This window comes from Tenrec ecaudatus, chromosome 1 (genome assembly GCF_050624435.1).
Source record: "Tenrec ecaudatus isolate mTenEca1 chromosome 1, mTenEca1.hap1, whole genome shotgun sequence".
Lineage (NCBI taxonomy): Eukaryota > Metazoa > Chordata > Mammalia > Afrosoricida > Tenrecidae > Tenrec > Tenrec ecaudatus.
In genome coordinates, this window is record NC_134530.1 from 149,996,241 (window position 1) to 150,140,419 (window position 144,179).

Here is a 144,179-nt window from a genome sequence, read left to right on the forward strand (position 1 = left end):
GATCCCATGCAGCCTACAGCCACGCTCTTGTCCCTTCAGACTTTGTTTTGTTCCCCAAACGCAAAGAACATTTAAAAGGAACACGGTTGGAGTTCCTCCTTTGTGCCGAACCTGCCATCTGGGCATTTGTGAACACTGAAGATTGCAAAGTTCTTTGGAGAAGGATGGATTACTGAAGATGGACACACCACCTACAGAGGTGCGTAGAGATTCAAGACGGAAGATATGTCAAGAAACAAGTTTGTTTATTCAATAAAGTCTCTATTATAGCAATACTTTTTTATTAACTCTGGAATATTTAGACTATCAAATAACATGCAACTGTATTGGATTTTAATGTCTGTGATAGGTAGAGGTAGGTTGTGTGCCAACCTGGCCAATAAACACATGTGGGATTAATGAGGTTGCAGTTTAATTGAAGGGCAAAGAGATAAATGGCTTGTGAGCACCCTTGTCTCTTGCTCTTTGATGATAGGGACCAGTGTGCAGCTGCCTTAGCTCTCTGCCTCAACCTGTGAGTTACACTACCTGTGGGACACCCAATCCGTGGACCGTACTGCTATAGTTTGAGGTTCCTTCAAGACTTGCTTCACCACACAGCTAGTGTATACATCACTTGAGCTGGAGATTGTCAGACCATCATCTGGCTGTTGGTGACCCGCCCTGTTTGCTGCCTGTGGTCGGACGGCCTGTATTGTTCTACATTATACTCCGCTATCTGCTCCCTTGACTTGCACCCAGCAGCCCCCGTGAGTTGAACTGAGCCCTCTGTACTGCTCTGTGGACTAATTAGCTGTTTCTCCGTGTTGTATTTATCTATATAAAATCATGTGTGTCCTGGTTTTGTTTCTCTAGATAACCTTGCCTAACATAATGTCCTTTAATATTGCTTATTATGAGGCACCAATTCTTAAAAGCAGAGATGGATAAGGTGTCCCAACCTCAAGTCTAAGCAAGCTTCTGTAGTTACTTTTCATCCTTTGTTTTTCTGCAACTATTTGGTCAAACAAAACAGCAGCTACCACCAAAAGCAAGAAAGTCATGTGCTATGGATTGAATGATATACCCCCAGCATATGTGCTTAAAGCCTAACTTCTATACCTGTACTTAGTTACCCACATCTCACTTACTGACAGATTCTAAAGAGCATGATCATTGAGTGAGGATTAGTCTTATGTGAAAATAACTTATGTCCACATCAGATCACAAAATGGAGGATAACCACATCATTACATAGCCAAACCGCTGACAATTATGGCCTAGCCACGTTGACACATACCTTCACCATCATGACTCTTCCCTTGCACCATGGCATATGCTACTGTGGACATATATCATTAATGTGTGAGACAGATTTTTTTACTGTTATCAGACATGCAAAATGTTAAAATTAAATGATGAGTAGGCATAACCCTCTTTGGAAATGGGTTGTCTTGTTCTATTAAGCAGGGAGATTAGCCTAGGGTGTGTCTGGTGATAGAAAAAAGATTAAACAAGCAAGCAGAGAAAGATGGAGTAAGAGAGATGCCAAGACAGATCTGCAATGAGCAGGGAAGGAGCTGAACAACGGACAAGGAAGGAAGACCTTCCTCCAGGGCCAACAGAGAAAGACAGACTTTCCCCGAGTCAGTGCTTTGAGCTCGGACTTGTAGCTCTCTACACTGTGAAAAATAAATGGTTAGGGGGGGGGGGGAAGATATAAACTCCCAGGTTTACTGGTCTGCTGGAGACTGGTGGAACTGCCAAGACCACAACCCTCAGCTATCTTTGTGTCTGAAAACGGAGTTTAAACCCATGGCTCAGCTTTCAGTCCAACAGTGGCTTGCCTATAAGGTGTAAAGAAATGTCAGCAGGGAGGCACACACTCCTCAGAACGGTCACGCAGTGGAGTTCACAAAGGCAGCATTTGCCAAGATAAAACTCAGGTCTTAGGAAAGGATAGAAGGACAGATGGAAATAGTAAATTCAGGCAAAATATGAGGCTACACCGTGGGATTGCAATCAATGTCACAAGATACGTATGAATTGTTATAGAAAACTCATTTTTCTTTGTAAACTTGCACCCAAATCACAACCAAAAGTTAAAAGTAGGATATACTATATATTAAGATAAATATGGAACTTCTCTAATCCTGTGCACATATCATCTTTAGAAGATGGAAATAATTGTCAATAAAGGTACTTCATTTGAGAAAAAAATATGATTAAACAAAGAACTTCCAGTTTTTATTTTTTTAAAGTTATTTAACATGAAAAACATTTAACCAAATTGAAAAAAAATTAGATGACTTAATTTACAATAGAAGTTGAAATATCAGTCCTTTTATTTAGGGACAATGATGCCATGTTTCCAATTCAACAGCAGACTTGCACAATTGTTATTTTTATTAATACATGGAGGCACATTAATATGCCAGACAACCTCCATCAAGACTCCCTTTCCCTCTGGAAGAGCTCAACATTGTTTCATAAGTCAGTACTCAGGCGTTTATATTTTGAACTTGTAACTACTCTGATAAAGAGAACACTTTAAAACAATTCTCAGAGAGTAGATACCTTAAAATAATGTTGTGGCATGTGAGACTGCTAAGAGAGAGAAAGGATGAAAATTAATGTATAACAATTATATTCTCATATTTATAGAAACCACCCAAATAAAATATTTCTCCTAATTATCCTTGCTTCTTATAATGTTAGCAGAGATGAAGAAACAGAATGCACCTTTTTTGGGGGGGTGGGGCCTGTGGCTGGTAAGGAGTGGGTAGGTCTAAGAAATAGCTGCCAGCTTAAGAATTTATAACAGTAAACATAAAGCAAAATATGATTATACTCACACATTATAAAACAGGGGAAAATTTCCTCTAAAGTGTTTCTGTCCTTGTTTTCAAGCCCAAACAAAGGAATTCACCGCACACTTTAAAAGGTGCCCATTAAAATAAAACTGTGACTAATCTTACTATTACACTCATACAGTATGTATATTAAGTATCTTTCATAGGAACATTCTACAGTAAGCTGTTTTGAGCCCTAAACAGATTTCATTGACAGATTATGCATGGTAGCCTTTAGACACGACATCTTACTTTTACTCTTGAACTTGCAACATTAAAAAAATGCAAACATCAAAGAATATAAAAAGTATGCCAGCTGGCCAGGCACTTAATCTGAGGAACAGTAATTTCAGATTTTGAGGTAAATTAGATTTCCAGCACTCACAAATTCCAAAACAAAACCCCCCCAAACTCACCACCGCTGAGTCAATTCCAACTCATAGTGAATCTACAGGGCAGGACAGAACTGCCATGTGAGTTTGCAGGACTTTAACCGTTTATGGAACTAGAAAGCCTCATCCTTCTCCTGTGGAGGAGCCGGTGGTTTTGAACTACCGACCATGTGGCCAATAGCTAAATGCATACCCACTCCGCCACCAGAAATCCTTGTACTCACAAACATCCTAAAAAATACTATGTCACCCTAACGGGAGTCATCCAGTTGTTCTTTTAAAAATCTGTTTTGTAAGTTTGCAACTGCATTGTACAAAAACTCATACCTAAGTTGAACTTCTTAGGAAGTGAGGGACATTTTCAGGACCCAGTTTTGGGCCCATCTAAATACTTCTGTACTTAGAATGTACTCAAGAAAACTGTAGGTACATAGCCTGAGATGAATAACTCTTTTTCCTCCCCCACTCCCTCCTCATTAACATGAAAGTGAATAGAAGTTGTAGGGCAAGGGTCATGCTGTCAGTCACACCGACACCCACGATGATTCCAGGTCGAGGCGCTTAGCTCAGAGAAGGGACAGAGCAGTGTTGCACAAGGACAGCCAGGCAGCAGCAGAGAACGCTTTCCAGGTCGTGACTACTGTGAAAGCTCCTGGCTTGGCAGTGAGCAAGCACAGCCTCCAGGTTTCCCGGGCATGGCATATGGCTCTCCCCTTGCGGTGAGTGCTGCTCAGGGAAAATGCACACTAGCAGAGGGTGATCGTCAGTAAGCATTTAGGTATTAAAGAGCTGAGACTCACCATTCTATGATGATTCTTTTATCAGTCTACTTTTCATTAGAATTACCAGAGTACTATCTGCAAAGAGTAAAGCCTAGCTTCCAAACCCTTGTCATGAATGATGAATTCTATTTTCTATTCTTTTCAATTTCCATTCAAACACTACTTTTGAACACACCAGTTCTGGCTGTCTGGTACACAGAGACTAACAAAAGTCCTCTTTTAAATCCTTCAAGACATTATGTTTAAAGGAAAAACAAGTCCCCCCACAAAAAAATTTTTTTTTTACTTTGGGTTCAAGGCACCCTCCTTAAAAAAATAAAGTTTAACGAGAAAACAATGGTTTAATTTTTGTTACGACTAGCTAAAAAAAAAAAAAAGTCAATACTTTCCCCAAGATCTCTTCAAACTGATCCTCCTTAGGATGGAACCAAGCGTCTCCAGTCAGGGTGAAAAAAGCTCCGCTGATTGACCTTGTTTCCCTTGCAGGGTCACCAGCAGCAGGCAACTGGCAAAACTAGCTGGAGTTACACAGTCAATGCAAAAGCACTCCCCTGTGTGATGTTAACTGGCTCGTTCAAGTTTTGAAACTGTGACCTTGGTCTACTAGCACCATGTCTGCCCAACGGAAACAAGTCATCGCACCTCCCACCTCCTCACTGCTGCGGCACTAGGGACAAAAGGCGGGGTGAGAAGGCTCGAGGGCAATCATTACTTACATGACTAAAACACCAGAACATACAATGGAGATGTAGTCTAGTCTATTAGCACACTGCATTTGAGGATGGGAAATCATCAATGACAGCTATTAAACACAGACTGCTACACTACTCTCTGACATGATCCACTTTTGAATAGGAATGGAAGGACACTGGGTATTGGGTTATTGGTAAACTCCAAGAAACAAATCCCATCCCCAAAGTGTGGAGATTAGGTAAGAAAAATCAGTGAAACTACTAATTATTTCCAGTTTCATCTTTCTACTTGGGACAACCCAAAAATATAGCTCTGGAAAACCAAGTTCATGTATGTATGTAAGAAATGGCATGCACTATTAAGACAGGTAAAGCTTCTCCTCAAGGTCAGAATCTCTCTGACAATCCATTTTCAGACACAATGGTTTTTTCAGACATCGGATGTCTACACACTTCTGAGAAAAAGGCACCTCATTGTCAGTTTGAGTTAATTATGTCCAGTTAAGCAGACTAGGATAGACTCCAAGGTCAGCATTCATATTTGTGTTTATGAATACAGAGCAGATACCAGGAATAGAATATAGCCAATGGCATTACAAACTCAACTGCAACATTAACTATATTCTCTGCAAATAGTAATTTATGACATTTCTCCAAAAACCAACATAGTTCCAAGTTCAACAGTAAAAGACAAGAAAAAAAACACCCCACCAGCAGCTGCTTACTGTAGCGCTTGAGACAACAGCTTTCAACAGAACTGCATGTCTACTCTACAGTTGGGTTCTGTTTCAGAGCAGGAATGGCTTCTCAGATGAAAAACGTGGGGTGGCCGAGGTGTATGTGTGCGGGGGGTGGGGGTGGCGGGGGGAGCCCAGGGAGGGGGCAATACTGGGCATTTCTCTGGTCAGACAGCCACGTGAGGAGGTAGTGATTCTGAGAACTTCTCCAACAGAGAACATTTCACTGAGACACTGAGAGGTGGGAAACACAGGAGCTTCTTGGCGAGAACAAGGACAGCAATAGGGACCCTCCTCCAAGGAAGTCAGGACCAGGTGTCAGTGCAGCTGAAATCAAGACAAAACGCACATGAGCGCCTGCAGAGTTGACAGGAGCAAGTTTTAAAAATCCAACCAGAACCAAATTTGTCCTACCTTGAGAGTGGCTCTTTTCTGATACAGCTTACTGCGTATCTGTAAGAAAAGAAGACACACCGTGGCATTATCATCTTAGTTATGAAGCAGCGGCCCTTCAAACTTTTGGCCAATGCCCGGAATATAGGATACATACACTTCCCAACGAACGCCTTCTAACTTCTCATATTTGGACAGAGGTATAAAAATGTTTGTAGAGTAATGGTGTTTAAAAAATAACTCAGATCTTCTTCTCAGAGTGACCAGATTGTCAGTTAAATAGCAATGGAAAGAAAACAATATTAGTAAACCTCTCCAAACTGCCTGATGTTCAATGTTAAGATTTATGATGATGTTAGATCGTAAGATTTATAATGTTAGACACCGTAGTTCTCCTCACCTTGTTACATCACCACACATGGCAACCCCATACAACCTTGAGTCCCATCATCACTGCTATTGAGTTTTTTCATTCGGTACTGACGAATTTCTCTTACCAGTGTGTAAAAGGCATCTTCAACCCCCTAACAAAAGATGAAAAAAAATAAAATAACATAGCTTAACTGACATAATTCAGGTTACAAATCTTCCTTTATGTTCCATGTAGATTTCAAATTCCTGTTACTAAGTTAATAAGAATCTCATATTAGTAAATGAATACTCCTAAGAACTCTACTAAAGCCTCTAAATAACTTTAGCTGCTAAAATGGGGTAACTGAGGAAGAGGGCACTAAATTTAGCATCCTGCTAAATCACATAAACAGAATGATATTAAAATGACATTCTGCCAAAAGATTTTTAAAAAGTTAACGTGGGACACAGAAAATGATGAAATCTAAAGAGTTCACTCAGGCAGGTTTACGCCCTAAATCGCGAGTTAAGGTGCTCAGAGATGATGGCTAAAGGACTGATGTTTTTAATCAAGTACACTCACTGGTGAAATTTTTGCAAATAATGAAAACCAAAAACTCTACACCAGAATAGTAAGTTCATTTTGAGATTAAAATGAATAGAACACTATCAGAAATTCGTGAGAGCGTGTGGGTTTTATTTCTAGCAGTGTCAATCAGACAAATTTTCCTCCCTTCCACCCTTTCCCAGATGCTCAAAAATACCTGCCGGGTCTTGGCTGAGGTTTCAATGAACGGAATCCCATAGCTTTTGGCCAGTTCATGCGCTTGTTTTGTGTCAACTGTCCTTGTCGGTAAATCACACTTGTTTCCTACCAGCACCATAGGTACATCATCTGAGTCTTTTACTCGTTTAATCTGCTCCCTAAAAAAGGAATGTTAATCAGCCTTCAGGAGGGAGACTAGTTTAGGCAAAAGAGCAACTGGCAAATTTCATCTAACTTCATGAGCGTCATTCTGGGATTGAGCTCCAATATGAAAGCAGGTCCAGCAAGTGCGCTAAGGAGCTTGTTGAAGCCGGAGGCCACAGCCATTAGAAAGCAAACCACCAGTTCCCCACCTAGTGGAAGTGAGTGGTATTCTACCCAAGTCAGTGCTCGCTCTAGAGTCAAGCCGGGAAGTAAAAAAACCTCTAAAGTTCACTGTCTCCAAAGAACTCTGAGGTTCCTTTCATAATAAGGGATAGTATTTAACAGAGAACAGTCTCTCCAATTCTCTAAAAGAGTGGTAACCACCATTTTCTTCAAATGAAATTATAGTTGGAAGCACAAGATATAAACTAGAAAACACTAGAATGGCCATAATGAAAAGGGAACTGAAGCATCTGGCATTCCCCACTGATCAGTGTTCTCTTACAGCGGGGAACTCCAACATGGTCACGCAAGACAGACATGTTAAGACATACCCCAGAGTGTATCTGGATTCTCTAGAAAAAAACTGTCCAACAGAATTTTCTAAGGAAAGAAATAGTCTAAATCTGTATAGTCCAATACAGCAGCCTCTAGCCACTGCAGCGCTCAAGCTATTTTTATTGCTATTTAACATTTTTATTTCAATAGCTCCATATGGTGGTTTGCAGTACTGTACTGCACAGCACGGCTCTTGGATTCCATACAATCATGTACCTAAGCTGCATTACACTGGCCACGTGCAGGACTGTTCTTTGGTGCGATGACCGCAAGCTATGTGAAGAGATGCTCCTAATAAACTTTGACCACATTGCTGGTAGGCTACTAGTATTCTTTAAACAACCTTCTTTGGAGAATCCATCAGAAAATTTTCTTCTGGCCTTAGTATAATCCTACTTCTGAGCAACTAATCTACTTTCTGCAGACACAGATCTCATAAACGCTGCTGAATTTGTAGCCTAACAGCTGTAAAACCAACAGAGCTTCACGGGGCACAATAAACTCTGAATAATTAAAGAATAAGCTCATTCCTGGTCCCATTAAAAAAAAATCTCACTTCTAAATTTCAAATAATTTAAACAGTTTCATTGGCATATAATCCATTTGTCATACAATCCAATAGTTCAACTATATCAAGAAGAGTTGTACAATCATCACTAATCAATTTTGGAAAATTTCCTTCTTATACTCCTTGTTATTTAGCTCATTTTCCAAGCTCCACTGCCATATATCCCCAAAAATCCATTAGTCCAGTTACTGTCTCTACATATTTACCTAACCTGTTATTTTTTTAAATTGTTTTATTAGGGGCTCATACAACTCTTACCACAATCCACACATACATCAATTGTGGAAAGCACATTTGTACATTCATTGCCCTCATCATTCTCAAAACATTTGCTCTCCACCTAAGCCCCTGGCATTAGGTCCTCATTTTTCCCTCCCTCCCTGCTCCCCATTCCCTCATGAGCCCTTGGTAATTTATAAATTATTATCTTGTCATACCTTGCCCTATCCGATGTCTCCCCTCACCCACATATAATAAAAAAGCAAACAAACAAAAATCCAACAATAACAAAGTAAAATAGAAAAAAAAATCTCAACCAAGAATAAAAATCTTTTAAAAAATTTCTTAAATCCATCTTCCGTCCGTTGTATTTTTTTATACAATGCATTAAATCAAGACTTTTAAAGAAGAAGAAAAATGACCTTTAGGAATTAAACAAATATTTTACTGTTACTACCAAGTGTTGGGTATTTTATAAAGTACAGGTATATTTCCAGAAAGTAGAGCAGGCTTAGGAGAAAAGAATGCTGAATTCCGTTTGGGGCCAATCTGTGTCCAGGAGCAGACATCTTCCCAGGGAGGGAGCATTTACTATCTTATGGGCACTGTTTGGAGTGATTTAGATCACGAGGACATATTTGCATGTGCAAATCACACACTTAATCTCCACAAATTTGATGAAGTAGGTACTACTATCATCTCTATGACAAATAAGGATACAAATAAACACAGATTTCACAGTTTGCCCAAAAGTCACATAGCTAATGAACAAATTTTAACCCTGGGAAAAGTCATGTGCTGAATGGTTTGCGCTAAGAAACAGCGGCCCCTGGCTCTGTTACTAAGAACAATTACAACCTGGAAAACCTAATAAAGCACTTTTGGAATTCTAGTTTCTACTGTGTAGAATTAGAATGTGCACAAGTTTTGGGGCCCAAGCTAGATTTGACGCATGATGGCTCCATGTCAAACTACCCAGATTCCGCTCCATTGTCTTCTTTTCATTGATATCCACTCTCCTTTGGCTTATTATCTTTTCTATTACTTACAGAACACCTTTCTCAGAGATAAAAATTCCTTCACGAACTCTCCTAATTCTGACTTCTTCCCACTAGGAACTTCCACTTATACATTACTGCATCATATGCTAGCAGTAGCCTATCACACAAAATAAATTCTAGAACGAACTTTCAATAGTAACCTCATTCTGAAGGTTAAGCAACCTAGCAAATCTTCAACTTTCCCAATATGGCGCTCATTCCCACAAAAGCTTCCAAACACACTTAAAGATCATTATTACAGGAAAAAAGCAAAACAGTCTTCCTGGTACCTGTAGAGGTTAATGTCTGCAAATGATTTGCTGTTATTGATGGCAAACACACAGAGAAACCCCTCGCCTGTCCTCATGTACTGGTCTCTCATGGCACTGTATTCCTCTTGTCCCGCGGTGTCTAGTATGTCCAACAGACAGGTCTCACCATCGATAACCACCTGCTTTCGGTATGAATCCTAGGGTTGTGAAGGAGATGGGGAGAGAGGGACATTCCATTTTCATTTAAAAACCTCAGGGAAAGCAATGCCACTGACCAGGTTAAATTAACTGATACGCAAGTTCACTAGCTTTGCCCCTCAAGCCGCTATTAATCACAAAAATAAACACTTAATGTCACTCCAGGGGAAAGGCTCCAAATCCCGTGTGTCTGCAAAAAGGGAAATAGTCATTCTGTGGCTGGGAAAGATGAATAAAAACCAGGCTCATTCAAAAGAGGGATCACTGCTCTCAGGATACTAGCGATTAGATTCATTTCATGAAATTATAATCCGGATTGTTATTATTCAAACTACTTATTCTTCTTTACAAATCCTAAGGAGACTTTCAGTGATAACCTGGTACTGGTCATAGTGCCATTTATGCTTAAGACTAAATACACAAATACTCTTTGTTTCCAGTTTCAATACCAGTTTCCCCCTCATCACACCAGATTATATCTGGGGAAAATATTTCATAATAAAAAAATTTCCAGAAGGTTCCAAACAAAGGTTAATTCTTTTAAAGAGACATGCAAAATCAAATCCCATTCCAATGAACTTTGACTACCTATATTTTGGTAATCTGGCACAAAGAAAACAATACCGCAGGTGGGGCAAGGTCTGGACCCCAAACCAGACTGTGACCTAGTTTCTTGACCCATTGATCATTGCTCTGTAACATACTTCGTGATGTGACTGGAATATTGGTATTATTCTTTCCAATCAACACAATTCACTTTATCAAAACTTTACTGATTAAATGTTGAGAAAATAAGAAAAATAAAAATAAGAAAAAGTGTAATTTAAAAGGTTGAGTCTAGGAAAAAACAAAGCAAGCAAGTAGTTATTTCCTAGGAGAAGTTACTACCTGGAAAAGGGCATGGGAGAACTCTGGGATAATGGAAATATTCTATATTTTGATCGGGGTGTTGTTACTGAGCAGTAGACATAGATATATTTTACTGTATGTAACTTAAAGTGTGTAATAAAATCAAAGGTTCTAACTCTACTACAGCTGTTAAACCTGAAATAAAGATTAGATGAAGACTTTCAACTAATTTTTAATAGCGGCTAGGCGAGACTTACCTACCCTGGTAGCACAGTGGTTTAAGTGCTCAGTGGCTAACTGAAGGGCAGGTGGTTTGACCCCCACCAGTCACTGCACAAGAGACCATTGCGGCAGTCTGCTTCTGTAAAAATTCACACCCTTGGAAACCCAATAAAACAATTTTACCGGTCTCAAGAGGCTGCTAGGATTAAGAATTGACTCAATGGCCAAAGGTTGTGTTTTGTTTGTTTCTTGTTAGAGTTACTTTGCACTAATTAAATTTTGAGGAGCCAAGCTATTAATAACGCACTAAATAGATAAGTATGCAAAAAAAAACAACAAAGCAACATCTAGAACTAGCCCTTTTAAAATGAAATAAAATATTTTGTTTAAAGGATTTAGAAGTCACTTTCTATAGGATGAACTCCAGAGACAACAATGGAATCCTTAAAATAAATACTTAAGTCTGAATTGATTTGATGGCAAGTGTTACCGTTCATATATAATTTAAGCATGTTAATTACCTTATTTGATTTTCCACAACATCCCTGTGTAGTAGGCTGGATAAATGTACAATAACTGAATAGGTAAGTAAAATGAGGCTCAGAAGGGTTAAGTGATGGGCTAATCCACCCAAGCGGCAAACAAGGACCTGAGGCCGACATAGTGACTCAAAATCTCATGCGCTTTCTACTCTCAGCTCACAATCTCAGCTGCTTGAACCAGTCGGATCACTGAATCCTCCCTCTCCAGCACTACAATCAGAAAGACCACTCCTACCTAGGTCTGTGTTTCTGTAACCACTGTCATACATGAAAAATGGACTGTATTCAACACTGCATTTGCAACACTTTTACGGCGTTGTTAAAAATTGTAAGCATTTGAGAAAAATTTCAGCAGGCAACAAAAATAAACTGTCCACATGGAAAGCTTTTCCTATTGTAATGCAGAACGAGTACACAGAATAGCTTTGTTTCTCGCCTGTTATGAAGCTGAAAACGACGGAGGGGCAGCAGATCACCAGGGTACCTCACCTCTATCGTGGGGTCATACTCGTCTACAAAGTGGTTCTGGATGAGCTGGATTGTCAGAGCACTTTTCCCGACACCACCTGCTCCAACCACCACCAGTTTGTACTCAGTCATTTCACACCAGCAAAGACCTGTGGAAAAGCAGCAATTAGGGTTAACTGGCGAGCTCCACCTACCGTGCTTCAAAGCTCTTTATAATCAATAGCTACTGAAAGCAGAGCTCAACACGTATCCGGTTCCACGCACGCGACCCTCCTCGGGGCTCTTCGCGATTCCGGGGAGCAGAACACTTGCAGGTTGACCTGGGCCTCATAAATTTGGCTTCTAGTCCTCTCGCTAACCCCCTCCCGTTTATTTTTCAACAATCCTGGGGCCCCGCCCTCAGTTTAAGGTAAGGGGAACCCCTCCCTTCCCCCCCCCCCCCCAGCAACTCTTCCTAACTCTCGGGGCGGCTTTCTCCAACGACCCACCCGGCCCGCCCGTCTCCCCAGAGGACTCCGCTCGGCCCCCGCGCCTTTGTCCCCGCGCCCGCCTCCGCCGGGTCGCCGGCCGCCCCCGCGCCCGCGAGCTGGCGCTGCGCGTGCCCGACGCTCACCGCAAGCCCTGCCGCCTCCGCGCCGGACGGTTTCGGTATCGCAAGCGGGAAAACTGCGGGAGACCCCGGAACCGCCATGAACAGCCCCCACTAGGGAGCGGCACTTCCGGCCCCGCCCGCTACGCAATCAGTCGGCGCCGCGGGCGCGAGGCCCCGCCCCGGCCACGTGGGCCGCAGCGCCGCCGGTCGGTCACGCGGCCGGCCCCACCCAGCCGCCCTCCCGCGGGACGCCCGAGAAGGAAAGCGCCGGGTGCTAGTCGTCTCAAAAATCAGTAAAACTTTATTCGCTTCCATTCTTTTGCCATTAACAGTAAACTGGAGAAAGCAAAATGGTTTGTGTTTACAAAGATAAACGGCCTCTTTACCCAGAATCAGAACCTCAAACGTTTGACAACGGGGAAGGTAAAGCGCCCCCCGACACCCCCTGAGCGGACCCTTGTCACCGTAGACAAAGTTTTGCGAGCTCGCGCCCTGGCCAGGGACCCTGTGTGGTGAGGGCCAGGACACCAGACCCACTCCTTCCCGTGATGGCCGAGCAGATTTTACAGGACACGGAAACCAGACCAGGTGGCTACTGGTTAATAAAAAAAACAGGATTCATTTCAGGCACAACTTTTTTTATTTTTTTGTTTTGTTTTCAAATCAATAAAAGAAATTGGGTCCTAGAAGCTGCAGTGGTCTAAGCAGCAGCAAATTTGTGCATTCATCCTTTGTTGTTTTTGTTTAAATACGTTTAAATTATCACACTGCTGGCACACCTCATTTGCTTGAAATTCTGCACCATACATACTAATTGTAAAGTTACCCCACCCCCACCCCCATCCTAGGGGAAAAAAAACTACTCTGGAAGATAATTTCACAGATATCTAACCAAACTTCGTTAAGTGGACTGTGACAAGATTATAAATGATATGAAAAATAACATCTTAACATTTGGCCATCAACGTAAGAAAATGGTTTGTCTATTATAAATTTTTGTAATTTTTAAAAGGTAATATAGTCTACCCTCATCTGGTCCTCAGAATTAAAGCATAATGAACAGGAAAGAAAAAAAGAATTGCAACTGAGTGCTAAGGCAGAACATCTTGCCAGAAGTATGAAGGCAGAGTAGACACGAAATATCAAGTGCAGAATTTCATAGGGCCAACAAGGTAACAGTCTATAGTTATCACTTAGAACACAGGCGAAGTGGATTTTGCAATTACCAGTTGCGTAAAATGCACCAAATAAAGCTCCTAAAATTGATACTATAAGGCGCCACCTTAGGTTTTCCAGGCTGCAACTGTGCATAATTTTAAAATGGTTTTCTTAAATTTATTTATTTTTTAAACATAACACGAGGAAGGTGTTAAAACTGGTGTAATAGCTCATTAGAATAAGTATTCCAGATTTTGGGAGGGATGAAGAGGGAGATATTCAGAACCCTTCACCAAAATCCCCCCAACTTGATCATAGTAGATTAATGATGTGCTTTGTGGATGTGATTAGTCAATGACACCAGCTTGACGGATCTTTCTTTCGGCACCAAATCCCTGTGAAGAAATAAAATTGTAGTTAATGACTTGGTGGTAACTGGGCAAGCTCAGTAACGTCACAATTCTAAAAGTAAGCACAAAAGCAGACCCCTGGTGGTGCAGTTGCTTTTCATTGTAACTACCTGGTGAGCATTCTGAAGCCACTTTTCAGGAGAAAGACAGAGCTTTTTGCTTCCCTAGAGTTGGTCTTGGAAACTCACGGGGGAAATTTGACCTCTTCCTCTAGGGTCTCTGTGCGTCAGAACTGCCTCGATGACAGTGGGCTTGGTAGCGACTACTACATTTTTCTTAGATGAGAAGGCGTAGTAATCACAAGGTTAACAGTTTGAATCCGTTGGTCGCTCTTCAAAAGACAACAATGCTTTCTACTCCCATAAAGAGTTATCAGTCTCAGAAACTCACAGGGGCAATTCTATCATCTTTAGGGTCTTAAGGAGTCAGCAGACTTGAAAACTGTGAGCTCATTACCTACACCATGTTCAAAGTATCCAGAACAGCTAGAAACATGAGCAGCCATTATGTACCGAAGCACTACTGAAATGATTGGCTCCATTTTCTCAGAGCTCTACTGAAACAAGACCTCAGCAATCTGCTGGTCTGTCAGCTGGCCTCCCCAAGGCTGGTATGGTCACATACCATTGAGTTATCTGGTCCCCTTGGCTGACGAAGAACCATGAGGCGAGGAGCACTAGCATCATCCAGGGTGATGCTCTTCAAACGATTGACCAACCGGTCAGGTCTTGGAGCGGCAACAGCTTTGGGGCCTTCACTGCAAGACAATGAAGAGGTCAGCAGCAGCAACACTTGGGAAGAAATCAGCTACCGCCTAAGTGGTTTCTACCTAACTATTCAAATGAGTCACTTTTAATGAGAGGACTCTTGCCACCTCAATCTAGGCAGCTAGCAAGACAGGACAGACTAGTTTACCCCCCCTCCCCCTTCTCGCTCAACTCAAAATTTATTACTGCATAGGAGCTGTAAGAATCCCTTGGGCAAGGGTCAGCTCTATACTAGTTAAGAGCCCAGGAGTCAAGTTGCACAGATTAAAAACAAGGCAATGGATGGGAAAATCCTTTAAAATGTTCCTACTTCCAAGGACTCCCATCTCTTGTAATAGTAGCAATTTTAGAGATTTTTTTTAAAAAGTATGAGTAAGGACTGTTAAACTGTAAAATTCAAATTTTAAGAATAAGAACATGAAACTATAATACTGTTTTTAAAAGAATCTCACATATAAGCAAAATAATGCTTCACGGGGACAAATTTCTAATATTGAGGTTGGATAAATAAGTCAACTTTGGGGGGGGTTTGGAAAAAAGGGAGCTGGTATCAAGGAGTTCAAGAAAATGTTTTGAACTGTGGTAGCAATTGTAAAGTACTGCCTGGTCTGACTGAACTATGGAAGGGTATGATAGCTGTAAGAGCTCCAACTTTTTTAAAAAAAGGCTACTAATAAGAAAAACCTTGGAAGTATCAAGGGGAAACAGCAGCAAGCAAAAAAAAACCCCAACAAGGCCCTTTAAGAAATGTGATAAAGCAGAGAACACCCACTCCAGAAGTGAAAGGAGCCAGTCCAACAAAATAAAACTTACCAGACACGCCAAACATTACAGGCACTGCATTTGCCAGTGCGCTGATTAAGAATCACCGAGAACTCCACTTCATCTCCTGCCTGTAGCTCAATGCCATCCTGAACTTCCTTCACGTGGAAAAAGAGCTTCTTGCTGTCCCCTACTTCATAGTTAATGAAGCCAAACTGGAAAGAAAAACAAAGTAGCTAAGAAAGGACATCGAGCAGAGGGTTTAGAAGACACTTCACTCTGAACCAAGCACAACGCTTGCCTGACTGTGGGATTCCTGCTGCTGCACAGCCCGGCTGTGGCAACACTCCCCCGTACCGGCAGTTTATGGGCCGCAAAACTTCCCAGCAAAGACACTTCCTTAACAGGTCATTATTTTGGCCCCAACGAGAATTATTAAACTGGGTTTTGATATTATAAGCAATAGCTATACAAAATGCTTTATTCACTGTATTGGGGCTGGAAAAGGTCCTGAGCGCTTCAAGAGAAATTCCCTGTATGTCACAGGACCAGGGAGTTTTGCAAGCCCTAAGCTTATTTTTTGAGCACTTCTAAATGTGGTTCCTCTGTGTCATGTGCAAAGGAATTCTGAGCTAAAGCACTACATATCTTGTAGTGTCATTATTATTTTGGAGGGGAGATGTCGAGGATTTCATTTTGTTTAGATGCACAATCAACTCATAGAAGCAGCAGTCAGGAAGTCAGATGTCATTAATTAATTGGGCAAATCTGCAGCACAATACCTCTTTGAAATTTTAATTTTCACTTTGACAGCTTTATTGTGAGATCGTACTCAATGTCATAGAATGCCACCAATCTTTATTTTGTCTTTGTCAACATTGTCATCCCCCCATCCCCTGCTAAAAAGTAAAATCCAAATGCATGTTGGTAGTTCTCTCTTGAGGGAAAAAATTCATATGTTGTGATTACTTGGAAAATTATTAAGTGTCAATCTGTTAACTCGTGAAATGATCAAGTTTTGATCCAAAGATCCTACCACTTACCTGATCTTTCACACACTCCACGGTGGCCCTCCGCAGGGGTGTGATGTTATAGGCCATAGTCTGTGCATTCTGGCCCAGGACACACAACTGGAACTTGACACTCTCCCCTTTCTGCAGGCAGTCCCCTTTGTTGGCCATCCCAACTATGCCAAATGGATACACCTCACCTTTCATGTCCCCTGTAAGGAGAAACAGGAAAGCGCTCTACCACAGCCCTGAGTACGCTCATAATGAATATAGTTGCTAAAAACAAATCGGATTCTTTGAAACAATTCATGAACACTACCACCCTGAAACCAGTAACTTCATCAGAACCTGTCTAGTTAACAGCTTTCAACTTTTTAAAGTTTATGAATGTAAAAAATAACGTTAACAATCCCATGACCAATCAAATAATCCCATGACTCTGTATTGAGCATTTTAACCATTGTGAGTTATGGAGTCCCCCTTCCTCCAGTGCAAGGGGTCAAGTAAACATTTTCTTCCAGGACCAGAAAATAAACATTTTAGCTCTGTCATACCACCCAACTATGCAGCTGTTGGAAGAAAACAGCCTTAACCCTGGCCTACATGTAAGAATTGTGTGGACGTTAGTGCAGGCTACATAACACCTGGGTCAAAAAGGCCAAATCATTTAAATCCACAGAATAAAAGAAAGGGAGAAAAGAGAAAAATGTCGGGCTGAGGCCAGAGGCTGCCCAACTGAAAATACCGTCACCATCTTCTGAAGGCAGTAAAATCCTCTCTCCCCCACCCAACAAAGGAACCAGAACTTATAAGGACAACCTCTCCGCAGACAAGTCATCCTGCAGAGTGTTAGTTCAAAGCACTCTGCACTCTTGAATCAACAGCTGTGCGTAGGCACCATGATTTTAATAGAAATAACATGCAAGCCATATGATGTTTTCCTTCTGAGGAGTGAATGACACACATGCCCTCTATTGTATGCAAAAACATGTTATTTCTAAGGACGACAAATATAAAAACTAACTATGGCTTAAAAAAATTTGTGGCTTATACAGCAAATGTGAACTAACCCGATATGGGCACTCTTACCTTCTTCAACAATCTCAATCATTCCTTGGTACTCAGTCTGTGTTGGATCAACACTCCTTAGGGGACGAATGACTTTCCCAGAGTAGATCGTGGGATCAGCTTCTTCAGAAATACCATTCACTATAAAAGGAAAGCAAGTACATCACTTTTTCAGAAGCTTTAACTTTACCCATCCCCGTAGGAGAAAAGTGAGGGAACAGGGGGAGTGGGGACAGTATAAACCTATGATTCTTAGTTGGTTGGTTACTTGCTATTCTTAAAATGGGGCAGGGGGCATAAAGTCAAATTTTGGATATTTCACAAACAACCATGTAATTGTCTCCTTTCACGAAATGAGGGGACTTCCACAAATTCACGGTAAGACGCCAATACATTTGCACTCCATTTGTCTACCATCCTTTTGAAGTGTGTTTAAGGAATTGGCAAGTATTCATATTGAAAATATGTTCTATTCTTTTCCACGTGAAAAATAATTCTAGAGAGGCCTTCTTGGATCTCTACAATGGCAAATGTAGCATTCATTCTCTCTTCCCCGATTGGTTTTAATCATAATAGCATGTTTCCTTTCTAAACATGTTATCTAGTTTACTTGCTTGCTCACACTTGCCACCGAAGAAAAGCTCAAGGAAAGCGGGTTCACGGCTGCCCCTCTAGAATGAATTTAGCTGTCGATTAACGTTAAACTCACACTCGCTACTATCATTCCCTCCTTGAGATTATCAGAGAAAAGTGTTACTCGGGGAGTTAGCATTTTGTTAAAGAATATTCGGGTGGTCCAAGAATGTGCATTTGTAACAGCCAGCAGGTAATGTCGACGGAACCAGTGGGTCTTCAATCTGTCCATCATAGCATAGACTGAATCAACAGCAGCCACAATTCATTACCTGAGTGTGTTTTATTCACTTTCTCTGCACTGACTTTGTTGCCTTTGCCTTTGGACAAGCTATACTCGACTGTGTCTCCCAATTCCAGGCTATCGACATCACCAGAGAACTCACTGGGGAGGGGAGAAAAAAGATTGCCTAAGTTACTATCCACAAATGTCAACAATAGCAAGCAGACTTTATTGTTCAACACGTTTCAAAGTGCTCGTTCATACTACAAAGTTTTATGCACGTTTTATTTGACTCGATAAGAATTATCATTATCAACTTCAAGACATTAGTAGACATCACAAACAACTCCCTAGTGCCATGACATGAACACATAGAACAAAACCCTCTGACTGAAGCAGAAAGGCTCCTAATTCAGTATTCAAAACAGACACGGGCCTTTGTTTTCTCTTTAAAGATCCAAGATTAACTTCAGTTTATACCTTGCCAAAATTTTATCAATGTAAAATATGAAGTTCCAAAAAATATCACCAATGAACCCTAAGTAGCTTGAAGCTGTAAGTGCCTAAAACATATTCCTCACCTGTAATGGAAAAAGATTTCCTTATCATGATTGGCTGTTTCAATAAATCCAAAATTATCCTTCAGCGTTGCCACGTAACCCAACAGCCTCTTGGAGTTGGAATTACGACCTAAGAGTCGCACACAGATTGCAATCTGCTGACCAGGCCTCTGTTTGTCACTAACACTAAATTCAACCTGCGAAAAGTAAGAATCCTCATGAGTGCCATGGCATTTGATGCCAAGGTCCTTAACCCCGAAAATGAGACATACAACTTTCCACATCAAAAATACCATCCTTATAAAAGGAATATAGTGTCACCCAAACTAACAATCATATTTTTCTTACTGCTTTTCACTAAGGATGTTTTGTGCTGACCTTTAGGCTGTGCCCTTGTATATATATTGTGAGTTCTTCCATAGGGACACTTGTCAGGAAAACAGTAATATCAAGTTAACAGACAGAAAAGTGGTACTATGCAACTTTGGTGTGACTTAACTCTGACAGTGCTTTAGTAATGGCTTTAACTTGACACATCATACCAACTTTATCTAATCTAATGAGGTAATATAAATCTTTCCTAAAACTTAAATAGTGACTCCTTTAAAAGCTGTAAATATTTACTGAGCCTTCATTTCATTGAAATGAGCTGATTTTAAATAAAAAGATTTTCAAGCATTCAACTTTAAAAGTATGAAAATCATCTCAGCAAAACATGATCAAATTTAAGGACTTATGATGAAGATAATCTCTTGCCCCACCATCCACCTCCCTCCATATAAGCAGAGCTATCTTGCCTTATCTCCTATTTGAGGAGAAGTAGATCCTTCCACATCCTTGGCTTGAAAAGCAATACTCAGTTTCACTCCACAATCATCATAGGCAATAATGCCATCCTCAGGCTCCTAAACAGAGAAGGAATAAAATGGAGTGTGCGCGTGTGGGGGTGTGGGGGATAAAGAACAAAGCAGTATGAATTATTCATTTTTAAAAAATCCTTTAGGCCAAAGAACTGGCCGAGCCACCTGAGTTTACAAGCAATAAAAGTTTTTCCACATGAATAAAAAGTTCTAACACAGTATTGACACAATCTGCTTCAGTAAGTCTTTTTAGGCTAATTTTCATTGTGGAAGACAGGGAAAAAAAGTATCGAAAAGTGTTAAATATCAAAATCTTACATTCCTCATTGTGTGCTGTCAATGCCTAATGGTTTCTGACTGCCTCACAGGGTTTCCAAGACTGCAATCTTCACAAAACCAGAAGCCTGACATTCCTCTTCAGGTCGGCAGGGTTCAAACTGCCAGCCTTTCAGTTAGTACTCAGAAATCAAACCGAGTACTTTTGAGTATTCCCAATAGGGAATGCTGTGGGCAAACATATTTTTGCTTTTCTCTTGAATCTCCCATGGTACTTAAACACATTTTGTAAATACTGTCAACCACTTACCAGTGCATGAAAACTTAATTTGGCATAGCAACATTGTTTTAACCACATAATGTGATTACACAGGTAATTATATCTACGATGTTCCACAGTAAGATTTAAATCACTGACTTACATAAAAAGATTAGCTTCTTAAAATTCTCAAAAAGTTTGGTAATGACACTGTACAGCATCTACGACGTAACTGTACTGATTTTGTGTCGTGAAACTTTTCTATGGGTTTAATACTCAAAGCTCAAATCTAGTTCTGACTTCTGGAACGCCACATTTCCTTTATCAATTATTACGATACAAAATCAACTCATTTCTATCATCCATACACGTTATTATATATCTTCACATATATAATCCCGTGACAGGAATTGTTGTTTTCAGCCGCCATCCTCTCCTTCCCAAATCACACCATCACCACAAACAAGAGTCGGTCTTCACTTTGCCCTGTCCCAGACACCCCTTATCCTCACCAAGACTTCCCCCTACATACCTACTCTAGACATTGCATGTAAGTGAGAGTCACAGAGTATTTGTCTTGTTACTCAGCATCACGTCTGCAAGGTCCATCCTTGCTGTAGCATGCATCAAGATAAACGTTTCTCTTTATAATGGAAAAATATTCCATTGTATGAATGTACCATTAATCTCCAGGTGGAAACTTAGGCTATTTTCAACTTTTGGTTACTGTTACCAGTACTGCACTGAGCATGGGTACACAACTCTTTTGTATACCTAGTAGACTAAAACTAAATGGGCCGGCATTCATAGTGAACCTATCATGCAGTTTTACTTTTTCTCCATCCTCACCAACACCTGTTTTCTGCTTTTCCAAATTACAGCCTCCTAGTGGGTATCAAAGTTTTTAAAAACATTTTATAGTTGTGAATCAGGTGAAAGTTTACTGAGCAGATCACTTTCTCATTCAGGCATTCATACACATTTTGTTTCAACTTACTCACTGCAACCCCATTATGTACTATCACTTGACCCACCTACTTCCTTCCCATTTTTTGTTGCCATTCCTACTACTTTGCTAACCCTCTGAGCTTTGGTCATTCGGTGAATATGGTCCTTTTGATCTTAAGTTGATTTATTCTACTACAGGGCAGAGTCTTTGGGGACCTCATCTTGGACTTCATTCACACCACTGAATTGAGGTCTTAACACAATGGCATCAACTCTTATGCAAATAAACCAAACTCAAAAATCTCAGCAATTATGGTCGCCCTTAGCCCTCTTCTCCCCTATTCCTCAACACCCAGACAGCATCTGAAAATATACTACCCACCAAATATAGATTTTTAAAATGCCATAGTCAAAGCAGCCCAGACTGCCAGGGGAGGCAAATCCATAAACATGTTCAGTACAAGCACAGAGAAAAGTACAAGGACAGGGAGATATGAGTACAAAGTGTTGGACCATGAAAATGGCAAACAATAAAGGGCAAGGCCAGTCCCAGGGCCAATTTTGCCAGAAACATCTGCGAAGCAGGGCATCCCAGAAGCTAAAATTCAGTAAGTCCTATTGACTTCTCTTACTGCCGTCGGTTGAGTATGTATCACTGCCGTTTGTTAAATTCCTAGTAGAGACAGAATGCTTAAACACAATTATACACAACTAAGCAAAATGGGGACAATCCTTTTTAAAGTTTTACGTGGATTTTTTGAAACCTCTGAATACTTTTTTAACATCAATTTTTCTGATATACCTTTTCTAATCTACATTAGGTTTAAGTACTAGTGCATTAATTTCCTTTCTAGCCTCTTCAACTTTCCCCCCTTCTCCACCTTCACTAAGCTTATACTGTTACCTTACCCAAACATATACCTGATGTCACCTAACAGAATTTTTTTTTCTCCTTACAGTAAAGGCTAAAATTCTTAACAGTGCAATCAACAATGTGTCAACCTAATTGATTTTAGATCTCAATTTCTTCTCCCTTCTGCCACCAAACCCAGAAATTCCATATAATGAAATGCCATATTCCTATCAAACTATTTACTACTTTCTAATTAATTTTCCCTCACTTACATCACAAATAACATTCTTTATTCCATTATATTACATGCCAATGCTTTAGATAAATCATTTCACACGCTGCCACGAGCCTTCATTTTTGCCAGTGCACCTTCAATGACCCTCTATTCCAACATTCTGTACTTTGTATGCATTAGTTATTTCTACACAACTCTCACTCGGTGGACTTAAGAAACGATTGTAGACAAATTTTTGTATTGCCTACCTATGAGAAATTTCAGTAAAAAGAACCAAGGTTACTTAATTTTGAACATTTTTAACTGCTGGAAGACAAACATTACCTTAAATCAGTGGTTCTCAACCTTCCTAATGCTGCGACCCTTTAATATAGTTCGTGTTGTGGTGACCACCAACCATAAAATTATTTTTGTTGCTACTTCCTGTCATTTTGCTACTGTTATGAACTGGGTGACCCCTGTAAAGGGTTGTTTGACCCCCAAAAGGGTCACAACCCACAGGTTGAGAGCCGCTGCCTTAAAAGAATGCTTCTCAACTGGGACAATTCTGTTCCTCAAAAAACATTTTGCAACATGCGGAGATATTTTTGTTGTTAGAACGGGGAGTCAAAGGAGATGGTACCGAGCAGAATCGAGGGATGCTGCTCACCATCCTACAGTGCATATGACAATGCGCCATAACGAGGAAATAGACAGCACTATATGCTAATCATCCTGTGGTCAAGACACTGTGCTTTAGAGTCAATTCACCATTAAAATAACAGGGCATTCTGGAAGAGACAATACAACATTAATACACGACAGCAGTTGTTGAGCAGAGTAAGACAGTAACGTTGATGGTGCGAACCTACCTTCTCTTTGCCTTTATTTGGGCTAGTGGTTTTGGGATTGGGAAAAGTGGCTTCTTTTTCTACAGTGCCCAGAAAACGATGATCAGAATGGGAATGGAACGAAACCGTGCCCTTGGGAAGTTTTTTAATCCTAATAGCATGATTTCTTTGGGCAGAGAGCATATCCTGCGAATGATAAACATAGTTACCTTAAAGTGAAATTGAAAAAGGAAGCATGCAGAAAGGACCTCTACTTTTCTCAAATACTACTCACAGGAACTACAGTAAACTCGACTTCATCGGCAATATGGAGCTGGTTCCCATCCAAAATTTCACTGAAGTGGAAGAACATACGAGCATCACGATCCACACACTTGATGAAACCAAAACCATCTCTCATGGCAGCAATCACACCCTGAAACCCAAACAACATTTTCAATGAGTATAAAGCTTGTCAAGTAAAGCAACAAGGCTGATTACATTGTCCAAGTTACCATATACAGTTGAGGATAAGGCGACTTGAATATCAGCCGAGGCACCTAATTTTACCACAAAGACTGCATTAAAAATGTGCTGAAAGACTCGGCTTATCCACGAGTATAGACGGTAAGTCCACCAGGAAATACTCTATTAAACACAGGAACCACATTCTTCCCCCCTCCCTTCCTTTAATATGAACATATTGCTTTTAATGAAAGTAATTTTACCACTTAACAACTCCCAGATGCTAACTTTTGGCATAGATGATGACCCATTTGAATGTAAACACAAGCAAACAATGTAGTGTTAACCTACAAAAGTGAGCCTGTAGGGACCTTCAAGAGTGCCGTTGTGAAAAACATCAGGGATGAGCGCAAGCAGCAGGATGGCGAGGGCAAGCAGCAGCAGCTGGAGAAGTGTGGCCGCTCATCCGCGCCATCGCCCACAGCCAGATGCGCCTGCTCCCCCTGCGCCAGGAGAAGGCGCACCTGATGGAGACCCAGGTGATAGGGGGCTCCATGACTGAGAAGCTGGAGCAGCAGGTACCAGGGAACCGGGTGTTCGGACAGGACGAGATGATCGACGTCACTGGGGTGACCAAGGACAAAGGCTACAAAGGGGTCACCAGCTTCTGGCACACCAACAAGCTGCCCCAATAGACCCACCGAGGGCTCTGCAAAGTGGCTTGTATCGGGGCCTGGCGTTCCGCCCATGCAGCCTTCTCAGTGGCCTGCACTGGGCAGAAGGTCTACAAGATCAGTCAGGGCTACCTCATCAAGGATGGAAAACTTATCAAGAACAATACCTCCACTAACTATGATCTTTCTAACAAGAGCATCAACCCCTGGGCGGCTTTGTCTACTACAGTGAAGTGACCAATGACTTTGTCATGCTGAAGGGCTATGAGGTGGGGACCAACTCGCAAGTCCCTGCTGGTGCAGACCAAGCGCTACACCCTGGAGAAGATTGACCTCAAGTTCATCGACACCACCTCCAAGTTTGGCCACGGCCGCTTCCACACCGTGGAAGAGCAGCTTTCATGGGACCACTCAAGACAGACCGAATTGCCGAGGAAAAAGACACATAACAGATGGTGTAGCTGGTGGCACCCACACAAAGACTTTTCTCCCCAGGCCAAAAAAAGTGAGCCCGTGAGGTGGGTACATTTCAGAAAAGGAAAACTCAAAACTTTCCCACAGCAGAAAGTAGAAAAATGGGAAGATCCCACAGCATACCCTTACCCTATGAGTAGTGAAAAACGTTCAAGAGTAAAAAAAGCAGTCCCCTCAGTTTCTGGTACAAGTTTTCACTGTGTTTCAGTTAATTTTCATTTGTAAACGCTTGGTAGTATTTAACCATTGTACAAGATGAGGACATTGAGACCAAGAGAGCTTAGTACTTACTACAGTCATTTCTTAGCTTTTTGGCTAAGACCAAAGTGTAAAGCACCCACCACACATAAGATTCCAAGTGGAAGCTTTATGACTGTAACTTCGAGAAAATGTCAAGTATCTACAAATGAACTTTACAGAAGCCTAAAGTTTAGTGTCTACTTCAAAGAACTTAAGTAATAAGTAAATGCATTTAGGTATGAAGAATATATGGAAAAGTCTTTGCCCACTCAACCCCTGCCCCCCACTAAATAATTCGCTCTGACACTGCAGAGTTCTCAGCACAGAGAACACACAAATGCTTAATGAGGCAGTGAACATATTATCAACCCACCGATGACTCACATGAGTACATGTTTAGCAGACTGTAGAGGTGGCTGTTTCATGTCCAGTTCTGAACATGGCCCAAGCACTGTTCGGGCAAGCACTGCGATGCCCTAATGGTAGCTAGCCACTCAAAACGGCCTTTCATACTGCGAAATAAAACCCTGCCTGAGAAATGGCATGTTTACCTTTAAAGTGAAAATCCTACCTCCAACTTAAAGCTGAAAATACACTGTAACTTTCAAATAATGTTATTCTTTCACTGTATCTAGTATATATCGAAAGGTGGGTAGGGAAGAGGTGAGGAGAAAGAGCTTCAGAAACCCTATAGGAAAACACCATTATATTTTCATTTCATTTTCCCATCAACTTTCTGAAGGCCCCCGAAATAAGAAGCAATGGTGGCACTGTTGGGTAAGTGTGGGCTGCTAACAACAAGGTTGGGAGTTCTAAACCACTGGACCCGAGGGAGAAAGCCTCAGGATTCCTATATAGCACCGTGCTGAGCTGCAATTGACTTGACGGTGCTGGGGTTGTTGTTTCATTACACACACGAGATAAACAGAATCGAGTGTAAACTACAGCGTGTTTAAATTCAGTTCATAAAAATGGAATTTCAGTAAATATTTGGGTAGCACTTACATAGAAAGATAACTAGCAGAGATAGGAATCAAACCCAGGTGTACTTGAAAATTTGTGTTCTTAACCACCAATATATACATAGCTTAAAGAATTTTCACTTTAATATATATTCAATACCATGTAACACTTACCATTTCTCTGGCTTCATTAGTGAATTGAAATGTATTTGATAGAACTTCTATATTAGTTGCTCGTTCTAATTTGTCACGTCGGTCTGTTGAAATATTAAACCTAACATGGTCACCTTCCAGCAGGGTCACCTTGGATTTCGTATCTTTGTCTCCAAAGGGAAGCTCTTTAGGAATAACAAAATCAACTTTGATGCGTCCCGGCAATGGGTCATTCTGAGGAAAAGGACAAACAATTAGTTCTAGGGATTTTTCAACTTTCCTAGCTCTACATCAAAGAACCACACTCAGTGATCCTATTAGACATCCACTTTAAACTGTGCATCCTGTGGCCACGTAATGGAGCCATTGCCATTACAAGTCTGTACTCCACTGTTAACCAGAAGTCCTATTTAAACAAAATAATTCCAGTCTTGTTTCACATTTCCTCAGAAAGACACTACTGTCTCTTTATCTCCCACCCAGAAACAAATGGGCATGGATACACAAACTCAACCCAAAGTACAGGGCAATCCAATTAAGCTTTCCCAGAATTTAATCAACGTTTTTTTCCCTTCTGTCGTCTCTATTATCCAGTTAAAACAAACAAATCATGGTCAAGGATATTAATCAGTGGTCTCTCATTTCTTTTAATTACACTTACAAATATTTATCTCTTCTGTTACCACAAAAATGCACAAATCAAATGGAGTTAGTATCTCTACAGCACATTATACCATTCTTTTACTGGTAATCGAAGGGAGAACTCTAACGATTTACCTGGTTTTTACTGGGTACTTTTGGGATAACTTTGGTTACAGTGCCTTCAAAATGTTCAATGCTGATATCTTCGAAGATAACTGTCCCTTGTGGCAAAAGTCTGACATCTGTTGCAACTTCTTTACCCTAAACCAGAAGGGGTAAAGTCACATAATTTTAAGCTGTTCCTAAAAATACAATTCCCTGCCGCTTAAAAGACCAAAGATCAAATTAGTCGACTATCTTACATTTCTGTCTTTGATTGTGAACTCCACGTCATCTCCAGGCTGTAAGGCTTCCAGGTCACCCTTAAATTCACTGTAGTGAAAGAATATCTCTTTTACAACATCACCTCTTTCAATAAAGCCAAACGCCTCCTAAAGCCAAAAAAAAGAGAGATGGTACACATGTAAGCATTTATGATTACAGTTTACAAGTCTTTTCAAGATCCTGTAAACTTGCATGACAATGAATACTAGACCTCACCAAATTATCAATAAAACTGTCCATTATGACAGTTAAGAGTTTGCAGCGAAGAAATTTTAAGATTACCTGGGTGTGAACCATAAGACCTTATGCCAAAGAGTAAACAAGTGTCTCAGATGTGATGACATTTACCTTCATGGCACACACTACTCCTTGACAGCGAGCTTGCTTCTTTTTCAAGAGCATGATATTGCGAGCACTTACAGCACCAGTACTAGAAAGGAAGAAAGGTATTGGTGGGGGTGGTGGTGAAAAAAAAGCATTAGCTCGGTTACACAGAGATACGAGTCTAGAAAAAGCAAAAATTAATTTTCTGGGGCTTTAAGAATCTTAGGTGTAATGTCAGGTTTATGGCACCAGATCCTTTTCATAACTTAAACCCTGGAATCTTCTAAATCGGGTACACATATACAGATCAAGTTCACTCAGCCACCTTCTGTTCTGCGTGTCAGCCCAACAAAAGACTCGAAGTAAATTCACAAATAGAATGTAACTAAAGGAGAGGAACATTCAAATCTTAAGAGGCCGTTCATTAAACATTTGAGTAGGTCTTACGTGCCAACAATTTAAGGTACTAGGAATACAAAGATGCATAAAAGACAAGCCATTTTTAATGACTTTAGCAGCTATCCAACCAATTATTTCTGGCTCAAAAGTCACCAAGGACAGTTGAGTGAATACTGTGACTAATCAATCAGAGACACATGTGCTACTGTGGTCATCTTTGCACTTCAGCCACAGAAACGCAATTGCAGGAGAGCATGGTAGTGGCTGTTTAAAACACCAGGAAAAAGTCTATACGCACTATTTTTTTCAGTTCTTCATGGAAAGATGGTTATAAACTGATAAAAGAGTGCTTTACCAAAGTTTAGTACACTTATCAAACACACTGAAAAAAAAAACACCCCTATTCACCTTTGCAACTTAAACTTAGTACAGTAAAAAAAGCTTTAAGAGCAAAACTGGACTTTAAAAGATCTACTATTTAAAGGTTGTATGAATTTAAGCAAGCTAGTCTAAGTAACTACTATTCTTAAAATGTGCAACCACATATACCAGGGGTCCTCAAACTACAGCCCACGGGCCACAAGTGGTCCGCTGAGGATATTTATCCAGGCTGCCAGGAGTTTTTGCCCGTTTTGTTTTTTACTTCAAAATAAGATACAGTGTGTATATGAATTTGTTCATAGTTTTTTTAAAAAACTATAGTCCAGCCCTCCACCGGGTCTGAGGGACAGTGAACTGGCCCCCTGTTTAAAAACTTTGAGGACCCCTGACATATACAGTACTAACCACATAGAAACTTAATAAAGATTAAATCACGGCCCTTCATAGTGGCTTTCCCCTTAAACTCAAGCCCCATCCCCTAATTTCCTACTGTAGATTAAACCAAGGCCGCCAGAAGGAAACTATTAACAAATAGCCTACACATTAGCTATTGCTGATTCTTTTCTCAAAGATAATCCTAAAACACTTCTGATTCCTTGTAGTCGTGAGGCCAAGTTCAAAGTTAAATCAACCTGCATGAACCTCTTCTACTTTTCCTATGCTGTTGACCCCTAGAACTCATGTGCAATTTATTTTTAAATCCTCTACAGTAGCATCTCTCCATCTCTTCTAACCCTAAGGCAAGTCTCCCTTGTTTTTCCTATCTACATGTCCCTTGATTACTCAGGCTTCTTAAGTCTCAGATCTATATGTAACTACTTCCATAGTTAAAATGTACTCACATTTACCTATAATCATATATACCTCATATATACTTATAACATGTACTCATATATACCTATAATCACCTCAAACTCAAAATATCAAATTAAGGTTATAGTTCTTCCACCTAATACTCTTTCCCACATCTCTTTAGTAGAACCAATGAAAACATCATCCACCCAGTGGTCTAAGCCAGAAAAAAACCTTTTTCTTAATTCTAGTATACAACTCTACCCCATCAGTTTTTAAACTTGATTTTATCTTCTCAATGAAATTTGACTTCTCCACACCACCACTCCTGGCCAGTCTGTAAGAGGCCTTCTTCATCTCTCATATGAACACTCATCTCTCACTTTCTAGTTAAGGTCATCCTGATCCTCCATTATGATGGTGGAGAGCAAAAGTTTTATGAGAATGATGAGGGCATGAATGTACAAATGTGCTTTACACACTGATGGATGTATGGATTGTTGTAAGAGTTGTATGAACCCCAATAAAATGGTTTAAAAAACTATAAATGCAAAAAATAAAGCACCACTACTTTTTAAATGTTCCAAAAATTTCTTGGAGGCTCCCCCATAGCATCTCTCCCATATCCTGAAGGTTTAAATTAAGCAGTACTCCCCGTTTCAAACCCTTCAAAACTTTCTAAGACTATAGGAGCCAACTCAAACCTCATGTGTCTGAGATCTATCAAGTCAATGTCCACAAACCTCAGGACAAGCCCCTCTGACAGGGCATGGTACTTTCTCTACCCAGGATGCTTTTTTCTCACCTCCCTTGTGATATCATACTCATCCCATACAGCTAACGTTAAGCATTGCTACTTTTGCAAACCGCCACTGATCTCTAAAACAGATCCTTAAAAGTTGTGACCCTACATTATTGTCCTGTTTCTGCAAGCCTGCATAGTGCCCGTCACAGAACAGATTCTCAAATACACTAAATTAATGTATACAACGTCAGCATTATAGCTAGAGCCAAAAGTTCAATGTCTAATTTGCTTCAAATGTCTTAGCACAAAAAAGGCCAAAACAAACAGAATTAGTCATAAAAGCATTAGAGAACTTACTGTTTATTGTTGTCAATTACAAAGTTTATTTTATCTCCGGTTTCTAACTGAACATTGCCTTCAACATCTTCAGGGGTGTATGTCAGATAAAACACTTCCTGTGAATTTACAATAAGTTATTACTATATTGTCAGGATACATATTTTCACTGAGATTCACTTACTTAAATAGCAAAGCCAAATTTCTTAAAAGTACAGTTTATAGCAAATGGTTGTTTTATTCATATAAACCCACACTTCCCCTCCATGGTGCTGATGACTTCTGCAAGCCCACAGCTGAGCAGCAGTCCAACTTCAAAAGCTTACACGCGTGGAAGCATTTGCCCAGAGACTGTAGTTACATTTCAAAACAACATGTTCATATAAGACATTCCAAACCAAAAAGCTGGAGTTAGTGCTTAAAGGAACAAGGAAAAAAAGAGAAAGAAAAGGAAAATAAACCCACACCACCAGCCTCCCGATAAGTGTTCAAAAGGATCATTTTACCTTAATAGTCTAACTAAGGTCATACTTGGGTAAGCTAAGACACTTGGAAGTCCTAAGAAATTTTTTTTTCTTTAAAATGTTTATTAAGCTGCACTTGAAGAATTTTAGAAACCAACTTTAAGACTGATGTTACCAAGTGCAGCTTATATTTCTATTCTGAATTTTCAAGTACGCTTATAGATCACATGGTGGATCAGGCAAAGGTTTAAGAAAAATACACAAGTTTACCCCATTACGTTCGTAGCATACACTCCCTGTTGGACTCTGACCCGGGGCAGCTGGAGATTTACTCTCTAAGGTGTGAGGAACAGCGCACACAACCTACCAGTCAAAAAAAAAAAAATTTCCATTGCTAATCATTTCAGGAGCAGCACTGTGCAATATAAACTGAATTTTAATATCCTCTATATACTATATACAGGGATGCATTTTAATATGATCCACAAGAGGATGTCATGCTGCCAAGTTTCAAACTTACAGTACATACACTGACTGTAAGCATAAATTCAGGGTTATATTTAAAAACCCAAATTGAATCTTGACCCTATTTATCAGGTCAAGAAATGCCAGTGCTTCTGATATCACTTCAGAATAGTGGTGGTAGAATCTTTATATACTACAGCTCACTCGCGTGCAAACTGAACGATGGGGAGTCTTCCTCTTCTAATGTGAAAAATATGCAAATGGATGGGCCCTAAGAAAATACAAAGCATTAAAGTCACTAACTTGTCCATTCATTCGTTCTTCAGGGAGGATTTCTGGTTTTATCTTCACCAGTTTAACAGCAATGGGTTTCCCAGTCCGCCGGTCAGATGATACTTCAAATTCAACATCATCTAAAATAAAAAGCATGTATATTTTGGGGGCTAATCTATTTTGGCCAAATGTTACCTAGCTTCCAAGCTACACTTACAATAACATTTACCTGACCAAGACCACTGCTCTCCAAAGTGTGGTCCCTGGGCCACCTCAATCAGTATCACCTAGGCACTTAGGAAAAATGCAAACTCTGGGCATTGGGTATAGCCATTTCAATCTTACCAGGCCTACCAGGTAATTCTGATACACACTGATGTCTGTTTTATATAGCCTATCTTTATCTTAGTCCTGGGGCATCTTACAGAAACTACAAATGAGGCAATATAAAAATGACCATTGGCAAGCTTTTTTTTAACCTCTCTGTACCTCAGTTTCCTCATCTATACAATGTTAACATTTCCTAACAAGGCTGCTATGAGGATTAAACAAAATAATTTACCTATCACTCTTACGAGTCTTTGGTAAATGAGAAGCATTCACAGTAGCCCTTAGTGATTCTTTTCTCAAAGATCATTTAAAAACACGCATGGGTACTTGTAACTTCAGCCCTTTAATAAGCCAACGTTTTCATTTGTGAAAATGCTTCATGGTGTCAGCCAAAATGAACTTTACATAGTCTAAGGAATGACCATCTAAATTATGTTTTTCAGGCACTAAAAATAGAATCTGATAAAGTAATCATAGCTAACATGTTGCAAGTTTATTGCCTTGAATAACTTAACAGTTAATAGTCATCATTAGAGGAAAATGACGCTTAAATCTCCAAAGTATGTGTTTTAAAAATTGTCACAGATAACTTTCATTCTATTAGCCTTTCATCTCCCAAACAAGACATCACTACAGTAAACTAGGATTCTGCTAGTTTAAGCAGGTACACTCCAGTAACCAGCAGAAAGAACTGACAGGCCAAAACACTGAAACACTAACACTTTTCATCAACAAGTTGATACAAGAGCACTGTGACTGTTTTTAAAGGGAGAACTGACAGATTACCTCCTACTTTTAAGTCCTGCAGGTTGCCATTATACTGTGAACAGTGGAAGAATAGTCTAGCTTGACGTTCTGAACACTGAATAAATCCATAAGAGGTTAGCAGTTTTTCAATAACCCCAGTTTCACGCAATGCTGCTGAAGTACCATTGGGGTACCCATTGTGTCCATTGTTGTGGAGAAGGTTTGGATCAAAGCTCATCTGTTTCAAAGAGAAAAAGAACTCAATATATACATACCTGCACATTATCCCCACAGCACACTGTCTGATTAGCCAACCATTAGACCATTAGTAGAAAAAGGAAAACCAAATATAGACAAATGAAGGACTATGGGCTTTTAATACTAAAATGTTAATTTAGCTAGTGAAACATCACAGAGGAAATGATTTAATGTCTTTAGAGGCACCTGCCACTATTTTGAACTTACCAGGTAAAATAGGACTTCTGGAATTAATATTAAAGGTAAATCAACTACCTAAGTAAACACTGTCTTTATTTAAAATGACCAATCCTTCAATTGTGGAGCAAAGGTTACCAATATTCAAAAAGAGGCAAGCCAAACTACAGTTTCCTCTATAAGACATTTGTTGACAGGTACTTTGAAACTGAAATAAAATGTTAATCCCATTTGGGAAGCCATGCATCTTGAACATGAATACTTAAATTAGTAAAGATTGACACAGGAAACTCTATGAAGATTTGATCGAAACTAGAAATTTCACAGTGATGCATGTTTTATAATGGAAAAGAATTCAAACAAATAATTAGAAAACAGTTTTCTACAACAAAATTCCATGACCAGTGTTCTTCCAAAACTTTCAGTAATTTCACAGGTACATTAAAAAAACCTCCAAGTCTTAGACGGATGAAATATCTAAATATTCTTGCTTCGATGATCAGATATTGTACACACAAAAACCAATTCTTACAATGCAATGGAATAAATTTAGGTCTTCAAATAATGTGTACCACACACACTGGATAATGCTGAGCAAAAGCCAAGTTTTAAATGAAGCAAGAAATAGGGCAAAATCCCTAAAGACTAAGTCATTACAATAATTTTAGGTCTTTACATTGAAAATTTGACTTAAAGTGAGATGCTAATGTTAATAAAAACAGTTCACTTGGTAAAATGACTAAATTTTAGAAAAATAAATGCAAGTATGAGTAGTTAGTAATACGTGGAATAGCCAACTTATCAAAATTAAAGACATTCCACTGGCCCGTGGTTGAGTTCTAGGTAGTTCAAGCTTGACACTCATCTGTGTTTGACAGAATTATTCATTTAATTTTCACAGAACCAATAAGGAAGTAATATCTCCATTTTACTATTGAGGAAACAGAGAGGTTAAATGACTTGCCAAAGTCTAATGGTAAAGTCAGTATTCAAACCAAAGTTTGCCTCTACAGTCTGGGCTCTCTCAACCAGGACTCTTCAAATCCTGAAGATCTGGTTAAAATTACATAAAATGTTTGAAGCGAGGCAATCGGAGATTCTCCACTCACAACACGTCCAATCATGATACTAATACTTCTAATTCTCACTGTTATCTCATAAAATTCAAGGGGAAATGTTCTGCAGGGGGGAGTTAGAAAGTGAGTTTGCAGGGCATTTCAACCAACCAAATGACCCTTGTTAACCATGCTTGTAACACACAGAAAATTGAAGTTGGGAGGACTGCTTCCCTGACTTACAGATCTCTGATACGCAGGGGTCCTCTTTTGTTTTTTAGTTCCAGATGAGGTAGAAGATGAAGATAAAGGTAAAGAAAGTGAAGGAGGGGCTGCAGGAGGGGGATGAGGATCTGATGACACAGTAAAAATGTTCTCCATCTCAAACAGCTGCGATAATATAGCATAATGTTTAGAAATATGATCAATGATTTAGCACAAACTTAGAAAGTCAGCCTGTGAATCTTTTCAGATGAACTGTTAAATTTAGTAAATAATAGTTCATTTAACCAGACTTCCATTGTAAAAAATAAAATTATAGCATTAACACCAAAAGGTCATCCCAGTGCTTATTTAAAGCTTTTAAATAATTTCCAATTCATAGTATTTGTAATTTAAAAAGGAAGTAGTAGTTGCTGGAGTAAGACAGCTCAGTGCAATTTTCTCTCAATGCGTCCAAAGCAAACACGAAAGTCATGCAATCAAGCCTGATGCCAAGTCCTAAGCTGGAGGGCAGAGCAGATACAGTACTCCTTGGAGTCTGGGACTGTCCGTCTTTACATCAGCAGGCGGCCTCATCTTTCTCTCCTAGAATGGTTGGTGGTTTAAGCCTACCCCAGTTAGCAAACCCAATGCCTAACCCCCAGTGCTGCAAGGGCTCCAATATCAATGGGCAGCATTGAATAAGTAAAACAGCACTGAATAAATAAAATCTATTCTCAATCATTGGTTTCCTTGGAGTACACATAAAATAAGCCAGTGATGTCCTGAAATTCAGTGGTGAGGGCTGCACAACTCTTAGGATGACTCAGCGACTGTATTGTATAATATGTGAACTACATGCCAATAAAACTATTTTATGAAAACGCCACTGGGGTATGAAAACACTGGATTTTTCTTTAATCCAGATTTAAAAATTAATTTTTATATTTTGTACAAGCAAGACCTCCCTTAATCTTAATGTCATATATTCATGTGACACATGTTATTCTAAGTTCGTGAAGCAAAGAATAGACAACTCCACAAGAGGTTCAGATTTCATGGCTCACTCATTCATTTGCTTCCGCGTATTAATGTTACTGTGTATTTTTAAAGTGTTTATTTGCACTGTTGCATTTGCATTGAAACATATATTAACAGGATATGCTAAAGCTTTTTACACAACACATAGGACAGAAAGGTGACACCAGCAGTTCTCAACCTGTGGGTCACAACGCCCCCACCTTATGGGCCGAATGACCATTTCTCAGGGGTCGCCCAATTCAGAACAGTAGCAAAATTACAGTGATTAAATAGCAACAAAAATAATTTTATGGTTGGGGGTCAGCACAACATGAGGAACTGTAATAAAGAGTCACGCATTAGGAAGGTTGAGAACCACTGCTCTAGTCTTTAGTGGTACCACACAGCCCTGCAAGTAGAAAATAAGTATTCTATTTTTTTCAGTCTAAGGGGAAAAAATAATCAGAAAGAATTACAAGCATTTCCTTTAAAAACTCTTACCGCATTCCATTCCCTGATAGAGGTGCTAGAATACAGGCTGTATTGCTGCTCACATCTCACCTGTATGTCAAAAGCCTTAAAAGGTGTTAACTATTGGTCTTATCGAAAAAAGACCAAAATCCTCACAATGGATCAATAGGTAACATGATGAAAAATGGAGGAAAAAATTGAAGTTGTCAAGGGATTTGTCTTGCTCAGATCCACTACTGCTCATAGAAGCAGTAGTAAGGAGATCAAACACATTGCATTAGGTAAACTGTTGCACAAGACATCTTTACTGAAAAGCAAGGATGTTACTTTGAAGATCTGGTGCACCGATCCAAGCCATCTTCCATTGCCTCATATGGATATAAAAGTTGGACACTGAATATGAAGACCCAAAAAGAACTGGAGCACTTGAAATGTGCTGCTGGAGGATGCTGCAAGTATCACAGACTGTGGAAAGGCAGCCCTATCTGTCTCGGAAGAAGCACAGTCAGAGTGCTATGTAGAAGCAAGATGGCCAGACTGTCTTACATACTTTGGACATGCCAGGAGAGACTATTGCCCCTAGCAGGGCATCATGACTGGTAAAGTGGAAGGGCAGCAAAAAAGAGGAAGTCCCTCAATGAGACGGATTGACAGAAGGACGGCATCAATGGGGTCAGGCATAGAAACCATTGTGAGGACGGCGCAGGGCTGTGCAGTATTTCATTTTGTTGTGTGTAGGGTCACGTAAGTCAGAACCAATTCCATGGCACCTAACAACATTGGCCTCTCCTATACCAAGCAAAGAGTGAAAAAAAAAATCAAAGATGCTTACAAACAATTAGTCAAAAGGACTAATAAATCACACAAACCTCATGCACAATCCTGTGGCTTGTTAAAATCAGTCACTGCTAACAACTCAGAAAGGGACCCCAAAAGCGTTGGACAAATGTAAAAGTCGTAACAACGACCATGCTTCCTGGTCTGCTTGAGACTGGTGAACCTTCATGAAGTTAGGCTCTAAGCCTGGAAGTGAGCATACCCAGTTAAGGCTCAACTTTCAAGCAAGAATTAGATGGGGCTATAGAGGAACAAGAATACCAGGGAGTAATTCAAAACTTAGAACCAACTGAGAGCCATCAAAATAATACCCCGCTTCCTCAACAGTACAAAACCCTCCAAGCACCACCAGAAAAACAGACGTTAAAATAGATGAGCTTCTCTAAGAAAAAAATGGTCTCTCACTTCACCAAAATCTAAACTCATTACCATTAAATTGACAGAATATTAAATGTTATCACCCAGAGGGAGTAAGTTAACTTTTAAATATTAGAAAACAGATTATAAATTTTCCTGAAGGGGCCTTTCTAGATTTGAATCCAACTGAAAACAATGCAAAAAAAAAAAAAATAGGACCAAGATTTGCTTACATAAAAGGCACAAACTTTTCTACTTACACCAATGGGAAAAAGTGTCAACAGACATACATTAGAAGACTTTAAGCAAATCAGTAAGAATTAAATCACCAGAATATAAGCCTCTTAAGGACAGGGGCTTTTTGTTCCGAGCCAAATCCCTAGTCTGGACAGTAATACCTGAGTAGGCAACTGTTAAATCGCTAAAGACACGAAGACAAACAGAGCAGAGTTACACTAGCTCTTTAAAATCATTCATTAGAAAATATCTGAAAAACTTTGATTTGGGAAATAATTTAAAAATGCAGAAATAAAATCCATCTGGTCTATATCAGGCTAGTTAAGACAAAAAGACAAACTATTCACGTGGTCCAAGAACAGCATGCCCATTAACTTTCAGGACAGGAAATTGGTGTAACCTTTCTGCACAATGCAGTTTAGCACCATGCACCAGAACTTGATGTCTCCAACTCTCCACACCCCTCCTCAAAAAAACATGAATTCCACTTCTGAAAACCAATGCTAGGGCAATCTGAAATTTCCCTACCAAAGGAAAAAGGTTTCATGTACAGTATGCTCATTGTGACATTTCAAGAACTTTCTGGAGAAATTTAAAATTTTAATACTGTTTCAAGAATTTACAATTCAAAATGCTTATGCTGAAATAGGGAGTCAAAATATTCATGGAAATCTCTCATCTTTTAACTCCATTATCCACAAACTTTTTGCAGCCCCTTCATGTAAAAATTTCATGTAGTATGATTTTAACTCTATTTTTAAAGACAGATAAAAGAAAAGCAGGCTTATCTAATGCTCATAAATGTAAAGCCAAGCTCAGAAGGCATGAGTAAGGAAGAGTTCTAACTAACTCTAGGCTCACACTGTTATCCATTTCCTTATTCAATAAACCAGTACTTGCTAGCAACCATGCATTAGCATCAAGGATCTACTAAAATAAGAAACAAATGGAACTTAGTAGACTTCTCTATCACTGATGATATTAATCCCCTTAAATAGAAGCTGAACGAGAAATAATTCCAGGTCCTGATTAAACCCTTCTACAACCAAAAAAACAGAGCAAAAGAAATATCAAAAACCCACAAAATTCCTTGAAGTCAAAAGCCTGGCTTTTAATACTGTTTCTTTCATTAAAATTGACCTTACACAAGTTACTTTACTTTCACGAAAACTATTCCTTCAAACGCAAAGTAAGGGACCACTATGTGGTTTCCAAATCTTCTGGGGTCAAGGGGAAGATTAATTCTGATTTGCATCCTCTTCTTACAACTGTTAAATTTGTTTGCTTTCACTTTGAATTCAGGCTTTGCTTAATTTCTTCTAACAAACAAATGTCTTTATAAAGAGAGCCTATTTAAATGTATGAGATATTTTCTGAAAAATTACTCTTCTACAATGTGAAGGAATCAATTGTCTAATTTAGAAGAATTAGCTGCCTAAAATGTTATGCACAGTATCAACACACTGTAAGACTAAAGGCCTAGGAATAGAAGCAACACCACCAGAACCAGTGCCAGAAGGAAACCAACCCACTAGGTCAGAAAGCACTCAAAATGTAACTGAGAAAGAGCTGTCCTGTCAGAGTAGACCATCATAATGACATGGATGAAATAAACCCTGCAGGAGTAAAGCCTTTAAGACCCTCATCTGCTAATGAGGCAGGACCCTCAAATGAGAAGAAATAGCCGCAACAATCCACTAATAATTGGAATTTTGAATGTACCAAATACAAATCTAGAAAAATCCCTAGTTATAAAAAAATGAGATAGAACGCATGACACTTGACATCGTACGTGTTGGTGAGCTGAAACAGACTGTTATTGGTCACATTCTGAATCAGAAAACCATATGGTTTACTGTGCTGGGATGAGCAACTCAGAGTAATGGCACTGCATTAGTTGACAAAGAGGGACATTTCAAGATTGAAGTATAATGCTGTTTGTAAAAGAATTATTTCGATCTGCATTGAAGGAAATCCAATCAGTACAACAATTACTCAAAAGAATGTTTGGAAACGGACTGGTAGCAATTGTACATTCTACTTGACACTATTGAAAATCCTAATTAATAAATAAAAACAGAAAGAAAAAATGGGTGGACAGAGACATTTCAGGATTTCAGTTACCTTCTTAATGTGATGATAGAGTATTCAACTTTCTATCATATATTTCAAATAAAGTGATTGACCCTTTTTTGGTATTTCATCAATAAATTTGCTACTCTCAATATAAGATTCAAATTTGAAAACACACACGAAAAAAATGCACCAACCAAGCAGCCATCTAGCTCAGAAGCAACAAAGCCCACATTGGAGAAGCACACCAGCCTGAATAATTACAAGGTGCTGAAAGGATCAGTTATCAGGCATCAAAGAACAAAAACTATCATTGTGTGCTCACCTCCCTAATACAATCACTGAAGACAAATGGGTGCATAAGCAAATGTGGACCCGGCTATCAAAAGCTATAGTGTCTGGAGTCTTAAAAGGCTTGAAGGTAAACCAAGCGGCCATCTAGCTCAGAAGCAGCAAAGCCCACATGGAAGAAGCACACCAGCCGGCAATCACGAGGTGTTGAAGAGCTCAGGTTATGAGGCATCATCAGAACAAAAAATCTTATCATTGTGAATGAGGGGGAGAGTGCGGAGTGGAGACCTAAAGCCCATTTGTAGGCCACTGGACATCCCCTTACAGAAGGGTCTCAGGGAGGAGATGAGCCAGTCAGGGTTCGATGTAGCAACGATGAATAATACAACTTTCCTCTAGTTCCTAAATGCTTCCTCCCCATCCCTCCACTATCATGATCCCAAGTCTACCTCACAAATCTGGCTAGACCATAGGATGTACACTGGTACAGATAGGAACTGGAAACACAGGGAATCCAGAGTGGATGATCCCTTCAGGACCAGTGGTGATATCGGGAGGGTGGAGGGTGAGTGAGGAAGGGCGAACGGATTACAAGGATCTACATATAACCTCCTCCCCGGGGGACGTACAACAGAAAAGTGGGTGAACGGAGACATAGGACAGTGTAAGGCATGACAAAATAATAATTTGTAAATTATCAAGGATTCTTGAGGGGGAGAGCAGGGATGGAGGGGGAAAAATAAGGAGCTGATGCCAGGGGCTTAAGTGGAGAGCGGATGTTTTGAGAATGATGAGGACAATGAATGTACAAATGTGCTTTACACAATTAATGTATGGATTGTGATAAGTTGTATAAGCCCCTAATAAAACGACTAAAGAAATGAACCAACCACTAAAACTAGTGATGCGGAAATTGAAGAATCAAACATGAAATCAAGATGCATTGATAATTATTGGCAATTATTGGTAATGCCTAAGTTGTAAAGAGAAAGTCTCAAGAAGCGATTTGACACATAGAACGCTAATGAGACAAAACTTGATGAACTGTGGGAAGGCATTAAGAACATTATTCAAAGGAAAAAGGAGGACCAAGGGGCTGAAGTAGAAAATGTTTTGGAAATGATGATGGCAACACATGTATAAATATACTTGATACAATTGAAATAGTACTCAATAAAACAATTTTTTTTTTTACAAAATACCATTCAAGAAACAAAGGTCAAGATAGGCAGGATTAACAATCTTAAGCGGTTCCAGGGAGAGGGGGTGGGGAGCCAACAAATTTAGGGATAAGAGAACAAGAGCTCTAAAACTGATGGCAAGGAGGGCGTATAGTGTATAATGCCTGGTGGAATTTAAACAAGTGCAATGTATCTGACAGGAATTACTGAGAGCCAAAAAAGAGGAGGCGAAGGCTATTTACAGAGGTATAGCTATAGGTATATATATATGTAAATATATACCGTATATACTTGTGTATAAGGTGAGTTTTTTAGCACAAAAAATGTGCTGGAAAACTGGGGTTCGACTTAATACACGGGTCAGTGGTACCCCAGCGAGGTTTATCAACTCGCTGTCCCCCCCACCCCCCAAAGGGACGAGCGCCCGTTATCTCGCGGGTGATTGCCATTTCTCCATTGTTTATTCAAAGGTCCGCTGACCCTGCAGGGCTTTGAATGGTTACTCACATCTAACCAATCAGAGCCGTCCTATGATGTGTATCTAAGAATATGCCTTTTAAAGACCGTGTGCGAAGGAAGTGATCTTGTCATGCCCAACTAACAAAGGAGGAAATCTCATGAAGCCTGACATAGAGTTAATAGCAAAGTGGGTTTGAGATGCATGGGAAGACATTCCAGAAGACATGGTGTGACGTGCCTTCCAGAAATGTAGTATTAGTAATGCTATGGATGGCAGTGAAGACTGCGCTTTGTATGAAAATGACAGCAGTGATGGTGATGACGGCGACCTCAGTGAGGATGGCGTCTGTGATGACCTCACACCAGCTGAAGCTGTGCATTGGGATACGGATGATGATGAGGAATCCAGTTTTGAAGAATTTTAACTCTTTACATTTTAGCTTGGTTGCTGATTGAGCTCAGGGAATCGTACTCTTAAGGTATCATTGACACCTTATTGCTTTTGTTGAACCTATTTTCCACTTACTGTGCTGGTTTACTAATGTTAAATAACTTGTCCTCTTATTTAAAATAAATATTTAAATACATTACCCGACTGATGTCTCAATTTTTAGTAATTTTATTTTCATTTGTTTTGATTATTGAAACTCACCAATAGCTTCTGCATTTCCCACCCTAGGCTTATACTCGAGTCAGTCAGTTTTTCTGGTTTCCCAGGTAATAATTAGGTACCTCGGCTTATACTCGGGTCGGCTTATATTTGAGTATATACGGTAATTTATAACGTAAGGGATGGAGGCAATGTACTTATATGTTAAGTATTAAGATAGCAGAGGGACTATGGGTCTCTACTCAAGACCTCGCTTAACACAGAGCCCTTTGTTCTAATAACCTGGCACACTCTGATATTCACCTTCTGGACACGAGATTGCTGAAGACCAAATGGGAGCAATAAGCAAATGTGAGCATGCAGATGGGGCCCAGCTATCAAATGATATAGCATGTGCGGTGTTAAAGGCTTGAAGCTACACAAGCAGTCATCTATCAGGGAAACAAGCAAGCCCACATGGAAGAAGCACACCAGCCTGTGTAATCAGGCAGTGTCACAGGAACAGGTATCAAGTATCAAAAGATCCAAAATAAACAATTATATTGATGCAAATGAAGGTGGTTGGAGTGGAAGCCCAAAGTCCATCTGTAGACAATTGGTATCCCCCCACAGGAAAACAAGGATGGGACGAGTCAACCAGGGTGCAGTATAGCACCGACAAAACACACATCATACAAAATTTAAAAACCCACATCATTCCTCTAGTTCAGGGGTCCTCAAACTACCACCTGAGGGCCACATGCAGCCCACCAAGGATATTTATCCGGCCCACCAGGTGTTTCCCACCCCCCTTTGTTTTTTTACTTCAAAATAAGATATGTGCAGTGTGCATAAGAATTTGTCCATAGTTTTTTTAAAACTATAGTCCAGCTCTCCAACGAGTCTGAGGGACAGTGAACTGGCCCCATTTAACAGTGGTACAGAGAGCGCTCTTGAAACGGAATTCAGGAGAAACCCCTCAGGAACAGTAGTGGGAGGAGCGCTATCATGAGGGTAGGGATGGTCAGAAAGGAGGAAGGGAGAACACATCACAAGGTTGGAAATATAACCCCCTCCCCCTCCAAGGGGGCAAACAACAGAAATGTGGGTGAAGGGAGACAGTGTAAGACACCAAATAACAATAATATATGATTGACAAAGGATGCACGAGGGTAGGGAAGGGAGGGAAAAAGAGGAGCATATACCAAAGGCTCAAGTAGAAAGAGTTTTGGAAATCACGATGGCAACATACGTACAAATACGATGGATACAACTGATGTATGGAATGTTTTAAAAGCTGTAAGAGCCCCAATAAATTTTTTTTAAAAAAAGGTCATTAAAGACAAGAAAAGATCAAAGTATTTGTCAGAAGAGACTCTGAAACTTGTTCTTAATCTTAAGAGTAGCTAAGGCACATGGAAGAAATCAAAGAGCTGAGTAGAAAACTTCAAAGGGCAGCTCAAGAAGACAAAGTCAAATATAATGAGAAGCGCAAAGATTTAATGTTAGAAAGCCAAAAGGGACAAGCATACTCACAATATCTGAATCTGAAACAACTCCAGAAGAAAACTCAAGCCTCGTGTTGCAACTTTAAAGACTATGAGCAAATAGGGAGTGAAGCAAGAAGCATCAAAAGAAGGTCAGAACACCCAGGAAGGCACCGCCCCAAAAAGAACCACTCAGCATGCCGTCACTCAGAAGGGGGCACATGGCAAACCCAACAGTACTGAAGGAATGAGCCCAGTCTGCACTGAAGACACTACTGGAAAACAGAGTTCCAAGAATGATGGAACACCAACTGAAAGACTTAAAAGCTGATGAAGCTTGGCAACCACACTTCCATCTATGTCAGGAAATTTGGAAGACAGCTACTTGGCCTATCTGTAAGAGAACCCTATTTGTGCCCATTTCAAAGAAAGGTGACTAAACAATCCTCTAATTATAAAGCAAAATCACTAATACCACAGGAAAGTAAAATTTTGCTGACGATCATCCAATAATGGCAGTAGTACACTGACAGCGAGATGCCAGAGGTTTAGGTCAGATTCAGAAAAGGATGTGGAACAAGGGATATCATTGCTGATGTCAGATGGATTTTGCCTCAAAGCAGAGAATACAAGAAAGGTGTTTTATTGACTATGCAAAGGCACAAGACTGTGGATCACAATAAACGATGGATAGCCTTAAGAATGGGAATTCCAGGACACTTGACTGTGCTCACGTGGAACTTGCATATGGAGCAAGGTGCAGTTAGGTGGACAGGACAAGGATTTAAAATCAGGGAAGGTGTGTGTCAGGGTTGTATTCTCTCACTTTATTCAATCTGTATGCTGAGCCAGTTGTGGGAGAAACTAGATTATATGAAGCGCATGACAGCAAGATTAAAGGCTTACTGGGAAACGAAGTGCCCCCGGGATACCAAAAATAGACTTTGGGGCCAGAGCGGGAACACTCCATCAGACTCTACTGGAAAAGACTGCTAAAGGTCAACAAAAAGACCTTGAACTATTTTCAGGCTTTTATTTTTCTGTCACTGGTTTTTATTGTTTCTTTTGCTACTTTTTTGGTGCCTATTATTATCTCTTCAGGCCTATCTAGATAAGATAGGAGGGATAAACAATCTGGAGGAGAAAACAATGGGACCAACAGTTCCAAGGGGACATTGGAGAGGGGGAGGCAGGGGGAAGGGAGTAGGTGTTAACAACCCCAGGGACAAGGGAACAACAAGTGATCTAAAATCTATGGCAGGGAGGGTGTAAGAGGCCTGGTAGGGCTTAATCAAGGGCAATCTAACCAAGAGGCATTACTGAAACCCAAATGAAGACTGAACATGATAGTGGAACAGGAGGAAAGTAAAATAGAGGAAAGAACTAGGAGGCAAAGGTCATTTATAGAGGCCTAAATAAAGGCATATAAATTTATTTATATATGAGGATAGGGAAATAGATCTATGTGCATATATTTATTGGTTTAATATTAAGGTAGCAGAAGGACATTGGGCCTCACTCAAGTACTCCCTCAATGCAAGAACAATTTGTATATTAAACTGGCTTTCTATGACGCTCACCTTCCCAACACAATCACTGAAGACAAAGCAGGTGCATAAGCAAATGTGAAGAAAGCTGATGGTGTCTGGCTATCAAAAGATACAGCATCTGGGGTCTTAAAGGCTTGAAAGTAAACACGTGGCTACCTAGGTCAGAAGCAATGAAGCCCACATGACGCACACCAGCCTGTGTGATCACGAGGTGTTAATAGGATCAGGTATGAGGCATCAAAGAACAAAAAAGCGTATCATTATGAATGAAGGGAAGTGCAGAGTGGAGACCCAAAGTCCATCTGTGGGCAACTGGATACCCCCTTACAGAAGGCTCGTGGGGAGGAGGAACCAGTCAGGGTGCAGCGTAACACCAGAGAAACATAAAACTTTCCTTTAGTTCTTTAATGCTTCCTCCCCTCCCTACTTTCATGATACCAATTCTACCTTATAAACCCAGCTAGACCAGAGGATGTACACCGGTAGATAGGAACTGGGAAACCAGGACAGATGAACCCCTCAGAACCAGGGATAAGAGTGGAGATAGCAGGAGGGTGGAGGGAAGGCAGGGCAGAAAGGAGGAAGCGATTACAAGGATCTACATATAAGCCCTCCCTGGGGGTCGGCCAACAGAAAAGTGGGTGAAGGGAGACGTCGGACAGTGTAAGACATGACAAAATAATTTATACATTTTCAAGGGTGTGGAGGGGAAAACTGAGTTGATACCAAGGCTCAAGTAGAAAGCAAATGTTTTGAGGATGATGGCAACAAATGTACAAATGTGCTTGACACATGGATAGATGGATTGTGTTGAGTTGTACAAGCCCCCAATAAAATGATTTTTTAAAAAGCCCTCAGGACCAATAATGAGAGTAGCAATACCAGGAGGGTCGGGGAGGTGGGAGAAAATGAAGGGGAAGAGATCACAATGATCTATATATAACTCCATCCCCTAGAGGGCAGACCACAGAAAAGTGGGTGAAGGGAGACATACGACAGTGTTTAAGACATTGAAAAATAATAATTTATAAATTATCGAGGACTCGTGAAGGAGGGTGGGTGGAGGAGGGAGTAGAAAAAATGAGGAGCTGATACCAAGGGTTAAAGTAAAATATTTTGAGAATGAGGGCAACAAATGTGTAAATGTGCTCGACACAATGGATGAATGTATGGATTGTGATAAGAGCGGTATGAGCCCCAATTAAAATTATTAACACCCCGTCCCCCCCAGTGGTTCTCAACCTTCCTAATGCTGTGAACCTTTAACCTTCCTGGCGGTAATCCTGAGTGTGGCTCAGGGTAAATGTTAACTGTATTAATGTTTATCATACCTGGAATATCTATTAGAGAGATTAAAATGAGCAATTTCTTAAGAATTACAGGTCTATAAAACAAATTTTATGTAAAACAATGTACCGCTTTGGGTACAAAATTACTGACATAATCAGACCACCAGGGAGGTTAATAAAGTTCCTCATGTTGTGATGACCCCAATCATAAAATTATTTTTGTTGCTACTTCAAACTGTAATTTTGCTACTGCTATGAATTGTAATGTAAATATGTGATATCCAGGATATATTTTTGTTACAATTTGAACATAATTAAAGCATAGTGATCAATCACAAAAACATTGTGTAATTATGTATTATGAAATGTTTATTTCTAATCACAAATAAATGAAATTTTTATTTTGAAACATGGTATATCATGGGTAACGTATCTGGATGTGGGCAGACCCCTATGTGTTTTCCAATGGTATTAGGCGACCCCCGTGAAAGGGTCATTCAACACCCCCTCCCCCAAGGGGGCCGCGACCCACAGGTTAAGAACTGCTGCAATACAGGTTAAAAGTGTTGAAATTTTTTTTGGATATCTACTCTACATCCATGAAGTTACCAGTGGAAAGTGACTCCATGGCAACCAGTAACAAAACCATTACTCAAAGTGTATGTCACCTGTGGTAGTGACAGAATTTCACATCAACTTGAGGATATAAAAGTGTAGGGATGGAGTCTAGCCTGTCAATCAGGTGCATCCTTGTGGGCACAACCTTATCATAGGGAGGAGCTTGGGAACCCCCACCCTGCCGCCACCTTCCTGTTGATGAGCCACGCTGAGACCTGCAATACTTTTACCACCACTGGATCCACAAGAGTTTTTGCCCACTGACCTGTGATCTCCCTGCATTCTGCATGACTGCATGTGGTTGCGTGAGTCTGAAGAAGGACTTCTGGACTAGTGTCAGACTTATGGACTTGAGCTGGGCTGGTTTTCCTGATAGACAATCACTGCTTGATAGGTAATTTTTTTTCACACGAGTGTCACTGTATTTGTTTCTCTAGTCAAACTGGCCTAACATATCACTGTTATTATACCCTGAATCAATGACTCAAATCTGCATACCTTCAATTAGCCACATTGTTTAAAAGGCTTTCTCCTTTCAGTAGTTCCATAACTGGGATGTTGCTCCAAACAATAATTGAATTAAATAATTGAATGCTTCTAAACTTCATTCTGTTGTTCCAATTTACAAGAATATTAAAAATTTATTAGGTTTCATAGTTTATCTTAAGTCTTCTGGTTATGACCTAACTTAAGGCCTGTTTCAGAGTTGTTAGAATGATTAAAAGAGTAGTCTTATGAAAAATACCTATTGAAAAAAAAAGAAACTAAACTCACTGCCATCAAGTCCATTCGGACTCACAGTGACCTTCAGGGCAGGTTAGAACTGCCCACACGGTTGCCTAGGCTTTTAACCCTTTATTTGGAAGCAGAAACCCTCAGCTTTTTCCTTCGGAGCAGCTGGTCGCTTCCAACAGCTAACACTGTGATGAACAGCCAAAGGTTATCACTGTACTACCAGAGCTCCATCATGTAGCCATTACCCACTGTGGTGAAGGGCCATCAACAACCCTATACACAGATTGAGTCACTACCAAGACCTGTGCCATCTTCAGAATCTTTTGTTTGAATTCAATTTCAGTATTAGATATTAGAAAAGGCACGGCAGCACAATCTGACAGGAAACACATAAGCAACCTCTCTAAAATATCAGTGTTAGTTTTTAAATTATGTAACCAGATTAAGTTACTCCATTAATATAGGTCCCTGATTGGCACACATGATTTGATTACAACCAAGAAAAATAAATTCCGTACTTTCACTTTAGAAAATCTAGAAACTAAAAAGGAGCAATGCCTGTGATAACCCTACCTCCCAAAGATGACACTGTTTAAATCTTCTTCAATTTTCTAGCACTATTTAATAAACAAAATATATTTTATTTTTTAATTAAGAAAAATAAAAACATTAATCTTAGATAATTCCAAATTTTCCTAGCCCTATGAGCGGTTTCTTCAGACAACTAAAACACACACACACACACACACACCTCACTGCCACTGAATCAAATCTGAATCCTATCAACTCTACAAGAGTACAACTAGCCCATTGCATTCCCAAGATTGCCAAATTTTTAAAGCTAACAGAAAGCCTAATCTGGTGGTTTGAACTGACCTTGTGGTTAGCAGCCCAGCAAATAAACCCACTCTCCTCCAGCCTCATCCTGAATCCAGTTAAAAAACCTATCATATTTTATCACTGGCATAGTCATCTCTTCTATCTTCATCCCCACTTCCTCCCTCCCTATCCATTACCTCCCAACAGGCCCCATTCTCAGCCTATCCTTCATAAACAGCACCAATTAACCTTTAAAGATGTACTTCTGAATATGCCCTTATTTGAAATCACCATGTATAGTTACCTCATTTTAAAAAACTGAACATTAAGCCCTGAATTATAAGCATCTATCCATTTTCCTACAAAATTCACCCAAATAAATATACTAGCCATTCAGAATCTGACTCCAGAAAGGGCCTTATCCAGCTATTCTGTTCATTTCACAGAACTGTGTATCTTTTACTCGGTTCATACCGGGTCTCTCAATATAGATATCATGTATTTTCAGACCCCCCCTCCCCTTTTTTTTTGGGGGGGGGGGGAGAAGGTGGCTCATCTCTTCCAAAAGGGCATGCAAGAGAATTAAGTGCTCTTTCAGCTATATATTCTTAGCAATTTCTGCACTCTATTTAGACTAAACTGTGCAGTTTTTAACAAATACTCTAAATCATAAACCCTTTAAGTTTATTCATTACCTCTCCACACTAACGATGCACAATGCCAAACAACACAGAAAGATGACATTCACTCATTCATTCAAATGCACTGACCATCCATGGCAGGAGCACTGGCACTGGATGCAAAGCAAGATCTCTCAAGAAGCCAACGTTTGGAAGGAACGAAAAAAAGAAATGGGGACCAGTGGGCAGAAAAAGACATGTATGAGGACTAAAGATGCCTCCAGGTTAAAGAAAACACCAGTAGACAGACTGGAAAGGGCATTACTTACTACACGAGACCCTAACTCCCAAGGTTCTCTTCTCTAAAAGACTAATACATCCTAAGAGATCAGCATATATTAAATATAATCTTGTGTAGAAATCCCAGGATGGGCCATATTGCTCTACTGAGATATCCTGTTTTCGTACTACCTTTAGAAGAGGTTAATATTTTATATTTGACCAATTAGGAAATTCAGAATTCTAGAACCAAGTATTCACCAAGAGGAAGCTATAAACCTACCTCGCAGCGATTATCAAATATTGCACTTTCAGTAGTATTTGCTGATTCTTCTTTTTCAGCACACGTTTCAAAGGATGAAAGTTGCTAGTATTAAAAAAAGAGCGAGAGAAAAATGATCTATCAAGCTAATAAAGAATACGACTGCTGCTGCACCGGGCAACCTCACAGCACAGCACTGAAGAAAACAAAGACTACTAGCAGCGTTGGGAAGTGCTCTTTCGAAGCTGTTGAGTAGGCACCAACTTCTTGTTTCAGATCAAGTGTTGTGTCTTCAACTTAAGTGTACTCTTCTTTGGTCTTGTTGGTTGTTACGAGGTTTGTTCCTTGCCTGATCTGAACTTGAAGCAGCAGTTTCAGGTGGTAAAGTCTGTTCTGTTACACTTCATACTAGAAACCAAAAAACAAAGACATTAAGTATGGTTTATATATACAAAAAGAATCATGACCAATTGGAAGGAGCTGCGAGCTCATTTCACTAACTTAGAACCATTGTCAAGCAAGTCCGGTAGGAAACTTGGAAAGCACATTCATTTAATGTCATTTGCCCAATCTCTCAAAGGTAATGAAATGAATCCCTCGTCTTCTGAATCACACAGGCCAAGGCCTGAAATTCTTTCAGTCCCTATTGTCTCTCTCACCAAAATAAGCTGTTACACTGGTGCTTTAAAGCATGATCTAAGCACCCAGCATTGTTAGGTAGTTAAAAAACTCCTGCCATCACAACACTCCTGCTCTTGTGGGGCAGTTGTACTTGAAGAAAGTAACAGAGCACAGGATGAAATGCTAAGAAATAACTTGCTCTACTGTTATCTGGATACCTACTGTGCCACATACCAAACAACACACACTTATTGTTTACACAACACTGTATATGCATGGAAGCAACGCAGTTGAGATAGCTTTTAGGAAAGGCTGGAAATTGAGCTATTGCTTTAAAAAAAGGTGTAATTTGAAGTGAAAGAAAAAATTTGTATAATTTAGGTATGGAATATAAACCAAGTCAGAGTATGCCACACAAGTTAAATGAGACAGGGACTATGTATTGCGTGATTTTCTATCCAGGCATCAGAAGGTTGTTTGCTGAACACACGGCCATGGCAACAAGCAGGAAATTCACAATTAGTCTAGCTAGAACAAAGGGTTAAAGCGATGTGGGATTATGTGGCAACATGGGTATGATTATGAGCTTGATTTAACAGGTAATGAGGAATCAGTTTCTGATGGGCTGTTTATAATCACTGAAATCTTGTTAGGATTGAGGGAAGCAATCCCAAATTCACTGCCATCAAGTCAATTCTGACTCACAGCTACCCTGTGGGGGCAGAACCACCTCATCGGACTCTGGGGCGGTAAACTTCTCCAGAGGCAGACCGACACATCTTTCTCGGGTGGGTCTGAACCACTGCCGCTAACCCTTTGGGCTAGCCACTGTGCGAGCAGGGCTCCTTCAGGGAAGGAGAAATATTATTTAAACTATTACAGCAAATAGAAATGCTTATGGGAGATAAACAAAGGCAACATGCAGAGACATAGGAAGATAATTCACAAAACTGCTTTATATTGGCTACAAAACAATGACTGTGCTGAGGCCTCAAGGGTTCTTTTAACTAAAATGATTTATGTGTGAAGAAAAAAATGGATTGGGTGTTAGACATGCTAGGATAAAAACTTGGGTAATACCTACCAAAAAAAAAAAGTCAGAGGACCTGAGTAAGGCAAAAACCAGAAGAAAAACCTCAGATATTTCCCTCTAAACTAAGTGATAGTGAAGAGTCTAAGACTGCACCATCAAAAGGACTCTTGCTTCTAACACCTGGAAAAACAAGGTAGTCCCATGGTAGCTTGTCAGGAGTCAAGTTCCAGCCCCTCTAGGTTTTACTGTGCACTAATGTGAGAAAGACCAGGCTGGGAAGTGCCTTGCTCCACCACCCTACCCCACCCTCCACAAAAAGCACACGCGCGCACACACGCACACATAATGGGTGAACTGACAACAATATGTAAAAAGTTCTTCTACAAAGACCATGCACACAGTGTACTTGTGACATTTCCAAAAGTGCCTTTTCTTTTCAGCCCATTCAATGGTTAAAAAAAGTTACTTGTGATCTTATCTATTTGAACATACAAGTCACTGTCAAGAAGTCAGAGATAAAGTTTGGTAGTACCTCCATAGTCTGAATTAACTGAAGCTGCATTTGCTCTGGGGCAGTTTGCCTGCAGGGCTGGCAGCTCCTAGGCCAATCTGCACCCAGGTTGTCACACAGGAGATGGGCAGAGTTGGGTGGAGGCTGCCACAAGCAGAACTAGGACAGGTCCCCCAGGTGAGGTTTTCCACAAACGTGTCCCAGTCTTACCCAATGAAGGCAAAGGGGGGGAGGGGGCATGCAGTGCTGTGCAGGTGCACACAGGAACAAGTCAAATGACTGGAGTTTCAGCCAGACCAAGCCCAGTGGGTGGTAAGCTGTACGGCAAGGAGCAAAATGCAAGGCTGTTAGTGGCCTCTCCGGCCGCGCACCCGCTCTTGGGCTGGGGGGATAAACACACTGCTAAGAATTGTTTCTAGGTGCTTACTTGAGCAGCACAAATACTGAAACTGGGGGGAAAAAAAGAATTGTCTCTAGGGTGGAAAAGTGCTTGGTGCTGGAGAACAGACTATACCACAGACAGCTAAAAGGGCAAATCCACCTCTCTTGGAAGAAGTACTGCCAGAGTGCTCCTCAGAGGCAAGGATGGCAAGATTTTGTCTTCTATATTTTGGACATACGGTCAGGAGAAACCAGTTCCTGGAGAAGGACATCAACCAAGTGGAAAGGCAGCAAAAAAGAGGCAGGCCCACAACGAGGTAGACTGACCCAGTGCGTGCAATGATGGGTTCAGAATAGGAACAACTGGGTGGATGGCACAGGGCTGACTGGGCACTGTTTCAGTGTTATGCATGGGGTTGGTATGGGTCAGAGGTGACTTAATGGCATCTAACAATAACCACCTGCACTGGAAAAGGCTGTTTGGAGAATAGGGAAGAAATACTGCTTGTATGACAGCATTAAGAACTTGAACATAGAAAACGAAAAAAAAAGGGAAAAAAATAATTTGAACATAGCTAGTTAGGCTCTGCTACTGGGAACCAAACTTCCATGTCAACAGACACCAAGATGAAGATTTAACATTAAATCCATGAGGAGGAGAAATTGTAAAAATATATATTATTATTATAGTTTGCCTATGAAAATAACTGGAGAGTTTAGCTAAAAAATTGCACAATGTGTGCTCTCTCTGTATAAAATATGGGAGTTAAAACTACAAGAGCTCAATTCTAATCACTGGTAAACTGCCATGAACAAGTTTTTTAACCTTCAGCTTCCACATATACAAAATGAAAACTAAATTCCTAGTAGGTTTATGGCCACTTTTTATACTTAACACCCCATGATTAGATAATTACCATAAAAGCCAGGTACCCGGCATTCTGTGATGCTCACCTTCCTGACAATTGCTGAAGACAAAATGGGCACATAAGCAAATGTGTCCGGTGGTGCCTGGCTATTACAAAATAAACAATTGGTCATCTAGCAGGGAAATAACAAAGCCCACTAGCCTGTGTGATCACGAGGTGTGGATGGGATCAGGCAGAAGACTCAAAACAATCAATCATATTGATGCAAACAAGGGGGACAGACTGAAGACCCAAAAGCCCATCTGTAGACAATCTGACATCCCTTCTCAGAAGGGTCACAAGGAAGAGTCAGTCAGGGTGCAGTGTAGCACCCACAAAATAAACATTCCTCTAGTTCAGAAGGGTCAAACTGGCGGCCCCTGGACCACATGCAGCCCCCAAGGTCATTTTTTTATGGCCGGCAATCCTCTGAAATAAAATGGAAATAGAAAAAATTGTTATGTAGAAAATAGTGAACCCTTTAACTACTGAAGATGAGTATGCACGTGGCCCACTGACTTTCCTAGGGGCCTACGGCGTGCATAAACGTGCTACTCAGTTCTGGCGATGTTTGGAAGCCAGATGTCTGCCACTCTCCGTGTCACACCATGGACACAGATCCCCATAGAGAAAAGGCTACAGAGAGCACTCTGGGTTGTGCTGTCATGAATCACACCTAGCGGCAGCGCTAGTTAACAGTTTTAGAGGGAAGCCATTACAACTGTGCATCATGTTTGTCAGCTGTCCAACATTTTGTGATTTTTTATTACTTTGTTATATTTTCTAGTCACAACATAAGAGTAAGTGAAAACTAGTAGGAGGAAAGCGCTGGCAAGTTTTGGGTAAAAATGATTAACTCTAGTTTTACAACTACATTAAATGTTTACATAAAAGCAATTATAGTGTTTTAATTATCCTATCCACATTCCTGAATCCTCACTTCAAAATATAAACTTAACAAAGTTTGTAAATGGGATGTGGCCCGCGTGAATCTTGCCTGTTGCACCAAATAGCCCACATTTTGAGTCTGACACCCCTGCTCTCATTCTTTAATGCAACACCCACCCCACCACTATCATGACCCCAGTTCTACTCTTAAAAACCCGGCTAGACCACAGCGTGCACACTGGTATTGGGTGGGAGCTCTCAATACATGGAATCCAGGACAGATAACCCCCTCAGGAAAACAATGGTAGTAGTGATACCATGAGGATAGGGATAAAGTGGGAGCAGAAAGGGGGAACAGACCACCCCCCAGTAACGGTGACAAACAGAAACATGGGTGAAGGGAGACAGCAGATGGTATAAGATATGAAAATAATTTATAAATTATCAAGAGTTAATTAAGAGTGGGAAGGTGGGGGAGGGAGAACTCATACTAAGGGCCAAAATAGAAAAAAATGTTTTGAAAATGATGGCAATAAATGTACAAAAGTGCTTGATACATTGGATGTATGGATTGTGTGCGCTGTAAGAGGCTCTAATAAAACGATTTTTTAAAAAAAGCCAGATACCATAGTAATCTTCCAACTTCATTTAAATAATTTTTCTATTGTCCAGAAATCTCTCAGGATTCTGAAACCATTACAATCACTTGGGAAATTTAAAAGGCACATTTTAATCCAAGCATCTAAATTCAGGTATTATCTAATACATCTGTGAACGTTCAGTGTCAAATCTTTCCAATTCTGTTACATTAACACCGTCAGACCAAATTTTCTCAAATTCCAATTTTATCTCACTTCCCCTACCCAATCATCTTCAGTGATTTTTTTCCCAGCACTCTAAATCAAAGGTTTCATTATCCTAGCAGCATATCCAATTACCTGGGGATCAACACCCGGATCACACCCTCAGAGATTCAAATTCAAGTCTAACCACAGTCCATGAAGTCCCAGGAGTTTGTGGGTAGCAGAACGGGTTAAGCACTCAACTAAGGTTGGTGTTTCCAGTCCACCCATAGGCTTGGTGATCTCTTTCTGAGAGATCATACATAATAAGCACTATGGAGCAAAGGTTCAACTCGGAAGCAAATGGGCTGGGGCACTGAGTTGGAACCAACTGGTTTCTGTTAGTTTAGGTCCCAGGCATAGATTTGCTTTTTGTTTCTAAAGCCAAATCCTAGGTGTTTCTGATATGCAATCAATGTTAAACCAGGCACTGTTCTAAAGTCATTGGCTGTGATCTTTCACAAACAGATCGCCAGGCCTTTCTTTTGCACCCTTACCTTTTATTACCTTTCAGTTCTCCCAAATAGGCAATTCCTTCCACTAATCCTTGAACAAAACTCCTAGGAGATTCTTAAAATTGTCCCACAAAAAAAGTCTTGCCGGTGTCCGGCTATCAAAAGATATAGCATCTGGAGTCTTAAAGGCTTCAAGGTAAACAAGCGGCCATCTAGCTCAGAAGCAACAAAGCCCTCATGGAAGCACACCAGCCTGTGTGATCACAAGGTGTCGAAGGGATCAGGTATCAGGCATCATCAGAACAAAAAATCATAATCATTGCGAATGAGGGGGAGTGCAGATTGGGGACCCAAGACATATCTGTGGGCAACTGGGCATCCCCTTATAGAGGGGTCGCAGAGAGGTGATCTCTGTGAAAGGGTCTCTTCAACCCACAAGGGGGTTGAGAACTGCTGCCATACAGGGTTTCTCTGACTGGAAATCTTTCGCTGACAGTGTCTTTCTCCCAAGGAACAGCTGGCAGATCTGAGCTGTCAACTTGGCAGTTTGCAATTCACAGTTCTACCAGAGCTTTTTAAAATGACAGCAAACTTCAATTCAGACGAGTCAAATTTCAAGTGCTTGATAGTCACAGGTGAGAAGTAGGTACAATACAGGATAATGCTGGTCTAGACCAAAGAAACAAGTGATTCGAATGATTGGTCAAATTTGGAACCTAGGTTCCAGTTGATTTCATAGGGGTACTATAGGACAGAATACAGCTGCCCATAGGCAATCTTCACAGAAGCATATTACCACATACCAGCCAGCTACCTCACTGTCTTGCCCCACCCCCTCCCCAGCTTCTTGAGAAAGGGAACCAGACCCTAACCATTTGGGCACTTGGCTCTCTCTTCTGGACCAAAGGGGCCGACAACTCTGTGGAGTTCCCCTCCATAGGTTAGCAGCCTAGCGGCTTACTACCTCCTGTGTTACCAAGGTTCCTTGGAGTGGCCAAACAATAATTGGTTTAAGACTGACCCCTGAACAAATATTTTTCCCCTTTCAAATCATTTTTGGGGGCTCGTACAACTCTTTAACACAATCCATACATATATACACTGTGCCAAGCACATTTGTTGCCATCATCATTCTCCAAACATTTGCTTTCTACTTAAGCCCTTGGTATCAGCTCATTTCCCCCCTTCCCCTTCAACCCTTCCTCATGAACCCTTGATAATTTATAAATTATTATTATTTTGTCATATCTTATACTGTCCGATGTGTCCCTTCACCCACTTTTCTGTTGTCTGTCCCCCAGGGAGGTTATATATAGATCCTTGTAATCTGTTCCTCTGGACAAATATTTTTACTGATAAAAGGAGGCATTATCTAACACATTAACCATAGAGAAGTTTACAGCTCCTAAAGCAGAAAAGAAGTGCAAATATCCAACTCCCGGACTCATGCCAGAAACAGATGCATACCAATAGATGGTCTACCATGTGCAATGTGAAGAAGCTGCTACTCAGTTAATTTTCAATCACACACTAACTAATGATTTACCTCAGCATAAAAGGACATACTAAATTTGGAAATGCTCCAAAATAAAATTACTATTTAATAATTCTGAACCATGTACAATATACACATTCTAGCTTAAATTTGTTAATGAAACATGTAACACACTGGAAACTTCTAATTCTTCAATCTCGACAATAAGAAGTGAAAATGTTTTACATTATTTTTCTACCTAGGTATTTACACATCCAAATGGAAAACACCACACACTGTTAAGACAAAGGAATTGAATTTTACTCTCTTTGGGCAGAAGTGATTTAAAAGCAAGAAGCACTTGGATTCAAACAATATAAGTGTAGACCGAAGAAAAATAAAAATGATTTGAATAGCCAAATTTGGGAACTAGGTTCCAGTTGATTTCATAGGGGGATTATAGGGCACCTCTCCAGCTGTTTTGCCTATTCTGTCATTTTCTATTTATTATGGAAAATACTTGAAGTTTTAGCAGTTCTCACAATAAGTTTGAATCAAAGATCTCTAAAGTGGAGACATCCCTCCTTTGTTTTCTAAAGACAAATTTCAGAAGGAATATACATTCTTTGCATGTAGTCCTAAAATCCAATTCCTAAAATCCTGTCCAAACAGCATTCCCATGTTTAGCCTGTCAAAAGTACAACCCCAGCATGATCTACGTATTTCTAGTCCACAGGAGGTGTGTGCAGGGTGGGCTAAAGTAGGTAGAAAAAATTGCATGCTAGCTTTCACACTCTCAATTTAATTTGAGGCCTTTACTAGCATTTTCATTCACATGCATTAAAGTTCCCACTTGCTAAGACTTGCTAACTTATTTACAAAAAAAGGAAGACCTATCATCTGTGCCTCAAATACTTTACTTTTCAACTCAGCTGCTATAAATACTCATCAACAGTAAACATCCAGAGCAGCTGCAAAAAACACTCCTCCTTCAGCCTAGCCTTTATGTCAGGCCCAGGGCTTAAAAGAAACAAAGGTTTTAGGACTGAGGTATATATACTTATTCCAGCATAAAAACCCTCTACACACACCAAACCAAGGATACTGGCTACGACCTATAAAGAACACTTTTCAATGCAGTATTGAGATTTCTAGAAACTAAAAATGAAAATCAGTCAGGATTTCAGTATCAAGTAGCTTGAACAGGCTATACGTTGGAACCTACGTTTTAAAAAGGTAGCAGCTCTCACTGGCAGCTGCCAGTTCATACCAGCCTGATAAAAAGCTAAGTCTCCCAAAGGAGCTTTGGCCTCCCTCGCCACCCTATTTAAAGAGCATACATTCTTTGCTCATTCCATGTACAGAACAAGGAGATCACCTTGCTCAACAACGTTCAGATTTGTGTGTGAGCAGACCCTAGGCCTGTTCAGACCTGCGCCTCATTTGTTAGCCAACCAAGAAAGGAGGTGGAGTGTTTTCTAAAAGGAAAACCTTGTGGCTCTTACGAACCGTGGCACTAAGATTTCCTACTGATGGTGAAAACCTCAGAGCAGGTCTCGGACCAAAGCTCTGAAAAACTAACTCCACGGAGGATGACGAAGCCAGGCTGTCCGTTGCACAATGTGGGCCCAGAGCTTGCACCACATAAGGGCAGATGAGACAGTAAGGAGGGACTCCAGAGATCTCAGTATTGGCCCTTTCCCAGAAGAGTCAGCCATGTGCCTCATGAGTAAGGGCTGGTGCCCGATCGCAGCAAGCCGAAGAGCGGATAGACAGACGGGTGTGGAAACCGAAGAGAGCAGAGCAGAGGCTGAGTGCAATAAAAATGCCGACTCTGATGCGCTACCGTGTCTAAAGGTGGCAGGGGGAAGGAGGGGTCTCCAGATAGTTTCTCTACAGGGAACGGAGACGGTCCCCACACAAAGGAGGCGCCACTGCCGCACTGCGCTCTGGTACTCGTAGTCATACTCGCCGCCGCCCCCGCCCCCGCCGGTGACGGCCGAGAAACGAGAGCCCAGAGACAGAGCAGACCCCATTCCCCTATCTGGGGCGCTTCCAGCTTCACACAAAGGATCGCGCCACCACCCCAGCCCCGCCCGCCGGGACTTGTAGTTCCCGTTTCCCCGCCAAGCCGCAGAGGGGAAGCCGCCAGACTACAGCTCCCAGCAGCCTCTGCGCCCGAGCCCCGCACCCTCTGCCTCCATCTTGGCTGCGGTCGGAGCCTCCATTTTCGCTCCCTCCCCCCACTTTAGTCACCACCACCACCACTGTCACCTTTCCCACCACGCGCACCCAACTCGCCCCGACTTCTCCCTTCAGCTCAGCTATCTGACATGAGGTCCAGACAGCAGAACAGAGGACGTGCGGGGGAGCCCGGGGCAGGGACCCCGGGTGTGAGCTTCTCCCCGGGCCTCTAGAAATCCCCATTCCGACTCGAAAGTCTCTCACGCTACTCCTCGTCTTTTCATCTCTTCTAAGCTTGGCTTTCTGCTACGCTCAACTGGACGCCGAGGTCGTACTCACCCCAACAGCTCAGCGCCCCCTCTCCAGCGCCGCCATAAGCAGCACGGCCCGGTACGTAGGAATAAATCTCGCCTCTCTCGCGAGAGTTGCGGGCTCCGAGCGCGTGCACGAAAGGGAGGGTGGCGGTGTCCTCCTTTTACGCTTGCGCACAAGGACTGAGTGACGCCTGCCGTGCGCGGAGCCTCACCACGACCAAGATGGCGGCGAAGTTCCCCTGGTTTCCCTCCCCCACAAGTCCTGCGGACCCAGGGCGGTGTTTGCAGACTCCACTGGGACGCAGGGGGCGGGGTTGAGAATGACTCCCGGCGAACGACCGTCTGTCTGTCTGACTATTCGGTGAGCCACTGGAGACAGCCAGGACGTGAGAAGAGGGCACGTCTAGGCATGCCATCTAAGGATTTCTCTCTCCCCTGCGATAATCTACCAGTCCCCAAATCAGCGTTTCCTCATTGACAGTGCAAATTATTTTCTCGCGTCGACTAAGTTGGATTAGAATTTTTATTTTAAAAAGTCAACTTTTTAAAAGCAAGATAATATAGAAGTCTAAGCGAGATTTCTTGTTTCCCAGAAACTACATTGCTTCCAGTAACCAATCAAAATTGAGTAAAGATTATAATCACGGAAAACAACAACAAAAACCTCTCTCAGATAACATTTCTAGTTATGTGAAGACATGCATTATTTGTAGTATATCAAGTAAACGAGGCTGAAACAGTTACTAAATGATTAAAAATCATTGCAAATGAGTGGTTCTGCCAACAGGGGAGGATGATTCGCCCTACCTAGCAATGGCACCCACTCTCCTGGTGAGTGGGGTGCATTTCACAAATCCCATGGCTTCCTCACTTGACAGTACTGGATGAACAATGAGTCCATCACTCTGCTGAGAACTTTCCCAACCCCTTGATTCTGTCAACAACGTGAACTCAGCATCTCAGATGTATCATTGCTGGAGATAGTCATTACCAATTTTCCCCTCTGGCATCCAGGTGATTCCAACTCATAGCCACCCTACACAGGGTTTCCAAAGCTGTAAATCTTTAGGCGAGCAGACAGCCTTGTTTTCCTCCTGCAGAGCAACTGATGGATTTTAAGCTGCTGACGTCCACCCGGAGTTACAGTAATGCTCCCTGCCAGCTAATGTAAGCTCCCTGTCTAGCAACTCTATAGCACCCAAAAAAACTTCCCCTTTGGGTTTCTGAGACTTCAAATCTTTACAAGTATAGCCAGCCTCATCACTCTCCCACGGAGCAGCTGTTGCGTTTCAACTGCTGACCTAGTAATCACATTCATGTCTTAGCTAACCTGAATATGCAGCTCAATTCATAACTTTCTATACCACCAGAGCCCCTAGGAGTTACAGTAATAAATAGAAAATGTATATGATCCTGCCTTTGAGGAACTTCCAGTCTAGCATCAATTAAATTAAAAACAAACAAAAAAATCCCCTAGCATTTCAGAAATACAAGGGTGGTTCATCATAAAATAAGCCAAACAATGTAATATACCATATTAATGGAGTAAAAATAAGACATAAAGAAATGATCTCCATTGGCACAGAAAAGCAAAGTCCAACACGGATGAAAATAAACAGCTAGAAAATTAAGAATAGAAGGTATTTTTCTCAAAGTAATAAGGGGTATTTATAGAAACCCCACAGCTGATATCACATTCAATGGCCAGGAACAAGACAAGGGTGCTACTTTCACCACTGCTGACTATTATTGTACTGGAAGCTTTAACCAGAAATTAGCTAAGAAGAAGAATAAAAGGCATCCAAATTGGAAAGGAAGAAGTAAAATTAGCCCTATTCACAGGTTATGTGATCCTATGTTTAGAAAAACCCAAAGAATTCACAAGAAAATGTGATACATGAATTCACCAAAGTTGCAGGATACGACACACAAAGATCAATTGTTTCTATATAATAACTGAAAAATATGACAAGAAAATTAATACAGCAATCCCTTCGACTACAAATACAAAACTCGCTGCTCTTAGGTCATCATTTTGCTTCATAGTGTCCTATAGGAGAGAGTAGGACTCCCCTTTGAGTTTGTGGGACTATAATTCTACAGGAGTAAAAAGCCTCATCCACATCCAGTGGAGTGGCTGGTTAGCAACCCAACAAGTAACCTACTATACCACCAGGGCTCCTATTCAATATAAAGAACTATGTAAAATAATAAAATAGGAGCAAATGTAACCTAGGAAGTAGAAGACTTGTGCACTGAAAACTGTAAGGCATTGCTAAGCAATGAAAGAAGACCTTAATAAATGGAAAGACCTGTTCATGGATTGGAAAATTTAACATTATTAAGATGTTAATTTAATCCAAAGTTATATAAGAAAATCCCAGCTGTCTTTTTTTCCTATAAGTGGTTAAGTTAGTCCTCAAATCCACAAGTAGACAAAATAATCCCAAAAGCCAGTAGCCAAGTTGGAGGATATATAAACCTACCAATTTTCAAAAGTTATTATAAAGTCATAGTAATCAAAACAATATGGTATGAGTTTAAGGACAGAGATATGATTCCATGATCTAGAATAATTGAGAATTCAGAAGTAAGCCAATACATTTATAACCAATTGATTTTTTGACAAGGGCACCAAGTCCATTCAATGGGAAAAGAACAGACTGAACAATTGGTGCTGGGGCAACTGGTTCTCCACATGCAAAAGAATAAAGATGGTGTATATACAAAAGGAACTCAAAATGGTCAATGTCCTAAATATAAAGCTCAAAACCACTGAGCTCTTAGAAGAAATCTTAGGGGTAAATCTTCATGACACTTGATTTGGCAGCAGATTCTTACAGGCAGCACCAAAAGCACAGGCAACAACAGCCACAAAGTAGATAAATTGAATTTCATCAAAGTAAAACATCACTTTGATTAAAGAGCATTATTAGGAAAGTAAAAAGGCAAAATACTGAATGGGAGAAAGTACTTCATATATCTGGTAAGTTTTAATTAAAAAAAATAGGCTCAAAACTTGAGTAGACATTTCTGCAAAGGTAATCTACAAAGAAAATATGCAATGTAGGAGATGTGAACAAAGACTGGCTTTTCTATTCGCTTTACAGTTAACCGTCTTGGAAATTCACAGCAGGCCCTTAGAGTCAGCATTGACTTGATGGCAGTGAGTTTTCAGGTTGTTGTTTCTAAACAGCATTACTCATTAAACCAAACCAAATCCATTGCCATTGAGTTATTTCTGAGTCATAGATACTCTATAGGACAAATATAGGGCTTCTGAGACTGTACGTCTTCAGAGAAGTAGACTGTCACATCTTTCTCCCATTGGAATAGCTGTTGGGTTTGAACATCCAACTTTTCAGTTCTCAGCTGAGCTCTTAACTAGACCTTAAATGAGCTAAACTCAAAGCCAAACTCACTACCATGGAGTTGATTTCAACTCACTGTGACCCCATAGCACAGGGTAGAACTGTCCCTGTGGGTTTCTGAGACTGTAACTATTTATGGGGGTAGAAAGTCTCTTTTTCTTCCAGAGAAACTCACTCTGTTGTCAGGGCTGCCTAAATGAACGCGTCCTTGATTAATTATCGAACTCCTGGCTCACTAGGATTCAGCTCCATTGCCATGTGAATTTCTCCAAGTTTGGTCTTAGTTCTCAGGACCCTTGTATTTACTATTGCCTTTACGTGGAATAGACTGTGAAGTGCAAGGTCAGCTGTTCCAAGTACCAGCTGCTCCATGGGAGAAAGATGAAGCTTTCTATCTCTATAAATTGTTACAGTTTGGAAATCCACAAGGGCTGCTCAATCTTGCTTTATAAGGTCTCTCTATGAGTAGGAATTGACTTGTCAGCAGTGTTTGTTTTTTTGTTTGATTTTACCTAGCATGCTTTTCCCCTAAAGCATCAACTGACTCACCATTCAGATTTTAGCTTCACAAAGGTCATTCCTAAAGTAAAATTACCCATTATCACCATCAGTCTCCACAACATTTTTTCATTTTATTGTCTTTATGCTATGTATTGCTATCTAAAATTATCATACTTATGAATTTGTTTATTGCTTCTCTCTGCTAATTATAGTTTCAATTATCTGTTCAGTTCATCATTGTAAACCCTAAGCCTAGGATAGTAACTGACATACATAGAAGGTACTTAAATGTTTATTGAATTAATGGAGTATACTTATTGATTCTGAGACAATGGCAATTGTATGATACAATGTTATTTGTGTACCACCATGAAGGAAAATATGCAGCCATTTTCACTATAATATTTTTATTAGTTAGAATTGCTAGCTTGTAGTTACTAAAAAGAAGGAGCCCTGGTGGAATAAATATTGGGCTGCTAATCAGAAGATAGGCAGTTCAAACCCACCAGTGACTTCATGGGAGAAAGATAATGTTGTCTGTTCCCATAAAGATTTAAAGTTTGGAAACTCTAGGGAGCCTCTGTATCTACTTTGTCCTCCATGGTCAATGGGCCTGGTGGTGCAGTGGCTTATGAATTGGGCTATTAACCACAAGGTCAGCAATTCAAAACCACAGCCTTTCTGTGGAAGAAAGATGAGGCTTTCTACTCCCATAAAGAGTTATAGTCTTGGAAACCCACAGGGGCAGCTCTACCCTGCCTTAGAGGGTTGCCATGAGCCAAATCAAATTGAAGGCAGTAAGATATGGTCACTGTGAGTAGGAATTTACTCAAACAGCTCTTCTAAACTTATGTAGGCTTAGATTTTTATCATATATCATTCTTGTGTATCCATAAAGGAAGTAAGAGACAAAATAAATTTGTTAAAACAATCCACGAATGTATAAGTGTGCTTTACACAATTGATGTATGTATGGATTGTGATAAGACTTGTATGAGCCCCAATAAAATGATTTAAATAATAATAATCTAAAACTTCCTTACGAAATTCAACTCTTTTGAACGTATTTCTTTTTGGTAATAAAGTTGACTATATTTTTAAATTCTATTCAAGAAGCAGCATTAAAAAAATCATTTTTAGACTAGCTAAAAGCCCTTTGAGTTTCTTTCCCAAAGTATTCCCCTTCAATAAACTTGCGCTTTCTGTTCAAACCTTTTTTAAAAAATCAGTCAATCAATAGCCCAGGAGAGTATCTATTTGTGTTCTCTCTCTCTCTCTCTCTCTCTCTCTCTCTCTCTCTCTCTCTCTCTCACAAACACACACACACACACACACATACAACACACACACACACTCATTGCCACCAAGTTGATTCAGATGCATAGCAACCCTCTAGGACAGGTTAGAACTGCTTCTGGGACTTTCCAAGACTGTGACTCTTTACAAGAGTAGACAGTCTTGTCTTTCTCCTAGGGAGTGGCTGGTGGTTTCCAACTAATATCCTTGAGGCTAGAAGTCCAACTTGTAACTACCACGCCATCAGGGCCCCTAACAATGTATAAGTATTGTGAGTATATAATAAATTCATACACACAATTAAAAACGAGAAAGAACTAAAATGGGGGAAGATTTGAATGTATGTAGATATATAAGTCAACTGTAACGGCAAATAAGCAGACAAAGGGATTTTTGCTCAGCCTTATTCATGAAAACGCATATTTTACAGATAATTACAGAAGCATTGCAAAAGCAGTACAGAAGTTTCCCATAACTCTTCAGCCAACTTCCCCTTATGTTGTTAGCTTACATAATCATAGACCAATTTAAGAAATAGGAAATTAATCTTGACACAGTACTATTAACTGACTACAAATCTTATTTGAATCCAAATTTTGCCTTTAATGTTCAGGATCAAATCGAGGCTCCTAAACTGTATTTAGTTTTGTTGTTGTTGTCTCTCTCTCTCTCTCTCTCTCTCTCTCTCTCTCTCTCTCTCTCTCTCTCTCTCTCTCTCTATATATATATATATATATATATATATATATATATATATATATATATTACATTTCCTCAATTTTTCTTTTTCTCTCATGATCTTGATACTTTAAAACAATATTAGTCAGCTATTTTATAAACATCCTTCAATTTGGTTTTTTCTGCTGTTGTCTTTTAATTTGAATGAGGTTTCTATTATTTGGAAGGGTATTGCCTCCTCCTTGCAGTATTTAGGGAGTATCTGCTATTGAAATGTATGTTACCCTTGATCTATGTGTGTCTGCTTGCATTCTGCATTGTAATATTACTACTTTCCCTTTGTAAGTAAATACATGGGAGGAAATACTCTGGAATGATGTGCATATCCGTAGTTCTGCTAAAACTTGAGTCCTCTAACTTTTGCTTTCATTGGTGGTTCTTGGTAGATCTCTTTTTGGTTCATAGATGTCCAGATTCACCCCCTCCCCCTGCACCCTCACTCACCCACACACACATAGAATTACCCTTGGGTCACTACGAACAATGATGATGCAGCATTTTCTAAAAGTGCTTCACTGTTTTTGCCAGTGTTTTTTTCCAAAGTTGTAAAAAGATGTCATCCAAGATCCCCACCTACTGTACACATGATGTGCATCTAATCCGTTTCCTTTGATTATGAGTGGGGCCCATGGATATGAGTGGATACCACGATCACAATTATGTTATAATGTATAGTATACCTGACAGTTTGAAACAATATTGGTGAGTTATTTTGTAAACAGCCTTCAGCTGGGCTTTGTGTTTAATGTACCACTGTGTCTGCTTATAGTGAAACATGTCTAATAAAAAGGAGGAAGATGCTGTGATTGTGACTATTGATAAGTGCTGTATGACAGAACGGAACATAGCTCAGTGTGAGGAAGCTGGATAATTGTAAATTAGGAAGTAATGCAATAACGGGCTTTAAAACACACAAATTTATTATATTTACGTATATCCTAAACAATGGTATAGTCAAACAAGAGAATATTTTACATTAAACATGAATGACAGCTACATACAATAAAATAGATGAATCTGAGAAACAATGTCGACTAAAACAATCAGGTCTGTACAGATTACGTACAATATGATCCCATTTTAATAAATTTCAAAAGGGTGCAAAGCTAAAAAAGTATGTCATTTAGGGATACATATTTTAGGCCTTTTAACATATATGATAAGACTTGAAGGAACCAGGAGTGGGAAGGAGCTCAAATAGAGAAGAGGACGTGTTGGCAACGTTCTAATTCTTAAATCAGGTGATGAGTTATTCAAACTCAAACTCACTGCCATCACGAACCTTACTGGACAGAGTAGAAATGCTCCGTGCATTTCTTGGCGGGAGTTTTCTCCTGTGGTTGGGTCGTTTCAGAGCACTGACGTTGTCGTTAGCAGCTCAACAGTAACCACTAAGTCACCAGAACTGGCATGGTAATTTATTTGGATATCACACTGTCAATTTATAAGTGTAAATACGTTAAAGGGCAACTAGGTAGCTCTCAGGGTCTCAGACAGCTGGAGAACCAGATTTAGAGACTACCCAGCCTCATATATTGGAGTTTCTTCAGCGAAACCTCCACTGTCTGGCACAGTCACTGCAGCCACACCACTGGCTCTCCTAACGCTGCATGCTGTCACTTGAGCACTTCTGCTGCTTCTCTATGGGCCGGACCTAGCAGCCGGTGCTGTTGATCCCCACCTTCACACCAAGCCGTCTCCAGGGCTCTCCATCTTCCAACAGGTGCATTCCGTTCCAGACCTGAAGGATGGTTAACAACCTTAATTCTGGGATTCCCAGCAGTTTCCATCTGACCAGTAAGCATGTCTCTTTGAGAATTTTAAGCTTTATTCCACATTCCCCGTCTTTCCCTACCCCTCCACCTCCCAATCCCTATGTGACCTATCACATTCATGAATATATTTGCAGCAAAAGCAAACACACATATACAAATATCCTGTCAAACTTGTATTTGTGGGAATACTCCCACTCTCCCTCTCCATCCTGTTCAGCCTGTGTGTCTGCCCAAGCATATACTAGTAGAGACCCACCGGTGGCAGGACGGTGTGGCTAACAGAATTTGCCTCTGTTGCCTTTAACTCTTGCCTACCTCCCAGTGTCTTCCACCGCCTCCATCGTGCTTCCTAACCTCTGTATTGTGTGTACTCTCTGGTTGGTGAATTCCCTTCCCTCTCTTCCTCCTTCATCCCTAGTAACTAGCCAAGAATGTTTCTTTTACTGTGGTCTCATACAATATTGGTCTTTTGGTGTTTAACTCATTTACTTAGCATAATGCCCTCCAGGTTCATCCATGTTGTGAGTTTCATCATCACTCTTTCATGTTGAAGGGTGTTCCCGTATGTGTATGTACCAAAGTTTATTTATTTATTCTTCCATTGACGGGCATTTAGATTGTTTTCTATATTTTTGCTGTTGTGGACGGTGCTGCAGTGAACAGGAGTATGCATATATTCATATCGTGGCTCTCATTTCTCTTGGATAGATGCCAAATTGAAGGATTGCTGGGCCATAAAGTATTTCTATTTCCAACTTTCCACATGGATCGCACTTTTGTACAGTGCCACCAGCAGTGTACGAGCCTTCAGTGTGGGGGACCAGCCTCCACAGCAGTGGGTCCTTAAGGGGCGGTTGTGTAATTGAAAGGGAAAGTTAAAGAGACATCAGACAAGGCATTCAAGGGCTCATCTCTTCCAGGGACACCAGAACCAGCGTGTCAGCGAATGTATTCTCTCACAGGCATGCAAGCCATGTCATACACATATGTAACAGGAAGGGTATGTGCTAGGAGCATACACATGACAGGAAGGCACATACACAAGATGGGTGGGTTCTAGAGTTAAGATGGCAGCTTAACCTTGGTTGCCCCTGAGCTGGCTTGACTTTAGGGGTCCTTGAGCTCTTCCCCAGGGGAGCAGTCTATAATCCTTATCAAAAGGGAGTGAGTCCTACAGAGGGTGGGACGGACAATAGGATCTGATTGTCTGTGGTAGATCGCCTTTGGGTGTACTAGAGAGAAGCCATGTACTTAACAGAAACATCTTTAAGTTGGCAGGTGGGGTTGGGGATTGTCTGGAATAATTTTTAGTTAGGAGAATATGACTGGGATTCATCTCCAACTCACTAAGGAAAAGGCCTTCCGCCACTGGAGTCGGCTTCCCAGACTCACTCTTCCTGGTTCTGTTTCCCACAGTTCAGTCTCTGTACCCATGACAAAATTTTTGTGTGTTTAAAAAAAAACACATTTTACTTAGTTTTTACATAGTAAAATTTACTATGAATACTAGGGTCAGCTGATTCCCTTGTTATGTTAGACATCACTCAATCAACTAATGTCTGCAAGCATTTTTTTCTTGTTTATTGACTGCCTGAATATCTTCTGTGGTGAAGTATCTATGTTCTCTGCCCATATTTAATTGGAACCTTCTTGTGTTGAGGGAGCCCCGGCAGTGATGTTGGGTCATTATTGGACTGCTGACCACAAGGTAGGTGGTTCAAACCTAGCAGCAGTTCCATGGGAGAATGATGTGGCTTTCTGTTCCTGTGAAGATTTATGAAGCCTATGGAGTTACTTACCATTATAAGTTGGAATTAATTTGATGGCAATAGTGTTTGGTTTTGCTTTTTTGATGTGTAGATATTTTCTATAGAGCTTAGAGATTAGTCCCTTGACTAATCCCGCCCCCACCCCGCCCCAGTCTATAGGTTTTCTTTTGACGAAATCTTTTGAAGCACATTTCTAATTTTAAGGCGGTGTCACTTATTTAGTCTGTCTTCTGCTGTTTTATGTTTTCAGTTTTGTTTGATAGTGTAGTTATGCTATGCATTAGGGACCCCAAATTTGTCTTTATTTTTCATTAATTATTTTACATTTAGGTCTTTCATACATCTTGAAATCATTTTTGTATACAGTGTGAAGTATGATAGGTCTAGATTTTGACTCATATTTTAAACTTTTCTTTGATCAGCAGGAAATGACCTTAATTTATTCTAAAACCTGTAATGTACTTTATAAATAGCTTTAAAGTTACATGTGTGGTAGTTAGATTTTGGGTCAACTCATACCTGGAAAGGTGTAGGGGTGGAGTCCAGCCTATCAATTAGTTCACAGCCTGTTGATGCCTCTTTGGAGGTGTGGCCCTTAATTTTTTATTTTAATAAGAGAGACACTGGGAACCTCTCTCTCTTTTGCCCTTTGCCTTCCTCCTTGCTTGGATTCTGTGTCTGCTTCCAGGGGTGGCCCCATTAAGCAGCCACTCCTGGGAACTGCTGTTGCCCTGCCATGCTGCCGCCAACCTTGGATCCACGTGAGTCTGCACCCACCAGGCTGTGAACTCTCCGCTTGCCATTTCTCCTTGTGTGTCATTGGCCTACAGCTCTGTGAGCATGGGGAGGGCTCTGGCTAGCATTGGGCCCATGGAACTGAGTTGAACTGGCCTGGGCTGCCTTCTTGATGAGAGTCACTGGATTTGTTACTCTACTTTTAAGACATGTATGTAGGTAGGCACACTAACTATGACGTAGCCCAAACTGATTTAAAAAAAAAAAGAAGATTGAAAAGAGAAAATGAGAAGAAACAAGAAGAAAAAGGAGAGAAGACAAAGAAGAAATATACAAAAATCCTGGGTCTGTTCACTGGCCTTCATGACTGTCCAGGAGCTGCCCCTCCCGGCCTGGAGCGCCCCTTGGGGGCTCCTCAGGGGCTTCGTAGCTCTGCCTTGCTCCAGCTGCTGGTCTGGCATGCTCTCTTCTTGGTTCGTTCCACTGTCGGGGGTTCAGACTGTACTACCTCCCCACCACATCACCCCAGAAATGTCCTTTGTCTCATCTGCTCCAGTCAGGTGACAACGTGACACGAGCTACTGTCGGCCGCCCAACCTGATAGGCCCCAGAAGGGACATCACCCTCTGGGCCTGGTGAGCCAACACTGGGTCTAGTCCAGATTTCTCTTTCTCCCTCCAGGTCTGCGGTCTGCTTGTGTGTGGGTGTGGCATACTGGTCCTTCTCCCCATCCTGTAGGTTCAGGGCCGCTCTCCGCCACACCCACTTCCAGAGAGGAGGTCAGTTTGGCTGTGGTTGGGGCCAGCCTGTAGTGTTCTTTGATGCTTTCTTCCATGTTTGGTGCACCCTGGTAGGGTCTGCATGCCCACTTCCAATTCTGTGCACACAAGACTTGTACTCTCTCCCTGGGTGGGTCAGTTCTTTTGCCCACTTGTTCAAGGGGTTAGCTGTTTTCCTCTTTTTGCAGGCACGGAGGGTATTGTAAATTTTCATAATCAGCCATTTACCTGTTGTGTCATTGCTGAAAATCCTCTACCAGTCTGTGGGTTGCCTTGTTACCCTTTTGGTAAAGTCTTTTGAGGCACAGAGATGTTTTATCCTTAGTAAATCCCATTTGTAGATCTCAGGTTCCCCTGTGTGCCCTGCTTTGTTGCAGTTAAGGAGGAGGTGAGCAGGCAGTGCAATGGACAGGGGACCAACTGGGGTGTTAGTCAATAACAAGGAGGAAGTAAGGATGGGGGCTGGTTGTATCTGAGCAACAGCGAACTAGCAAAGAGTAGGTACCGAGAGGCAGAAATAAGGGGAAAGTGACAGTGGGGCAGGAGGAAGGTAAAAGGAAACAGAGGAAGGACCTGGGAAGCAATGTATAGATGTAGAAACATAGTGGTGTACATATGTAAATACATTAATCCACAAAAATAGAGGTATTGTCTATGTACATATATTTATACCACAATAGAGGTAAGGGATGGACTTCAGGTCTTTGTTCACACCCTCCCTCAATACAAGAACACTTTGTTCTAACAAATCGGCAGTCTGAAATGTTCACCCTCCTGACACAATCACTGAAGACAAAATGGGTCCATAAGCAAATGTAGTAAAGAAGGCAGATGGTGCCTGGCTATTAAAAGGTATAGCATGTGGGGTCTTAAAGGCTTGAAGCTACACAAGCTGCCATTCAGCAGAGAAGCAAGTCCAAATGGAAGGAGCACACTGTCAGTATGATTATGAGGAGTCATAGGGACCGGGTGATAGGCATCAGCAGACACATAAACAATCAAAAACATATTTTTGAGAACAGGGGTGGAGTGGGGTGGGGGTGGAACAGAGATCAAAAGTCCATCTGTAGACAATGGGACAATCTCCCCACATAAGGGCCATAGGGAAGGGATGTCCACCAGGGTGCAGTTAAGCATTGATGAAACACACTATATTCCTCTGGTTCCTTGAGGCTTCTGCACCCTCCACTACCAGGACCCCAGTGCTGCTTCTCAGTTCAGACTAGACTGGAACATGTACACAGGCATAGATAAGGGAGCTCATGACACACAGATTGTGGGAACAGGAGTGGGAATAGTGATACCAGAAGGGTAGGGGGAAGAAGGGGAGAGGAAAGGAGAAAGGGGGAACCGATCGCAATGACTGACACATAACCATACACCCCTCTCAGGGGCAAGAACAATAGAAAACATGGGGGGAGATAGCGGTTGGTGTGAGATATGAAAATGATAACAATCTACAATCTATCAAGGGGTTATGAGGGTGGAGGGGAGGGAGGGGAAAAAAAAGAGGAGCTGATACCAAGGGCTCAATAGAAAGTAAATGTCTAGAAAAGGACGAAGGCAACATATATACAAATTTGCCTGACGCAAGTGATGCATGGATTGTGACAAGTTGTAAGAATAAAAAAAAAATTTCACTCATGGGAAATGAAATTTAAATGTCAACACTTAAGAGGTTGTTGTTCAAATTCTATGCAGAACACTAAATAAAAATTTATGAAACAAAAATTTGTGATGACACCCACCTATTCATTAAAGCCCATAGCTCTAGGTAAAACCTACTGCTATTACTGGAATGAGTCACTTTAGGGTATCTTAGATTACCATATAGACTTGTGTATAAGCCGAGTTTTTCAGCACATTGTTAATGCAGTTACTGTGGTAAAATTAGGTGCCTCGGCTGATATTTGGGTTGACTTAAACTCAAGACTACATGGTGATTGTTTTAGCTAGAATTAACCCTTTAGGACAGTACAAAAGAAACTTTACATCACATAAGGCTCTAGCAAAAACTTCTTTTAATACCGTAGCTGTATGATGCTCGGTGTTATTGGGAAACACGGACAAGTTTAGCATTCATTACTTCACTTATTTGTAGAAAAACCTTACTAGTATAACACTTGCAATTATAAAGCATAAACAAAGAAGGGGGAATGAGTTAATGAGTAAACTAAGCTGACTACCCAGTATTTGAATCTCAACATTGCTTTATTGTTTTCTACAATAGTATTTCAACAATGGTAATTCTCATTAGGTGATAAAAAGTTTTCATTGTGAAAAATGTGTCTAAAAAGTAAGTCAAGTACTAAAGCAGATGATGACTACTGAAGCAGAATAAATAAAACCTACTCTGAGGATTGAAGTAAGTGGACATGAGTGTGTGCATATATAGATGGGTAAGTTTCTCAGTACTCTGAATGTGACAACTCATTGCCATCAAGTTGATTCAAACTCATAGAACTGCCCTTGTGGGGTTTTGAGACTGTAACTCTTTATGGAAGTAGAAAACCTTGTCTTTCTTCCAAGAAGCAGATGGTGGTTTCGAACTACCCAACTTGTGGCTAGCAGATCAACTCTTAACCACTACACTACCAGGGCTATGACCACCCTATAACTGAAAAGAACTTGTAGATTTATTTTAAAACATGTTTCCTGGGGAACTAGGCGTAGTCCTCTCAAGCTCAGAGTGAAAACATCAGGCCACAGAATGGCAAGTCTTAGCACCAGACACTTAAAACTTCTGAGGTGAATGACATTACAAGTCACAGAATCTGCCAGTCTAATTCTATAGAATCATATCACTTTCGTGAAATGGGAAAAATCCGGTTAATGTACAACAGATTTTTAAAAGTTACCACTCATTTAAAAGTCTTTAGAATTTCATTTTGCAATGCTATGAGCAACAAAATTGCTTTTTTATAATAAAATGTCCTTCAGTTTTATAGATGGGAAAAAAGTAAAACGAACTGATACAGTTTATGTACACTGAGGTCCCAGGAAGAAGGGTAATCTCTTGGAGAAAGGAATGGTGAAATTCAGTGAGTGCTCTCATTGACACACTAGAAACTTGTTTTGTGGGCAGTCCACATTGGCTAGCAATTCTAACTGCCACCTGGTACCTTTAATCACCACTAAATCACACCTGGGGCAACGTATTAAACAGACAACACCAAAGGAAAGAGGATTCTGTTCTTGATAGACGATCTCCACTCTCTTTCAGGAGGTGAACTATTTGATGGCTTGGAAAGCAGTGTCTATTGAGTCTTCCCTCCTGACTTGAAGTGACTCACTGCTGATAGACAATAATTCTCGGAGTTCCTTATTTTCAAGCTGAACAGAAAGGAAAAAGAAGGTATATGCTCACGTCAGGTACTTTTACTATCAGAATGCATCAAAACACTTTGTTTTGGGTCCATAAAGACCTATTATTTTAATTTAACAAACGGTATTCCCCAGCCCCCAAAGGCCATTGAGTCTATAGCGATCCATAGTGATCCTACATATGGTTTGTGAGGGAAAAAAAGTACTAAGGAAACAAAAACCTCACAGCCTAATAACTTCCTAAAATATTACTTATTATTCAACAAACATTTACTGAGTAATATGCCAAATGCTACATCTATCAAGGTAAATAAAACAAACTCCTCTCCACTTGAGAGCTCTGTCCTACTCTGCATGATTCCCACAGGTTTACTATTGCTTCTTCCACTTTTCAGATTCCTAATACTCTTTTCAGGCAAGTGGGGGAAGAAACTCACTGAACGTGTGAGCAGGCGCTGTGTGTGCATGACACGTTATCTCACAACAAACTGCCCAGTATTGTATCAAGGGTGACATCTGCATTCTATTTAAGATGACTCTTCACTCCAAGGTCAAATACATTTGCCTACACTCAGAACTAGGATGTGGTATTGCTGGCGTCTGAATTATAATGGCCATACTTTTCCCATTTACATTCTGAAGTGCAGCTGTCCACCACGTTCCTCCAAAGCTGCATCCACAGCTACGGGAATTCAGAGACAGAGCAGGCGAGCCTGCGCTGTGATGTAACTAGCTTGTACTCTGACTTGGGGCCTTGTCCTTCTCTTTAATGTCCTGCAGCAGTTTGCACCCTTCTTTACTTTCACTGAAAGAAATCTGGTAAATCGATGCATTTTCAGGCTTCACCAAGTTCATCTACCATAAGTAGTGTTTTGCTCAGTACTTTGTATATCTCTCCTGGCAGTGATACATCATTTTGTATCATATGACTCTGTATCCCCTTCCTGAGACTGATGGTATGGTGTAGTGATTTACTTGAGATAGGGTACTTCTAGTCACTGGGTGTGTATCTTTTTACTAGATGGATCTGGGCAAGAGAAGCTGGAGGATGATGCTGATGGGGCTGTATGATACAGTTGTGATTTCCCCCCCCCCATCTACCCTTCATCCATCCTAACCTTCTTGCCTCTCCCTATCCTGGTCTTGTGAGTCTTCAAAATCTTCTCCTTTAGTGAAAAAACCATCGTTTTCTTTTTCTTTTGTTTAAACAAGTATAATTTCCTTTTATTTTAAAAATCATTTTATTGGGGGCTCTTATAACATTCCATACATCAATTGTACCAAGCATATTTGTACATATGTTGCCATCATCGTCTACACATTTACTTTCTATTTGAGCCCCTGGTATCAGCTCCTTTTTCCTTCCCTCCCCCTGGTGGCCCCCTGATAACTTATAAATTATTATTGTTTTCATGTCTTACACTGACCGCTGTCTCCCCTCGCCCACGTTTCTGTTGTTCATCCTCCTGGGGAGAGGGGTGTTAATGTGTTGATCATTACGATCAGTTCCCCCTTCCTCCCCTCCACTCTTTTTCCTTTATAATAATGGTGTCATGAAGTAATTATGAGCTTCACTAACTTTTCTGAGCATAGTGTCCTCCAGTTTTATCCATGTCATGACACGTTTGACAGACTCCACAGTTTTTCACAAGTGTACAACATTCCATTGTGTGTAATGTACCAGAGCCTGTTTATCAATTCCACCACACACGGTTTTAAAAAATTATTTCCATCTTTTTGCTGTTATAGAAACTACTGTGATAAACATGGGTGTGCATACACACACCTGTTCGAGTTTTGCTCTTTATTTCAGTAGGGTACTGTTGGCAAAGGGGGAAAAGAGGTGAAGATGTCAGGAATCCTAATGTCAAAAGAGGTGGAGCTGTGTTTCCCTCATACCTCTTCAGCACAAAGCAAAGTGAAGACATTTCTTTTATCAATGGAAGAAACAGGAGACAGTAAAAGGGCTGGGTGGAGAATGATAACAGTACCCCACAGTATCTGAAGAGGCTCTTGGGTTTTGGGTCTGGGGACAAGGGTGCAGCATGAAGTCTGGGGCACATATACCTAGAAAGAGGAGGTGCGATACAGAAACCCAGCTTATATGAAAATACCCCTGGAAAGCCAGCCAACGGTAAGCGGTCCACCAGTAGCAGAGCAGAAGGCCTCGCTCTACATTTTACCAGGCCCCTGCACTAAGGACCCTTTGGAGTTATATACTACAGTTTCCCCTTCCAAAAACTCACTCTCCGATCAAGCCTTTTCTCTGACTCTGATCTGAATGTTGTCCCTCACCTGAAATCTTTTCTTGCAAATAGGATAAGAGAAGTAACAGAGGAGTGTCGCGGGAAGGAGACGAGACAGGGTGCAGTGTAGCAGCGATGAAACATACAACTTTCCTTTAGTTCCTAAATGCTTCCTCCCCACCAACTATCATGATCCCAAATCTATCTTACAAACCTGGCTAGACAAGAGGATGTACATTAGTATATATAGGAACCGGAAACGCGGGGAATCCAGGGCGGATGATCCCTTCAGGACCAGTGGTGTGAGTGGTGATACTGGGAGGGTAGAAGGAGGGTGGGTTGGAAAGGGGGAACCGATGATAAGGATCTACATGTGACCTCATCCCTGGGGGACAGACAACAGAAAAGTGGGTGAAGGGAGACGTTGGACAATGCAAGATATTACAAAATAATAATTTATAAATTATTAAGGGTTCATGAGGGAAGGGGAAATGGGGAGGGAGGGGAAAAATGAGGAGCTGATGCCAGGGGCTTAAGTGGAGAGCAAATGTTTTGAGAATGATGAGGACAATGAATGTACAAATGTGCTTTACACAACTGATGTAAGTATGGATTGTGGTAAGAGTTGTATGAGCCCCTAATAAAATGATTAAAAAGAAAGAAAGAACAGAGGAGTGGAGAGGCTCGAAACCTCAAGTCTCCTCCAGTAACAGTATACACCAAGTAGAGAGATTGCAGGATGACTTGGCATTTGTATTTGCACTTGTTTAAGGAAGCACCAGGCTGTTTTTCATAATGGTATTATAATCCGGCTATTCTCCCTGCGCCCCTCCCCCAACCCAGCAATCTCTGAGCATTCCAATCTCTCTACATCCTCTCCAGTACTTATTACTATTTTAAAAAAAGTTTGCTCAGTGTGTCAGTGTGAGCTGGTCTCTCACTGTTGTTTTAATTTGCGTTTCTCTTATAGCTAATGAATGCAAACATTTCTCTGTATGACGGCCATCTGGAAGTCTTCTTGAGTAAACTGTCTATTCATGTCTTATGCCTTTCAGTGGTGATTGTTAACAGGGCTAATTGTTAGTGTAAAAAGTTGGAGCTCTAACATGAGAATTGGTCGATTTTGCATTCCTCTGGGTGTGCAATGAGCCATCACAGAAACAGGAAACAGGATCTCACTTCCATCAGGAAAAAGAGCCAGGGGTGGAGTGGTTTTTGGACCCATGCTGAACCTCCCTGATCCAGGGTCAGAGCTGCAGCATTAGACCAGTGGTAGCAGTACAGGCACTGCCACCAAGAACAGAGGTGCGCTGCCTGGCCTACGGTGCTCGCTTTTGCAACGGGGTTCCTCCAGGCACTTAACTGGAGGCGTCAGGCGTGTTCACCCGGGGGTAAGGCTGAGCACTTGGGGGCTAACACTGACAGCGAGTGGAGTGCCCCCTGGGCATTTATCAACAGTACCAAAAAAGCTGCGGAACATTGCCCAAGGAGCCCGGGTGGTGTAATGGTTCCATGTTGGGCTACTAACCATTAGGCCAACAGTTCTAAATCACCAACAGCTCCTGGGAAGGAAAAAGGAGGCTTTCTACTTCCGCAGAGTTTCAGATGTGGAAATTCATGGGCAGTTCTACCTTGTCCTACACAGTCACTATGAGTCGGCCTCAACTCGATGGCAGTGATTCTGCGAATACTGTCTGAGTAGGGCAGAGGTTAAGAGGCAGGTTGGCTGACAAGCTCAGGAGCAGAGGTGGATGAGAAGAGACTGTCCTGACTGGAAGAACTCTATGTTTCTTGAGATTTTCTGATCCTGAATTGTAACATGTTAACAATTCTGAGTATTTTCTAAGAGTTCTGAGTAGCCACTGGAATGAATGATTAAACCTATTTAGGAAGTAGCGTGCTGTGGGAGGGGCAGTTGGTGTCAGAAATAGTTAAAAGTCTGACCTCCACCTCATAGGAATCACCTGTGGGCCGATGTCCCACTTGTTAAGTCACCAGAGGTTGGGCATCGTTCCCATGCCGCTGCTTTGTACAAATGGGCAGGGTATCATAACAGAACTCTACAATGCAGCAAACCATCTACTGAAACCTTTTTTACTTAATGACTTACGTGCACATTAATGCTTCAGGTCTTTCTTTGTATGCGTTTTTAAAATATCCAGGAGAACTACATGTATGGCTTAAAAGCAAACAGCAGTCCTTTGGCTTTATTCCTACAAAAGCAACCATTTCGAACACTTTCACCCATTTCTTTTGGAATGTACACTTCTGTAAATCTGAGTACCATAACTGGAACTACAACTCCTGGTCATCACTTTAGGCATTATCTATGGACGACCTATTGTGGTAAATGAGGATGTTTAGCTCTCCACCATCCCCAGTTGAGATATTGCACCTTCTAGGCAAGCCATATTGGTATTTTCAATATTTGCTGTCCCTCAGATTTCCTTTCTTGTAGAAGCATGGAGGAGTTTTAGTTTTAATTCACGAGCACATTTGCAGCATGAATACAGCAACAGCATCGTGATAACACATATGTTCTAGACGCCATGAACCACGAAAAGCCCCTGAAATAGTGTGATCCCAGAGTCACAGGACCTTACCTCTAATTGGGCCAGCTTCTCCTGAACCTTACAAAACTGGTCGTCATCCACCTGAACAGCTTTCCTCATGACTTCTCCCATTTCACAGATTCTGTCAATTTGACTTTCAATTTCCTGTGATGAGTTAAGAAAGAAAAAGATGATCTGCTCAGATACGAAGCTCCTAAGAACATAAGCATTGTTCTTAAAATGTTCACTTCCTCTATCATACAGAGCCTATAGTTAAGCGTCACTATATAATCAATGCCTTCAGGAATAAAGCTATAATACAGCGGCCTTGTAAGAGTCACAAACATTTCTCTGTTTTCAAAAAGCCAGTTCTAGTAGAGGCAACCATTAGATGTTGGACAATAAGGACAACATCTCTAAGTTGCTTGTTAACTTGTTTGAACACTTATCGGCAGGAGGCTTACCACATTCCAGGATGCCTTTATTTTTAATGGCCAGATCAGAAAGTTTTCCTATATCATCTTCATTGTTCAGAGAACTGGTCCTACTTTTCTCCTCTGGACCACAGAAAGTAACCTTCATTTTCCTCCTCTCGCTGAAACCCATTCAGATGTGTGAATGTAGGAGGCCGAGTGGTGCGGTGGGTTCCGTGTTGGCTGCTCACCCCCAGGTTGCAGCCACTCTGAGGGAGAAAGGTGAGGCTGCTTCTTCCTGGAAAGATTTACAGACTCAGAAACCCTACACAGGGTTGCTAGGAGTCACATTCTACTGGAGGGCAGTGGGTTTCGCTTTGTGTTCCTGAAATACACCCCTCACGAAATCCCACCATAGCAAACACAAAGGCTTCTAGCCATTAATCTAGGATTAAGTGGTGTGCTATGTGTGACTGGACCATGACAACTATGACGCACTCCAAAAACACAAGTACAATGATTGGGTCTCCAAATTAAATGAGAAGCATCTGTAAGTACAGAAATTTTGCGACATAGATTCTTAAAACAGTAATAATAAGGATGCTTTGCTATTTCATTTGATGCCTTCAACACTAACTGGCATCCTGTTTGGTGTTAAGAGCTAAGCCTTGGTGAATATCATTGAAAAAGAGCTGTGTGTGGTTGTGGAGGAGGTCGGGTGAGCCCGCCCCAGGGAGTCCACTCAAATCCAAAGGCTGAGGGGCTCCTTCACCCTCTCCAAGTCCTAGCGTTACAAAGCGAAAACAAAATACACAGAAAATGTGATAATATGAAGGGAAAACAAGGTTAGCTTTTTTTCTGGTAACAATCATAAAAATCTGAAACACTTCCCAGATTGTAAGTTGATTTAGAATTTACTCATCAAAGTTTCTTACTGCTGAGTGAGACTGGTGAGCTTTCAGGACTGGTTCAGCATCTGCTGCTTTCTTAGCAACCATCAACTCCAACATCTGTTTCCGGTACTTGCTCATGATCAGCTCCAAGGCATCCTGGTGTTCCTCCAGGGAAACCCACAGCTCTATCAGAAAATGAAATACCTTGCCGGTGATGTCTGAGAGACAGCGCCCCCCACCCCTCCAGCCCCAACCAAACTATTGGAATGTTGTGACACTCATGTTATACTGTGAATCCAAAGCTGTAAACCAGTTTTGAAGTCCACAAAAACAAAGAGCTAAAGTTTATGTGAAAAATAACTTCCTACCTAGGCAAAGACATTGGTCTGTTACCACCAGCCTAGAATATGGAATCTGAAGACCCTCGAGGTTTGAGTTCAGTTCTGTGACTCACTGGCTTAGTATTCTTGGGCAAATCTTTTAATCCACAGGTCTCTCAATCTTATTTGGCCTACTGTCCCCTTTACATACATACGTACATGCGCGCGCACACACACACACACCCTCAGCACCCACCTGGCAACGAAACACTTTTGTACCACAGCCCATAATCCAGGATAATGTACTAGGAATCTGCTTTTGCAGGCCCCCAGGATGTTCCTGCCCTCCGCCCACCCCCAGCAGTATCACCCACTGTGGTAAAGCGTGATTTATCCTCCCGGAAATGATTCATGTACACTATTCTAATAACACCTATTTGGCTTGCTTACATCAGTATGAAGATATGAGAATACAATGTGATTATATGTGAAACGCTCGGAAATTCACACACAAGTAGCTCTCATTAATCATGTCCTTGGTCAACTTATTACAAGGATCCACATGTGACCTCTTCTTCCCTGGGAGAGGGACAGCAGAGAAGGGGGGGAGGGGAGCCTCCGGATAGGGCAAGATATGACAAAATAACGAGGTATAAATTACCAAGGGCACATGAGGAAGGAGGGAGAGGGGAGGGAGGGGGAAAAAAAAGAGGACCTGATGCAAAGGGCTTAAGTGGAGAGCAAATGCTTTGAGAATGATTGGGGCAGGGAATGTATGGATGTGCTTTATACAATTGATGTATGTATATGTATGGATTGTGATAAGAGTTGTATGAGCCCCTAATAAAATGTAAAAAAAGAAAAGAGGAGAAAAAAAATGATTAGGGCAAAGACTGTACAGATGTGCTTTACACAATTGATGTACGTATATGTATGAACTGTGATAAGAGTTGTATGAGCCCCAATAAATTGTTAAAAAAAAAAAAAAGAAAAGAACTACCTTGAAGAATAAAAAAAAAATGTCCTTGGTCAAGTCTAAGAATATACATTCTGAGGATAAAATTCTGTTCTTCCATCTTATGCAAGAACATTTAAAAACACCTAAATGTTAACTTTAATGTTTATTTCAATTATTATTTAAACATTAAATATTAAGTTCTTTGAGGATATTAAATCTTTTGTTATTCACACCACCGTCGGGAACGTTTAATCACACCATACAGTAATTCAACTCTATTAAGCAAGTAGTCTATAAATACAAAATGTTAGGTGACCTTTATTTTCACGAGGCTAGCATGGGACAACTTCTTTTAAAAGCATTTACCTGGAAATAGTTAACAGGATGTGCACTTTTGTGAACAGTTAAAGAAACTGTGTTGCAAGAACTTCCGAACTGCGATTGGGGGGGGAGGGGAGGAAATGTATACACACAGAAAGCCTGACTAACCTCTGTTTTCTTGCTGCAAGTCTCTAATCTGTGTGTTCTCTTGGGACAGGAGAATGTGAGGCTTGTATTTGGCCATGTCCTTCGCATCGGGTGCGTCGTCTGGATACTGTTCAAACAGAAACAGACAGACTAAGCGCCCACACACTGAAGAGTCAGGAGTCAGCGCTCAGGTGTACGCTCAGCCTCGTCCCGCGGATGCCTCACCGCCGTCCGCTGCGACCAAGATCCAGTTCCGGGCCGAGTTCCCACGCTCCCCGAGACTCTCACACCTCCAGCTCCCAGACCCCGAGGGCACGGAGCCCCCCTCGGCCTGACCTGGTCCGGAAGCGCTGCCCCCGCCTCCCGCATGGCTGCCACCCGCCGGTGCAGGGCCGCCGACTGGTCCACCAGCGACTCGGCGGCCGCGTCGTGCTCCCGCAGCCGCTCCAGCAGCGTCTTGGCGTCGGTCAGGATCTTTGCGATGGTGCAGGTCATAGCGCTGCCCGACCCCGACGGCGCGCTGGGCTTCGCCCTGGGCCAGGTCAGTGCAGCAGGCGTCACTTCCGGGAAACCGGGCCGGCTGCGGAGCCCTCGCGCCTGCGCAGGGGCAGCCCGTCCGCGGTTCACCCGCTCCAACCTGGGGCTTCGAAGTCCTGCGGCTCCTCCGCGCTCTGCAGAGCCGGGGCCTGCCCTTGCCACATCCCCCTCCGCTTCCTCTTCCGCAGCCTGATCGCTTCTCTTCTCGCTTCTCTCTCTCGCCTCATCCAGCTCTCTTTTTGCTACTGGCTTTTGATTGATAAGTGAGAGAAAGATGGGGCTTTCTCCTCCCTTAAAGAGTTGAGTTACAATCTCAGAAACTCCCATTGGCAATTCTATCCTGTCCTATAGGGTCTCTGTGAGTCGGCATCGACTCGATGGCAGTGAGATTGTTTTTCTGGCTAATTAATATAGGTGTTTTTGTTTAAATCAATGATATGCTCTGACTGTCTTTTTCTTAAGTTTGAATTAAATTAGTAACATTGAAAACAACAATAGCAAGAATAAGGGTGATTTTTTTGGTGTGCTGTTAGTTTATAAGAGCTTTCCTTAAGTTTCTATCCTCAACTCTTGTTTTTTATCATTCATTATTTAATAAGTATGTTTGGAGGGTCTTTGTTCTAATCACTGTTTAGTCTTTGGGAATGCTGTGGAGAGAAAAACAGAACTCCATGTGTTCCATTGTTGAACAACACCTCCATGGGCTTCCTGACTTCCATCTCTAGGGAAGCAATCCACTCCACCACCAACAGCCCAACGGAGCACAGCAATAACTTCAGTGGTCCGAAAACCTACCTCCGTTAGGTTTCTCCAATTGGAAATACCTCAGTTCTTGGCTTTGCAAGAGAAAGAATTCACGCCGAAGCCAGGTTCGTGATCCAAGTGGGTTTTTATAAAGGACCAAAGAAGTTTGAGGTTTTACAGTCACTGAACATGGGCAACCTCGTGGGACTGCACACCCACATGTGGTGGCCTGAGGGGAGAGAGAGAGAGAGAGAGAGACCACAGCATGACAGAGCAGAAAGGGGAGAAGCAACTAGGGTGATGGTCTTGAACTTCGGCTTTTAGGGCCTTCAGCTGGGAGGCGTGGTCCACAGAACTGGTTGACCTCATTGACAGAAGTAAGCCCTCCTGGACTAGTTGGGGCTCACCCAAGTGTACTGCCTACCTTGGTCTGGGACCTGAATTTGGAACATGCCCAGTAGATACCCTCGTCCCTGTTCTGCTGCCTAATAGCTCTCTTAATTACATACCTGGTGGCAGTCCACTTTGCAAGTGAGCCCCCTGTCCAAAGGCACTCAGCTTTTCTCCCTGGGAAGACCACTGTGCTGTCTTGTGCTCTCTGGGGACTGCCTCTACTGCTGCTACTTCTGCAGCACTTCTCTGATGTCACAGCTCTGTCTCCTAGATCAAGAAGGTTCAGTGCAGGAATACGTCAGGCTCTGTTTAGGCTGGGTTCTCTAGAGAAAGAAAACCAGTGCAACTTATATGAGGAGAAACTACCCCCTAAAACACTCCACAAACAAAACCGAAAAAAGCTCCACTGGGCAGAGCTTTTGTTGTATGCATTTTCCCCACTAGGCGAGCATAAAGCAACCTGCTCTGAGTTAGTGCACCCAGTGGTGTTGTCTAGGAAGGTTTGCTCTGGTCACAGTGAATTTTTTGTACAAGCAGTGTTTGAACCTCATTTTTTGTGATGGCCAATTTAAGAGAACAGTGTGCAGCTGTGAAATTTTGCTTCCTTATTGGGCACAATGCAACAGACACTGTTGTGATATTGAACAGAGCTTACAAGGACAGCACTATGGTAAATTCAAGTGTGTAAGTGGTTTTCTCCTTTCAAAAAAGGTGAAATGTTGATTGATGACAGACCTCGTTTGGATGTTCATCAATTTCCTGACTGGATGAAAATGTCAACTAGTACCGCAGTTGGAGTTCGTTCCACCAGGTCAGACTATTAATCAAGCTTTCTATTTAGTGGTTCTGAAAAGATTGTGTAACAGTGCAACAACAAAAAAAAAAGGCCTGGTTTGTGGCAGATGGGGGACTGGGTTTGCCACCACGTCAATGCACCTGCTCACGCAGCCATCTCAGTGCGCCAGTTTTTGACGAAAAACAGCGTGCCTCCCTTGTCCCAGGCACCTGACTCTCCTGCCCTCCCTCCATGTGACTTCTTTCTGTTGCTGTGAATGCAGAGGGACATGAGAGGATAGCAATTTGAACATGTAGAAGAGGTGAAGAAAAAAATGAGGGAGTTGCTGTCAGCCATACAAAAAGATGAGTTTGAAAAATGTCTCTAAGAATGGAATCTCAGATTTGACAAATGTATTAAGTGTAATGGAGAGTACTTTGAGGCGATGAAGTTGTTTATTTAAAAAAATTTAAATATATATCTCTGAAAAAAAATTCAGTTTTGGGGGGTACCTCCTCACATGTAAAGAAAGCACTTTATATTAAGACAGTAGTCTACCCAGCCCAGTCCAGATCAAGTCCATGAATCCATTTGTAGCCAGACAAATCTATTTGTAGCCAGACCCCTCTTTGGACTCAAGTAGCTGCAGGCCCGAGATTCAGAACAGTGAAGAGGGAAGCAGGCTGGTGGGTGCAGTCCGGGATCCAAGGCAGTGAGAGCAGGGCAGCGTGCTGACAGTGTCTAATTGACAGGTTGGACTTCACTCCCACCTCCACACAGCCCCCATCAAGCTGATGTACAATCTAACCATCACAAGGAGGAACTACTCCTAGCAATTAGTTTGTCTTTCTGCAACTCATTATGTTGCTATCGGTGACATTTAGCACTACCTTCATCTACCACCCATTTTGTATTTCTTTTATCCTCCGTTGTAGATTGTGGTTCTTTTCAGACTAGGGTGACCCAAATATTCATTCCTGAAAGGTCTGAATCATTAACAGTCATGTCAGAATGTGGCTGCAGTAGTGTGCCATTGATTTTAACACTGACTGGTAGTACTAAGAGCTGTCCCAAGGAATCTCCTGGATTCCAGACATGCTCTTCTTTAACACCTTTATGTAAGAGCAGGGTGATTTCCCCTTTGTAGTCAGAATCAGTCACATCACCCAATAAATAACTCCTTTCTTTGTCAGGGGAGCCAGAGTAGGAGGACCCTAAAGTGGGTGGTAATGCATTATAAACTTCCAGTTTAATGGAATCAGTATTGTTACTCTACGTGGGAATCATCACCATTTTGGAACTAAGACCTTTATACCCGAAGAACATAGGTTTACAGGGGCAGGAGGTAAACATTTTGTGAGTGGGTCACTAGAAGTAATCGTGAATGGTACCATGCCCATTTCCCCCCATTGGTTCTTGGACCTGTGAATTCTGGCTGTTGGAGAAGTAGCACCATATATGGAAACTGTTTTATAGCATTTACAGCCTTCTGGAGAACATTGCCCAACCCTTCAAGATATTGCCACCTACCTGGTGCCATAACTGTATCTTTAGAAGCTCACGCCATTGTTCTGTCAAGCCAGATCCTTCAGGACAATGGGGACATGATAAAGACCAGTGGATTCTATGAGCATGAGCCTATTGTACATAATTTGCTATGAAGTAAATCCCTTGATCCAAAGCTAGGACCACACTGGAGGATACGGCATGCAGGGAAGGTAAATCCACATCCAGAGTTAAGCGTCTATTTTAGTAAGAAGAAAATGCTTCCCTTTCCGTGATGGAAGTGACCTGGTAATCAAGTTGCTAGTTGATCTTCCTGAGAAATGGTCCCGTATCTCAAACTCAGTGTTGGTTTCGGCTGCTGGCAGATAGGATAATCCGAAGGAGCAGTATCAAGTCACTCTTGAGTGAAGTCCCTGTTGCTGAGCCTATGCGTAACTTACGTACCCTGCCACGGTGGTCACTTTGTTCATGAGCCCGTTGGACAATGACAATGGAAACAGGATGACTGGTTTCATAGAATGTGTCATTGCTTGCTAAAATCCTTCCTATAAAATCTTTCCTTTTATGGCTACTCAAAAAAGTCTCAACATTCCTCTTCCCCACATCTCTTTGTCACCAATTTTGTAATCGTGCACCTTTCAAGACCCAGATCATCCAAGCAAATCATTGACTAGAGCCTGTGAATCATTAAACAGTTGTACATGTGGCCATTGCTTCTTTTATTTATTTATTTTTGTTTCTTTAAAATTTTTTTTAACATTTTATTAGGGACTCATACAACTCTTACCACAATCCATACATATATATATATATATATATCAATTGTATAAAGCACATCTGTACATTCTTTGCCCTAATCATTTTCAAAGCATTTGCTCTCCACTTAAGCCATTGGCATCAGGTCCCCTTTTTTTCCCCGTCCCTCCCTGCTCCCCACTCCCTTGTGAGCCCTTGATAATTTATAAATTATTATTTTGTCATATCTTACCCTACCCGGCGTCTCCCTTCGCCCCCTTTTCTGTTGTCCATCCCCCAGGGAGGAGGTCACAAGTAGATCCTTGTAATTGGTTCCCCTTTTCCAACCCACTCACCCTCTACCCTCCCAGTATCGCCCCTCACACACCTGGTTCTGAAGGTATCATCCACCCTGAATTCCCTGTGCCTCCAGCTTCTATCTGCACCAGTGTACAACCTCTGCTCTATCCAGGCTTGCAAGGTAGATTTCAGATCATGGTAGTGGGGGTGGGGGGAGAAGCATTTAGGAACTGGAGGAAAACTGTGTTCTTCATTGGTGCTATGTCGCACCCTGACTGACTCATCTCCTCCTCTAGACCCCTCTGTGAGGGGATCTCCAGTGGCTGACAAATGGGCTTTGGGTCTCCACTCTGCACTTCCCCCTTCATTCACTATGGTAAGATTTTTTTTTTTTGATGATGCCTTATACCTGATCCCGTTGACACCTTGTGATCGCACCGGCTGGTGTGCTTCTTCCATGTGGGCTTTGTTGCTTCTGAGCTAGATGGCCGCTTGTTCACCTTCAAGCCTTTAAGACCTCAGACACTATCTCTTTTAATAGCTGGGCACCATCAGCTTTCTTCGGCACATTAGCTTATGCACCCGTTTGTCCTCAGTGATCGTATGATGGAGGTGTGCACCCAATGATGCCTTTGATGCCTGATAACTGATCCCTTCGGAACCACGTGATCACACAGGCTGGTGTGTTCTTCCATGTGGGCTTTGTTGCTTCAGAGCTAGATGGCCGCTTGTTTATCTTCAAGCCTTTAAGACCCCAGACGCGATCTCTTTTGATAGCCGGGCACCATCAGCTTTCTTCACCACATTTACTTGTTCACCCACTTTGGCTTCAGCAGTTGTGTTGGGAGGGTGAGCATCATAGAACGCCAACTTAATAGAAGAAAGTATTCATGCATTGAGGGAGTGCTTTAGTAGAGGCCCAAGGTCCTTCCGCCACCTTAATACTAAACCTATAAATATAGGCACATAGATCTATTTCCCCATCCTCATATATATATTTGCATGTGCATGTCTTTGTCTAGACCTCTATAAATGCCCTTTGCCTCCTACCTCTTTCCTCTATTTCCCTTGACTTTCCTCCTGCCCCACGATCATGCTCCGTCCCCACCTGGATTACAGCTATACCTCTTCTTTACATTACCCTTGATCATTCCCTACCAGGCCTGCCACTCCCCCCTCAGCACCAATTTGGAGCCCATGTTTTTCCCTTGTCCCTGGGTTAGTTAATACCACTTCCTTACCCCCCACCTCCCCCTATCCCAAGTCCCCCCGGAACTGTCGGTCCCGTTGTTTTTTCTCCAGATAGTTCATCCAGCCTATCTTATTTAGACAGACCTGTGGAGATAATAGCATGCACAAAAACAAGACAGAGGAAAACAAAGCAACAGTATACAACAAAACAACAACAAACCACTGACAAAGAACGCAACAAAATACATCAAGAAAGAAAAGCTTGTAGTTAGTTCAAGGATCATTTGTTGGCCTTTAGGAGTGTTTTCCAGTCCAGTCTGTTGGGGCACCCCACCCTGGCCCCAAAGTCCACTTTCAGCATTCCCTGGGGACCTTGCCGCTCCATTTACTTGCTGTTCCGCTGCACCCCCCCAGTGCTTTGCCTCGGTGTGGTGGGATCAGGTCAGGTGCAATTCCCACACTGTGTCTCCGGTGCTGTCCCCTGTATCGCCCTTAGTCACTGATTGGCATCATGTCTCATAGTGGGACCAGCCATGTTGTCCTCTCTGTGGACTGGCCGCTCTAATCAGGAACATCATCCTCACAGCCTGGTGGGTCAGGCCCATTTCTCCTTTTAATCAAAAAGAACAACCAGGTATACTACTTGAAGTTCTGCCCACTGGGAGGATTTCCACTCATCATTGTCCTTCAAGGGGGTATCAGAGAGGGTTGGTGATGCTGCTTGCAGTTAACAGTGTAGTGGGCAGTAGCACATACCTGACTTCTATTGGCTTCCTTATTGCCATGAGGCAGGGATCAGACAGGTCTCTACCATCCATCCTTCATTATCTTTTCTGACACCACCTTTTCATCTGGCATGCTACATCCATGCAGGGTTTAAGAATTCATTGCAATGGCCACGTAGAACTCAGAGATACTCCTCACAATTCCGGGTGTTGGTAGGGAAGTTAATGTTAAAACGAGTCAGGATCAGCAAATAGTAAAGATGCAGCCCTTGGCCCATGGTAACACCTTTGATCAGCCAGTAACCAAGTGTCTCTGGCACTCAGCCTCTCCGCCACGTGATCCCTTGGTTTCTGCCCTGTGGGCAACGAAGCCTGAGGGTCACTTGGTTTCACATAGTCTCAATGTTGTGGGTCAGAATTGGAGAATGTACCCCATTGTCTTGGTGTGGCTCCTTTGAATATTTATGCAAGTTTCTAGTACATCTGGTCTCATCAGCCTCTACCACTTCAGACAGAGATCTTGGATGTGCTCTTCCAATGGCCCTGGGATATTTCTCTGTGTCCCAGATGACTCTTAAACACAGAGGAATGGCTTTGATGGAGGTGTGTTTTGGGTCTGTTAGTCAACCACATCACCAAGGAAAATGAAGAATGGTGTCTTAAATCACACCCTCTAGTAAAAAAATCTTAAATATTTCTTCAAGGAAACAAAAGGTGATTTGGTTCACCCCCTTTACTCAAGTCAGGACTTATCCCCACCTTAATTCTGTAACCCACTATGTTAGACAGGGTTCTCTAGAGAAACAAAACCAGGACACTTGTGATTTTATATGTATTTATATAGATGGATATACAACATAAAAAATAAGCAGCTAATTAGTCTATAGAGCAGTACAAATGGCTCAGTGCAACTCACTTCAGTGAGACAGTTAATACACTGGCAGTCCTTCAAGTCTTGAGGGCTGCCGGGTGCAAGTTAAGGAAGCAGACAGTCCAGTCCTCTGTAGAGCAATTCAGACTATCTGGCCACAGGCAGCAAACAGAAAGGCAGGTCACCAACAGTCAGCCAGATGTGAGGGTCCAACAGTCCCAGCTCAAGTGATGTGTACTCCAGTGGCGTGGCAAAGCAGGTCTTGAAGGAACCTCAAACTACAGTGACACAGTCCATGGATTAGGTGTCCCACAGGTAGTGTAGCTTGCAAATTGAGGCAGAGAACCAGCCAAGGCAGCCATACACTGGTCCGATCATCAAAGAGCAAGAGACAAGAATGGCTTGTCGAGCCATTTATCTCTGAACCCTTGAATTAATTCCACATGTGTTCATTGTCCAAGTTGGCACAATAAACCCACTGTCTGTCAGGTTGTCTTATTGTAGTGGCTTGTGTGTTGCTGTGATGCTGGAAGCGATGTCACTGGTATTTCAAATACCAGCCGAGTAACACATTTCAGCGGACTTCCAGACTGAAAACAGACCATGAAGAAGGAATTGGATGTCCATTTTGGAGGAAATACCTGCCGAAAACCTTATGGATAGCATAGTAATCCTGTAACAGAGAATGTTTTCCAAAATAGGGAACCATAAGTATATGTTATGAAACCGTAGTGTAGAGTCTAGAATTACAATACATCTCTATGGTAGATATATAATCGTTTGTCAATTTGAGGATTAAGAGTGTAGGGGTGGAGTCTAGCTTGTCAATCAGGTCATAGCCAATGAGGCCTCTGTGTGGGCATGGCCTTCTCCTGAGAATTCTGGGAAATTCGGGTCTTCTTTCTCCTTGGAGGCGGGAGACACTTCTCTCTCTGCCACTCCCTGAGAGACACTGCAACTGACTAGACATATGGAGCTACCCTAGTGCCCTGAGCCAGACAAGCCACATGGTTGCAACCAGACCTCTGAAGCCGGAGAGGCCACAGAGAGACCCCTGCCAGCACTGAGGTGCTTACAATGTCACTGGACCCAAAGACTTTCTACCCACTGGCTTGTGATTATCCTGTATTTGGCTTCACTGCATGTGTTTCGTGAGTTTGAAGAGGACTTTATAGATTGGTATCAGACATATGGGCTAATATCAGACTTATGGCCTTGGACTGGATTGGGGTGAGATGTTTTCTTAATATACAATTGCTCTTGTATATAAACTTCTTTCTTATACACATATGTATGTCCATGGATTTGTTTCTCTAGTCTACCCAGACTAACACATCACATAAGGAATTATGGCAAGAAAGAAAATATTATTTTAATAAATCATTTTATTGGGGTTCATACAACTCTTATCACAATCCATACATACATCAATTGAGTAAAGCACCCTTTTACATTCGTTGCCCTCATCATTCTCAAAATTTGCCTTCCACTTAGGTTACTGGAATCAGCTCATTTTCCTTTTTTTCCCTCCTCCTGCCTCCCAGCCCCCCCCCTCGTGAACCCTTAATAATTTATAACTTATTATTTTATTGTATCTTACACTGCCTGGCGTCTCCTCTCACTCACCTTCCTGTTGCCTATCCCCCAGAGAGGAGGTTACATGTAGATCCCCGAGATCGGTTCTCCCTTTCTACACCCCCTTCCCTCCCGGTGTCATCACTCTTACCACTGGTCCTGAGGGGTTCATCCATCCTAGATTTCCAGATCCCTACTGTATCACTGTGCATCCTCTGGTCTAACCAGGTCCACAAGGTAGAATTGGGATCATGATAATTGGGGGGGAGGAAGCGTTTAAGAACTAGAGGAAGGTTTTGAGTTTCATTGTTGCTACACTGAACCCTGAGTGACTCATCTCCTCCCCACTACCCCTCTGCAAGGGATGTCCAGCTGTCTACTGATGGGTATTGGGTCCCCATCACGCACTCCCCTCATTCACGGTGATGTGACTTTCCCCCCCGGGCCTTTGTTGTTTGAAATCTGGTCCCCTCCGTCCTTCACGATCACACATGTTAGTGTGCTGCTTCCGTGTGGACTTTGTTGCTTCTGGGCTAGATGGCTGCTTGTTTACTTTCAAGCCTTTAAGTCCCCAGATGCTATATCTCTCAATAGCCGGGCACAATCAGCCTTCTTCACCACACTTACTTATGCACACATTTGTCTTCAGTGTTTATGTGAGGAAGGTGATCACACGATGATGGTTTTTGTTCTTTGGTGTCTGCTACCTGACCCCTTCAACACCTTGTATTCATTTAGGCTGTGTGCTTCTTCTCTGTGGGCTTTGTTGCTTCCGAGCTAGATGGCCGCTTGTTTGCCTTTAAACCTTTAAGACCCCAGCCACTATATCTTTTTGATAGCTGGGCACCATCAGCTTTCTTCACCACGTTTGCTTATGCACACGTCTGTCTTCAGTGATCAAGTCGGGAAGGTATCATGGAATGACTGTTTAGCTGAGCAAGGTGCTATTGTATTGAGTGAGTGTGTGCAAGGAGGCCCAATGTCCACCTGCTACCCTACTACTGAACTTACAAATATATGCACATAGGTCTATTTCCCCCATAATCATAAATATTTACATATGTACATGTTTTTATTTAGGCTTCTATGTATGCCCTTTGCTTCCTACTCCTTTCCTCTATTTCCTTACGCTTTCCTCCTGTCCCACTACCATGTTCAGCCTTCATTCTGGTTTCAATAATTCCTCTCAGTTACCTTGCCCTTGGTCACTCCCTACCAGTCCTCCCATCCCCTCCCTGGCACTGGTTTTGAACTACTCATTTTTCCCTTGTCCCTGTGTTGGCCAACACCTCCTCCCTTCCCCTTCCTCCCACACTCTCATGTCTCTCCGGGACTGTTGGTCCCGTTATTTTCTTCTCGCATTGTTTGTCCAGCCTATCTTATCTAGGTAGACCTGCAGATAGAGTAATATGTGCATACAAATGCAGATGGCTCTGAGAGCACCCAAGTGGCACATAAGAACATGGCATCAACAGCAGCAATACTGACATGCTGACAGACAAAAAAGCCACTGACATACAAAATTTAAGAGAGAGAAAAAAAGAAAAAACTAGACAAAAAGGCAGCAAAAAAAATTCTGTTAGTAGTTTGAGGTCTGTTTGTTGGCTTTTAGGAGTGTTTTCCAGATGAATCTGGTGGGGTGCCACATCCTGGCCCCAAAGTCCATCCTATATACTCCCTTGGGATCTCTTTGCTCTGCTTCCCCCACTGCTCCATTGCACACCCCCAGTGTTTGCCTCAGTGTGGTGGGGTCAGCTCAGTCGCACACTCCCCACTATGTCTCAGGTGCTGTCCCCTGTAGGGCCATGGGTCAGTGCAGGATGTCGCATCTCGCCGTGTGGCCGGCTGTATGGTCCTCTCTGTATAATGGGCCCTTCGAGACGGGCTATCGTCCTCTGAGTTTGGTGGGCCCAGGTGTGCTCTGCTCCATTCTTCCTCCTTCCTTTGCTTCAGCTTCCTTCTGGGTGTGGTGTGATAGGCCAGTTCCTTTCCCACACCAGGTGATCTATTTTCATTTTCTGTGGTACTCCGTTCGATTGTGGGGGTCAGGCTAATTCTGGATGGGGCCGGCATATGGTCCAGTCTTTTTGTGCAATCCTCCGTACTTTACGTTGCCCTCCTAGTTTGGTGTGTCATGGTGGGGTACGTATGCACGTTCCAGTCCTGTGGCGACACAACCAATACTCTCCCCCGGGTGGGTTGGTGCTCTGCTTCCTCCATACCATCCACTCGGTTTCTCCCCACCCCTCTTCTCCCGCCCCCTCCTACCCCATATCCCAAGAAGGGCAATATCTATTGACTACCTTTCATTGCTGCTGCCCACTTTTCAGTGGTCCCTGTATATCATGCAGAACATCTGTAAAGCAAGCACAGGCGTGTTAGGCTAGGCTGATTAGAGAAACACCTCCGGTGATACCCATTTATGTGTGAGAGAGCGCTGTATAAGAAGTGACGAACTATACATCAAGCAGGCATCCCAATCCAGTTCAGACTAAAACCACAAGTCCAATACCAGTCCATAAGTCCCTCATCACACTCACGCAGCCACATGCAATGATGCAGAATTCAGGAGATCACAGGCCGCTGGGTGTGGAGTTGTGTGTTTCCAATGGCAGTGGTCATATCATAGGGTTCATGCAGGTCTCAGCATGGCTCATCAACAGGAAGGTGAACACAGAGGAGGAAGGTTCCCAGGACCCTCTTATGAGAAGGCCATTCCCGCAAGGAGGTACCATTATGCTGTGACCTGACTGACAGGCTATACTCCACTCTTACACTTTCATATATCAAATTGACATGAAATTATGTAATCACCACACAGGTATTTTTCTTCTTCAGCCAACTGATTATAAGGAACTCCTCTTGAAGTCTTAGGTGCGGGCTGGGAGAAGGAAGGTACTGTGACAGGAGTAGAACCATGAGAATATGTGCCACTTTGACACAGAGCTTACTTGTACCTTCAGGTCCTGCTCTGGTGCAGTTTAGTTCGTAACACTTCATTTAGTGATAAAGTGCTGCTAGGCACATTCAACTTATAACTGGTTCAGACAGTGCCCGGTTCATGACGACATGGTGACTTGGTGGCCCATGGCAAGGCATGTGATCTGTACTAAGGCACGGTGACAAGCCAAAAGCTGTTTCTCAAAAGAATAGTTACCTGCAGAAGATGGGAGGCAGGGCTCTGCTCTAAAATGCAAACTGCTGTTTCACCAATATAGGTCTGCCCCAAACGCCAAACTCCCAACTGCATATCTCTCTGCCAGTGTCACTTCTAATACAATTGGATCGACTGGATCATATGGACCAGATGGTAGAGTGGATTGCATAGCAGCCTGAAACTGGTAAAGAGGCTTCTCTTATTCTAGGCTCCACTAAAACTGGTAACTTTTTGAGTCACTTGGAAAAATAGGCTCAAGTGGCATATCCAGACAGCTACTTTGCAAACTGACTGGAAGAGATCCAAATTTGTACTCATTCCAAAGAAAAGTGAACCAACAATATACTCAAAATTTAGAATAATACTATTGATATTGCACAGAAACAAAATTTTGCTTAAGATCATCCAACAACAGTTGCAGCGGTGCATTGACAGGGAGCTGCCAGAGGCCGGATTCAGGAGAGGACGTGGAACAAGAGATATCATTGCTGATGTCAGATGAGTCTTGGCTTAAAGCAGAGACTATCAGAAAGATGTTTACTGTGTTTTGTTGACTATGCAAAGGCTTTCAATTGTGTGGACCATAATAAACTGTGGGTAAGCTTGAGAAGAATTAGGCTTCCAGAACACTTTACTGAATGTGAGGAGGAAATTAAAACACTTGCTGATGAAGATCAAGGATTGCAGCCTTCAGCATGCATTGCAACTCAATGTAAGGAAGACCAAAATGCTCACGAATCATCATGATCAATGGGGAAAGGGTTGAAATTGTCCAGGATTTTTGTCTTGCTTTGATCCACAATTAATACTCATTGAAGTAGCAGTCAGGAGACAAAAAGACATATTGCATTAGGTAACTCTGCTGCACAAGGCCTCTTCAGAGTATTGAAGAACAAGGATGTTACTTTGAGTCCTAAAGTACATCTGACTCAAGCCCTGGTATTCTCCCTTGCCTTATATGCATGGACTTATATGTTGGACATTGAATAAGGAAGACCGAAGAAGAATCGATGCATTTGAATTGTGGTGCTAGGGAAGAATATTGAAAGTACCCTGGACCAAGGAAAGGACAAACCAATGTGTATTGGAAGAAGTAAAGCCAGAGTGCTCCTTAGAGGCAAACATGGCAAGACTTTGTCTTACATACTGACATGTTTTCAGCAGAGACTAGTCCTTTGAGAAGGACATCATGTTTGGTAAGGTAGAAAGGCAACAAAAAAGAGGAAGGCCCTCAATGAGAGGGATAGACACAGTGGCTGCATCAATCGGCTCAGGAATAGGAACAAATGTGAGGATGGCACAAGACTGTGCAGTGTTTCCTTCTGCTGTGCATAGGGTTGCTATGGGTTGGAGCCGATTGACAGCACTTAGCAACAGCAGCATATCCAAATGAGGGATCTATTGTCTTCAAAATCCAGAGTCACAAGCTGGGTTGTGCCTCCTTTTTAGTCGTGGGAGGAGCTAGATGCAATTACGCATCCTGATATTTCACTGGGGTTCAAGGCATCTGGATTTTTATTTTTGCATCTGGATTTTTGTCAGGCTAATTTCCCACTCTTTATCACTTAGATGGTTTATCAATAAATCTAGAGTCATTGGTACTTCCTGTTTATTGGGTCCAATCAGCATAATGTCATCAATGTCATACACCAGTATGATGTCTTATGGAAGAGTAAGGTGATTAAGGTCTCTGTGTTGAATAGTTGACACACACCTGAGATATGACGGTGTACATGTATTGCTGGTTTTGCCAGTTGAAGACAGACTGCTTCTGGTAATCCTTAAAAATTTCTCCAATCCGTCTAGGGGAGGAGATGAGCCAGTCAAGGTGCGATACAGCACCTATGAAAAATACAACTCTCCTCTAGTTCCTAAATGCTTCCTTCCCTTCCCCCACGCCCACTATCATGATCCGTATTCTACCTTGCAAGTCTGACTGGACCAGAGGATGGACACTGGTACAGATAGGAACTAGAAACACAGGGCATCCAGGGCGGATGATACCTTTAGGACCAGGGATGTGAGTGGCGATACTAGGAGCGTAGAGGGAGAGTGGCTTGGAAAGAGGGAACAAGTTACAAGGATCTACATGTGACCTCCTCTCTGGGGGACGAACAACAGAAAAGTGGGTGAAGGGAGATGTCGGACAGGGAAAGATATGACAAAATAATATTTTATAAATTATCAAGGACTCACAAGGGAGTGGGGAGCAGGGAGGGATGGGAAAAAAAAGAGGAGCTGATGCCAATGGTTTAAGTGGAGAGCAGTTTTGAGAATGATGAAGGCAATGAATGTACAGATGTGCTTTACACAATTGATGTGTGTATGAATTGTGATAAGAGTTGTATGAGCCCCTAATAAAACATTTAAAAAATTTCCTCAATGCATAGAATTGAGAAAAAGATATTGGCCAGATCAATAGCAGCATACCAGGTGCCAGGATACATAGTGATTTGCTCAAGCAATGTAACCATATCTGGAACAGCAGCCATAATTGGGACCACTGCCTGGTTAAGTTTGTGATGATCCACTGTCATTCTCTAAAAGCCCTCTTTTTTGGGGTACAAATTAAATGGTGTTGTGGTGGGAATTCTTACCTCCACATCTTTTAAATCCTTGATCATAGCACTAATTGCTGCAATAACTCCACAGTATGATACTGCTTTTGCTTACAGTTTTCCTAGCTAGAGACCGTTTTAATGACTTCCACTTGGCGTTTCCTATCACATTTTATGTCAACTTGACTCTGTATGAAAGTGTCGGGGTTGAAGACAACCTGTCAATCATTTGCCTGATGATTCCTTCCTTGGGGGTGTGGCTTTCTTATAGGAAAGCAACTGGGAACTTTCCATTCTCTCTCTGTCACTTTGCCTTCCTGCTTGCTGGGACTCTGCTTGCCTCCAAGGGTGGTCCCATGTGGGTTGCCCAACTCTGAGAGCTGTCAGCGCCCAGTCAAGTTGGATCCGCTGACTCTGCATTCACCGGCCTGTGATCTTCCTGCACCCTGCCTCATCTTTCTGGGTCATTGGCTTGTAGCTATGTGAGTCTGAAGAGGGCCCCAGCTTGTATCAGACTAATGGACGAGGGTGGGAATTCTTTCTTTTTTATTTTTTGAAAATTTTATTGGCAATTCATTCTTATGTCATATAATTTAATAATTTTTCATATCAAGAAGAGTTGTATAATTATCACCACAATCAATTCTAGAACATTTTATTCCTCCTTGTACTCATTGTTATTCATGTAATCATTTTTATAATTGTGGCAAAAATATATGCAGCAAAACATTCTCCCGTTCATCAACTTCTACATGTACAGTCAGTACCATTGATGATACTCTTTGTCTTATGCAACCATTATTGCTATCCTTTTGCAAATTATTCTGCCACCATTAACATAAACTCAATGCCTCCTAAGCAAAAAGTCTTCTTCCTTCACTCATGGTAACCACTGGTATTTTTTTAAAGTAGTTTTCTTGATTTAATATTCACACATCATACACTTCCATAGTTAAATTTCTTTTTTAAAAAGTTGTATATACATCATCACAATCAATTCTAATGTCTCCTCCCCATTCCCCATCTCCAGCATTCATTGTTTGCTCCTCAAATTCTTTCACCCTACTCATCGCTACCCCTCATGACCCCAATAAGCCATAGCATCAATTATTGCCTCTATGTAGCCACTCCTTCTGTGCTTCACAATCTGGGAAACCCAATGGAAACAATCAAAACCAAAACAAAACACCATGAAGAAAATAATAATAATAGTATAAAGATGAAAATAAAGAGTAAGAAAGAAAAGACCACCATCAATATTTAAAACACCATAAAATAAATTTCTATTGTGGAACAAACAAGAAATAATCGAGCCTAGGGCAAATTCAGATTGGGTCAAGAGTAAAGTCAATGACCAAGGATGATATTATACCTTGGTTTAAGATACCATAATCAAGTTAATAATAATTTCTGCTGATAGTAAAATATTTTGATTCCCTTACCTGTGGCCTGAAGGGATCTATCAGAGGGTATTCTGACTAGATAATCTGCAGATGGATTTGGGGTTGCCACTGTCCCCATAGCCTTCTACAAATTGGGTGTTTACAATCTAAGCTCTGACACCCTTCCTTTCATCATAAATGGGTTTTGTTATTGTCATCATTGTATCACACAGGCTGGTGTGCTTCATCGATGTGGACTTAATTGACGCATCACTTTGCTGACTGCTTGTTTGAATACAAGCCTCTAAGACCCCAGCACTATTCCAATTTATAGCTGGGCATCCTCTGCTTTCTTCACCACACTTTGCTGTAGCACCCTTATTTTCAGTGTTCTATTAATGAAGGCAAGTATTGAATAGGGCCATATTATGTGAACTAACTATTCTTGGATCAGGCCTAGAATTAAGTGGGAGCCCAGATCTATCTGCATATCCATGAGTTATAAATGACTGTGATTCACCTTGGCAGTCATATTATGATGAAAACAAAAACAAAAACCACCACCACCACCACCACCAACAACAACAGAAACAAACAAACCAAAGGCAGAAAAACAAAAATCCAAAGATACAAAAGAGGAAAATATTGTCATTCATCTCCCTGGGGTATATTATAAGGCAATTGCATTGATAACATCAATGCTATTTTAAATGGCATGGAATTTAAGATATTATTGATATGAGGAGTTTATGGGAGTACAGTCCAACTGTGAGTTACAATTCATGAGTTGTTGCTTTGTACAGATTGATTTCTTAATTCATTGAGTTTTATTTGCACTGAGCATGGGATTTGGTACTAGGGGAAATTTTCTGTATTATTTCTTACAAGTGCAGATCCTTGCCTATTAGATTAAAACCTGCCCTATCAATAATGTGAGGGGAGCATTGAGATGCTAAATATCTGCTGGTTCTGGGTCCACTTTCATTGTGTACCCACTAAGCTAAGGGTTCTACCCAAGTTCAACGACACCATTTCCACAGTCCTGGAGTGGCCATCCTTTGCTTCCTCATCAGATTATTTCAGCCCTAAGTCTAAGGATACACTAGTTTTGAGGTAGGGCCAAGTTCATTCAATTGGGTTTCGACATTGAGTCCTCTGGTGCGGTTCTTGGGGGATGCTATGCTGCCTGTAACACCAGTGTCTGAGGTCATCACAGTGTTTAGTCCATGGTGTGGTTCACTTAGGGTTGAGTAGAACCATATTTGTAGTGTCTACCCAGGATAAAATTACTTTTCAAAATAAAGTTTTTTCCTATACATCTATAAGTGTCACTGATTTTATTTCTCTAGACAACCCAGTCTAACACACTAGCTCTTATGCTACATGCCAGGGATCCAAAATGGGGATCCTGTTGCTGATTAGTCCTATTCAAATTATACATTCTGGGACTCAGAAAATTATTACAGGAAGACTCCAGGAACCCACTGGACCCCCTGTGAGATAGAGCTGAGCTCAGATTCCATTAAAAAATTGATTTCCATATTCTCACTCTGATTGGCGGCCATCACTATTTGGGTCCCCTGGAATTAATGTCCATAAAGAGTCAGTATTCAGAATCCTTGAACAATTAGATTATTTCCTTTTCTCCATTGAATAGCCATTCTCGAAAAAGGCTGTAGAACCCTTCAAAGGTGGCTAGGAGAAATGCTAACAATATAAACTTTTTGAAGTATAATGGGATACTTCCTCACAGGGGCTTACCTTCCGTTTCACTCAAGGAGCTGTGAGTCTAAAAACTGGCCCATATCTGGGAATTGATTGAGGGGCTGTGACTCTATTCTGGGATTCAAATTATCCTGCTAGACACTTGCTCTAACATTCTTCAGCTTGTAAAGATCAAGAAATATTTAGTAGATTTCCCATATATTTCACCCTTAGGGACACGCCGACTTAGTGGCCAATGCCAAAGTCCATATGAGTCAAACTATTCTGATTACTGCTTTTACTCTCCTGTCCATTAAGGTAGCTACGGTCATCTGGATTTTTAGATCAAGTGCTACCACTTTTCCATATACCTTATTTGCATTACTAACCAACTCTCCAAACCCCTGTTGGTCCTAAACACCGCACATTTGTGTAGTGCTGTCCAGTCATTTGGTAGGTAGTACAAAGACTGTCTAGAAGAGCCATTGGAGTTAATTCATTGCAGGGCAAAGGGACAGAAACTGCCATAATATCATCCCTTTATGGCCGTCTAGCGTACATGACAGCCATAGTCAGTTTCATACTGCTGGTGTCCTAGGTCTTGGATCTCCTCTGTTTCTCTACTTCTCCTAACCTGTTAAGTAGTCCTGATATCACTGCTGGGTAAACTTTGGACTACTAATGGCAAAGTGGGTGTTTGAAGCCTACCAGCAGTTCCAGGAGCGAAAGGCGAGGTTGTCAGCTCCCTTAAGGTTTTCGAAAGTCCCAGAAACCTATACGGTGGCTTGAGTCAGCATCGGTTGACAGCAGTGGGTTTTTGATTTGTTTCCCCTTACACTCCCACCTGCTTCTATCTGTCTGTGGCCCTAGAGTTCATAGTGTTCTGAAAGGCCTGCTCCAGCCCATTGGGCTGGGCGTTAGCATTTGGTTTTCCTGGCTTGATTCTTAGTCTTTCATCAAAGACATGGCTCAAATCCACCTTCATGTTTCAGGTCGCAGAGAAAGCTCAGTTTGGGCCTGATGGAATACTTTAAAATTAGATTGTGGTAATGGTTTCCCAATTATTTGAGTATACTAACAACCTAAGTAGCACTGGCCGGTATACAATAAAGAATTATAGTAGCTTTCATTTTTATTGCACTCACTAGGCATAATTCACAGTCACATATGCTTTATCCATATGCTTTATTCACAACAACTCCATGAGGTAGATATAGGTGGACAAAGATGGTTTTCCCTATTTTTTCTGCGAAGGAACATGAGACACAGAGAAGTTATGCAATATTTATAGGTCTTGCCCCTTATAATTGCCAAAGGCAGGACAAGAACGGACAGTCTTCCCAGTAATTGTCAACCTAAGCTACTTTCTATTTGTTGTTATACTCTCTCTGCTTTAAGATGACAGGCATAGGTCCACCTTAGCAAATGAAGCTTATTGAGATTTTCTCTAACCTCATCCCTCAGTGTTTGCATAAATAGTGCCCAGTTAATTGAATTTTTAATCTGTGCAAGTCAACAATCCATGTATTTTAGTCTAAAAATCTGCCTATCCATGTATATACATGCATAAAACTACCTGTCTGTTAGTTTGTCACACTGTGGTGGCTTGCGTGTTGCTGTGATACCAGAGCTAGCTATGTCACTGGTGTTTCAAATGGCAGCAGGGTCATCCAAAGTGGATCGATGTTAGCAGAGCCTCCTGTCTACGAACAGACTAAGGAGAAGGAATAGGCAGCCCACTTCTGAGAATTACCACTGAAACCTTAATGGATGGCACTGAAACGCCGTCACGTCATGAAACCCTGAGGACTAGAAGCAGCGTCTCGGCAGCGACGGTGTCCGAGGATTTGGCCTCACGTTGGAGGCACTCAAGGTGTGGCTGCAGAAAAGCCGCTCCTCGAAGGAGAGTCAGCCGAGCACGTGGCTGGAGGAAGGGGCACAGCTCGAGAGGAGACGCAACAGCCTCAGTCACCTATAAAAATTTGGAACTTGGGATGTAAGACTCTAGAATCTAGGAAAATTAGAAGTCATCAAAAATGAACGGGAGGCATAGTGGTCGATACCTTAGGCATAGTGAGCTGAAATGGACTGGTAGCGGCCATTTGAATCAAAAGCACGTGCTTTACTACGCCAGGAATGGCACATCAGGAACACCCACAACAGGAAGGGCAACCTCACTGATATTGTTACCCAGAAGAACATCGTGGTCACGGAGCTGTGGTGGTGTGTGTGTGTGTGTGTGTGCATGGGCCCATCTAGCCTAGTTACTGTGGAAACTGCCATGCTCTCCTCCTCGTGCTGGGTGCTTCTGACCCCACATAGTTCTCTGCATCCCGTGCTCACCCCTGGCTCTCCTTTCCACAGAACATCTTGCTGAAGCCACAGGCCTGATACTTTTCAATAAAACCAACCTGCGCTGTTATATGAGCGTGGAAGAGAGGAAGTCTTAATGAGGCTCCAGACATCATGTCCTACACCAAGCAGAACATCACCTCCGATGGAAATCAGGGCTGGGAAGGCACTGGCTTGGCAGGGGTGCTGCGCTGGCTCCAGGACACCCACAGAGCCTGCTGCTGACAGCCAGATGGGGCGGCTTGATTAGCCAGTGGGGGACAGTGACTGCCAGGCTCCAGGGTTGCTTCTTAAAGGGGCAGAATGACCTGTGTGAGAGCTCATGAGAAGGTTTTGTGTTGAATTGTAGTGACAGGTAAACCAAGGCACCCAAAATACAGGCACTGCAGTTACCTGACTGCTGAGTGATGCCTCTGAAAGGGAAATGGGTGAGAAGTGAAGCAATAGGACAGAGAATAGATATTACATGAAGGGGGAAGTAATATCTTACAAGAGGGACAAGCGCAACAACAACAACAACAACAACAACAAAAGGAGGGGACCAGGCTAGCTATTGGAAGGCTTGATAAATTGTTTAATTAAAAAATGATCTGAAATGTAATCCCTCCACCTAATTCACAATAAAACACTAAAAGTTTTTTAAAAAATAAAATAAAAACTAGTGATGAAATCTAAGAATCTTATCAATGTCTTCAGTCTAACGGCAATGAAATATGCAATCAAGATGCATTGATAATTATCGGTGATTGGAGTACAAACGTTGGAAAGAAAGAGGAAGGAATAGTAGTTAGAAACTGTGGGATACAGAAGGATTTCTCCCAAGCTGTCTCCCCCAAATATATGCCAAACAGCTGCTTGCGAATGACCATACACTTGGAGGTCATCAGAAGTAGGTCAGGGGTTATTCTCTCCCTGAGAGCTATCAACCATCTAGAGCAAGCAGGCACCACTGTTTATTCCACAACAAATAGGGCCCACTCCTTTCTGATAAGGATAGTAGTTGTCTGTTTCCTTGTAGGAGACCCCAGAGAGGTCAAACCCGCCAAAGATGACCAAGTTAGGCCGCCATCTTGAATCTAGGGTCCACCCATCTTGTCACATGTATACCCCCAATCCCTCTTCCTATTGCGTGTATGTCCCCAGATCACCCCCCTCTGATTACTGTATTACCTACAGTACAGCCCCTTCCTGTGACATAGGTCCTCACTTGTAATTAGGGGGCTTGCATGTTCCCAGAGAAGATAAAAAGCCTGGGCTAGCATTAAATATCTCGCTCTCTCTCCCTCCATGTGGACCATCGAGTGGGGCTGAGGTGAGCATGCTACCATGAATCAATATTTATTTATTTCAATATTTCTCTTTTATCTCTCATGCTCTCTATAACTTTACTATGATCTTTACTTATTATTGCCATACAATTGCTCCTACCAGACCCGTAATGATGTGTTAGGGCCTGACTTCCCCTGACAGGAACCTACTTACTTAATGATAGAAACAAAGCTGGAGAGTATACGATAGAATTTTGCAAGACCAACAATTTCATCATCGCCAATACCTTTTCAACAACACAAAAGGCAACTATGTAAGTGAACTTCTCCAGGCAGAATACACAGAAATCAAACTGATTGCATCTGTGGGAAGGGACGATTGAGAAAGCTCACTGTCAGCAACTGAAACCAGGCCAGGGACTGACTGTGAAACAGACCGTTAATTGCTTATGTGTAAATTCAGGCTGAAGGAGAAGAAAATCAAAACAAGTTCACAAGATACAAAATATGACCTTGAGTATATCCCATTACAATTGTCAAGAACATCTCAAGAGCAGATTTGACCCGAACACTAACTGCAGAAGACCCGATGAGCAGTTGAATGACATCAAGACCACGATACATGAAGAAAGCAAGAGGTCCTTAAAAAGACAGGAAATAAAAATAGATCAAAGTGGTTGTCAGAAGATACTCTCAAACTTGTTCTTAATTGTGAAGTAGCTATAGCAAATGGAAGAAACGATAAAGAGCCGAACAGAAAATTGCAAAGGGAATCTCAAGAAGATGAAGAAAAATATAATAAAATGTTCAAAGATCCAGAGTTAGAAAACCAGAAAGGAATAAAATGCTCAGCATTGCATGTGTTTTGTGAGTCTGAAGAGGACTTTATAGATTCGTGTTGGACATATGGGCAATTATAGGACTTTTGGACTTGATCTGGACTGGGCTGGGATGCTTTCTTAATGTATAATTACTCTTTATATAAAGCTTTTTCTTTTCTTTTTAAAAGTTTTTTGTTTGTTTTTTAAATCGTTTTATTAGGGGCTCATACAACTCTTATCACAATCCATACATACATCAATTGTGTAAAGCACATCTGTACATTCATTGCCCTCATCATTCTCAAAACATTTGCTCTCCCCTAAAGCCCTTGGCATCAAGTCTTCATTTTTCCCCTCCCTCCCCGCTCCCCTCTCCCTCAGGAGTCCTTGATCATTTATAAATTATTATTTTGTCATATCTTGCCCTGTCCGACGTCTCCCTTTACCACCTTTCTGTTGTCCGTCCACCAGGGAGGAGGTCACACGTAGATCCTTGTAATTGGTTCCTTCTTTTCAACCCACTCTCCCTCTACACTCCCAGTATCGCCACTCACACCCCTGGTCCTGAAGGTATCATCCGCCCTGGATTCCCTGTGTTTCCAGTTCCTATCTGAACCAGTGTCCATTCTCTGGTCTAGCCAGACTTGCAAGGTAGAATTCGGATGATAGTGGGGCGGGGAGGAAGCATTTAGGAACTAGAGGAAAGTTGTATTTTTCACTGGTGCTACATTGCACCTTGACTGGCTCGTCTCCTCCCCTAGACTCCTCTGCAAGGGGATCTCCAGTGGCTGACAAATCGACTTTGGGTCTCCACCCTGCACTCCCCCCATCATTCACTATGGTAAGATTTTTTTGTTCTAATGATGCCTGATACCTGATCCCTTCGACATCTTGTGATCACACAGGCTGGTGTGCTTCCTCCATGTGGGCTTTGTTACTTCTGAGCCAGATGGCCGCTTGTTTGCCTTTAAGACCCCAGATGCTATATCTTTTGATAGCCGGGCATCATCAACTTTCTTTGCCACATTTGCTTATGCACCCATTTGTCTTCAGTGATTGTATCATGGCGGTGATCACACAATGATATGATTTTTTTGTTCTTTGATGCCTGATAACTGATCCCTTCGGCACCTCGTGATCACACAGGCTGGTGTGTTTCTTCCATGTGGACTTTGTTGCTTCTGAGTTAGATGGCTGCTTGTTTACCTTCAAGCCTTTAAGACCCCAAATGCTATATCATTTGATAGCTGGGCACCATCAGCTTTCTTCCCCACATTTGCTTGTTCACCCACTTTGTGTTCAGCGGTTGCATCGGGAAGGTGAGCATCATAGAATGCCAATTTAATAGAAGAAAGTATTCTTGCATTGAGGGAGTACTTGAGTGGAGGCCCAATGTCCTTCTGCTACCTTAATACTAAACCTATAAATATAGGCACATAGATCTATTTCCCCATCCTCATATATAAATATATTTACATATGTACATGTCTTTATCTACACCTCTATAAATACCCTTTGCCTCCCAGTTCTTTCCTCTATTTCCCTTGACTTTCCTCCTGTCCCACTGTCATGCCCAGTCCCCACCTGCGTTTCAGCAATATCTCTTCATTACATTACCCTTGATCATGCCCTACCAGGCCTCCCACACCCACCTCACCACCAATTTAGATCACTTGTTGTTCCCTTGTCCTTGGGTTTATTAACACCACTTCCTTTCCCCCACCTCCACCTATCCCATGTTTCCCCGGAACTGTTGGTCCCGTTGTTTTCTCCTCCAGATTGTTCATCCAGCCTATCTTATTTAGACAGACCTGTGGAGATAATAACATGCACAAAAATAAGACAGAAAAACCATGCAACAATATACAACAAAACAACAACAACGAACCACTGACAAAGAACAAAACAAAACATAACAATAAAGAAAAGCTTGTAGTTAGTTCAAGGATCAGTTGTTGGCCTTTAGGTGTGTTTTCCAGTCCAGTCTGTTGGGTCACCACACCCTGGCCCCAAAGTCCACCTTCAGCATTCCCTGGGGACCTTGCCGCTCCACTCAGGAACAACAATGGGAGTAGTGTTACTCTGAGGGTAGGGGGAAGGCGGGGGTGGGGGGGGAAAGTGGGAGGTAGGGGGAACCAATTGCAATTATCAACTTATATGCCCTCCATAAGGGGATGAACAACAGAAATGTGGGTGAAAGTTGACAGCAAATAATATATGAAAATAACAATAATTTACATTTTATCAAGGATTCACGAAGGTGGAAGGGTCGGGGAGGGAGGGAAAAAAGAGGAGCAGATACCAAGACCACAACAGAAAGAAAATGTTTTGAAAATAATGATGGCAACATATGTACAAATGGGCTTAATACAATTGATGTATGGATTGTTATAAGAGCTGTAAGAACACCCAATAAAATGATTTATTTAAACAAGGAAAAAAAAAAGAAAGGTTTTTGTGGGAAAAATACTGAAAAGTGCAGGAAACATTAATGAAGATGGAAAGAATACATAGATTCACTGTTCCAAAAAGAACGGTTGACATTTCAGCATTTCAGGAGGTAGCATTAATCATAGAGCCAATGGTGCTGAAGGAAGAAGTACAAACTTCACTGAAAGCATTAGCCAAAAACAAGACTCCAGGAATTGATGGAAAACCAACTGAATTGTTTCAACAAGATGATGACGCACTGGAACCACTCACTTGTCTCAACCAGAAATTTACAATACATCTACTTGGTCAACTGACCAGAAATGATCTCTATTTGTACCAATTCTAAAGAAAAGTGACCCAGCGCTTTACCATTATGCCACTAGGCCTTTTATAAATTATCAAGGGCTCATGAGGGAGTGGAGGGTGGGGAGAGAGGGGAAAAAGAGGAATTGATGCAAAGGGATTAAGTGGAGAGCAAATGCTTTGAAAATGATTAGGGCAAAGAATGTACAGATGTGCTTTATACAATTGATGTATGTATATGTATGGACTGTGATAAGAGTTGTATGAGCCCCTAATAAAATGTTAAAAAAAAAAAGCAAGGTGACCCAACAGAATGTGTAAACTATAGAACAATATCAATGTCACATGTCAGTAAAAGTTTGCTGAAGATCCTGCAGCAATTGTTCCTGCAGCAGATTGACAGGGAGCTTCCAGGAATCCCGGCCTGATTGAGAAGAGGATGTGCGACAAGGGATATCATTGTTGATGTCAGATGGATCTTGGTTGAGAAAGTAAATAATACCAGAAAGATATTTACTTGTGTTTTATGGAGTAAGCAAAGGCATTTGACTGTGCGGATCACAGCAAACTATGGATAGCTTTGAGAAAAATGGGATTCCAGAAGTCTTAGTTGTGCTCATGTGGATTCTGGCCATAAGTTAAGAGGCAGTTGTGGGAGCAGAACAAGGGACTACTGCATGGTTTAAAACCAAAGGTATGAAATATGACACTTACTCAATCTGCATGCTGAGGAGATTATAAGCGAAGCTGGCTTATATGAAGAGGAGTGTGGCATCAGGATTGGAGGAAGGCTTATTAACAATCTATGAAATGCAGATGACCCTTGCTGAAGGTGAGGAGGACTTGGAGCCTTTGCTGATGAGGATCAAGGATTGTAGCCTTCAGTATAAATTATAACTAAATGTAAGAAAACCCAAATCTTCACACTGGACCTGTAGGTAACATCATGGTAAATAGACAAGTGATCAAAGTTGTCAAAGATTTCATCTTGCTTAGATCCATAATTCATGCTCATAAAAGCAGTAGTCACCAGATCAAATGACACACTGCCTTGAGTAAATCTGCTGCTGGAGACCTCTTTAAAGTTACACGATTATAATGTTTACTGGGAAAAGCAAATCATCTCGCCAAGGGGTGGAGAAGTAGGCTTCACTTCTTTAAGGAAAAGCCCTTGGGCAATACAAGTGGTTTGCAATTACGTACCTACTAAAGTAAAGGTTGGTGTTTCAAACCAACCTAGGGGTACCATTATAAAGGCCTGATATTCTGGTCATGTTTGTTTAATATAGGATACATTCCTTAGACCATGCATACATATATGAGTGCAAGTGGTATGAGATGAATTATGTCCCTCAGAAAGATATATTTCAGTCCTAACCTCTGGTACTTGTGAATGTGAGCTTATTTGGAAATAGGGTCATTGCTAATGTAATTAGTTAAGATAAGGTCATCAAGGTGGCCCATAAACTTTTAAAAATTAAATTAAATTTTATTATTATTTTTAATCATTTTATTAGGGGCTCATACAACTCTTATCACAATCCATACATACATCAATTGTGTAAAGCACATTTGTACATTCATTGCCCTCATCATTCTCAAAACATTTGCTCTCCACTTAAGCCCCTGGCATCAGGGCCTCATTTTTCCCCCTCCCTCCCCCTTCCCCCGGCCCCTAAACTCTTAATAAATGATATGCTTATGAAAAAGGTAGAATAGATACACAGAGATGCAGAAAACAACCATGAGAAGACTGAGGTACAGATTGGATTTCTGCTGTCACAAACCATGTAATTCCTGGGCCCATCAGAACCTGGACAAGATAAGAAAGGAATTTCCCCTAAAACCTTTGGAGCGAACACGGGTCTGCTGACATATTTGGACTTCTACCTTCAAAATAGCAAGGGGATAACTTTGTTTCAAGTAATACAATTGCTGGTGATTTTTTTTACCACAGTCTTAGGAAACAAATACAGGAGATTTTGTAAGAAGATGAGATCTTTAAGAACAAGTGGTGGCAAAAACTAGAGTTAAAAATTCTTATATACAGCACTGGGAATCCAGGCTAGATAAACGCCTCTGGGCCAACAATGAGAGAAGAGATACCAGGAGGATTAGGGGAGGGTGGGGGGAGAAAGGGGAACTCGATCACAAGGATCAATCTAGAACCCCCTCCCATGAACAATGGAAAAGTGCGTGAGAGGTGATGGAGGATATGGAAATAATAAACTATAACCTATCAAGGGTTCCGGAGGGAGGGCAGGTGCGGGAGGGAGGGGAAGAAATGGGGAGCTGATATCAGGGGCTCAAGTGGGAAGAGAATGCTTTGAAAATGATGATGGCAGCATGTGTGCAAATGTGCTCGACACACTGGATGAATGTATGGATTGTGATAAAAGATGTAAGAGCCCACAATAAAGGTATTTAATTAAAAAATTCTATCTACAATATAGACCATAATTTCCCAGAAGAAAATGACTCAATTTTTAATTGATGAATTGGGTTAAGCAATTATGCATACTAGCCTTATTTTATTTGATCTATTTGTGAGTGAAGGGCATACATGTGGGGGGTGCTGGCAAAGTTAGTAACCTTAACCTTGCTTCTCCCAAAGGGGTTAGTAGTGCCGAGGTAGTAGACTGCGTGCCCTAGAATGACCACAAGAGTTCTTCTGTTTTATATACAAGGTTGTAGACCTTTTAAAAAAATATTTAGGATTTACAATGAAAATTCTCAACAATGCAAATAGTTTCATTTATCATTAGACAACTTATCTCCTTAACAAGTGTCAATAAGGATTCTTAACTGCATTTGATTTAATAGGAATTCTTTCTTAAATAGAATCAAGGTACTAACACAGCTTAAACCTAATATAACCCCAAAGTACCAAAATATTTTAACTGATAATAATCACAGTAATCATGGGCATTTATTGACCACTTCGTATGTGAGTTAGTCTGGGTAGAACAGAGAAACAAATCCACAGAAACTCATATGTAGAAGAGAGAGTTTTATATAAAGGGTAAGTGTACATTCAGAAAGCATCCCAACCCAGTCCAGTCCAAGCCCGTAAGTCTGACATTAGCCCATATGTTCAACACCGATCTACAAAATCCTCCTCAAACTCCCAAAACACACGCAGTGATGCCGGCTGCAGGAGGAAATCCAAGTCAATGAGTGTGTGAGCATCTCAGCGCTGGCAGAGGTCTCCGCCACTTCTCCAGCACCCAGGGCTGCATCAGGGTAGGTCTATGTGGCTTCTCCTCAGGGATGTCTCGCAGGAAGTGAACCTTGCCAGTTGAGGCAAAGAACTAGCTAAGGCAGCCTCACATTGGTCTGACCATCGAGAACAAGTCAGCTCTCTTTTTTGAACCTCGCATTCCCATCTATTTACTAGGATGGCATTAGTAATATATTAGGAACTGTAATCTACTTCGTGAGAGTTATTTTGTTTTAGGTGCCAGTGAGTTGATTCTATGTCCCAGTGACTCCCTGAGCAACACTACTCGGGCCTGGGCCGACTGCACAATCGGTGTTGTATGTGAGCCCATTTTGTTGCAGCCACTGTGTCAATCCATCCAGTTGACGGGCTTCCTTTTTCTCGCTCTCTGCTAATCATGATGTTCCTTCCCAGGAACCGGTCTCTCCTGACAGGGTGTGCAAAGCAGGTGAGATGCAGTCTCATCATCCCTGCTTCTAAGGAGCATTGTGTTCTTCCTCCAGAACAGAGGTGCTTGCTTTTCTGGAAGTCCATGGTACTGTCAATATTCTTCACCAGCCCCACAGTGCAAATGCATCAATTATTCTTCGGTCTTCTGTGTTCATTTCCTAACTTTCACTTGGAGATGAGGCAATGGAAACATAGCATGATGTGGATCAGGCACACCTTAGTCATCAAAGCAATCCCCACTCTGACTTTTTAAATAAGGCTTGAGCAACAGATTTGCCCAATGGAAGAGATAATTTGATTGTTTTAATTAAGGTTACTTTGGGCACTGATTGTATATTCAAATAAAATGGAATCCTTTGACAACTTCAAGGATTATTGAGGCAGACAATGTATATAAAGAATCAAGTGGCGTGCCTGGCTCAGAAATAGGCAGAACCTGTTTGTTGGGGAGAGTGACAGAGTTGAATGGTGAAGATGACCGAGCTGTAGAACCTGTCAGTTTATTGAGAAAGAATGCAGTAGAAGAAAGTCTGTGTTGAGGCACAAGTACAAAAACAGCAACAACAAAACACTGACCATAAGACTAGAAAGGCTAGTCCTGCCACGATACTCTTCAGTTGCTACCGCAGATACCAGTTTACCCCCCACAGGTACTCATTCAGGCTCCTGGGAAAGTTCCTGCCCTAAGTGTCCTGTAGCAATGCTCCCTTTCAAATGCCAATCAAAGGCCAGAGATTTCTAGAGGACGATGCTTTGCACAGCCCAGGTGCCAATATCCATCAAGCGTCTTTGGTGTCATGAAACAAAAGTAGAACACCATGCAATCAAAACAGAACATCCAACTTCTGTGTTTGGGCCAGTAAGGAGTAAGGAAGTCCAGATTTACCCTCCGGCCTGCTCTTCACCAACTGAAAAATTACACCAAATGTTTGTCACAATGGTTTACAAGGTGTTGGACATCAGGCAGCACACGGTCCTGAGAAAAAGGGAACTTACAAACAACTTATTTAGAGAAAGATTCCAGTACAGAGACAAGATCCAGGCAGAGCCCAGTGGCCTTCCTGAGTTGAGGAGCAGGAACTGGGAGTCTGGAGAGGTCAAGGAATATCAGAGTTCCTAGGGAAGATTTCTGGAGAGGAGAAATCTACACAGAAAGAACAAGCGTCTGCAGAACTGCGCAAGGGAGATGCCCAGGGTATAGACTTTCTTTCCAGTAGTTTTATTGGTATATAATTCACATATTATACAATTCAATTATACACATTAGGAAGAGTTGTACAATCATAACTACAGTCAGTTTTGAAACATTTTCTTCATTCTTGTACTCATCATCATTAGTCCCCATCCCCCCAATCTCCCCTGCCATCCCCCAGACGACCATTTATCCAGTTACTGTCTCTAGAGATTTACCTATTCTGGATTTCACATACAGAAAAGCATTTAAAATAAAACTTAAATAACAAAGTAAAACAGATTTAAAAACCTCAATTGAAAAGAAGGCAGAAAATATTAAAAACTAGAAACAAAAAAGAGCTGATACCAAGGACTCAAATAGTAAATGTTTAGAAAATAATGATGGCAACATAGATACAAATATGCTTGATATGGGACCAGACTTCAACCCAGTGTCGTAAGGTGTGAATGCAATATCCCGGCGTGGAGTAGGGAACCAGTGGAGAGGTCTGGGAGGCTGGCCCCAGCACTATAAATTAAGTGGATTCCTGCCCCTCCCCCGAAAAGAATTTGTTCCAAAGGACAACATTGACTCTGCAGCTCCGGGAGATGAACATATCTGATCAGAGCACACGGGAGCAGATGAAGGGGCAGGAGGAGAGAATGGAGCACAGCCGGGCCCACCAGGCTGTGATGATGATGTTCCTGAGTAGAGCAGCCAGTCCACAGAGAGAACAACATGACTGGCCCCACTATGAGAAATGATGCCAATCAGTGACTAAGGGCGATACAGGGGACTGCACCGGAGACACAGTGTGGGAATTGCACCTGACCTGATCCCACCACACCGAGGCAAAACACTGGGGGAGTGCAGCGGAACAGCAAGGGAATGGAGTGGCAAGGTCCCGAGGGAATGCTGAAAGTGGACTTTGGGGCCAGGGCGTGGTGCCCCAACAGACTGGACTGGAAAACGCTCCTAAGGGCCAGCAAACGATCCCTGAACTAACTACAAGCTTTTCTCTTGTGAACTGTTTTGTTCTGTTCTTTGTCAGTGGTTTGTTTTTGTTGTTTTGTTGTCTGGTTGCATACTGTTGCTTTGTTTTCCTCTGTCTTGTTTTCGTGCATGTCAGTGTCTCCACAGGTCTGTCTGAATAGGACAGGCTGGATGAACTATCTGGAGGAAAAACAACGGGACCGACAGTTCCCGGGAGGACTTGGGGTGGGGGGGTGGGGGGGTATGGAAGTGGTGTTAACAAACCCAGGGACAAGGGAAAAACATGGGACCCCAAATGGTAGAGAAGGGGGAGTGGCAGGCCTGGTGGGAAATAATCAAGGGTAAGGTTGCTTAGAGAAGAGGTATACTCTAGCCCAGGTGGCGATGAAGCATGGTAGTAGGGCAGGAGGAAAGTCAAGGGAGATGGAGGAAAGAGCTAGGAGTCAAAGGGCATTCATGGAGGTCTAGATAAATACATGTACCTGCAAATATATATAGGAGGATGGGGAAATAGATCTATGTGTCTATATTTATAGGTCAAGTATTAAGGTGGCGGAAGGACCTTGGGCCTCTACTCAAACACTCCCTCAATGCAGGAATACCTTCTTTTATTAAATTGGAACTCTATGATGCTCACTCTCCCGACACAACGGCTGGAGCCAAAGTGGGTGAACAAGTAAATGTGGTGAAGAAAGCTGATGGTGCCCAGCTATCAAAAGAGATAGTGACTGGGGTCTTAAAGGCTTGAAGAGAAACAAGCGGCCATCTAGCTCAGAAGCAACAAAGTCCACATGGAAGAACACACCAGCCTGTGTGATCGAGTGGTCCCGAAGGGATCAGTTACCAGGCATCAAAGAACAAAAAATCATATCATTGACTGCACACCTCCACGATAGGATCGCTGAAGACGAATGGGTGCATAAACAAATGTGGTGAAGAAAGCTGATGGTGCCCGGCTATCAAAAGAGATAGTGTCTGGGGTCTTAAAGGCTTGAAGGTGAACAAGCGGCCATCTAGCTCAGAAGCAAAAAAGCCCACATGGAAAAAGCACACCGGCCAGTGCGATCACGAGGTGCCAAGGTACCAGGTATAAGGCATCATGCAAAAAAAAAAAGATATAAGTATGTGTATATGTGTGTATATATGTATATGTATATATATACCATATTAAATGAAGGGGGAAGTGCAGAGTGGAGACCCAAGGCCCAAGTGTCGGCCAATGGAGATCCCCTCATAGAGGGGTTTAGGAGAGGAGATGGGTTAATTAGGGTGTGAGGTAGTACCGATGAAGAACCCAGCTTTCCCCCAGATCCTGGATGCTTCCTCCCCACAACTACCATGATCCGAATTCTACCTTGCAGGGCTGGATAGGACAGAGGCTGTACACTGGTACATATGAGGGCTGGAGGTACAGGGAATGCAGGGTGGATGTTACCTTCAGGACCAAGGGTGTGAGGGACGATGCTGGGAGAGTGGAGGGTGAGTGGGTTGGAAAGGGGGAACTGATTACAAGGATCCACATGTGACCTCTTCCCTGGGAGAGGGACAGCAGAGAAGGGGGGAAGGGAGACTCCGGATAGGGCAAGATATGACAAAATAACGATGTATAAATTACCAAGGGCACATGAGGGAGGGGGGAAAGGGGAGGGAGGGGGAAAAAAAAGAGGACCTAATGCAAGGGGCTTAAGTGGAGAGCAAATGCCTTGAGAATGATTGGGGCAGGGAATGTATGGATGTGCTTTATACAATTGATGTATGTATATGTATGGATTGTGATAAGAGTTGTATGAGTCCCTAATAAAATGTAAAAAAAGAAAAAAATATGCTTGATACAATTAATGATGGATAAGGGAACCGATTACTTATAACCTCCTCCCAGAGGGATGGACAAAAGAAAAGTGGGTGAAGGGAGACGTCAGACAGCATAAGATATGACAAAATAATAATAATTTATAAATTGTCAAGGGTTCATGAGGGAGGAGGGGGTGGGGAGGGAGGGGAAAATGAGGAGCTGATACCAAGGGCTTAAGTAGGAAGCAAATGTTTTGAGAATGATGAGGCCAACAAATGTACAAATGTGCTGGACACATTAGATGGATATATGGATTGTGATAAGATTTGTATGAGCCCCCAATAAAATGATTTTAAAAAAATCAATTGATGATGGATTGTTATACGCACTGTAAGAGCCTCCAATGAAATTATCTTTTAATTTTAAAATATATAATATTATATATTAAATTTAAAAAATGTTAAAAAAACATAGAACAAATTTAAATGGCTCATGAGGGAGATCAAATGATAGGATGCTAAATTTTAGCCTAACTACATCTGCAACAATCTACTTTCCAACGTATTCTGTATGATAGCCAGGCTGCTCACATCTCTGGTCCATGGTCAGAGGGACTTCACCAGGGTCTTCATACATGTGTACTTCTCCTACACTTAACAACATAGATAAATCATTTTATTGGGGGCTCTTACAGCTCTTATACCAATGCATGCATCAGTTGTATCAAGCACATTTATACATATGTTGCCATCCGTATTTTTTTGTTTTTGTTTTGCCATCATTATTTTTAAACATTTTCTTTTTACTTGAGCCCTTGGTATCAGCTACTCTTTTTCCCCCTCCCTTTCCACCCTAGTGACCCTTTGATAAATTATAAATTATTATTTTAGTATCTTACGCCATCCACTGTCTTCCTTTACCTATGTTTCTGCTGTTCGTCCCCCTGGAGCAGGTGCATAATACATCAATCATTGAGATTGGTTCTCCCTTTCTCCCCCCACCTTCCCCCTACCCTCATGGTATCACTACTCCCATTATTGTTCCTGAGGGGTTTATCTGTCCAGGATTCCCTGTGTTGAGAGCGCTTCTCTGTACCAGTGTACATGCTCTGGTCTAGCTGGATTTGTAAGCTAGAACTGGGGTCAGAATAGTGGAGGGGAGCGCCATTAAAGAACTAGAGGTATGTTGTGTGTTTCTTCCGTGCTATACGGCACCCTGGCTGACTCGTCCTTTGTGACCCTTCTGTGAGGGGATGTCCAATTGTCTACAGATGGACTTTGGGTCTCCATTCTGACCTTCTCATTTGCATGAATATGATAGGGTTTTTTTTTGTCTTTTGGCGCCTGATATCTGATCCCATTGGTAACTTATGATCACACAGGCTGGTGTGGTTCTTCCATGTGGGCTTTGTTGCTTTCCTGCTAGATGGCCGCTTGTTTACCTTCAAGCCTTAAGACCTCAGACGCTAGCTCTTGTAATAGCCGGGCACCATCAGCTGCCATAATCGACTTTACAATGGTCTCTGCCTGATAACAAGGCTATTCACTTCCTTCAACTATGATTGGATTCCCCGGAGACTTAATCCATGCGTGGATGCTGCAAATGGCTTTTGGGCTTCGACTGTCATTCATAGACAGGCTACAGGCTTTAAGCAAGCACTCGTTCTTAGGCATTAGCTTGAGCCTCAGCAAACGGACACATTCTACAGCTCTTCCATCATCTCTAACAGGCTGGCACAGCTAATGTATGGGCCTATTTGTAGGTTCCTGAATTGCCTACATTAGCCCCGGCTCTGGGTCTGCAAAGGGTCTCTCTAAAGTCTTTGGGTTAGTATTTATTAGCATGTGGAGAAAGTACCCAAGACTGTGGGGCAGGAGTGACAGCTGAAAAGATTAGCGGGAACTGTACCAGAGACTCCCTCATCAGAAACAATTTGTCGCTGTCAGCAATAGCAGTAGCCAGAATATCAATGTTTTGGTGCTGAGTCCCCAAGCCACAAGTCCCATAGGTGATGTAAAGGGTCAGAGGAGAACAGCACATCCAGGTATGGTAAATGAGTTCTTTAAACTAAGTGTTATAACAAGAAGTAGTGGGATCTGTAGTGAAGGTGAGTTGAAGATTGGAATCTTATCCCTTGCTTGCCCCTACCTCTGAAAAGCATCGTTGTTGTTGCTAGGTACCACCGAGTCAGCTCTGACCCATAGTGACCCAGTGAACATCAGAACGAAACACTGCACCTTCCCGTGCAATCCACGCAATCGTTCCTGTGCCTGAGTTTATTGATGCAACCACTGTGGAGATCCTTCTTGCTGAGGAAGGACCTTCCTCTCTTTCGCTGCCCTTCCGCTTTACCAAACATGATCTCCTTCTCCAGGGACTGACCTCTCCTGGAAATGTGTCTAAAAGTGTGTAAGACCAAGTCTTGCCATTCTTACCTCCGAGAAGCACTCAGGCCTTACTTCTCCCAATACAGATGGGTTTGTCCTGTTAGCATCTGTGGCACGTTCGATTCTTCTCCAGCACCTAAAACAAATGCATCAATTCATCCTCTGTCTTCCCTAGTCAGTGTTCAACGTTCACATGCAGATGATGCAATGGCTTGTTTAGGCACACCTCAGTCTTCAAAGAAACGTTCTTGCTCTTAAGACTCTTAAGAAGTTTTGAGCTGCACATTTACCTAGTGTTATACGTCTTTTGATCTCTTGACGGCTGCTTTGATGAGCATTGATGGTGGATCAAAAAGCAAGACAAAATCCTTGACAATTCCCACCTTTTCTTCATTAACGTACAGTGGTTCTTAACCTGTGGGTCACGGCAGGGTAACAACTGTTGTTGGATGATCTTTACGAAAACTTTACTTGTGTGTGATATCCGTGAGAATGTTCTGTAATTTGAGCACTCTGTTGGGTCACTTTTCTTTGGAGTGGGCACAGATATGGCTCTCTTCCAGCCAATTGGCCAGGGAGCTGTCTTCCAAATTTCCTGGCTTAGACTAGTGAGTGCTTCCGGTGCTGCTTCAGCTGTCTGAAACATTTCCATGGCTACTCTGGCAATTCCTGGAGCTTTGTTCTTCTCTCCATCTTCTCTTGACGTTTCCTGTATCATTCAATATTTTGCCTTTAGAATCTTTTAAAATTTCAATTCGAGGCTTGAAATTTTTCTCGAGTTCTTTCAGTTTCAGATATGCTGAGTGTGTTCTTCCCTTTTGGTTTTCTAAGTCCTTGCACATTTCATTATAATATTTGGCTCAGTCTTTTGAGAAACATTAAAAGTTTAAACATACTGTGCATGGAAGAACTGATCATTGTCTACCTTTAAATTGTCATGTATAATTTGCAAAAGTCTTTAACTTATCATATCTGATTTATCATCATAAACTTAAATTAACTTTTGAAAATATTAGGTAGAATATAATAAACATTTTAAGAGACTCGACTAATTAAATAAATGTTTAATGATATGATTTGGTAAATTTTATCTCAATACCTAATTGAATAAAACACATCATTTTACCCATGTGAGTGTTAGTCAATATATTTAAAACAATGTAAGAGTCTTTGAGTAAAAAGAAAACCCATAGACTAGGATATTCTTTTGGCAATGAGATAGCAGAGAGAGGACTAATCTCTAAAATTTATAGAAAGTGTCAAAATTTCACGAAGAAAAATAATTAATACATGAGCAGAAAATACGAATGGGTACGTCACCAAAGAAGACATTCAGGCAGCCAATAAACATATGAAGAAATGCTCAAAATCTTTACCCTCTAATAAAACATGAACGATGATGACAAAACCCCACTGTGACTGAGATAATTCTTACTCAGAGTGATCCTGTAGGACAGAGTATAACTGCATCTTTTGGGTTTCCAAGGCTGTACATCTTTTCTTCTTCTTTTTTGCTGTAAATATTTATGGGAGCAGAAAACCTCATCTTTCTCCCGAGAAGCAACTGGTGGACTTGAACTGCCAACCTTGAAGTTAGCAGCCCACTATATAATTCACTACACTACCAGGTATTAGACATTTTAGTGATTAGACATATGCAAATCAACACAATAATGTGTTATCATCTCATCCAGCATTCATATCAAACTTCAAAAAACCGGAAAGCAACCAATGCTGCGGAGGCTATCGAGAGACTTGATACTGTTACTAGCATTGTAAAATAGTGCACCTTTTTGGAAAATGGCATGGCACCTTCTCAGAAAGTTGCAAATAGAAATGTCCTATGACCCTGGGATCTGTCTCCTTGGTATACATCGTAGAAGAGCCATGACATGAAAGGCTAGTTCCATATCCATGTTCACTGTTGCATTATATACATAGAAAAACAAGTTGGAAACAACCTAAGTGGTTGTCAACGGGTGAATGGATCAATTACAGTACATACACACCATGGAACAGTACAGAGTTCAAGAATAATGATGAATCTGCAAAACACCTCCAAACATGGATGCGCACGGAGGACAATACACTGAGTGAAATTGGTCCATCGCCAATGGACAAATACTGTATGAGACTTCTATAGAAAAAAGTCAAGAACAAATTTTCACACTAAAAAAGAAAAATAAGAGTTGACTGAAATATTCCATTTATATTATACAAAATAGTCTTTCTTGTTTTCATACCTGTTTTACCAGGTATGGTAAAACAAGGTATGGTGGGAGGGAAAAAGAGGGAAGAGGAAACAATAGGCTAGAGAGGTAGACAGGTGTTAATAACAATAACGGACAATTTATCCTGCCTAACTTATATTGCTTCCCCTGTTCTGAATTTAGAGTATTGCAAGGTAGAAAAAAACCACACACTTTCGAAGGCTACATTTTATTGTGAAAGATCGAAACCTCTATGGTTTTATATTATTTGATGTATTATTATTATTTTCTTTTAAAAAATCATTTTATTGGAGGCTCATACAACTCTTATCACAGTCCATACATACATCAATTGTGTAAAGCATATTTGTACATTCGTTGCCCTCATCATTCTCAAAACATTTGCTCTCCACCTGAGCCCCTGGCATCAGCTCCTCATTTCCCCCCTCCCCCTTCCCTCATGAACCCTTGATAATTTACAAAATTATTATTTTGTCATATCTTGATTTATTATTATTACTTTAAATCATTTTATTGGGGCTCATACAACTCTTATCACAATCTACACATACATCAATTGTGTAAAGCACACTTATACATTCGTTTCCCTCATCATTCTCAAAAACTCGCTTTCCACTTGGTCTCCTGGAATCAGCTCCTCATTTTTCTTTTCTTTTTTCCTCCTCCTTTTCCCCCCTCCCGCTCCCTCATGAACGCTTGATAATTTATAAATTATTGTTCTATCACATCTTACACTGCCCAACATCTCTCTTCACCCATCTTGAATTATTATTCAGGAAATTTTCTCCAAAACTAATATTTCCATGTGTGCTTTTGCCTGATTCTCTGGAGGCATGGTGTAGGGAATTGCACCATGCTGTGACTTGAGGCAGAGGAGAAAAACGCTTTTCATGTGTAAAGTGAGAAAGCATAGGCTTTCCAGGTATAGCGAATGTAGAAGACCTTTTAGCAAAGATGAGGCTCTAGAAGTTGATTTCTGAAAAACAGCTTTGAGTGCAAAAGACATTTCTGTAATACCTCAGTGTGAACACCTGTGCTATCAGGAGTATCCTTTCTCGTTTCGTGAACATGTTCTTTGGCAGCCTGAATTCTTCAAACATTTTTGTCATTCTCTCCTTTTTGAAGCTTTCCTTTTCTATTTTTTTAATTTAGTTTTTTTTTCTGGGTTCAATGTATTTATTGTTTAAAAGGCCGATTTATTCAGTGATATTTAGGAAGCACATGCCTTTTAAAAAAGAAAATTTAAAAAAAGATAATTTAAATATGTCTCTGTGCTTTTTCTTTAAAAATAATTTTATCGGGAGCTCTTACAGATGTCGTAACAATTTATAATTCTAAAAAGGGAAACCGAGCTGATTCCAGGAACCCAAGTGGAAGGTGAATTATGAGAATGACGAGTGCAACGAATGTATAAGGGTGCTTTGCTCAATTGATGTATGTATGGATTGTGATAAGAGCCTTATGAGCCCCAATAAAAGATTTAAAAATTTATAATTCTATTAGATCATGCATGATTATACCATTGCTGCCACCGTCTGTTTCAAAATATTTTTATTCTTTTTGAACTCCTTAATATCAGCTCCCTTTACCCTCTCCTCATCAACCCTACCCTCCAGGAGCCCTTATGTTATATATGTTATAAATTATTATTACCCATGTCTTATACTATCCAATATATCCATTCACTTATAATTCTGTTATTCATTTCCCTTGAGTGGGGTTATACAGTCATCATTGCTATCAGATCTCTCCCCCACCTCCCACCTCCCCACCCCCCCCCCCACACACACACTTTCAGGGAATCATTACTCCCACTACTGTTTCTGAAGGGTTGTCTATCTTGGCTTTCCTGCATCAAACGATCATAGTTATATACAATTGCATACTAGGTTAATGAGGTAAGACAAGAATCCTAATAGTGAGGGGAGAAAATATTAAATAACTAGAGGGGAGTTCTATGTTTCATCAGTGATATACCGCATCCTGGACTAAACATCCCTTCCAACTGGCCCTTCTTTTTTTAGAATGGTTTAATATTAGAAAACCAATCACCATAATTCACCACATAAAAGAGACCATGTGATTGTATTAATTGATATAAAATAGACATTTGATAAAATTTGTCATCTATTCTGATAAGAACAACTAGTAAAGTAAGAATAGAGGGGAAATTCCTCAACATAATAAAGTGTGGGGTACCAGCCTCCACAATTGAATGGGTCCAAGGGGCAGTTGTGTAATTGAGGGGTAAAATTAAAGAGACATCAGACAAGATAAAGCATGAGATTGCTCACCTCCTGGACAGCCATGATTGCAGCAGCCAGGTCCGCACAGAGAGCTCGTGCGGTCTTCTGTGAGGGAGTGACACGCAATCTTTTAAGTGGGTATGGGCCTTCACTCTGTCCACGCTCCTTCACTTCTATTGATATTTTTTTAACATCTGGTGCCTAATCCCATAGACACATAGACATAAATCACAGGTTGGTGTGCTTCTTCCATGTTAACTATGTTGCACCTCTCCTAGGTGGCTGCTTGTTTAAGTTTAAGCCTTCAAACACCATCAGCTTCCTTCACCATATTTGCTTATGCAACCATTTTGTCTTCAGCTATCGTGTCTGGAAGGTGAGTATCACACAGTGGCAAATTATTAGAACAAGCCATTCTTGTACTTAAGTAAGGTTTGAGTAGTGCCCCAAAGTTAATGTAAAGCTTGACTTTTCTTGACAATATTAGTCCCATTGAGCACTCTCTCTTTTTAAAAATAATTTTTTATTGGGAGCTAATACAGATATTATGTCATTCCATAGTTCAATCACATCAAACAGTATTGTATGATTGCTACCACAATCGGTTTTAAAACATTTTCTTTCTTCTGGAACTCCTTGGTATCAGCTCCCCTTTACCACCTCCTTCCCCATTGTACCCCCAAGAACCCTTATTCTACTTGCTGTCTCTATAGTTCATCAATTCTGGGTTTTGTATACCAAAAACAAGAAACACATATAACAGAAATTCAAGAGGGTTACTCTCAATGAAAAAATACATCAGTGATAAGCATGAAAAAACATGAAAAAAACCGAACCAAAAAAGCCCACAGAAAAATGTTGAAAACAAGATCAGGCCCACTGTGCATCAGCGGGGAATCAACTAACAAGGTTTTTACCATTCAAGTCAGGTTTATCATTTTGATTTCCTATAGTCATCTCTCCAGTGCACGCTGGTTGGTAACCAGTTTCTTAAGGAGGTGTCTGTCTCTAGAGACCCTTCTGTCTGTCCTAGCGCCCTTGAAGATGAGGCATCTAATCTCACTACTAAGTTAACACTTCCATTCTTGCATCTCTTTCTGAGATACTTCCAGACCCAATTAAATCGTTTCTTATCCTTCAGATCTTAAACTCAAGTATTCTTAGTATTCTTCATTAGGAAAGCCTTCTGAAACCCTTCCGGTTTGGTTAGCTTCATTTGTTGCATGTTTTAATAAGGTTGTGTTCTTTTTGAACATTTATGTAATGTACAGTGATATCAGTGATTATAAGGTTAAATTCTACTTCCCATAATACAGTAAACCTGTTACCAGAAAGTGGATTCTACTCTTATCAACCCTGTGAGACCGGGTAGAAGGGCCCGTAGGATTTCTGAGACTACCATCTTTATGGAAACCAATAGCCACAACTTTGTCCAGAAGAGCAGTTGGTGGGGGTTTAGTTAGCAGACAAGTACTTTAACTACTAAATAACCAGGGAACAGTAATCTCCATTAAAGTAGAGATAATATTTGCTTGTTCCTATTGATCTCCAGCACTCACAGATTGTCTGAAAAACAGTAGATAATAAGTATTGTAGAATGAATGATGCCCTCTAAGTCCCTTACCCAATTTCCTTAGCATGAATTATAAGTCCCTCAGTTTTTAACATTCAACCAGGCTTGAGAACAACTTTTGTAACTACATAGCTGACTGTTTACTATACTGGGCTGGGTCAGCAAGTTGTAACATGACAGAAGGAAATGTAGGTATCTTGCTGTATCAGCCAATGTTATTAGTTGTTAGCTATAGAAATAAACTCTTGCTAGTTTAAGTGGAAAATTGATTGCTTTAAACATAATAGACTGCCTACAGGTTCTCTAGGAAGACCAGAAAATCAGGTTCACAGTTAAGCAACCAGGAATAATGTCCAAAATCATGCGGCAAAACTGGTTCAGGAGGAAATTACAACTACCGCCCTCGTTAGGAGATGCTTCAGCTTGCTCTACAAGCAGTATTTAGATCGCTCTGCAGGACCTTTATTTGCAACTGCATCTGCCACCACGGAGGGAGTTCTGTGCAGTCTTTGTTGCAGGGCAGAATTGCGAAGGAGAGTAATGTCTAATCAATTAAACCGAAGTCATGGACCTATATTCTTGCTTCAAGGGAGGCTGGAAACCATATTTTGCACTTTTTGAGTGGAAGTTTCAACAACATAAGCAGTGACCTGGACCTCACCAGATGGCATACATAGGGACCAAACTGACTACATCTGTGGGAAGAGACAATAGAGAAGCTTAATATCATCAGGTAAAATAATGGAAATAACTGTGGAATACACCTTCAATTACTCATATTCAAATTCAGCTTGAAGTTGAAGAAAATTGAAACAAGTCCATAAGAGCCAAAATGTAGCTTTGAGTACATTTCTAGTATCCCACTAGAATTTAGAGACTATCTCATATTTCTCCCACAAAGCAACTGGTGGTTTTGAACAGCCAACCTTGTGGTTAGTAGCCCAATGAGTAACCACTACCCCACCAGGGCTGGTTTTTTGGAGACTATCTCAAGAACAGACTTGACACATTGAGCAATAATGATAGCAGACTAGACAAGTTGTGAGATGATAACAAGAACATCACACAAGAAGAAAGCAAAAGGTCATAAAAAAGACAGACAAGAAAGAAAAGACATAATACAATACTACGCCTTTTGATTTCGCTTAAAAAAATAATTTTATTGGGGTTCGTATGTGTCAAGCACATTTGTACATTTGTTGCCATCATCATTTACTTGAGCCCTTGATATCAGCTCCCCTACCTCTCCCACCCACCCTCCCTCCCTCATGAACCCTTGATTATTTATAAATTATTATTATTTGACTGCTGCTTCCACAAGCATTGATTGGATCCAAGCAGAATGAAATCTTTGGAACTTCAATCTCTTCTCCATTTATCATGATGTTGCCTATTGGCCCAGTTGTGATCATTTTAGGTTTTTTTTTTGTTTTTAAACACTGAGTTGCAGTCTATATTGAAGGCATTTGATTTTCATTAGCATGCATTTCAAGTTCTAGCCAGTTTTAGCAAGCACGGCTGTGTCATTTGTCTATTGAAAGTTATTACTAGCCCTTCCTCCAATCTTCGCCATATTTGTAGTCTATATCTAGATTATTAAGGAATGTTTGCAGCACTTTCATCTTGAGCTGTGCCCTGTCAATTCAGGAAAGTCTCAGAAGACTTAGTCCACCCATGCATGGGATTAAGTTTGCGTCCACTCTGAGGAAGCAGTTGTATTTTGAGGACCTTCCAATGGGCACTATATCAGATAATATTCTGGCGCTATTCATGAGATTTTCAGTGGCTAATCCCTTTAGAAGACAGGCTGGTTTTTCTCTATAGTCTGTTCTTGGACTAGACATTGTTCACTTTTGGTGACTGCTGGTATTTGAATACTGGCAGCAGAGCTTCCAGCATGACAGCAAAACACCGGCCAACTGACAGTACGACCCACTGGCAGGGGTGAGGGTTTGTTTGTACAGTGATTATCAAGTTCTACTCTGCTCAATAGTTATTTATATGCATGTCCTTCTACCCAGCAAGGACCACACAGGCAGTCCCAGGTTACGAACATTTGACTTTTGTTTCCTTTATGACAACTTTTCCTTAAATGTTTTGTGAACTCATCCCCACTTTGAAATCATTGAACTAACCCCTACTCACAACAAAATCTTCATCACAGTTACATTCCCTCGCTGCACATGCAACTTTTACATCACTCAAGAGTCTTTGAGCTTTGTACTAGAGCACTGTTTCCCAAAATGGGTGATATTGCCTCTCTGGAGGGCGCTGGAATCATCCAGGGGAGCTGCACAAGCAGATGCCTACACTTTATCTTTGGTTATAGGTGTAGGCTAAAGTACACAATGTTTGAATTGTTTGTTGGTTTTTTTTAAGAGGATGGTAGGCCAAATAAATTTGGGACCCTTTGCACTAAAGTAAGGCTAATTACTTTTGCAATTTGCCTACAAATTGCACCTTTGCCATTTGCCTTCAAATTGGATTTAAGTACACATTTAGAATGGATCCTATTTTGCAACCTCTGGGAAGCCTGTATATTGGATTTTCATTCTTCAATGGCCAGTGAAAGGAGCCCAGCTGTCCCAATGGTTACAGCAGCTCTGCTGATAACAGAAAGGTCTGTGGTTCCCACTCACCCAGAAGCTCACTAAAAAAGAGTTCAGTGATCTGCTTCTACGAAAATGATGGTCTAGGAAGCCTGTGTGGCAGGTCTCAGCACAAACAGCAATAGACGGTCAAGTGTCTAAGCTATAACCAAGTGTCAGCTTTGGTTGTCTTAATATTTGTTAAGGTCCCTGGGTAGCACAAGCAGTTGTGGTCAGCTGCTTAACTAAAGGTCAGTGGTTCAAACACACATAGGTATGTTTGGAAGAAACGTTTGTCTGATTGTTTCCTGAAGATTATTGCCAAGAATATGGGGCAGTTCTACTCCAATGCATGGAATCACCAGGTATTGGGGTCAATTCTGTTTACAACAATAGCAACAATACAATATTCATTGTTAAGAAAAACAGTAACAATATCTATTGAGAACTACTTTGAGATATGCTATGATTTGCTCTCATTTGAATCAAATTAAATTTGTCAATAAAAGGGCTGCTATCTAAAATAGTCTGATCTGAAAAATCTTTCACTTAAAATTCTTGTGTAATATATAATAAACCAATCCCAACAAATCAACTACGGATGATATCAATTCTATAATCTTGAAATTATGAAGATTAAATAGCAATTGCAGTGAATGTCTCTGAAATATATTTCTCTCTAACATTTCTGTTTTAGCTCCCATAAGTAATTATGTTAATCAAACATAATTTTTTGCACTATCTTTTCCTCTGAGTGCTGTCACTTTAAAAAAATCACACTTTTTTTTGAGGCTGAAAAGACTGTATATTTATCTATTCTTGTTTTTTAGTGTTTAACTTCAGTTTGATAAAATACTTAAATGTGGGCACCCAGTGAAAAATGAGGTAGCCAAAGGTTAATGCTTTAATGTGCTTGCTAACCATTAGTACTACTTCTGCATCTTGTCAAAATGATACACGTTCATTCTGGCAGGACCCACGAGCTGTCTAACAAAGAATGGCTTAATCACACACACACACACACACACACACACACACACACACACACACTAGTAACCCTCCTCTTCCATACATACTTTTGAAAACACACCCATTTTAACTCTGATATTAAAACTGTGAATTTTTAAGTTCTTACAATTAAACTCTGACTTGCTCTGTTGGTGTTATATTACACAAATAGACAATACCAAAGGACAGTGTGCCCATATGTGCCTTTTTATTACTCTATGCCAACCATGTTTGATTAAGGAAGAAGGGGAAGGGAGATAATGCGAGTAAGTTTTATCATATTTAATTCTACACTTTAAAGTGTATTTAAATAAAATATCTGACAGTCTAAAACTAGTGGTGAAATGTAAGGAATGTCAGGGCCATAACTGGTGACCCTGCCCCCAATTCACTTACTGTCAATTTCACTTACTGTCGTTCAATTCGTTAAACTATACAAGAGAGATTTAACTAATTCTTTTCCCCTGAATAACTACTCTTAACAGCTGCCCTTAAGCCCACCACGTTAGAGAACAAGTAATGCGCATTCCGCAGCAGGTTGGAGTGCTGCTGTGGAGAAACATTGGCAGTATTATCTTCTAGATTCTTTAGGTCAAGGTCATAACTGGAACACTTTAGAAAATTATTCTACCCTTGAAATGAGATTGTCTTGAGATTTAAATTAGTCATTGGTGAATTTATGAGCATGATTTAAAAAAAATGTCTATGCCAACAAACTAAAAGTCATTCTATGAGGGTGAGGCAAAAAGTATGACTACTAGGCTTCCAGTTAGTATCTGTCCTTCTTGATTAAAAATGAACATAAATGGTTAAACCTCCACTAATCTCTGGGATCGGTGAATGACTGACTGCAGGCAAGTACTCTCATTAAGATACTTGTCTTAGGCTCATTAGGTTGACTTGGAAAAAAAGGCCTGATCAAAACAGTGGCTTCCAAGAATTACTGCCAGCCCAGTTAAATTCAAGGCAGAGAGGTTATGGGGACAAGCTCAGGAAATCATGGGGACTGTTCTTTGTTGATTCCAAAGGCATGATCTTGACACAGAATGGTGATGGAGGTTTATTATGAGTAAGTTGTAAGAAAATGGAAAGCTGTATTTATGAGAAAAAAAGGTTAAGTTAGTTGCACTAAGGAATTTTTCTATCATGATAATACACCTGCGCATGCTTTGAGGGTTTAAAGAATTATGTTGACCAAATCTGCCTCCTCCACTCTACAACCCTGATCTTGTTTCTTCAAGCTTCTTGCCCCCTCACCTCAAATTCAAAGAACATGTAAAAGGAACAAGATTTAAGTCCCTTGAGGCTGTTAAAAACTGCAGTTTTGATGTATTATAGATCGAAGAGCACAGAGTTCTTTGTGGAAGGGTCGGTGTTGTGTTATTAGATAGAAAAATCACTTTCAGAAATGCATAGACCTAGATGGAAAGTATGTCTAGAAACAACAGCTTCCCTATACTTGCCATTCTAGCAAAATTGTGGAGCAGTATCAAACATGCAATCATTCAAATGTTTGATTTTCGTAAATACATGGTCTGTTGGTGCTGTTTGTGTGTGTGTTTCTATTGGCCCTTGCACTATGAATTGGAAGTGCCCTCTTCTCGGAAACCCCTGGGGGCAGTGCCAGTCTGTCCTATGGGGTTACTATGAGTCAGAATTGACTGAATGGCACAGTCTTCACTGGGGGAGGCAGTAAATCACCTTTAAGACTAGCTATCCTTCCCTGGAAAAGCAGAGGACTACTGCAGAAGAAGAAGAAGAACAAGGCATAAGACTTCACCCTTTCCGATCTTAAGACCTACTATGCAATCGCCTGGTACTGATTCAATAGCAGACACATAGACTAATGGAATAGAATTGAGAATCCAGAGTTAAGTCCATCCACATATGGGCAATAATCTTTGACAAATGGCCAAAATCCTTTAAATGAGGAGGAGACAGTCTTTTTAATAAATGGTGCTGACAAAATTGGATATTCATTTTTTGGAAAATGAACCCAGATTTATACTTTGCATATTATATTAAAAGTGAGTGAAATATGGATCAAATACCTATGTGTAAAACCTAAAACTATTAAAATCATCAATGAAAAAAACAGGGACAAATTTAGGGTCCCTAAGACATGACATACATAAATATACTATCAAGCATAATGAAAACTACACAAACAACAGAAGACAAACTAGATGACTGAGACCGCCTAAGAAGAATACATTTACCTGCATCTAAAGAGTTCACTGAAAGAATAAAAGAGAATCCACAGAATGGGGAAAAATTAGCAATGAGATACTGGACAAAGGACTAATGTATAATATTTATAGAAAATTTCAACACCTCAAGAAAAGACCAACAACCCAATTAAGAATGAACAGAAGATACTTACCTGGAAGGGGAGATATCATGATCAGGAAGGTGGTTTTCCCAGGGCGAGGCTTATCCATTGCACTCCGGATGTGCTGACCCCTGCGATTTCCCCAAATGTGGGAAACTCGACTGCATAATTTGTGGCAGTGGGGGACTGCGTTCGCGCTCTCCCCTGGTAACAACAACAACAACAAAAAAAGAATGAACAGAAGATATGAAGAGACACTTCACAAAAGAAAACATTCAGGCAGTCAACAAACATGAGGAAATGTTCACAGTCATAGTGAGCTTATTGAACAGAGTAGAATCACATTTATGGGTACAACCCCCCCCCCCAATTTTTCCCCTGCAGAACAGCTGGTGGGTTTGATTGCTGATGCTGTTCTTAGCAGTCCAACAAACAACCCACTCTGCCGCCAGAGTGCTCCTTCATCAGGTCCTAGAGAGCTGAAAATCAAAACAACAAGAAGATATTACATCACTACTGCATTAGTAGCAAAGTGGAAAAAGAGTGCTGTCAAAGTGTGGGAGATTGGAACCTTCCTACACTGATGGGATTGCATAATGGTACGACCTCTGTGGAAAATCGTGTGGCATTTCCTTAAAAACTTGGAAATAGAAATTCCATCTGATTCAGCAAGCTGACTACTGTAACTCATATAGAATATAGATATATGCACACCCATGTTCATTGCATCCATTTTTACACTAACAAGAATGGGAACAACCTAAGTGTCCATCAACAGATGAATGGACAAACTGTGGTATGTACACATAATTGAATACTTTGGACTGTTAAAGAATAACAAAGAGTTTGTCAAACATTTTGTAAATGTAGATGAACCTGGAGGATATTATGCTGAGTGAAATAAGTCAGTTACAAAGGGACAAATGTTATATGAGACCACTATTATAAAAAATAAAGGAAAATTTTGCACCTAGAATAGCAATGGGATGGGGTGGGGGAAGAAAATCTCTTAACTAGAGAATAGATGAAAATTATGTGAAGGGAAAGACACTAGACAGTAAGGGGGAAATCAGCACAATATCATTAAGGCAAAAGAAGACACAGAGGTGTACAAGAGTTACAGACAACAAAGGTAAGTGCTGTCTCTCACACGCAGTCCCTCAATGTCACAGCAAGAAGCACTAATTTACAAGTTGAACAAGTATGGGTAGACGAAGGGACTACACTCATGACCACATACATACTGGGCAGGGGATAGTTCTATATTTATATATGCTACAAATATTCATAGATATGTACTAGGCATATAGAAGAGAAAATGAGGCCAAGTTATGAGACTGGCTGAGCCATCACTAAACACCTTAAGGGAATGAGTCAGTGGCTCCAACGGGCTCAAACTTAACAAAACGTGTGAGGATGGCGCAGTTTGCTTCTGCGTACACAGAGTCACTGTGAGCTGGAAGCACTTGAGGGCACCTAGCGACAGCACAACAAAACAACAGGCAGTATTTTCTCCCACTTCAAAAAAGTTTACTTGTATGTGCTTCACATATCATACAATTCAATAGTTCAGTCACATCAGGAAGAGTTGTACAATCATCACTACAGTCAGTTTCCAAATAGTTTCTTCATTTTGTACTCTGTTATTCGCTCCCCATTTCCTCCAATCTCCCCTGCCACACCCCCCAAGAACCATTAATCCAGTTACTGTCCCTATAGATTCACCTATCCTGGATTTCATATGCAGGAAATATGAAAAACAAAACAAGACCTCATTAAAAAGGGAAGAAAATATTAAAAACTAGAGCACATTTAAATGGATCATAAGCGAGATCAAAGGTTAGGATGCTAAAATTTAACCTTACTACATCTGCAACAATCTACTTTCCAATGCAGTCTGTATGATAGCAAGGCTTATTAACATCCCTGACCTATAGTCAGAGGGAATTCACCTGGGGCTTAATACCTGTGTATTTATCCTTCATTTTTTAAAATCTGGGTCAAAAAGGAGATAAAATGATCATATACTGCATTTTGACCTATGTTTGCCATAAATGACTTTATAATGCTTTCTGTTTGATAGCAGGACTATTCACATCTCTCACCTATGTTCAGAGGTTATTCACCAGAGTCTTAATCCATGTGTGAACCCTACAAGTGGATTTTGGCCTTTTACTGTCATCTATAGTCTTCTGCAAACCAGTTGTTCACAATTTAAGTTCTGATACATTTCCCTCCTTTAGATTTATATATTATTTACAATCCTTGGATCACACAGACTGGTGTCCTTCTTCCATGTGGACTTAGTTGATACCTCACTTAGCTAGCCGCTTGCTTGAATAAAACCCTTTAAGACCCTTGATGTTATACTTTCTGATAGCTGAGCATTATCTATTTTCTTCACCAAACTTTGCTATAGAACAATATCTTCAGTGATTTCTTTGTGAGAAGTAAATGCCCAAAATCCATTCATGTGTCTTTGGTTTATATATGTCTCTGGTTCACTTTAGAGGCAACATTGTCATTTTATGTTAGAGAACATTATCAACCACCCACCTGAGGCATCACTTTCACTGCCATCGAGTCAATGCTGACTCACAGCGACTCTGTAGGGCAGGGTAGAACTGCTCCTGTGAGTCTCTGAGCCTGCAAATCTTCGCCGGAATAGAAAGCCTCATCCTTCCCCTGGAGAGCTGGTTGGTGGTTTCTAACTGGAGACCTTGCAGTTATCAGCTGGATGTGTAACCACTACTCATTGACAGTGTCATTAGTTTAGTCAATGACATAAAATTTAAACCACTGTTGAGAAAAGAATATTATACAAGTATTGGCCAGCTATGAACCACAATACACGAATTGTTGATTTGTACAGATTCAACTCTTAAGTGACTGGACACTATTCACACAAACAGTGGGAGTTGGCGATAGGGAAAGTCTTCCAATAATATTCATTCACAACAGCAGAACCTAGCAGATTAATACCTGTCATAATGAAGCAAGGGGGGCATTAAGCATATGGTAGCTCCAGGACATCATTCATGCAGCACTCACTCTTTTTTTAAAAAACATTTTATTAGGGGCTCATACAACTCTTATCACAATCCATACATATACATACATCAATTGTATAAAGCACATCCATACATTCCCTGCCCCAATCATTCTCAAAGCATTTGCTCTCCATTTAAGCCCTTTGCATCAGGTCCTCTTTTTTTACCCCCTCCCTCCCCCCTCCCCTCTCCCTCATGTGCCCTTGGTAACTTATACATTGTTATTTTGTCATATCTTGCCCTATCCGGAGTCTCCCTTCCACCCCTTCTCTGCTGTCCCTCTCCCAGGGAGGAGTTCACATGTGGATCCTTGTAATCAGTTCCTCCTTTCCAACCCACTCACCCTCCACTCTCCCAGCATTGCCCCTCACACCCTTGGTCCTGAAGGTATCATCCACCCTGCATTCCCTGTGCCTCCAGCCCTCATATGTACCAGTGTACACCCTCTGCCCTATCCAGCCCTGCAAGGTAGAATTCAGATCATGGTAGTTGGGGGGAGGAAGCATCTAGGATCTGGGGGAAAGCTGTGTTCTTCATCGGTACTACCTCGCACCCTGACTGACCCATCTCCTCTCCTAAACCCCTCTATGAGGGGATCTCCATTGGCCGACACTTGGGCCTTGGGTCTCCACTCTGCACTTCCCCCTTCATTCAATATGGTATATCTATGTCTATATCTATATATATATATACACACATATACATATACATACATATGTTTTTTTTTTGCATGATGCCTTATACCTGGTCCCTTTGGCACCTCATGATCTCACTGGCTGGTGTGCTTCTTCCATGTGGGCTTTTATGCTTCTGAGCTAGATGGCCGCTTGTTCACCTTCAAGCCTTTAAGACCCCAGACACTATCTCTTTTGATAGCCGGGCACCATCAGCTTTCTTCACCACATTTGCTTATGCACCCATTTGTCTTCAGCAAACCTATCATGGAGGTGTGCAGCCAATGATATGATTTTTTTGTTCTTTGATGTCTGGTAACTGATCCCTTCGGGACCACTCCATCACACAGGCTGGTGTGTTCTTCCACGTGGACTTTGTTGCTTCTGAGCTAGATGGCCGCTTGTTTATCTTCAAGCCTTTAAGACCCCAGTCACTATCTCTTTTGATAGCCGGGCACCATCAGCTTTCTTCACCACATTTACTTGTTCACCCACTTTGGCTCCAGCAGTTGTGTCGGGAGAGTGAGCATCATAGAGTTCCAATTTAATAAAAGAAAGTATTCATGCATTGAGGGAGTGTTTGAGTAGAGGCCCAAGGTCCTTCTGCCACCTTAATACTTAACCTATAAATATAGACACATAGATCTATTTCCCCATCCTCCTATATATATTTGCATGTACATGTCTTTGTCTAGACCTCCATAAATGCCCTTTGACTCCTAGCTCTTTCCTCCATCTCCCTTGACTTTCCTCCTGCCCTACTACCATGCTTCGTCCCCACCTGGGCTATAGCTATACCTCTTCTCCACGCAACCTTACCCTTGATCATTCCCCACCAGGCCTGCCACTACCCCCTCTCTACCATTTTGGGTCCCATGTAGTTCCCTTGTCCCTGGGTTAGTTAACACCACTTCCTTCCCCCCCTACCCCCCCCACCCCAAGTCCTCCCTGGAGCTGTCGGTCCCTCCAGATATTTCATCCAGCCTGTCTTATTCAGACAGACCTGTGGAGACACTAACATGCACGAAAACAAGACAGAGGAAAACAAAGCAACAGTATACAACCAGACAACAAAACAACAAAAACAAACCACTGACAAAGAATAAAACACTTCAGAAAAGAAAAACTTGTAGTTAGTTCAGGGATCGTTTGCTGGCCCTTAGGAGCATTTTCCAGTCCAGTTTGTTGGGGCACCACGCCCTGGCCCCAAAGTCCACTCTCAGCATTCCCTGGGGACCTTGCCACTCCATTCCCTTGCTGTTCCGCTGCACTCCCCCAGTGCTTTGCCTTGGTGTGGTGGGATCATGTCAGGTGCAATTCCCACACTGCGTCTCCGGGGAGCACTCACTCTTAAGGCTTCCCATTTGGACCAAAGTCCAACGTCTGCCAGTTCTATGCCCTTGGGCTAGTAAGCAACTGCTTCTTCTGACACCAGGTAGTTTCAGCTTTAAGGTGAATGGCTACAGGTGGGTTTGAGGTAAAGCCCAGTTCACTTAGATGTTTTATTTAATCTTTACTTTGAGTTTTAGGATATTTAGCTCATTAGCTACCATCTAGGTATACAGTATATATTTATTAATTTAGTTATATAAAAATACTTATTGAACATCTACTATAACATAGACTCTCCAGTAGGCACTGGAAATGCAACAATGAAGAAGAAGACAGTCACAGACCAAGAGGCTGGTGGATTAACAATGAGATAATGGGTCAGAACATTCTGTGAACCTTTTCTGCTCCTTGGCAAAAGTGTAATTATCACTAAAAAAGTAGCTTCAAGAAATACTCATTTGCTGACCTGTCACTAGCATCTTTATGTAGCTAGAAGTTTGCATATCATTTTTATGCCTTATATATTGAATCAGTATTCAAGTGCCTTTTCCCATATCCTCCTAAATTGACAACATTCTCAATGCTTTATGATATGCTATCCTGAGGAGAAGGAATAGAGCAGTGGAGCATATTTTCCAAAAACTTCTAAACATTTTGTGAAATTGTAATTAAATCTCAGTAGAATAATTTCTTACAATTGTAAACTGAATCTAATTTTTTTGGTATGCAAATTTTGTTTATACCACTGGTTCTCAACCTTCCTAATGCCATGACCCTTTAATACAGTTCCTCATGTTGTGGTGAACATAAAATTATTTTTGTTGCTACTTCCTCACTGTAACTTTGCTACTGTTATGAATTGGTGACCCCTGTGAAAGGGTTGTTCGACCACCAAAGGGGTCACGACCCACTGGTTGAGAACCGCTGGTTTATACCATCTCATCATAAATGTATTTTAAACTAGTTCCTGTGTTCTTTTCACTCAGTTAACTAAAAGTTAAGTGGAATGGAAAGTAATGTCTCTAAAAGTGACTTGATTAATTAGGAATGTGATTTTATAGTTTATAGAGATAAATAATAAGAAATTGAAAACTCAGTTTTCCACGTCAGTGGAGAATAAGTGCTATTAAAGTTACTGCTCTTGTCTGAAACAGTTCAGACTCTAGCACAGCTGCTGCTCTCCCTGCCTAGGGAAGCGCTGCAGGCCCCACGAGTCTCTCTAACAAGTGGAAAGCAACAGCAGAGTAACTAAAACTCTGCAGTAATTCAAGTCAGTAGCTTTCAAAGGGCTGTTACTTTCCCCAGATCCTACCCTCTGTTTAAATTTTGTTTGACAAGCATGTTATAATTGATGAGAAGGGTGGTTTCTGTTTCATTAATGAGGCTGATAATGGTTAATTACTAATGTGGAATAAACAGGTCAAAACCAGAACAAGAATGAAAAGCTAATTATGTAGAAAAGAACCAGCTGTACTAAATGATTTCCTTTTATTATTAAACTTCTCAAATATGTTTAAATTCACTTGAGAAAAAAAACACAACACCACAACAAACGATCCAGCAATTAAACCATTATAATTTCTTATTGATTTATCTAGAATTGAAAACCACATCAGTTTCAGTGAAACAGCTCCAAAAACACAAAATGAAATTGATTTGAAAAACATGAAATGAAAATCAGGAAAACTTTGTCCTTGAGGCACTCTTTAGCTGCTTAGTGGGAACTCTGACTGTAAGGTCTGAACATTTCTATTTTACTCCAGGAGTTCTTGAAATGTAGTTTTAGATGGGTAAGTGCGTAAGGATTTTCCAGTTGTTACTTGTTCTGGCCTCTTGACAGTATTGTTGGTAGGTGCCACTGAGCCGGTTTCAACTCATACATAGCAACTCTCTGATGAACGAAACACAGCCTGGTCCTGTGCCACTACTGTCATGAATTGCTATGTGTGAGCCCATTGTTGCAGCCATCATGTCAGTCTATCTTGTCAAGGCTCTCCCTTTCTTTTCAGATTCTCTACAAAGCATGTATCTTTCTTCAGGGACTGGTCCCTCCTGATAGAAGAGGTTCAAGGTTGTGTTTTTGTTCAGTGCCATCCAGGCAGTTTCAATCCATAGAGACCCTAAGTACACCAGAAGGAAACACTGCTCGGCCCAGCACCATCCGCACAATTCTCCAATGCCTGAACCCAGTGTTGCAACTACTGTGTCAGTCCATTGTGTCCAGGGCCGTCCTCCTTTTGGCTGCCCATTCCACTTTACCGAGCATGATGTCCTTCGTCAGGGTCTGGTCTCCCTGACAACATGCCCCAAATATGTAAGTGAAGCCTCTTCATCCTTGCCTTTAAGGAGCACTCTGCTCTGGTCATACTTCTTCCAAACAGATGTGTTTGCCTTTTAGCAGTCCACGTCACTTTCAGTATTCTTCTCAGCACCGCAATTCAAATGCATCCAATCTTCCTTATTCAATGTCCACCTTTGACATGCATATGAGGTGACGGAAAATACCATGGCCTGTGTCCTCAAAGTAACGTCCTTGCTTTTCAGTAGTCTAAAGAGGTCTTGTGCAGCAAATTTACCTCCTGCAATATTTCTTTTGATCTTATGGAGGGAGACATTATTATTTATATGTTTAACTCTAACTGACATGAAGTCAATTATAACTCATAGGGGGAGTTAGTAAGAAGTAAATGAAGACTCAGCTGGTATACAAGTACTGGGCAGCTTGATATGAGGAGACTTCAAAAAGTTCCTGAAAAAATTGGAATTAAAGGATAAGCTTTCTGAAGCCCCCTCCTAGAATATACATAATTATAATCTCATCTATATATACTATACCCTAGTCTTATCCTTATCCCAGGAAGATGCGGAAAAAACTATCATTGCTGAAGATGTCAGATGGATCTTGGTTGAAAGCAGACATTACCAGACAGATGTGTTTTCTTGACTTTGCACAAAGGCTTTCAACTGTGTGGATTATAAGCTCTGAATAGCATTGCAAAGAATGGAAATCCAGATTCCAGGGCAGTGTTTTGTTTTCTTTTCCTAAATGTGCTGATGCAAAACTTATACATGAGTGACGCAGCTACACTAAAGGAGAACGAAGCTGAGTTGGAGAAGAAGTCATTAACAACTTAGGATCTACAAACGATACAATATGGCTTGCTGAAAGAAAGTCAAGAGGACTTGAAGAACAAGTGCCCCTTCTCTCGGAGTCCATAAAAACAGTGCAAAAATGTATTTTTTTTCAAGGACCAGATTCTGTATCAGTTATGGTTCAACCAGAGAAGGAGAACCAGGGACTTATGGGAATTCATAACTAATCAAGAAGCCCTGGTGGCATAGTGGTCAAGAACTTGTCTACTAACCAAAGTGTCAGCAATGAGAACGAACCTGTAGCCACAGCCGCTCTCTGGAAGCAAGACGTCGTAGTCGGCACCCTGCAAGTCGCACAGGGGTAGTTCCATTCTGCCTGAATGGTTGCTCTGAGTTGGAATGGACCTGGCAGTAATGCAGCAGTAAGTGCTCTTTATAAGCAGGCTCCTAAGTCAGGAAAGTAAGGCCACAAGCAGGCAGGGACTCGGATATCAACTGTTGGGAGCCATATCTTTATTTTAGTCTCTCCATCTTTTCACTAGGTTCATTTCCATCAGATTGCAAATGGGCACTTCTTTCTTCTCTTAACAAACAGGGCAACAAAGTAGAAAACCCTCCTCGACTCCACTACTTCTTAGTGATCATCCACTTCTCTACTCCTCTGCACAGGTAAACGCTAAGCTGATATAGAGAAAACATTTTTATCCATTGTACCTTTACCCTCCACCCACCCCTTTTTGTTGGCACTGTATCCACCTACTGTATCATGCAATTCATTCGTTCAATCATATCAAGAATTTTAGAGCCTTTTCATCTTCCTTTTTGTGTCCATTCCCTTTTTAATTCCCCATAATTTCAGTCCAAAAGTCCATGATTATTTATAGCCTCGGTAACCCCATAGGCACTTATACTCTGTCCTAAAAGGCTGCTGTGAGTCTGGCAGTGGGTTCTGTAATTCTAGTCCACTCGCACCAGCTGTTGACATCATCTCAGGCACTGTAACTGCCTAGTCCACCCATTTCTGCTCACTAACATTCATGTATTACACTGTCCAACATCTCCCTTCACCCACTTTGCTGTTGTCTGTCCCCTAGGGAAGGGGTTATATGTAGATCCTTGTGACCAGTTCTCCCTTCCTACCCCACTTGAAAGGTCTTAAGACCCTAGATGCAAAAAGTAGCATCTAGGACTCAGAACATAAAACTAGGGCATAGAACATAGACTGTGGATTAAATTATGCTAATTGACTATGGTCACATCTAGAAATCCAATCTTTCAAGGTGTTTGGAAATGGCTAAATATATCTGCATTTATAACTGTGTCCCCTATATTCTTCATACTATGTATATATACACAAATACACATACATGCATTATACATGCATAGTATATGAGCACGCACATATGAGCCTTCACACATATATGAATACACATACACACCCTACTACATACATGTTATTCTTGTTGAAAATTTATGTATTTTTATATTATTGATCAAAAATATTCTTCATGTATGTGTGTGTCTGCTTCTTAGTGACATAATTTACTTTAGTCAAGATGTGTACACTTCACTCCCACTCAATGTTACCTTTATCATCCCTCTAAATAACAAGTGACGACTATCTAAACTAGCATTATTCCCCTCTCCCTAACCACCTCTCCATGGTAACCAACAAAGAACATTGTCACATGTATGTGTGTATATGAATATAACATATATGTCTTTTTATAAAAGTGGGATTGTGTAATGAGGTAGTTAGTTTATTGTGCCAACCTGGCCGATAAACACATGTGGGGTTAATTGAAGGGTGGAGGGATAAATGGCTCAGTGAGTCTCACCTTTTTAGTTCTCAGGTCTCTTGCTTTGTGATGGTTGCACCAGGGTGCAGCTGCCTTAGCAGTTTCCTGCTTCAGCTTGCAAGGCTGACTTCCTGCAAGACATCCCCAAGGAGAAGCCACATGGACCTACCCCAATACCCTGGGTGCTGGAGCACCCATGTGGAGACCCCTACCAGCGCTGAGATGCTTATGCATTCACTGACTGGGATTTCCTTCTAGAGTTGGCATCATTGCCTCTGTTTTGTGAGATGGAGGAGGACTTTGTGGATTGGTGTTGGACATATGAGTTAATGGGTTAATGTTGGACTTGTGGGCTTGGGCAGTGTTGGGATGTTTTCTTGATGCGCACTTAACCTTTAGATAAAGCTCTCTCTTATACATGAGTTGCTGTGGATTTGTTTCTCTAAAGTACCCAGACTAATACATGTAATATTCTTTCTCTTGAGATTAATTTATTTCACTCAGTGTCATGTCCTCCAGATGCATGCATATGATAATGTATCTTGAGGACTCGCGGTTCTTTATAGTTGGACAGTATTCCATTGTATGTATGTACCACACTTTGCTTATCCATTTATTCACTAGTAGGCATTTAGGTTATTTCCATTTTATGTGTGATTGTAAGTAATGCTGTAATGTAAATCGTGTGCATATGTGTCCATTCATATAATTTCAATTAATTATCTAGGGTATATATCTAGAAATAGGTTTGTGGAAGCATAAGACATGCCACACTGTTTTTCACAGTTGTTATACCACTCTAAAGTCTCATCAGCAATGCATAAGGGTTACAATTTCCCAGAATCCTTGATAGCATTTGTGGCTTTCTGTTTTTTTTTTTTTTTTTGTGATCAGTGTATTTTAGCAGGGGTGAGAGGATGATGTTTTTGTTTGCATCTTCTAATAGCTGAATATCATGAATGTCTTTTCACTGTTACTTGGCTGCTTAGATCACCTCTTTGGTGAAGTCTCTATTCAGATTTTTGTCCATTCTCACATTTGGTTGTTTGCCTTTCTTTTGTTGAACTGCTGAAGCTTTCTGTGGAAACCTTTATCAGATGTCATTCTCAAAGATGTTCTTCCTAGACTATAGATGGTCTTATTATCTTTTGATAAGGTGTTTTGATGAACATAGGTGCTGAATTTTGTGATGTTCCATCGATATATCAACTATCTATCAGTTTATTGTACTGTGATAGCTTGTGTGTTTTTGTGATGCTGGAGGTGATATCATTGCTATTGGTATAAATACTCGCAGGGTCACCCAAACTGAATAGGTTTCAGTGGAGCTTCCAGACCAAGAACAGATAATGAGAAAGGAACTGGCTGTCCACAACTGAAGAAGAAGCCACTGAAAACCTATGGACAGAATAGTCAGATACGGAAAACTTTATGAATATGTAAGATGTAGTGCCAAAAGATGAGCTCCTCATGTCAGAAAGTACTCAAAATTTGGCTGAGAAAGAACTGCCTTCTAAAAGTAGAGTTTCTCTGAATGATGTGAATGGAGTGAAGCCTTCACTCCCTTCCTTTGCTGATGAAGCACGCTTGAAATGACAAGAAACATCTGCAAACATCTAATTGGAATTTGGAATGTAAGGAAGAAGAATCTAAGAAAATTGGTAATCATTAAAAATGAAATGGATCACATAAAAATCAATACCCTTGCATTAGTGAACTGAAATGGAGTGATACTGGCCATTTCTCCCGAGTCATACTGTTTGCTATACTGGGAACTACAAATTCAAGAGGAATGATGTCACATTTATCATCCAAAAGAACATTTCAAGACCTATCTTGAAGTGCAATGCTATCTGTGATAGGATAATATCTATTCACATACAAAGAAATCCAGTCAATGCATTTTATGCATTACCTACTAAAGGTAGTGATGAAGATATTGAAGCATTTCACAAACTTCTTCAATCTGAAATTGAGCACACATTCAATTAAGATGCATTGAAAATGACTTGAGATTGGAAACAAAGAGGAAGAAACAATAGTTGCAATACATGACCTTGGTGATAGAAATGATATGCAAGACTATTCACTTTTCCTTTTTTTAAAATTAACTTTTTCATAGCAAATACCTTTTCTTCAATAACCCAGCTGGTGATTATACACATGAAATTCTCAAGATGGAATACACAGAAACTAAATTGACTACATCTGTGGAAGTGGCAATAGAGACGCTCCAGATCAGCAGCTAAAATCAGGCGAGGAGCCAACTATGGGATAAACCTTCAATTGCTCCTATGTAAATTCTGGTTGAAGCTGAAGAGAATGAAAAGTCCACGAGAGCCTTGATTAGATCTCACCTGAATTTTCAGAACCTCTTAAGAACAAATTTTATTCATTGAACTCTAATGACCGAAGACCAGCTGAGCAGTTGGATGACATCCAGAAAATGTTACATGAACAAGCACGAATTGACTAAAAAGACAGGGAAGAAAATAGAAGTGGGTATTAGAAATTTGTTCTCAATTGTAGAGTAGCTAGGCGCGATGCGGCACCGATGAAGAATACAGCTCTCCGCTAGTTCCTAAATGTCCCCCCCCACCCCCACCACCACTATCATGATCCGAATTCTACCTTGCAAGTCTGGCTAGACCAGAGGATGGACACTGGTACAGAGAGGAACTGGAAACACAGGGAATCCAGGGTGGATGATCCCTTCATGACCAGTGGTGTGAGTGGTGATACTGGGAGGGTAGAGGGAGAGTGGGTTGGAAAGAGGGAACCGATTACAAGGATACATTTGACCTCTTCCCTAGGGGACGGACAACAGAAAAGTGGGTGAAGGGAGATGTCGGACAGGGCAAGATATGACAAAATAATAATTTATAAATTATCAAGGACTCATGAGGGAGGGCAAGTGGGGAGAGAAGGGAAAAATGAGGACCTGATGCCCAGGGCTTAAGTGGAGAGCAAATGTTTTGAGAATGATGCGGGCAATGAATGTACAGATGTGCTTTATACAATTGATGTATGTGTGAATTGTGATAAGAGTTGTATGAGCCCCTAATAAAACGATTAAAACAAGACAAAAAATTGTAGAATAGCTAAGACAAATGGAAGAAATGATGAAGTCAAAGAGCTGAACAGAAAGTTTCAAAGGGAAACTCAAGTAGACAAAGTGGAATATTATAGTGAAATGTGCAAAAACCTAGAGTTAGAAAATAAAAAAGGATGAACATACTTAGCATTTCTTAAGCTGAAAGAACTGAAGAACAATTCAAACATTTCTGCCTGTGTTTACCAATTTTGAGTTACACTATTGAAAATACTGAACGATGCAGGAAGCATCGAAAGAAGATGGAAAGAGTATCCACAGTCACTGTCAACATTTCAAAAGGCAGCATATGATCAAGAAACAATGGGACCGAAGGAAGACGTTCAAGCTGCACTGAAGGTATTAGCAAAAACCCAAACTCCAGGAATTGAAGGAACACCTGTAAACATGTTTCAACCAGCTGATAAAGTGCTGGAAGCATTCATGTGTCTATGCCAAGAAAGTTGGAAAGAGCTGCTTGGCCAACTGACTGGAGCAGTCCTTTTTTTAAAATAAAAAAAAAAGTTCATTTCTGTATCCATTCCTAAGGAAAGTAGCCCAACAGAATCTGAAAATTATGGAACAATATCATTGATATCACATGCAAGTAAAATTTTGCTGAAGCATAGCTAACAATAGTTGTAGCAGGATATGGATAGGGAACAGCCAGAAATGCAGGCCAAACTCAGAAGATTGTACATTGCTGATGCCAGATAGGTCTTGGCTGAAAGCAAAGAATATCAGAAAGATGTTTACTTTTTACTTGTGTTTGATTGACTGTCAAAGGCTTTTGACTGTGTCTATCATAACAGACGACGGATAACTTTGAGGAGAAAAGGAATTCCAGAGCACCTCATTGTGCTCATGAGGAACCTGTACATGGGTCAAGAAGCAGTTGTGGGAATGGAACTAGAGGAAATCAGGAAACGTGTGTGTCAGAATCATATCTTTCCATTATATTTATTCAGTTTGCCTGGTGAGCAAATAATCAGAGAGCCTGCACTATCTGAACAATATGGTATCAGGGTTAGAGAGGGCTTATTAACAACCTGCAATATGCAGATGACATAACCTTGCTTGCTCAAAGAGAGGGTTTGAAGTACTTGCTGATGAAGATCAAGAATTGCAGTCTACAATATGAATTACAACTTAATGTAAAGAAAAGAAAATCCTTGCAAGTGGACCAATGGATAACATGATAAATGGAGAAAAGAATGCAGTGGCAAGAATTTCATCTTGTTTGGATCCACAATCAATGCTCATGGAAGCAGCAGTCAAGAGATCAAATGATGCCCTGCATTATATACCTGCTACACAAAATCTCTTTAAAGTGTTGAAAGGCAAGGATGCTATGAGAATTAAGGTGTGGACTCACTGTCTCATTCACTCACTGTCTCACTCACTCACTGTCTCACTCACTCACTGTCTCACTCACTCACTGTCTCACTCACTCACTGTCTCACTCACTCACTCACTGTCTCACTCACTCACTGTCTCACTCACTCACTGTCTCACTCACTCACTCACTGACTCACTCACTGACTCACTCACTGACTCACTCACTGTCTCACTCACTCGCTGACTCACTCACTGACTCACTGACTCACTCACTGACTCACTCACTGACTCACTCACTGTCTCACTCACTCGCTGACTCACTCACTCACTGACTCACTCACTCACTGTCTCACTCACTGACTGACTCACTCACTCACTGTCTCACTCACTGTCTCACTCACTGTCTCACTCACTCACTCACTCACTCACTCACTCACTCAATGACTCACTCACTGTCTCACTGACTCACTGACTCACTCACTGTCTCACTCACTCACTGTCTCACTCACTTACTCACTGTCTCACTCACTCACTCACTGTCTCAAAAAAAAATGAGAATTAAGGTGTGCCTGACTGAACTCATGGCATTTTCAATAATCTCATATGCATATGAAAGTTGGACTTTGAATACAGAAGACTGAAGAACTGATGCATTTGAATTATAGTATGAAGAATATTGAAAGTAGCATGAACTGGCAACAGAACCAACAAAGCAATCTTGTAAGAAGTACAGCCAGAGAGACACAGTGTCGGAATGGCACCTGATCTGATCCCGCCTCACCGAGGCAAAACACTAAGGGAACAGAACAGCAAGGTCCCCAGTGAATGCTGAAGGTGGACTTTGGGGCCAGGGCATGATGCCCTAACAGACTGGACTGGAAAACACTTCTAAAGGCCAATAAACAATCCTTGAACTAACTATAAGCTTTTCTTTCTTGTCGTGTTTTTTTTGTCATTGGTTTGTTGTTGTTTTGTTGTATATTGTTGCTTGGTTTTGCCCAGTCTTGTTTTTGTGCATGTTATTATCTCCGCAGGTTTGTCTAAATAAGATAGACTGGATGAACAATCTGGAGGAGAAAACAATGGGACCAGCAGTTCTGGGGGGACATGGGAGAGGGGGAGGTGGGGGAAAGGTAGTGGTGTTAACAAACCCAGAGACAAGGGAAC

At 41.4% G+C, this 144,179-nt stretch overlaps 3 protein-coding genes, 1 non-coding gene and 1 pseudogene across 9 annotated transcripts; 2 read left to right on the plus strand and 3 right to left on the minus strand.

Moving 5' to 3' along the window:
* Positions 1–2,302: 2,302 nt before the first annotated feature.
* On the minus strand, positions 2,303–12,759 carry NRAS (NRAS proto-oncogene, GTPase). The gene is made up of 7 exons (XM_075559684.1): positions 12,638–12,759; positions 12,046–12,173; positions 9,764–9,942; positions 6,943–7,102; positions 6,228–6,351; positions 5,849–5,887; positions 2,303–5,761 (listed from the first exon to the last, which is right to left on the minus strand). Exons 2-5 carry the CDS (start codon positions 12,154–12,156, stop codon positions 6,232–6,234), a joined length of 570 nt encoding a protein of 189 aa, XP_075415799.1. The 5' UTR covers positions 12,157–12,173; positions 12,638–12,759; the 3' UTR covers positions 2,303–5,761; positions 5,849–5,887; positions 6,228–6,231.
* Positions 12,760–12,894: 135 nt separating this feature from the next.
* Positions 12,895–59,357, minus strand: CSDE1 (cold shock domain containing E1). Of its 4 annotated transcripts, XM_075559660.1 has the most exons (20): positions 59,199–59,357; positions 49,584–49,970; positions 32,737–32,935; positions 31,651–31,760; positions 31,153–31,245; positions 30,440–30,537; positions 27,790–27,871; positions 27,420–27,548; positions 27,193–27,318; positions 26,437–26,649; positions 23,743–23,883; positions 23,490–23,654; positions 20,005–20,112; positions 19,229–19,404; positions 18,697–18,809; positions 17,813–17,932; positions 16,757–16,935; positions 15,765–15,928; positions 14,809–14,941; positions 12,895–14,169 (listed from the first exon to the last, which is right to left on the minus strand). In XM_075559660.1, the coding sequence occupies exons 3-20, from the start codon at positions 32,933–32,935 to the stop codon at positions 14,122–14,124; spliced, it is 2,397 nt and encodes a 798-aa protein (XP_075415775.1). In that variant the 5' UTR covers positions 49,584–49,970; positions 59,199–59,357; the 3' UTR covers positions 12,895–14,121. The 4 variants fall into 4 exon arrangements, with proteins under 4 accessions (XP_075415775.1, XP_075415786.1, XP_075415780.1 ...); XM_075559671.1 differs by lacking the exon at positions 32,737–32,935; XM_075559665.1 differs by lacking the exon at positions 31,153–31,245.
* Positions 59,358–66,054: 6,697 nt separating this feature from the next.
* On the minus strand, positions 66,055–81,894 carry SIKE1 (suppressor of IKBKE 1). 3 transcript variants are annotated; one of them, XM_075559702.1, is made up of 5 exons: positions 81,537–81,894; positions 81,333–81,438; positions 79,608–79,750; positions 78,311–78,424; positions 66,055–66,820 (listed from the first exon to the last, which is right to left on the minus strand). In XM_075559702.1, exons 1-5 carry the CDS (start codon positions 81,804–81,806, stop codon positions 66,734–66,736), a joined length of 720 nt encoding a protein of 239 aa, XP_075415817.1. In that variant the 5' UTR covers positions 81,807–81,894; the 3' UTR covers positions 66,055–66,733. The 3 variants fall into 3 exon arrangements, with proteins under 3 accessions (XP_075415817.1, XP_075415809.1, XP_075415825.1); XM_075559694.1 differs by lacking the exon at positions 66,055–66,820 and adding an exon at positions 73,208–73,470 and having other exon boundaries at positions 81,537–81,879; XM_075559710.1 differs by lacking the exon at positions 66,055–66,820 and adding an exon at positions 73,208–73,470 and having other exon boundaries at positions 81,648–81,875.
* A 19,336-nt stretch (positions 81,895–101,230) lies between these two features.
* On the plus strand, positions 101,231–102,041 carry LOC142437191 (ADP-ribosylation factor-like protein 16 pseudogene; annotated as a pseudogene).
* A 26,637-nt stretch (positions 102,042–128,678) lies between these two features.
* On the plus strand, positions 128,679–128,842 carry LOC142437736 (U1 spliceosomal RNA). The gene has a single exon (XR_012782261.1). It is a non-coding gene; the product is annotated as a U1 spliceosomal RNA (small nuclear RNA).
* The last annotated feature ends 15,337 nt before the right edge of the window (positions 128,843–144,179 follow it).

What these genes read in the sequence shown, in the direction of transcription:
- SIKE1 (XM_075559694.1), bottom strand. Translation starts at nt 81,806, where the DNA reads ATGACCTGCACCATCGCAAAGATCCTGACCGACGCCAAGACGCTGCTG. An exon ending in CTCACCAGTCTCACTCAGCA is followed by an intron (nt 78,425 to 79,607) that starts GTAAGAAACTTT and finishes AACTCATCACAG; the next exon opens with GAAATTGAAAGTCAAATTGA. An exon ending in AGAAGCTGGCCCAATTAGAG is followed by an intron (nt 73,471 to 78,310) that starts GTAAGGTCCTGT and finishes CTTTCTGTTCAG; the next exon opens with CTTGAAAATAAGGAACTCCG.
- CSDE1 (XM_075559660.1), bottom strand. Translation starts at nt 32,935, where the DNA reads ATGAGCTTTGATCCAAACCTTCTCCACAACAATGGACACAATGGGTAC. An exon ending in GCAGGACTTAAAAGTAGGAG is followed by an intron (nt 31,761 to 32,736) that starts GTAATCTGTCAG and finishes TTTTTATTTTAG; the next exon opens with ATGATGTTGAATTTGAAGTA. An exon ending in TCACAATCAAAGACAGAAAT is followed by an intron (nt 27,319 to 27,419) that starts GTAAGATAGTCG and finishes CTTCTGGTTTAG; the next exon opens with GGTAAAGAAGTTGCAACAGA.
- NRAS (XM_075559684.1), bottom strand. Translation starts at nt 12,156, where the DNA reads ATGACTGAGTACAAACTGGTGGTGGTTGGAGCAGGTGGTGTCGGGAAA. An exon ending in GCAGACATTAACCTCTACAG is followed by an intron (nt 7,103 to 9,763) that starts GTACCAGGAAGA and finishes TTCCTTTTTTAG; the next exon opens with GGAGCAGATTAAACGAGTAA. An exon ending in CCTCAGCCAAGACCCGGCAG is followed by an intron (nt 6,352 to 6,942) that starts GTATTTTTGAGC and finishes ATCTTTTGTTAG; the next exon opens with GGGGTTGAAGATGCCTTTTA.